This window comes from Denticeps clupeoides, chromosome 9 (assembly GCF_900700375.1).
Source record: "Denticeps clupeoides chromosome 9, fDenClu1.1, whole genome shotgun sequence".
Taxonomy (NCBI): Eukaryota; Metazoa; Chordata; class Actinopteri; order Clupeiformes; family Denticipitidae; genus Denticeps; species Denticeps clupeoides.
In genome coordinates, this window is record NC_041715.1 from 20,293,223 (window position 1) to 20,435,144 (window position 141,922).

General features: G+C 40.8%; 1 protein-coding gene across 2 annotated transcripts; it reads left to right on the forward strand.

Annotated features, from left to right (window-relative positions):
• Positions 1-44,683: 44,683 nt before the first annotated feature.
• cntnap5a (contactin associated protein family member 5a) lies at positions 44,684-114,953 on the forward strand. 2 transcript variants are annotated; one of them, XM_028990545.1, is made up of 24 exons: positions 44,684-44,929; positions 64,372-64,482; positions 68,006-68,199; positions 77,739-77,886; positions 78,470-78,673; positions 78,882-79,066; positions 79,209-79,352; positions 87,024-87,294; positions 88,537-88,680; positions 91,544-91,715; positions 93,947-94,053; positions 94,226-94,345; positions 95,134-95,334; positions 96,920-97,076; positions 97,185-97,312; positions 97,516-97,686; positions 97,788-98,006; positions 99,986-100,225; positions 104,552-104,776; positions 109,376-109,509; positions 110,211-110,295; positions 111,708-111,911; positions 112,093-112,167; positions 113,140-114,953. In XM_028990545.1, the coding sequence occupies exons 1-24, from the start codon at positions 44,725-44,727 to the stop codon at positions 113,343-113,345; spliced, it is 4,050 nt and encodes a 1,349-aa protein (XP_028846378.1). In that variant the 5' UTR covers positions 44,684-44,724; the 3' UTR covers positions 113,346-114,953. The 2 variants fall into 2 exon arrangements, with proteins under 2 accessions (XP_028846378.1, XP_028846379.1); XM_028990546.1 differs by having other exon boundaries at positions 109,376-109,470.
• Positions 114,954-141,922: the final 26,969 nt, after the last annotated feature.

Below are 141,922 nucleotides of genomic sequence, written 5' to 3' on the forward strand. Positions count from 1 at the left end.
TCATTGATGCTGGTCCAGCTGAGAGTTCATACCCGACATTCTGTAGGTTCAGCATGTGACTCACCTAGAAAGTCGGGGAGGAGGAAGTAATCATCCTTTTCTCTTGCTGTTGAGCAGATTTATGTAGTGAGCACAAACTGACAAATTCAAAGTGCAATCGTGAAATACTTATATATATACTCCAGGTTAATTTTTTTATATACATTAATTTATATACAAATAATTATTTGACCCAAGTTTGTCCAATGACAAAGAAATGAAAAGTCTCAGAACATTATCTGTCACGATCCGGTCCGAAAAGGGGTTACTCCGGTCCGGGATGCGGGCCGGAGTTTAATTGTTGTCCTGTGTAATGTTCCCTAATCGTTTTCACCTGTGTTAATTGTATAAAGCTGCCCTGTTCGTTTCTGTCCGCTGTCAGGTCTTTAACATTATGTTCCGTGTTCACCCATGTCAACGTCTCGGATGTCTCCCCTGTCCTGTGATTCACAATTAAACCCCTATTTCGTGATTAAAATTATACTGTTCTGAGACTTTTAATTTCTTTGTCATTGGACAAACTTACAAAATCAGCGAGGGATCAAATAATTGTTTCCTCCTATGTACGGACGGACGGAAGGAAGGAAGGAAACTTTCTTGTAATGTACAGGCAGAGAAAGACAAACCCAGTTCCGGTTCCAAAAAAGATCCAACCATGCGATAAACAGTGCCGTTTTCCCTTGCATATGGTGATCCCCTGCGAGTATGATTGGATGAGACTTGGCTATCCAGATGTTGTGTGGTGTTGTTCACTGGCACCCAAGTAAGGGATACAGATGGGTCTCTTCATGCTCATCCTCCCAGAGGATGGCTAAAAAGTTATTAAAAAAATCTGAATTACAGAAGCGGGCTAAAGCAGGGCAAAGTTGTGCGAGTTTGGTGAAGGGGATTGAAACTCATTATTAAGATAGCGCTTTTTTTTTTTTTTTTTCTTTTGCTGAGCTCTAATGATGTTTTTTTGTGTTGGGCATTTACAGCGGACTGATAGCATAGAGGTGATATCCAGTCCTTTGACACACATGTTCCAGAACCAGGTGAGTACTGAACAATAACACCATTTATTATATAACGCAAAACCATAAAGCTTGTCTTACAGCAGCAGTCCTTTTGACATTTGATAACCCACATAAGAACTTAATACAATGATTGAACATACAGCAGTAAAATGAAGTCGAGTTGCCCATGGAGACTGAGAAGCAAAGTTTTTTTTTTTCTTTTTTCAGACACAGTCTTTAAAGCAACAGTGTCATTCAATTGTCCTAAGATTAGATAAAATTATTATTTTTTTAGTCCCTGAAGCAGGAATTGTCACAGCAGAAAGTGGACAATACAAGATAAGAGCAGCAAAAATAAATAGAATGAAAATCATGTCAACAGTGCAGTATAAAAATACATTATACAAGTCTATTAAATCAATAAATGTATTCACATGGAATACATGTATGCATATAGATTTTATATTCACTGACCTTTCAAAAACTGCTGGTGAATCCTGGTGAAGAATTTTTTTGCATAAAGACTCAGCGTGAAGCCAAAGATTTTTTATATACACACAATACATATACATATATCAAACATGCTTCATGTGTTGTGTGTCATATATAGTAGGGAAACTACAGCCCTCAATGTGCAATGAACTAGACAGCAGAGTGGTGCTGAAATCTTCAAAACATCTGGTGCTTCCAAGGCTGGGCATTTTGAGATTCAGTGGTGACATTCAAGCAGTCTGATGTTATTACAAACATATTGAAGGCTTTTCTTCTCAGTTTCAAGGAGGAGTGTGGTTCCCCAAGTTCTCTATAAAATCCCTATAAAAATCCCTATATTCCCTGTCAAAGAGGTAGAAAACATCTGGGCTTTACAGCTGGACGAAGCCCAGAGAGACCCAACAGATTCAGAGCTTCCCCAAGATGTCCACATTTCCCAGCTGCATCCCAGCTCACTGGCACAGTGTAAACAACAGCAACAGCTGACTCCTCTGGCTGCGCCCCAATCAGCCCGGAAGGGGGACAAATCCCTTAATACACTTACTGCTGCACTTTCGATAAACTGAACAAGTGACTATGATGTGAATTTTCACAAAATCTTTCACCAGAAAAAAAAAATATTGGTATTTATATTTTTTTTTTCATCTGTCTCTTGAATTGATTGGTATTGGTTTACATTTGTTGCCAGCAGCCCAACCTGAATCATATCACTGTGTTTTGTGCCCTCTCTCACTCACAGAGAACGAGTCCGAGCACGGGGCTTAAAGAGGCTGGAGGAAAAATGAACATGCCGACAGCGCAGACACACCACGCCGCCTCACCTCCTGTAGAGTCACCACTCCTCACTGCCGGAAGGCATCAGCCATGCCCCCTCCCAGATAATAAACTGCCTCTTTGAGTCCAGTTAAATCTTATAAACTTGTCTGTGACAATATAGAATCCTAATTTATTTTGATGCTGAGATAAAATGGTCAATCTTCACATGAAATATTGTCCTGAGATTCTCTGTTGTAGTCTTTTTTTCAGCAGCTTCATCAAATAAATGTGTATGTGCTCTGAACATTAGTAGGGAGGCTGTTGATTGAGGATAAATGACTGGGATACAGGACAAATAGATGACTTTTACAATACCTAATAGATTTTGTCCCGAAAATTGTATGAATTATCTTTCACATCTGACCTAAGAAAATGATGAGAAGCTCATTAGATGGTGGGACAAGAAATCCAGAATGTGCATTATGATTTCTAAGGCAATATTGTAATGCAATGAACAGGTTCCTGGAAAGGTTTGACCGTGTGGATCCTTGTGTGGTCATATGATATTTATTAAAATGATCATCTATTGAACACACCACACCACAGTTAGAACCAGAACTGAAAAAGAAATAAAGTCATAAAAAATGTACAGACAGAAGAAAGAGGAAGGGAAATCTCAACCTTTCTCTTTCAGTCTTACTCTTTGTGTCTGTCAGATCTCAATGATTGCAAGACAGGGACAGGACGGATAAGAGTACAAACACACACCATCCACTCACACTCACACTTACAAAGGGACCAATTCACCTAGTGTGCATGGCTTTGGATGGCAGGATGAAAACAGAACTCATGAAATCTTTTTTAATCTCATGCCTGACCATTTTCTGATTCATGATTTATGCTGAGGAATTTAGAAAATAAATTAAATCTTATAGCACAAAAGTTTTTTAATTCTGTATAGTGAAAATTTAGAGCACATCTTGTTTAATTTTTGGAATTAAGTGAATTTTGTATATTTCAGTCTCAATGTATTATTTTTTGTTTATTAAGTTTAGTCTGCACAGCAAATTTGGATTACAGTTTATTTGATATTTTACACAAAAAATTGCAATTTAATTTTATATTACAAATAAAATGAAATTTTGGCAGAAACCTGACTGTCTTGGGTTTGGTGTCTGTCTGTCCTGATTACCTGACTGTCTGCATCTGTGTTCATGCATATAAATGCATCCTGGTGTGTCATGTTACAGCTGTGTAGTTTTGATTTAGTAGCCTTTTGATTTAGTTTTCTATGTTAGACTGTGTTGAGACTACAATTATGATGAAATAAAGCATTACAAAGAAAATAAACATACATTTAACATGATTTGCTCACGTGTACATGTATCTATATTCTGCACAAGCCTCTTTTCCAGATGTTTTTTAATTTTTTCTGTGTATCACTTTGAATATGGGAACATGATCTGCAGGGAAGGGAACAGGGAAGAAAGTGCAGGGACGGGACATCTGGGCAAAAAACGCAAAAGAACGGCACGAGGGCTAAAACACAGAAACAAATGAAAACATATGGGCAGGCATGAGGTACAAGGCCAGGTACATAAAGTAACTCAGGTAAGGGTCACATGTCCACATTAATGCTCTCTCCTTTTATCCAGTCGTAATGGCTCCCTGCTAAATGAGGCTCAGAGCGTCAGGACCTGATCATTAGGGTGGGTGTCACATTCAGTCCATAAATGAAGGGAGGTCAAGAAAAGTACCACTGTTAAATAAGTGAAATTTGTCAAATTGACAAAGTTGAACACAACTTCTGAACTGTATGTACAGAATCCAAAAGAAAACCTCCCATTTAAACCCAATCCAGCCAATGCGCTCTGTGTCAAGTATATTCAAATGACAAATTGATAAGTTACAATTTGCCTAATTACCATCTTGCTGATAGACATGCTTATTAATGCTGTCATTATCTGCCACACTTTCAGTATTAAAGACTGTTTTAAGAGTAAGTCTCTTCTGAGCCTTATATTAATTATACAATTAATATTAATCAGTTTAATGAATGGCACACAAAGTAAGCAGATGTGTCAAGAATAATGCTGTATTATAAAGCCTATTTGCTAAGCTCAATTTAATTAACTGCTAAACTAAACACAATGAGATGGTAAAGGAAATTAAAGATTTTTCAAACAAAAGGAAGCATGTGACATAAATGTGTCCAAACCTCAATGCAAAAAAGCAGTAGAAATAATTTCTTTATTGCTTAAAACGTATCCACCAGATTCTGTTGTTATTGACAGGCCTGACACATTGTTTTACATGTGTAGCAATGCAAATATCATCCTGACCACTGCAGTATTATAGCATTATAAATGCTAATGCTTGCAATTCTAATCTGGTTTTAATATAAATATATTTGAGGGGACACATTTAGAAAGCAATTATGGTTGTCAAAATTAACACTGTTAATGAACCAGTATTTTTTTTTCCTGTGTGCAGTCTGACCTATGACATGGATGAGAAATTCATTTAGCCAGCAACAAAACAGCGACAAGACCTTTTTTGTAATTAAACAGTGAACATGCAAATTGTTAACCACCCTTACCAATAGTTACAAAGTGGGGTAACCATGAAAAAAGATATATTCATAAAGCTATGTTCAATGGAGTAGTGGCTTTTACATGGTGTAAATGCATCCAGTGGGTTTTCTATGTGTTCTCTAGGCCTTGAGTCTTATTTCAATCTTTGATTCTTTACCCATGTACACATTAACACAACTATTTATGACAGGATTGGAGACATTTATTTACAGAATTTATCAGCCGCCCTTATCCAGAGTGACTTACAATCAGTAGTTACGGGGACAGTCCCCCCCTGGAGCAACTTAGGGTTTTAGTGTCTTGCTCAGGGACACAATGGTAGTAAGTGGGATTTGAACCGGGGTCTTTTGGTTCATAGGCGAGTGTGTTACCCACTAGGCTACTACCCATCAAGAGACATTACCTGTGCCCAATCAAGAAAGGAGTTATAAGGCACCATGCAGCCGCCCATCAGCAGCTGTGACATTCTTTTGTGAACCTGACATTCTTCTGTTCTGTAGTGTGAAGTTTTACATGCTTCTGTGCTTTCTTCCCCCATCAGCTCGCCGATGTTACAATTCATAAAATATTACCCATTTAAAAATAAAAAAAACTGTATATATTTCTTAGAATCTTCATTATTAGTCTTTCAGTAAAATAAGTGTGAAGTGATTGTCACATGTGATACACAGCAGCACAGCACACGGTGCACACAGTGAAATTTGTCCTCTGCATTTAACCCATCACCTGGAGTCAGCAGTGAGCAGTGGGCAGCCATGACAGGCGCCCGGGGAGCAGTGTGTGGGGACGGTGCTTTGCTCAGTGGCACCTCAGTGGTACCTTGGCAGATCGGGATTCGAACCGGCAACCTTCTGATTACGTGGCCGCTTCCTTAACCGCTAGGCCACCACTGCCACTTCACCAAAATAAAACAATGCTTACATGGGATGGACACAGGCAGTGAAGGAGTTGTAGCTGCAATTTGGATGACGCATCTTTTGTGTGAGCATTTATATTACATAAACACATAGGCACAAGGGACTCAAACCCTGGAGCAATGCACATTTTTATTTTAAGACCTAATCATCTTTCTGATACTCCCGCTCTGGGCCTTTTTCACAGTGCTTCAGTGATACAATGGATCCCTTCTTCTTGCATTCACTTATTTGTGTTGTATCGTCCCTACTGCCAATAGTCCTGCCTTCTGGCTGCAGCAGGTAAATCCCCATAGTAGCATTTGGCTGAGAAAAGCCACAAGATGCATATTCAATGACAAAGAAGCATCATCATTGTATATGGAATTTTTCAGCAATTATGTACACCACTAGAGATAAAGAAAGTCTCTGAAATAAAATATTATCTGATGGCTTAATTGTCCTTTTTAACATAAAAAAAACTCTTTTCAAGACACTGCCATGTGTTAAAATGTTCGATAATCTTTTTACAGTTGTGGTTATTGCAGATAATTCTCAAATTCTGCATTTGTGTCACTTTGCTATTAATTATGCCATCAGCTCAATTGCCCCAAAGCTCAAATGCCAAAGTTTATGGGATTTTCATTACCTCAGTACAAGCGCTAACATTGACCTCAACCTTGGGCAGTTGGCCATCTTAATGTTTTTTCTTCTGAAGACCATTAGCGGGCATCGATCTAGGAAAGCACTTCAGCCGCTGAATATAAGCTGTTTGTGACTTACCTTTCATTAGAGAATGAAAGAAAATGGAGAGGGAAAGGGGAAAAGTTCTGGGGACATATGCAGCTAGTACTGTAGGTCCTGTAGGTTGCGCTGCACCCCCGTTCATCATATATTTCTCCAGAGGTGATTGCACACCCTGTGGCTGACCAAAGGTGGCACGGCCTACCCAGGAAGAGGATGTTTTTTGTGCCTGAGGGGATACATATGTTGAGGTCAGCTACCAGCAAGACCTTGAGTTCTCTTGGACATATGGTAATGTTGTGTACACACAGATCCCGCTACTCATTTGAGAGGGGTGAGCTTAAATGCCATGTGTTTCAAGTTTGTTGCAGATCACAAAGGTTCACCAGTAAAAAAACTAATTATTTCTGCCTTTTTTTAAGAGTACAAAATGGGTGAAGCCCAATGACTTATAGCTTTCACCATACTTCGTCATGTTGCCTCATTTGAGATTGAAATCTGTGCATACATATGCACACATGATAGGGCTGCAGCCTGGTTTCTGTGTGCAGGTTGCTGGAGGCGCCACCGCCACGCTTGAAGACATCTGGTGTCCGGCCAGAGGGGGGGGTACTCCAGAGCCAGGGAATGCCAGCAGTGCCCTCCACGCCACCTCCACCACTGCTTTTCCCTGGGCTCATGGGGCCCATGATTAGAGCCCTCGCACCTCATGGTTAAAGTAATTTTCTTTTGTTTCAATTTTGGCCATTGTGCCTGTCTCATTTCTGTTTAACAATAAACCTCTTTTTGTGCCACAATGTCCTGCTTCTGTTCTTCCTTCCGCTTCCGGCCCCCGAGATGTGACCCCTCACATTTTTTGTAAATATTTGATATGACAAATATGACACTTTGATACAATGTAAAGTAATTGTGTACTGCCTGTCATTAATGTCTAAAGCAATGGCAACAAAATTATGTGCCCAAAGTTTTTTTTGTTTCCACCATAATTTTTCAGCACCACCTTAACTCTCTTGGACATGGAGTTCACTAAAGCTTCATAGGCTGCCACTGGAATCCTCTTCCACTCCACTTCTTTGTGGGATGACAGCCCTGCAGTCCAATTTGACACAGTGTGCAGCGTCTGGTCTGAGCTCTGGCAGGCTGACCTCTCACCCTTTCAACCTCTGCAAGATGGTATCTTCAAAAGACAAATTCTGGAAATGATGGTGAGCACATGCACTCGACTTCTTGGGTTACCATAGTGAGGTCTGTTCTGAATGGAAGATGTTTTGTTAAACCGCTCTATGATTCTGGTCACCGTGCTGCAGCTCAGTTTCAGAGTGTGGCAATTTTATAGCCTAAGTCATCATTAAGTAAAGTAAAGTGAAGTGATTGTCACACGTGATACACAGCAGCACAGCACACGATGCACACAGTGAAATTTGTCTTCTGCATTTAACCAATCACCCTGAGTGAGCAGTGGGCAGCCATGACAGGCGCCCGGGTAGCAGTGTGTGGGGACGGTGCTTTGCTCAGTGGCACCTCAGTGGCACCTTGGCGGATCGCGATTAGAACCGGCAACCTTATGATTACAGGGCCGCTTCCTTAACCGCTAGGCCACCTTTATATGGAGCAACAATTCTTCACTTTTTTTTTCAGATCTTCAGAGAGCCATGAGGTGCCATGCTGAACTCAGTGGCACCTCAGTGGCACCTTGGCGGATCGGGATTCGAACCGGCAACCTTATGATTACAGGGCCGCTTCCTTAACCGCTAGGCCACCTTTATATGGAGCAACAATTCTTCACTTTTTTTTTCAGATCTTCAGAGAGCCATGAGGTGCCATGCTGAACTCAGTGGCACCTCAGTGGCACCTTGGCGGATCGGGATTCGAACCGGCAACCTTATGATTACAGGGCCGCTTCCTTAACCGCTAGGCCACCTTTATATGGAGCAACAATTCTTCACTTTTTTTTTTCAGATCTTCAGAGAGCCATGAGGTGCCATGCTGAACTTCCAGTGGCCAGTATGGGGGAGTGTGAGAGCGACAACACCAAGTTTAACACACCCGAGACCTAAAAAGTCAGATAATACTGGGGAGGGAAAATGGCTAATCGGACACACTTTGGACATTTTCACTTAAGGGACCACTCACTTTTGTTGCCAGCTGTTATTTTGAGGAGGCAGTAAATATACACAGTCATACAAGCTGTACACTGACTACTTTACATTGTATCAAAGTGTCGCATCTTCAGTGTTGTTCCAAGAGGAAATATAACACAATAATTTAATCGTGGTCCTGAAGAAGTTGAGATGTATGCGCATTGTATCGTCACATCTCTTCATGTTTCTTTTACAAATAAGCATTGGCATGTCTGCTGGGTTTGCGAATGTCAGCCATTGTCCAGTGTCCTCTGGTTATTGACATCATGCACAGTCTCAGCAATTTCCACCAGAATGGCCTCTCCAGGTGGGAATCTGCTGTTCACTCATTTTTGCAAGTCCTTGCTAAATTTAATAATGTTGCATGTGTCAGTGCTCATAATACTAATGCTGCCAAGCCTGGACTCAGCATATGTGTTATAATTAACACCTGCACACTCTAAATTCGGTGTGACTGCAGGGCAGCTAAGGTCAAATTGAGTTCTGCACCAGTCCCATTAATGTTGCACACACATTCATCAGCACCCTAAAGCTGACATACGCAGGACAACATGCATCCCCTGATGTCTCATGTACTTTTTGTCAGTTTATTAGCTTGGAACACAACTACCCAGCAAATATAATACAGTAGCTGGAAAAAAAAACATACAGCATGTAGGAAATATTACATTGTGTTTGTTCCTGCAAAGGCTGAGGAAAGCCTGTCTCCCACCACCCATCCTCAACACATCTGACCAGATCTGTCTGGTTTGGGAAATGCACCGCTTCAGACCGCTAGACCATATTACAGCAGCAGTATTTTTTGACTTGGTAGCTTCATTATTCATTTCACTGGTTCTTAGTGCTGTCTGTTTTGTTAAATGGTATTCTTGCGCTGCCTATGTCTCATGTTTGCACTTTATGTAGCTCATTTTGTTAATGTCGCACACGTGCACTTTAGTATGTATGTAAGTTTGTTTAAGCGTTACATGTAGCAACAGGTTCCGGAGAAATGTTGTTATCGTTTCAACATGTACTTGTACTGTCCAGCATGTTTGTAGCTGAAATGACAATAAAGCTCAACATGAACTTGAACGTATTCCTTTATTCAAGTTTCTTAAATGGAATTAGGACAGATATCATTTGAACAAAATCATTTAGATGCCTCAGATGCAACCATTTCTATACAGAAGTATATCTTATGTGTGTATTTCTTTAAGTAATCACATTTCGCTAAAACCTGTTCCTGCACTTAAAGCTTCTAGTGTAAAATGTCAGTTGAGCTAATGGGGTTAAAAATAATTACTGAAAACAAGACTCTAACCAAAAACCATAGGCTCCTGTCAAGTGACAGGATTATCAGATTTCTCGGTTAATTCCTTCCTGGATCCCGCAGACAGGCTGTCCATCACTGGCGTGTACATTAGATTGGGAGATCCGATAACGCTGTGGGGAAGGGGGAGTTGGTTGTCAGCAAACTGTCAACCAAAGACAGCAGCCTATGAGTTGCTGCTGTAGGTCATCACAGAAAAAAAGATATGATGGGTACATGCATACACACAGACACAAAACACACATTAATTAGGAAATTACCGTATATCAAATTTAAATCTAACAGGTCTTTGCTTGCTTTTTTTGTAATGGACATAGTTATAATCATATATTAAAAGATCATTCAATTAAGAATGCATGAAGAATTTAGATTTGATTAAGCTAAATCCATATTCATAATCATGTAGTGGGATGTCATTGTAAATTAAATAATCTGTATTTCCTTTTAAAATGCAAGGTCAAATCATGTGAATACCTAATTCATGAGGAGAATTCATGCATTTTGCATTTCAGTATTCACAACCACAGCCAATTGGTTGTGTTTGCCACCCATGCTACCTTTATGTTTAATAAAAGTCATGTAGTTGTGCCTAATGCCCTCCTTATGTGACAACACTGGTCATACCAGCTAAGACAATCGTTGACCAGCAAGTTTTTGATCATAAAAAATCATAAACAGGGACATATATTTTAAGGTATATATTTTAAACTTGCTAAAGTTTTTATTGCATCTTTATCATAAATCTGATTCTGTCATTAAAGCTTGTTTTACATAAATAATCAGTAGTTCATCTTTGGCCCAGCATGTAGACTAAGCCCAGGTAAATGGGGAGAGTTGCATCATGAAGGGCATCATGTAAATGTTGTCATATCTATTATGTGGACATAATGGCAACCCCTAACTTGCAGTGGCAGCCCCTAACTGACCCCTAACAACCCCTAACCAAAAGGTTTGGACAGGTTACATTTTTTATGATAATACTGTTTCGAGATTATGGGAAATTACTTTAGTTTAATACATTGACATTTCAGAGACATATTACAATGTAATGTAATAAGCACAGTGATGAAAGTGTTCAAGTAGGAAGAAGCAAGTACCAACAGTCTAATAGCAAGGTGATCTCATGATGCCCCTGTCCCAACAGGTGACACCATATCACTGTATGTTCAACCCTGGTTACTGATTACCCTCATGTGTCCACAAATTCCCTAATTAGTGTAGTTCCCGACATAGCTTCCAGGTTGCCGCACTGTCTGTTGGTTTCTGCTGTATATACTTAATAAATATTATGAATGTCGTGCACTTGTGCCTCATGAGATCTGAGAACTGTTGTCATTTGTTGGCCTTGGGCCAGATTAGGGTCAGACTCTGAGAATAATTCTCAATTAATAAATTGCTATTAATCATGATAATTCTCAAGACTAAAGCTTGCTATATTGCAGTCACAGAGACAAATGTGGAAAAGAGGGTGACTCAGACGACACACCAACAGATGCTGTGAACTACATGTCACATGGCACCGTGTGAACTTAAAATCTTGTCGCACCTTTGCAACTTGCAAATCTAATTGGTAACTTGAACTGAGAAGTTCAATGTCCATATCCATTTTTTTTTTCAAAAGTGAAAGTAAAGTGATTGTCATTGTGATACACCGCAGCACAGCACACAGTGCATCACAATGACAAATGTGTCCTCTGCTTTTAACCCATCACCCTTAGTGAGCAGTGGGCAGCCATGACAGGTGCCCGGGGAGCAGTGTGTGGGGACGTTGCTTTGCTCAGTGGCACCTTGGCAGTTCAGGGATTCGAACCGGCAACCTTCTTATTACAGGTGCCCCCATTGTATCCATGTCATAAGTCAGACTCACGCAGGAAATAAGCAGAATTCTACTGCGTTAATGTTGACTGCCTTACCTTGAATTGAACAATAACAGCATTTTTTCATAGGTTAACATGTTTCCATCTGCTGCCTTGAAAATAGGCATTTGTTCTGTGACTGTCAGAAGTGTTGAAGGGGCTACAGGCAGACAGAGGTTAGAAGAGGTGTCCAGTGACTTATTGATTCCACACCAAAGCTCTCAAAGTCATTAAAAGTCACCCTTCTCCAGGCCTGACAACCAAGGAGAGTAATTGTGAAAAAGAGACTGTCTCGGGTAATTGAACTTTGCGGTTAGGAATTGAAGAGTTGGTGGAAAGAAGGAAAGATTTTCTGACACAGGAAGGAAGAACCAATCTTTCAGGAGTGAAACCCACACAGAGCACACTGCAGGCACAGAGAACATGGATTGCGGAAAATAAGTCTAGATTAACAGAAAAAGTGGATGGACAATAGAATATAATTTATAAATCATGAGAAAAACAGAATAATACACTCCAGTATTTGAATTGTGAAGACAATACTAACTTTTCAGTTTTTGAGTAGGACACCACAAGCCTGCCACATTTAACAATAGCGTCAAATATGGACAGTCAGATCAGTTCTGTAGTCAAACAAAAAAAGTTAAAACCTATTTTAGAAAAGCCCGACTTAGTCATCCATGCATTACAACCTGCCTTGATTACTGCAATGCCTTTAACACAGGAGTAGCGCAGTCTGCCCTGTCTGAATTTAAAACACTGCTGCATGTATTTTAACTTAATACGCAGGCATGAACACATCACACCAGTTCCCAGTGGCTCCCAGTGCCTTTTATAATCCTTCTTTTAACCAACAAATGTTTAAATGTGTCACGACTACGGACTTACGGGGGAAGGAAGCGCAGAGGTGTGACATGTTGGGAAGGGGTTTTTATTATAAATAAACAATAATTACAAATAAACGCAGCTCGGTGGCCAAGAACGAGAAATAAAGGGGAATAACTAAAGCGAGCCCGTAGGCGTGTGGTGATTGCCAGAACTCAAAATACAAAACAGAAACTGTTCATGCTCAGAGTCCACGAAAATGCCGGAGACTCCGAAGGGGCGGAAGTCTCTGGCATTTATACGGCGTCAGGATTGGCCACCGGTGTTGAGCCCAGCTGCAGTCAATCCTGACAAAATGGACTTCATCAGTACGTGCCCTCGCGACCACTAAGGTCTGCAGGCCTGGAAACCAAGTTAAAATCGCACTTTTTCAGTTGTGGCTTGGAATGAGCTGCCAGTAAATATTAGGCATGCTTGTACCCTTTTTATTTTAAAATTACTTATGGAAAACCATCTATTTTCACTGGTTTTTACTGATCGTTGAACAATAAAGGTTGGTTTCTATATAGGTTTTTTTTTTTTTATTCTAAAGAATTTTGTCTTATGTCCTACATTTTATGACTGTACAACACAACTTTGCATCATCTTTATATATTTTAAATGTGCTTTGTAAATAGAATGGATTAGATTGGATTGCTTCAGTTAATTCTGCATTTTGATGCAGTCCATTTGCCATAACCACTACTGACTTTCACTTTATAACTAACATTAAATCAATTTATAGAAATGCAAACACTTGTTTTATTTTAACCATTAATTTCCTATAGGGAAGATGATTGGTTACACTAACCAATTTTTTTTTTATACATGACATGACATCTGAGTTGTTTGAGATAAAAATCGACTATTTGATTTATGTTGTCAAGTGGGAAATGACTCAGACACGGGACATCATAAGGATAAAGGATTTATCATTTATTTACAGAAAACTGGCACGATTCAAATATAAACCATAAACGGCAAATTTAAAAACAATATTGTGTTTGTATGTAGTAGCCTAGTGAGTAAGACACTCGCCTATGAACCAGAAGACCCAGGTTCAAACCCCACTTACTACCAGTGTGTCCCTGAGCAAGACACTTAACCCTAAGTTGCTCCAGGGGGGACTGTCCCTGTAACTACTGATTGTAAGTTGCTCTGGATAAGGGCGTCTGATAAATGCTCTAAATGTAAATGTATGTGTGATGTCCCGGGGCCATGGGGATGCCACAGCAGGTGCCTATGCACCTGATTATGGAGTCCTAATCCATCTCAACTTGCACCATTTAGGCATAATGGATCAGGACTCCTTAAAACCCATGCAGCATGCAGACATTTCTGCTTCATTGATGTGGACAGTGAGTTCATAATGGAGAGGGGTGGAATTTCTTTTGGGGGGGTCGCACAACCCTCCATGTGCTCACCAGAGGTAGCCTGACTGCCACTAGGTGCCAAGATGAGATCCTCAAACCTCTTGTGAGACCATATGCTGGTACGGTTGGCCCTGGGTTCCTCCTAATGCAAGACAATGCTGGACTTCATGTGGCTGGAGTGTGTCTGCAGTTCCTGCAAGATGATATTTTTATTTAATAAAAATATTTAAGTAATTCGGATCTAATTTTTGTTTTCCCTTTATGTTTTGAGCACTGTATTTTAGAATAAGGCTGCAACATAATTAAATGTGGAAAAAGTGATGCACTGTCAATACTTTCCAGATACATTGTAAATGCTTTTTGCCTGTGTAACAAGTAGTGATTTATTGGATTTATGACTAGTCCTTTTTTACATCAAGTAATTGAAAGTAACTAAGTAACTTTTATTCAAAGTTAATTTTAAATTAAGTAATTTTTTACTTTTATTTAAGTAAAAGTACCCATCAAAAAATCTATTTAAGTAAAATTTAAGCAAAGTAAAAGTGTCTCTACCCTGGCGCCGGTAAGAGTAGCGCCCTTTGGACAGCAGGGTAGTTGGGTGACTGCTCGACGTAAATCACGCAAGCGAGCTACCGGGGCGACCTGCCAAGCTCCCCCCTAAACTGGCCAACATTTCGGGGGAAGCCTGGTCTTTTTGAGCAAGATGGCATCCACCCCAACTGGGCGGGTGCCACTCAGTTATCTAAAAATCTGGTTCATATACTTAGAACCAAAAAACTAATCTGACTCGCCAGAGCCGAGACCAGGCGGCAGACAGAGTGGCTAAACCGAGCGTCTGGCATTTGCATAGAGCCGCCACCCAGTGTGTACACTTGGTTAAAACAAAACTAATTTGTAGCATTAAACGAGTCTAGCCTTCCTGGATACAACTATGTACACCAACCTCGCTTAGCTGGAAGAGGAGGTGGCGTCGTAATTTATAATGATAACCTCAGTATTATAAATTCTATCCTTAAAAAATACGTCACTTAGCACCGTCCACGTGCCAAGTTTGTTCAATGTAGCAGTCATTAGACTCCTGATTAAAAAGCCTGATCTTGATTGCAGTCAGCTTTCAAATTATAAATTATATCCAATCTTCCGTTAATATAAATTAAAAAAAAAAAAGTTGTAGCCCAGCAGCTGAGCGCATACCTAGACAGCAACAATATCCATGAAGTATATCAATCGGGATTTAGACCTCATCATAGCATTGAGACAGTGCTGGTTAAAGTGGTTAATGACCTACTGTTGCCATCTGATCAGGGACGCATCTCGCTGCCTGTCCTGCTTGACCTGAGTGAGGCGTTTGACACTATTGATCACACTATTCTCCTTGCCAGGTTAGAATGTTGGGATTAAGGTAATAGCCTTTATATGGTTTAGATCATATCTGACTGATCGGTATCAGTTTGGGGACATCAATGGTCATTCGTCTTCGCTTAGTTAAGTAGAGTTTGATGTTCCACAAGGTTCTGTCCTAGGTCCATTACTATTATCCTTATACATGTTACCTTAAGGTGACGTCATCAGAGGCAGCTGCTGAACAGAATAGAGAATTGTCTAAAGATGGAAGCTCACGTAATTGAGTCTCAAGCAGCCAGACATAAGCTGGCTGAGTACATCATAACTCTGGATAGCCTTTCTATCTCACCAAGTACTGAAGTAAAGGATCTGGGTGTCCTCATTGATGCAGGTCTCTCATTAGATTCGTATGAAGAAAATATCACTAGAATAGTACTTTCACCTTAGAAATATTGCAAAAATAAGAAATATCATCTGAATGCACAATGCTGAAATGTTGGTCCATGCCTATATTACATCAAGGTTAGATTACTGCAACGCACTTCTGTCTGGATGCTCTAGTAGGTGCATGAGTAAACTAGGAAATTTGACCACATCACCCCAGTCTTACAATCACTGCCCTGGTGACCCATCAAATTTAGGATTGACTACAAAATCCTACTTTTAACCTATAAAGCTCTAAATGGTCTCGCCCCACAGTACCTGAGTGAACTTTTGGTTCCTTACGAACCGCCACGCCCCCTTCGATCAATGGGTGTGGGGTCACTACTGGTACCAAAGGTGCAGAAGGTCACAGCTGGGAGCAGATCCTTCTCCTATAGAGCTCAGCAGTTGTGGAACAGCTTGCCTGTCAGTGTCCAGAACCAATTTCCTGGTTCTGGTTAGAACTCTGGCTGCAGCATTCTGTACTAGCTGGAGTTTACTCATGCACCTACTAGAGCATCCAGACAATAATGCATTGCAGTAATCTAACCTTGATGTAATAAATGCATGGACCAACTTTTCTGCATCATGCATTGAAATGATATTTCTTATTTTCGCAATATTTCTAAGGTGAAAGAATGCTATTCTAGTGACATTATCTACGTGCGAACTGAATGAGAGACCTGCATCAATGATGACACCTAGATCCTTCACTTCAATACTCGGTGAGATAGAAAGGCTATCCAGGGTTATTGTGTAGTCAGCCAGTTTATGCCTGGCTGCTTGAGGCCCGATTACGAGCGCTTCTGTCTTGTCAGGGTTTAGCAGGAGAAAGTTGGTGAGCATCCACTGTCTAATGTCCTTCAGACAATTCTCTATTTTGTTCAGCTGCTGCCTCTGATCTGGCATTGATACAGCTGTGTGTCGTCAGCGTAGCAATGAAAGCTAATACCGTGTTTGCGGATGACGCTGCCTAAAGGTAACATGTATAGAGAAAAAAGTAACGGACCTAGGACAGAACCTTGTGGAACACCAAACTCTACTTTACTATGTGAAGACGAAACACCATTGATGTCCACAAACTGATATCGGTTGGTCAAATATGATCTGAACCATTCAAGGGCTGTTCCCTTAATCCCGATAACATTCTCTAACCTGGCAAGGAGAATAGCGTGATCAATAGTGTCAAACGCTGCACTCAGATCAAGCAGGACAAGCAGCGAGATGCGTCCCTGATCAGAGGCCAACAGCAGGTCATTAACCACTTTAACCAGCGCTGTCTCAGTGCTATGATGAGGTCTAAATCCTGATTGATATACTTCGTGGATATTGTTACAGTCTAGGTATGTGCTCAGCTGCTCGGCTACAACTTTTTCTAAGATTTTTGATATGAACGGAAGGTTGGATATCGGTCTATAATTTGAAAGCTGACTGCGATCAAGATCCGGCTTTTTAATCAGGGGTCTAATGACTGCTACCTTGAACGAACTTGGTACGTGGCCGGTGCTAAGCGACGAGTTAACAATTTTGAGGATAGAATTTATAACATTGGGTGCTATTTGCTTAAGGAGCCTTGTTGGAATCGGATCCAAAGCGCAAGTACATTGATTTGATGATGAGATTAATTTGATTAATTCATGCTCTTTAATAGGGTTGAATCATTCTAATCGGTGGTCGTCTATTAGAAGATTATTTTCCATGGAAATATCGGCGGAGCTATTTGTTGTGCTTTTAATCTTCTCTCTATTTGCGACAATTTTCGTATTAAAGAAATTCATAAAATCATCGCTACTATGATTATATTGAGTGGTCGCATCAATTTCTGTCTTATTCCTGGTTAGTTTGGCTATAGTTTTAAACAGGAATGTATGTGGTTTTGGGCTATATAAGAAATACATTTTGTTGTTGTTGTTGTCCATTGTGGCCAATTATTTGGTCATGATTGAGAAGTTTTATTACAAACTGAAAAGAAAAGATCACAACAAAGCAGACAAAACAGATAGACCAGACAGACTAAACAAGTCACAGATACAGATGGGTCACCAGACATTACGTGGCAGTGACATAAAGATGCGCATATCTTAGGGGCAATATAACAAGCAATGATCAGAGCTGTGTCCTTGTATACATCTGATGGTGAAGGGTATTGCAAGGAGCTGATCAGGACTGACCGGTGCAGGTGATGAATCATTGGTGCAGAGTTAGAGGGCAGGTGCAGGTGAACAGGACAGACAAACTGAGGATGTGACATATGTGGAGTCAAACCAAACAGCACCTCCCAATTATTTCTGACATGTTAAAATGTCGTGACCTGACATTTGTGGATTCTCCGATGCTCTATTCTGGACGGGAATTTCATGTTCCCTGTGATCTGCTCCTAATTTCATGATTGTGTTGACCTGCTATCATAAAAATAAATATATCCTTGCTGTTCTGGTCCAGTCATTTGTCTTTTACTATGTTCTGTGCCTTGACGTCTATGTGAGGGCCCTATTGATGTCTATGTGGGTGAGTTGATTACACAGCCCTGTCATGTCCTGTAACTGAGCATGTGATGGCTTCATCGGACAACTGCCAGCAGAACATTACAGATGCTAGAGCCTCCAGGAAAGATGACTGACAGCTACCCTGGTGAAACATTGCCCTGTTTCATCACTCTGTGCATGACTCCAGAAGGTAGGGCATATTTTGACGTGAAGAATCAGAGGAAGGTATTATTCCCTTACGACAATCCCTGCAATGACACATAACCATATGCCATTATGTGTTTGGTTGTTTCTTAAAGTTACACACTTATTAATATTTGCTCGAAACAAATATTTTTCGTTCTCATTATAAAGTTCTAATGAAGAATAAATGAAAATTGCTGTCACAATAAAAGTAGAAACTGGTGAACAGTTTCTTTCTACTTGAGTTATGACATTTTTATTGCCTAATCAGGCAGAATGGATTGTGGAAAGCTTTTGAATCTTCATATAACTGCCTCCAAGTATACCTAAGGGATATGAAGATGATCTACGGCCTACTCTCTGCCTGCTGGCATTAAAATATATAAATAAAAAACTGCTGGTATCAGCCCTATATGCAGCCGGCACCACACACATATCTTCTTTCCCAGAAGTCCCTGCTGCGTGAGCAGCCACAATATACTGCGGCCAAGTTGGATCATATGTTAATGTAGAGTTTTGCCTAGTAATGGGTCTCTATGATTCAAACTTTAATTACTGATCTCTGCAGGATCCATTTGCTGAATGTAAAGGAACCATCAGGTATAATGAGGGAACATAAAGCCACTGAAGAATCCATTCTAAGACCCTGAATTATTATCAAACTGCAGCACTTGGGGCTCCTCATGATCATTAGTGCTTTGTTGTGTTTGGGTAGCTTTTTTTTTTTTTTTTTTTACTTCAAACCATCTCATGTCTGGAAGGAAAAAAAATTATTAAGCATTGCATTCTAATTATGCACATTTAAAAGGTATTTGGTACAGCGATGTCCTTAGAAAATACCCTTGAAATAGAACTGTCCTGTTGCGTGTTGGGTGCATGTATTTAATACAAATTAGCACTTCAAATGACTTTCCAAATATTTATCTGTCATTCCAGTCTCAATGAAGGGTCAGACCTTCCCTTTACCAAGACCACGTCTTTTTATGTGGCTGTGAAAAATAGAACTGCAAATGTGCAGAGATAAAACAAACATTATTATCACACACATGTATCAAAATGAAGGCGCTCTCAGGGTGAGCTGAAATCAGGACAAAGGACCCCTAAAAAGATGAAAATGGATCCAGCCAAGTCCATATCATGACAAATCTATCTCCAAATTGGAGCTTACTGTGCAATACATCAGAAGCTGAGATTAGTGGAACTCTGGATTTGATTGAAGATACAAAGGTTTGAACCATTTGCCCTTTACTCCATCACTTGTTTTAAAAAAAGGATGAAATGACAAACAATGGAAGGAAGATCATTATGCACACTTGAAACTTGACTGGGGCCTTTGTAAATGGGGGTGGAAACCTTCTGCAATGTCATAGTTAGGTCGGAAAACGTCTTTTAGGACCCTAATTGTTGCCTCTTGCACGATTTTATCTGTTGTCCTATAAAGATGCAAGAATGCCAAACCATTGCTGATGACTAAAGCCAGAAATATACTTGCTCTGTGCTATGTGTGAGTATCCGTACACAGTTGCTTTGTTCACATTTATTATAATATACTTGAGTCCATTTCAGGCCAGTTTGTCAAAATTGTCAAGTACCAAGAATCCCATCCCTTTTAAGTGCGGTATGTAAGTAGGTAATTCTGCCATTTAAAAATGCTAATTGAAAACTGGTTTTGGTGATTTAGAAGTTTTGGCACTAGAAATGATCCACACTGACAAATCTAACACTTACACATGCACATGCGTACACATTGCACAAAACAATATAAAAATATATATATACATTATAATTTTTTCTTCGTCTAGCACTTAACAATCTCCGAGCATGCTCTTTGCTGACAAGTTAGGCCTTATCAGGGCTCTTAGTTTTGTAAACTCAAAATTCTATAGAAATCAAACGAGAATTGCTGGTGCCTTCCTTTTGTAAGTCACTTTGGATAAAAGCGTCTGCTAAATAAAGTAAAGTGAAGTCTAAGGCTGGTGTACATACAATTACAGTGTTCAGGAGTGGAAATAAAGCAAGCAACACCACCTCTGTACCAATGTTAGATGTAGAACAGCTTCTCAGTTCCACATCAAGGTTAGAGTGTAATCACTGAAGTCTGATCTTTTTCTGCCAGTGAGTGCAAGGATTTGCCTCTGGTTATGGCTACAATATAGCTTTACAGCCAGAAGACACTCACGGATGGGTGAGATGATTACACAGCCCTGTCATGTCCTGTATCCGAGCATGTGATTGCTTCATTGGACAACTGTCAGCAGAACATTACAGATGCCAGAGGCTCCAGGAAAGATGACTGACAGCTACACTGGTGAAACATTGCCCTGTTTCATCACTCTGTGCATGACATGGCAGGGCATATTTTGACATGAAGGATCAGGGGAAGGTATTACTCCTTTACACCATGAAATATTAAACCTGCTAATGTACTATTTGGCCATAAAAAAATATGGTCCTCACACACATTGTAGGTGAGTATATTCACCCTCCTTAAGGTGTTCCCATCACATGAGAGTGTCAGAGTGCACGTGAAGCATTTAGAACATGTTTGTCTGTAACACATCTTGTAAGTGGAATGGAGACACATCTGGTAGGGTGCTCGGGAGTCATTCTTCACTTGTCACAATTGAGAAATGGTCCATGAATATTCATCACGTTTGCACAGAAAGGTGTAGATACTCCGGTCCTCTCAGCTGAAGATGCTCCTTCTGCCTGCACATCCATCATGCAAGGTGAAGGTCAGTAGGGGCTTCAGCAGTAACTCAAATTGTCAAACCCACCCCTGACCCCAGACAAGAGTCTGTGAAAACTCATACAAAAGTACAAAACTAGGGTTGATTTAGAAAAAAAATATATTTAGTAAGATTTTTCAATTATTTTAATCGTTATCAATTGTTAGGACTCAATCTTTGTATAATGCATATTTTTAACTGTGGGGCAGTGGTGGCCTAGCGGTTAAGGAAACGGCCCCATAATCAGAAGGTTGACGGTTCGAAGGTGCCACTGAGCAAAGCACCGTCCCCACACACTGCTCCCTGGGCGCCTGTCATGGCGGCCCACTGCTCACAAAGGGTGATGGGTTAAATGCAGAGGACACATTTCACTGTGTGCACCGTGTGCTGTCTGGCTGTGTATCAGAATGACAATCACTTCACTTTCACTTTCGAAGGGGCTCAGGCAGGTAATGCTGGGGAGATGATCGGCAGACTCTCATAAAACAGACTCTAGTAAAATTAAAATACAATTAAATACAGATTTATCACTTTTGCCTTAAGGCTGATACAGAAAACATGCCCAAAAATGTTGTGAACTGCGGCACAAGGTCCTGTGAAAAACACAAGGGCAGGGCAGACACACCTCAAGGGCATACACGCACACACAAAATTTACAGCCTTACCCATGATCCCACAGCACCATTCAACTAAAAACTGTTCTGATCTAAATAGTAGCCCTTAAGAATTTGAAAATTAATATGGTCTGGATATTACACCATTATTGATGTGCCTCTGCTCACCTGCGATAAGAAGAGTATTTGGCTCATGCTTTAAATTCCCTATCCAAGTAATTTATATTGATTCCAATGTATTTCACAATAAAAATTCTTTCTTAGTTCTCAATTATTTTAATGAATGAAAAATATGCTGATTGGGTTACCCATGAAGCTTAACAAATCATTTATGGGTCTCATGACCGTTTATATTTTGGCTAATCTGTCTAATACAAATGCTGGATGTCAGTAATTATGATAATCTTGAAATATCACTTTATATGTGACAATAAAATGTCTTTTCTTGCACATGAACCAATTAACAACAACATTTCAACCTCTTGCCTATAACAATCTGCCTCATGACCAAAAAAGTACCAAATGGCATTGCACATATCCAAGATTCAAGATTAAATCCCAGAACTTTATTAAATCCCAGAGGGAAATTACTCTTGGTTATACAGTTGCTCAGATAAATCAGATTAATTAATTAATTAATCTACCGGGAAGGAAGTTAAACAATTTTTTTTAATGTAAAATACAATGAGAAATAACAATAAATAGAAGTAAAACAAAATAGAATAGAATAGTAATTAGCTCTGGCACATATTTCAGTTACCTATTGCAATAAAACTTGTGCAAGTGCAAATGATCAGATATTGCACTTAGAACATTGAGTTGTGTGAACAAAAGTGTAAAATGCTATTAGATCTTAACCAGCAACTAGATCCAAACCCAAGTAAAATCCGGCCCTTTTAATGACCTTAAAAGGAATTAGTGGCCAGGTGTTCTACGGAGCACCACAGGAGATCTTTTCTCCCTACAGCCATATCCAGTTGCCTGCTTGATCTAAAAAATGAAATCTAGAAGAGCAGGCCACCTTCTGTCACTATGTCTTGCTACAGTACCTTTTCTGTGGAATCAGTTCGAATGAACTAGCCATAAAACTGCTATTGCTTTTTTATTTTATTTTCAAAGATACTTACCATGCAGCATTCTCAGAACAATCCACAGAGGTTTAGAGGTTCTATGAGACAAACAGCACAGCCAGGTAATTGCTGATATTTCTAACATCATTAGACTACATTCTATTTGTCATGCTTCCAAAACATTACTGTCTAAAGCGCAGAGCTATCGGTTCTTCAGATTACATTATTTCAGAATTAGTAAAAAGGAGCATTTGAAAATGCTGCGAAGTCAGAAATAACAACTAATTCTTCCCATCTGATTATGTAATTTGATCCTTGGCACTAATTCCTCCTCAACATTCCTTTCTTTGGAAATCGCACATAAGGCCCTTTTCTTAGAGCGAAGGTTTATTAATTGTCTGAATGAAGACGTTCCAGATGGCTAATTATGAAATTTAGCTCTTCACTCAAACAATGGTTTAATCACATTCTTTTTAAAACTGGCATCCAAATGTGACTGTGAACTAATTGGGAAGAACTACTTGAGAAATCAGCATAGAACGTGTCACAGAAGTTTAAATTGTTAGTCTCACTATGAAATACTTTAAATCAAGCATTAATAATACTGACCCATTCCCAGTATGCAGTGATTAATATTTATCTCAGTTCCTCTTACATTTTTTGACAGAGTGTAGGTTTGCTTTTGTTGCTCAAACCAGAGATTGATACTTTAGCTCTATGCTGGCTCTTACAGGACAGTAACAGCGGGCGCCTTTCACGGCTACCCACTGATCATAAATGATAATGGGTGAAATGCAGAGGACACATTTCATTGTGGGTGAAAATGAAAGAGATTGTCTTGTCATTATGATACACAGCGTCACGTGATTCCATCGACGTGACTGGGAGCAACACGGAGATGAGGTAACATGACTCCAATAAATTAGCAAGATGGCCACTGCCAGCTATTCAATCATTGATTGCTTTTGTTGTCAACCGATTCGGCAACAGTACTCAACCCAAAAAAAGACTTTTCCTGTTTGTCACCTCTCATCTCTTTCCTCTCGTCTAGTCCATTCCCCAGTTTTTTCCACACACGCTCACGTTCTGGGTGTCATGACACACGGTGCACACAACGAAATGTGTCCTATGAGACAGAGAAGTGTGTGGGGATGGCAGTTCAGGATTTGAACCCCCAACCAATAAGTTACAAGTCTGCTGGTACCAGGACACACTTTTGGAAGAAGGCAAGCATGCATTATATTGGCTTTTTTCAATGATCTCTATGGAAACTTTGAGTCCTCCATTCATGGAAATTATATTCCCTGATGTCAGTATTTTACAGCATGATCAGATGTTCAGGATGATATAGCTCCATTAAACAAAAGTGTTTTTGTGTTTGAGTCTAATTTATGAATTGTGATAAACCTTGTCTGCCTGAATATACAAGAGCAGAAAACAGCCACAACTCTTACACTCCCGATCTCCCATGGTAATGATGACTCTGCTGCTTTCACAGCCAGCCTGAGCCTAAATAATCTCTCACTCAGGCATAGTAATGGCTCCCTGCGTCCAGGCTCTCTAATTCCATCTAGAATCCATTGACTCCCACAAGAGGACTTGTCAAGCTTTATTGGTTCTTCAATGAGAGGCAGTATTGTCACACCCCAGGGTTTTAATTTGAACTTTAGTCTTTGGCATCCCCCCTACCAGCTACTAGTCAGCAACACTTAATGGCAGTGACCAGGCAGCAGTTATTTGTTTCTGCTTTATGTCAGATGGAGGTTTCCCCTGATGCTTGAGCTCTGCAATGGAGGTTATTAGCTGTGTGGTTTCTGTGTGAAGGGTAATTTTAACTCTCATATAAACACACAGATAAAAAAAATGATGATGTCATAGCTTGTCATCTTCTGTAATATGGTCTTATTGCATTTTAAAGGTCTACACATTTTACTAATTTTCCTTTATACCAAAATGATTGCATATAGCTACATAAATCAGATTATTTCCTCATAATACAGTGTTCCTTTAGATGAGATAGGAAGGCAAAATGGGCTTTGCAAAGTCTAGAACTGCATATCAAAAGCATTCTGTTACATGTATGGATTATTTTAATTACTGACCTTCCTAAATCATGACTTAAAATATATATGGTGTTTCAATTTGCTAGACAAATAGTGCAGTCAAGTAGGAATAAACCAGACTTCAGCTTGAACACTTTTCAGGCAATAAGGCAAAATTTGCAAAACTCACACACATTGCTGAACCTTAAAAACGTTCCCAGTACATTCACAATGTGTTTCACACAATGGCAGTGAAATGTGAACTCAAACACGGAATAACTCACAATTGAACACATAGAACACAATAATAGAATTCTTTATAAATGCCACAAGTGGGATATTTGCATAGTAATCGAAGAAAGTTGCAAAAATAAACAAAACTACACCAATAAAACAGTATGAAAAACTGAATTTTTAGTGATGAACTTGAATGTAAAGACACGGTGCACTTTTTTTTCCTCCTCTTACAGTCTTCAATTGCTTACACACAACGCTGAAAACAGGATAACTCTTTTCTGAACGTAATTAACCAAACAACACAATCAATTTGCAGGGGCAGTGGTGGCCTAGCAGATAAGGACGTGCAGTGTATCACTTCACTTTCACTTTAAGAACACCCTAGTTTGTTTGCAAAATGAAACATTTTAGACAAAAGTATAAACAAATTGATAAAAATGTCATTTTGTTTTCATGGCCCTCATTCAGAAAGCAAGTTTAAAATATATATACTCCGGTTAAAAAACGATAATCAGGTTGAGTAACCCCGACATGTTCAACCCGGTTTCAGAATGGCTGATAACAATTAGTTCAATCAATGCAAGTTAAGCATGTGCATCAGGATACATAAAGCCCTGATAAGTGGAGTAGAGAATCACCATGGAGACAGAGGGAAACAAGGCATGTTCGGTGTGTTTCACATCGCTTGAAGTAGAAATTATAATGCCTGTGCAAAAGTATCGGTAGATGGAATCCAGTGACGAAGGGACAGGCATAAGGATGATATCAGAAGACAGCCTTGCGTTCTGATGCGTTGACCCTAATGCAAACGTACAGCCTGACAATCAATTCCTTTACCATCATAGACCATCTTCAGCCATACACATTCTGCATAAACTGGTCGACAAACTCCTCCAGTGAACAACAGAACAAAACACAGCTCACTCAATGATTGACCCCTGCTGGCCACATTAATTAGGCTCTTCCTCCTGTGCAAACTACAGCATCACCCACAGGACAAACCACAAGACCACATGGACACACCACTCAATCACAAATACATAAAAGACCCACATTATAGAAATAATCATGTATAAATATAGTTATACATATATTAATATCTTTATTTTATCAAGACAAAACCATAAAAGGACAATTACAAATCGTTTACAGTCCGACGTCATTAATTATTAACAATGTATTTAAGTCATTTGATGTTACTTGGACATACAGAGGCATGGAACAATAGAAGTTACAAGAATGAAAGGTTTCTAATTTATTAACACAGGAGGAATACTATTGCAGTTACATGGAAATATTGGATGTAACATTTTTCCAACGTTACATAAATGAACAAACAAATTAAACGGAAGGAGAAAACAAGAAGTGGGAAGTTGGGGCAGAAGATGGAGTAGAAAAAGAAGACAGCAAAAGCCAAGAAGAGAACGTCTTTCATTCCCTGCATTTCACACGCAAAAAGTTGCCACAGACCAATCAGTTTGCCCTGATAGTTCAACAAAGGCTGTGACATCGGCAGGCAGGTTTGGCCACCAGAAGACAGACTGGATCGACGCATGGGATGCTGTGACGTCTGGGGTGTTCGGCCAGAGAGAGGTTATTGCCCCATTGGAGGATGTGGGGCCAAAGGTCTGTGGATGGGTGGAGTGTTGGGTGGAAGGGGTTCCTGGGTGTGACTGGAGACTACTTTCTGCAGGAGGGTCCACTGGAGGGGAGCCAGAATGTAGGACGCAGGGATGATGGGGTCCGGTGTCAGACTGTCTTCTTCCTGATTGTGCAGTTGTGAGAGGGTGTCGGCCTTTGTTCTACAGGTGCCTGGTTGGTAGGATAGGGTGTAATTTAATTGGGTGAAGATTAAGGCCCAATGGGCCTGGCGGGGATTAAAATAAATATACAAATAAAGAAGAAATACATACGAAACGAATTACTACGAATAACGACCAACAAAACGGGAAAACAGAGAAAAACAAACAAAGCGCCTCATAGGGGAAGCGCAGGGGAAACCGGAATTGATGCAAAGGGAAATGGTGGGTGGGTGGCACGGCAACCGCAGCCCCGAAAAAGGAGAGGCTGAGGCTCCTTTTATTCTGTCTGTCCCACAGCAGGAACAGGTGGGCTGAATTTACAATCACCAGGCACCTGCAAACACAACACACACACAGAACAGAAACTCAACTCATTCAGCTGTCCGTAATTGATGCACCCCGGGTGTTGTCAGGGGTGTCTGTGGGTGCAGGAACCATGGGGGAAGGCTCGGCGTGGTCACGTCCCCATCGCAGAATCGTTGAGGCGGTGGGGAGTGATTAATAATGGCGGCATAATGGCAGCGTTCCTATTGTTGCTCGGTAAGGTGTTGGTCAATGGAGGTGGCGAGAAGAATCACGCAGGCTAAAGTGTTTCCCCAGTCCCACAGTGTCACAGAGCCCTTGATAAAAGGTCGATTGGAACTCAATGGTGTAGTCTGTCACGCTGCGTGCCCCCTGTCTCAGTGTCATGAGCCAGAGGGATACCACTCTGCTCCCAGTGTCTCCCTGAAATACCATTTTGAGTTTATCTAGGAATGCCTCCACGGAGCAGCAGATGGGGTCGCACTGCTCCAGCAGCGTGGTGGCCCAGTTCAGTGCTTGTCCGGTGAGCCGTGTGATCATGTAAGCCACTGCTGTTTTTACATTGGCGAGCTGATCAGCCTGCAGGTGCAGGAGAAGATGGCACTGAGTTGACAGACAGCTGTAGTACTGTCAGAAAGAGGCGGTGGAGCAAGTCCTGGCAGGCTGGAGTGCCATTGTGACTGGCAACCTAGAGAGAGTAGGCGCATGAGAGAAAGAAACAGTTTGTGGGCTCATTTTGCCGCAGAAGATGAAACGCGCCGATGCTGTACAGTGGCATAGGTGACTATGGCTGGCTTTAGAATCGTCGGGGAAAAAAGTGGTGGGTGCTAGAAGCCTTTGGTGTGTAGGAGGCAGGAGCAATGGAATCATTGGGGGTGTTGCGAGGGTCACAATACATTGGTGGCAAAGAGAAGCAGATATGGGGAATCCAAAGAGGGAAGTCAAGAAACAACCAGTCGTCATGGCAGAATCAGGCAAGAGATAAATGTTTACTACAAACAGAGAGGCCACAATACGTCTTTATGTCCCTTGTTAACCTGGATTTGGTCTGATTCCAGGTCGGTCACATGGGGTGCGGGGGTGCTCCCTCCCTCTGACAAACAAATCATTTTGCTTCTCACCCTTTGATCTTATTTTCACACTGGACTCATTCTGAACAATTTGGTTCAATATACTATGTGTTCAAATAATTCTACTGTGTGTTCCTTGTGCTCTTGCATGAGGTTGTGTTAGTGGTTGAGATTTAATGGTTTCAGTATGCAGCAAATTTGTATGCATTGAATTCAACCAAGATATCACATGTATGGTAAGAGAAGGGTATGGTTAAATTAAATAAAGATTAAAATCTGATATTTTTAGTTCCTCTGTAGTTTAGTTGTCTTTTCACCTCTCTGACGACCCTAACAACTGGTCCGTGAATGGATGAGATCCGCTGTTTCTTTATGATACTGCGCTATCACAGGCAAACCCCCATTACACTTCTCTGCATTATGCTCTGACCCTCCGACCTGCCTGGCCGAGCAGCTGATTTGCTATATTTCAGTTCGCTTCCAAGCCTTTTCCCTGCCTGTTCTCCTATGCCACTGAGTTTTCTCTCTTACACAACAACAGCAACATTTATTTCTTTATTTTCCAAAATCACATACGTCTCATATATCACAGTATGTCTCAATGTTTAGAGGTAGACTATGGTTAGTAAGTAGCCTAACTAAGGTGAATTGAACACTGTTTATGCTTGACTAGGTGACTGTGTAATACATTGGAATTAATAATTGGCACTCAGTGAGGGATTTTAACACCAGAGTGAACAGATGTGTTTTCAGTTTAAACCTAAAAACTGAGACTGTGTCTGAAACCCACAGTCTCTATAAGAGAAAGATCTACTCCCAGCTGTTACTTTCAGTACTTTGGCTACCAGTAGTGACCCTGCACCCTTCAACGCAGGTGGCATGGTGGATTGTAAATAACTAAAAGCTCGCTCAGGTACTCTTGGGCGAGACTATAAAGTGCTTTAAAAATCATGAGGTGCTACTTGTTTACAAAAGCTTTTAGGATCGGACCTAATATAAAAGTCAATCGATGAATTTAATTTAACATTAGGTTCCTCCCCCCAAACATCCACAACTACCTTGTCTGAATGACGGCACCCCCACTTACACGGTGACATGGCCTATAGTGCTCCTGGTACATTTGCTCAGATTGGCCATTGGTTTCTGTGTGGTATCCCACGGCGAGGCTAACCATGACATTCAATTGTTTTCAAAACTGTCGTAAAAAGTGGCCAATGAACTGCAAGCTATGATAAGACAGGTCCTCTGGGGTCCCGTGGTGATGGACGATCTCCTGAAGGATGAGTTCTGTCATGTGGGCTGCAGTAGGTAGGTCTGAGAGGGTGACAAAGTGGGCTGCCTTTGTAAAGGACCAGGATGATGGTGTCTCCATGGGAGGTGGGGAGCCTGGTGACAAAATCCAGAGAGACATGTAACCAGGGGTGGTGAGGGCAGGGCAGAGGCAAGAGGTCCTGTGGTCTCTGATTGTCTGACTTATAAGCTGCACAGGTGGGACACGCAGCCACGTATTTGGCCATGTCACTGGGGAGACCAGGTCACCAGAAGGATCTCTGGATCAGTTCCTCGCTTCTGGTGAACCTGACTGCATTACCCCAGCAGAGGATTGGGGGGATTGCTGTGGGGACGTAGTTGTGATCTAGAGGTCTGTCAGGGGGTGGTGTCTCCTAGGCCTGACGTAGCAGTGACCACTGTACTGGGGCGACGCTGGGATGCTGGGATGCTGGGATGCTGGGATGATCATCCCAGCGACATGCAACACTGGGATGATTGTGTCTGGGGCAGTGGATGATGGTCTCTTGGTTGGGACCTGGTTAGTAGGAAAGGGTCAACTGGAAATGGGTGAAGAACAGCACCCACTTGGCCTTAAGTGGGTTCAGATGATGCGCCAAATTGGTGAGTACAATGGCCAGGGCCAACTTCACTTTCTTTATTTTATTTATTTTCTAAAAGTGATTCATTAATGCAGGCTAACCCCAATTGTGCTAGTCTGTATGAAATGTGTGTGTGTGTGTGTGTGTGTGTGTGTGTGTGTGTGTATATTACTCTATGCTTTAGCAATAATAGTAGTTAACCCTGATCAGCTAGCTCAGTAGACCGATGATGACCCCGTATTCTAATCTGATCTGCCTGCCCAAGGGTCAAAGTGCTGTTGACAAGGTTCATGGTTCAGTTTGGCTAACTGTTCATTGCTGAGATGAATAGCCAGTGACAGAAGGCTTCAGTTGCTCTGCCTTGTGCCGACCCTGAGGTATTGTAACTATTTCAGAAACATGAAAAGTGCAGTTGACCCTGGACACTGTACCGTATAAATCCCAGTCTTCAAAGCATTCCAAAAGCACATTCAGAATTAGTACAAAATATGAACACAGTGATCTTATTAAACCCCAAAGTATTGATACATATTGTATTTTAGGCTAATTTCACACAGCACTGACACTATGGAATGATTAATTAGAAATTTGATTTCTTTAGTCCCATGGCAGGAAGATATTTCCAACATTTTGTAAATGTGTGAAAATGCACACACAGACACACAGAGCGCTCTTAACCAAAGTATAATTAGATAAGAAATCATCCACCGAGCCTGTTGAATTGTGAGCCTCAGGGTAGCTTTGGCCCTGTATTAATCATCATGAAGATCCTGATTAAGTGGGCTGAGGCATTATTGCACATATGGAAAAAGCAGCAGTTTGGTGGGAAGCTGCATGACTGCTTGGTGATGTTCAATGGTGCAACACTTCACTAACTGAATCCCAGATTGAAAGAGGAACAATGTTGTCTATTTCAATGAGACATGATGACAGCAAAGACAGATACATTAGTTAGATGTGTGTAAGCGGTGATTTATGCTGTGCTGAGCAAAAGCAAAGATTCACACAACAGTAATGTTGCCAAACGTATAAATGAAGATGAAGGATGAAGATGTTAGATGTAGGATGATGTAGGATGAAGATGTTAATTGGTCTTCTGGACTATTATAAGTAATAAAAGCATTTCTCAAACTACCCATTTTGAGACTATTTTTCACTTATATCTTATATCATGTGTTGTATGCAATTTCATCATCTCAATCAGTTGTCTGCAATTTCATGATTGAGAGAAAATCAAACTTTTTTTAAAATTTTGGTCACCCCTCTGTGAAGATATCGCAGATTGCCCCAGAGACAATCATCCGAGTGCCGCTTGTCCTCTCCCCGGTACAGTGGTCACTGCTACGCCAAGCCCAGGAGACCCCGCCCTCTTACACGCCTCTAGATCACAACTACGTCCCCACAGCAATCCCCCCAATCCTCTGCTGGGGTAATGCAGTCAGGTTTACCAGAAGCGAGGAACTGATCCAGAGATCCTTCTGGTGACCTGGTCTCCCCAGAGACATGGCCAAATACGTGGCCGCATACTTGAGAAAGCCCTCTGGAATGGAAGGGCGAAACGTTGCCAAGGATCCATGATAACCATGGCCTGGATGACTGAGAACCTTCACAGACATTCTCAATAAAAGAACCTTGGTGCATTCTATGTTTATAAACCTGGTATCTGGAAGACTTCTACCTCTCCAATGTAGGTCCAGAGCACGTCATCCTGTTCATCCTGTCCAGTGGTAATACTTTTTTGGGATTCTTACACTCAGGATAGTCACAAACTTATCAGGACAGAGAGACCATCCATCATAATTCCAAGCACCATGTGTAATTCTTCACTCTGATAATTCTGAGAATCTTTTTGAGTATATAACTTTATTAATTTTTATCTTAGGTTTCCTCCCCCAATACATCAAACTGGCCCCAAAATACAAACTTCACTTAATACCACTCACCACAGGTCCATAGTTGGGGTTCTAGTTGGGGTCCTAGTGAACCGGAATTGATCTCTTCATCGATGGGCGTCTGCCAAATGCCGTAAATGTAAATGTAAATGTCCAGCATCAGCCCTAAGGCAGTGACCAATAATGAAAATAAAAAGACTGACACACACAGTTTTGCAGGTCTTCTGTGTTCTCTTCAATTTTCTTTCAGTCGTCTGGTCTTTTTGGTTGACCCATCACTAGAGTTTGCTTGAGGGTTCTTAAATTTTCCTCTTATACCATCCTGGTCGTATAAGTTTGTTCCTGATATTTAGTTAAAAGTAAAAGAGCACCCTACCATTATACTACTTATGATTAGGTGTGAATGTAAGTGCGAATGAAACCACATTACACGCTATCCCTAACATGCCTTTCTTATGAGTTTTCCTGCGTCAAAATGAGGTTACTATGGAAGAAAAATCACCCTTTTACTAGAAATAATTAATAATTCTGAGGACCGTACTTTTGCTATGATCACTTCATTATTAAGATTAACCTCAAGACTAACTCAATGGATGAATAGTCAATAGCTGGTAATTCTAAATAACTGATAATCTGTGCTGATTGGTTTAGCCAACCGATTTATCAGTCTTACTTGTTTCTGGATTTCTAGGAGGCAAGCCAGACAATGATTAAATACGCTCACGTCACTCATCTCCATGTTCCTGGTGCACGTGAACGACATCACGTGAAAGGACCCCCGACAGCCTAGGAGTGGAGGCAGCGCTCTGTTGGTACTCAGTGATGAAAGCAGGGTCCAGGACGAAGCGACTGGGGATCCAGGACCGCTCCTCGGGCCCGTAACCAGCCCAGTGGAGGCGACGTGAATCCAGTATGTTTTGTAAGACAATGCTGATTGATACGGCTGATTATCCAAGAGGGACTGATGAACCAAGGATCAGCTTGTGTTACTCTGTTCAGAGATGGAGGTCCTGTGTGTAGAGCCACACCCGGTTACTGGCCTGGCACTGGCCTGAGATGTTGTCTGTCACATTGGGCGGCAGAGCATCGATTGGTGGCCAGGATGGCGGACCGCGCTTTAGTCCAAGGGCGTCTGCAGTTCCAGATCATGATGACCTGAGAAGAGGCTTCAGGTGGTGTGAAGGATATGACAGAATGCCTTCCAGACAGCTGAGGTGATGCAATGTCCTGGGGGAACCCATGAAGACGGAAGATGTGCTGGTTAGCGATGGAGACTGAGGATGGCAGTCTGGGGAGGCCGACCAGGTGGATTGCTTTGGAGAATTGGTCCACAAAGGTGAGGGTGGAGTTGTTGTATCTGAGTAGATGAGAACAATGTTGAGGTACACATACACCCATCCTCCCAGCATGTCGTGGATGATGTTGTTAATGAACTGTTGAAAGACAGCGGGTGCATTGCAGAGTCCGAACGGAATGACCAAGCTCTCATGGAAACCGGTGGGTGTGATGAATCAGTTTTCCACTTGTCGCCCTCTCGGTTATAGGCAGACCAAAGATCTAATTTGGTATAGTATGTGGTGTTCGTCAGTGGCAGAGGTGTCCGGTTTTTGATAGTGATTTTATCCAACTTCTTTGGAGACAAAGAAGAAACAGCCGACTGCGGGTGAGTGATGGACAGATCGATTTTGACAAGGAGTAAAGATGGCCTCTACCTAGGGTGGCCAGGGAGCAGGTCTATGGCTATATCTCCTGGTCGATGAGGTGGTAACTGGGCTGCCTTTGTGGGGCTGAAGATGGCCGCCAGTTCGTGGTATCACGGAGGGACAGCTCGCAGGAACAGGAGAGGGCGAAGTTGCTGATTATCCAAGAGGGACTGATGAACCAAGGATCAGGTTGAAGACACTGGCAGTGGCAATGTGGACCCCACTCCAGCACAAGACCGGCAGACCAGGAGAGATGGGATTCATGGGCAAGCCATGGGTAGCCCAGGATGACAGGTGAGGTGATGATGGGGGTGATGAGGAACGTGATGGTCTTGGTGTAGGCATCATTTTGCAACGTCAGGGTGTTTTTTTGCACTTGGTTTTGTGCCTCTGTGTTCCCATTCCAGGACCGCAGGAAGACCCAGGCAAGCAGGAGATAGTGGTAATGGAGTGGCAATGGTCCATGGTCTGGGTGGGGCAAACTAGCGCGGTGATGAGATGGAGATGCGCAGTACACACACAAACCTTCCTGGTATTTTAATTCCCTCTCAGTGGCCGTGGTGCAGTCTGGCCCAGTTGGGTCACAGACCCTGGTGGTGTGACTTTGCGGTCAGTCCACAGCATGAGTTGAACCAGTGCATTGAAAGTGGCCAGGATCTTCCGGCTCACCATCTCGTTTCGGATCCGAGATGCCAGACCTTCGTAGAAGACGGTCAGGAGGGCATGAGGGTCCATTTGTGACTTGGCGGCCAGTGTCTTGGTGCCACCAGTGACTTGGCAGTGAATGTTGCTGCAAAATGGCTGACAGACGAGTAGCCCTGGTGCAGGTGGTACAGTTGTGAAGACACTTCTTCCACGCCTTCCGAGGGAGTGAAGGTGGCCCTGTGAGAGACAGGGCCAGATGATGGAGCCAGAATTGGTGCCAAGATTTGCATTTTTGCTTGGACTAGAAAACAGAATAAAGCAGAGCCAGGCATGAAGAAACCACAGGTGAGCAACCCCGTTGCAAACAAGCAGCTATCATGTAGTAATAATTAAATGTGATTAATTAGATGTAATACTAATATAATTGCATGATAGTATAATTTAACTAGTTATTTCAGACTCAATTAATTAAACACAAAACATTTAAATTGAAAGCAGGCATTTTAATGTGCCAGGGCAAATGCAGCCTTGTTAATAAACATATTATGGGAATGTAGGTAGTTGTGATGCAAACTACTGAAAAACCCCAAAAATTACAAGCATCAATTATATGAACATTTTTTGCTATGTTGCATGATTACAGATTTGTTGTGAATAAAAAATGTGGGTTAATGCCTGACGGCAGACAGGCCCTGTATGAAAATATTTGTAAAGGTTTGCTCAGTGAATTGATCTGAGGACACTGCCTGAACATGGCACAGCCGTTGCAAACAGTTCTGTTCGAATGGTCTCTCATCCTGGGACAGATCATCTGCCCCTTAGACACCTGCATCACATTGCCAGAACATCCGTCGATGAAACCATTGTGGAGAATTTAATTTAGGGGACGTTTAGCCGGTTATTCACTTACGCCAATGATGGATGAATTTGTAGACTGTTTTTGCCAGGGTCTCTGATGCCTGGTGCATGCAGGGTATAACAATGCTGTGAAATTTTCACCATCTTCTATAATTGTCAGGCTCCTGAGTCCTGCGCTTGTCTTTTATGCAACCTGATAGGCCAGTTAGCCAGTAATCTTTGATTGATCCAAATTGGAGTAGGATGCTATAATTGCAACAGTCACCAAGGCTGTTAATGACTAATTTAATTAGCAAGACATGCTATAGCAATTATGACATGATACACTGTACAAAAACAGTGTTAAATAAACCTATTTTTCCTAATAAGACAGTCTTGCAACATTAATATGTACAGAGTGTGGAGAGTATTTAGAATTACTTTTAGTGGGGTCAATAACACACTCAGTCTCAGGAGAAAAATATATATTAATAGAGTAGTTTTGCTAAAAGTTGAGCATGTACATCTACCTAACAATTTAGTACTGATCCCTGTGTTAATAACAGCTGATTTCATAGTTCATAGGATGAACAGAGCTTGTGGGTACTCCATCTGCCTTTTCATTTAGTAGGAGAATGATTCATGATGGCAATTTGGGCTGTAGTCTTGCAATGGATCAATTTTTTTTTTTTTTTTTGAAACACGTTGGATTTTATTGGTCTGGGTTTCCTACAGATTCTCCAATTTCCACTTTCCACATGGACACTAGGTTCTGAAAATTCTGAATGCTGGCGTTATGGATAGTGAGTGTTTTTATGTTATCTTGGACTTTTTAATTGACTTTAAAATTCTTTTATTCACCTTTAAATGTCTGAATGGCCTTGCGCCTCAGTATCTGTCTGATTTGATCCTGCGCTACACTCGTTCACACACTCTTGGGTCAGCTGATCCTAAAACAAGGAGAAAGATTAGGGGTGACTGTGCTTTCACCTCCGCAGGCCCAAGACTATGGATGTTTTGCCATTGCGCATGAGACAGGCGGAATCGCTTATCGCTTTTTAAGAGTTGGGTTTTAACTAGATTTGAGATGTTGGATTTACTATTATTATTTTAAGAATTTGTTTAGATATTTTATGTCCTGTTTTACCTAGTTTATTAACTGTAATTGTATCCTATCCTTGCTGATTTTATCTATGTGATTTTAACTACGCTTTAAGTTGAATTTTGTACAGCACTAGAAATTAAATTGATTGAGATATGGTGCACAGACCACTGCATGTATGAAAGTAGTGTATAAATGGAAGCTATACCAACATAGGTATAGGCACAAGGGTCTTAAAATTTTGCAATATACTGACCTTTGGTGCAAAAAGCGAATAGGTTTCATTGTCCTTTGACAGTAAGTTTGTTCTCCCAATATGGCAGCAGTGGCAGCTTAAACCTAATTTGAGCCTGCAACTATGATATTACCCAGAGTAGAAAGGGAGGATTTGTTGCTTGATCACCTCGGTATTAGTCTCTTCATATTTGCTCTGGTCCACATTCTCTATCGAGGTAATAATGTTACAAAAGCAATAACTGCTGTGCCTCAAAGTGGGTGAGCGTTTCCATGGTGCTAGCTTTTGTTAAGCCAAACAGAGAAATGATTAGCTCTCATTTAAAGATGGGAAGGCAATAGTGAAACAATCTGTCTGACATTTTTGGATGTTGACCATGTCAGAGCAAAAGTAATGGAGAAATGAAGTTAAAGTGGAGTGATTGTCATTGTGAAACGCAGCAGCACAGCACACGGTGCACACAATGAAATGCTTCCTCTGCTTTTAACCATCACCCTGAGTGAGCAGTGGGCAGCCATGACAGGCGCCCGGGGAGCAGTGTGTGGGGACGGTGCTTTGCTCAGTGGCACCTCAGTGGCACCTTGGCTGACCAGGGTTCGAGTTGGCAACCTTCTGATTACATGGCTGTTTCCTTAACGACTTTATCACTTTATCCCTATCCCTATCTATCACAATTGTAAAATATTACACTATGGCATTATGCAATTTGAAAAATGATAAAATGTTCAGAAATATATGAAATGATGACCAATTGGCCAAAAAATTTATGTTAAGATTTTTTGAATGATTCATTTAATTATCTTGTGTTCAGAATTATCTGTCTTTAGGCACAAAAGAACAAGCTCTGTAGCCAGCACCCGTTCATCACAGATTGAGCACAAATGCACACTGAGGAAACCTACAATATCGCTGGGACATTTTAATTTCAAAGATGAGCTTTTATTGTCGGTTTCTTCATTTTTTACTATTTTTCCCAGTTGCATTGAACTACTTCTGGAGACAGCACATGATGTATGTGAAGACTTCACAGCAGTTGGCTGCCAGGTCCACTTCTGAGCTTCCATTTTGCAATGCAGCCAAACAGCCAAATAACAGCAGGTGGAAATCAGGCATTACGACAGCCCATTATGATTTTTGTCTGTCAAACTGGAATTGCACATAATCACATAAATAAAGTCTCCTGTGAAGCACTGGCAGGGCCACCACTTCCACTCACAGGGTTGAGAGGCTGAAAGCAAACATGAAGGATAGAAAAAGCCTCATTGCTCCTCATCTTGTTGCCACCATGAAAGTACCCTTCAATTTGTGAATTCTGAGCTGATCAATAGATAGAAGATCTTTCTCTGCTTCTCTCTCATCCCATTTGTGTTGTGCTGAAACCACTAGAGAGGTAGGCACAGAAATTGGAAGTGGCACTAAACATGGCCAATACAAATAGTCTGGACACAGGTAGTTGCTTATTTGTGCTGTGTTGTACACTGTCTCTATGCTAAATGTTGTTCAAGTGAAGCTGGAATGCACCCACGTTCCAATCAACAGGATTCTCCACATTCAGGTTATTTTCTGGTCTTGGTTTGAACAGTTTGGAAGGGCAGTGAACTCCTGAATTTAGCCAAGCTGACTTCTGAACAGTGAGCATCAAAACAGTGTTTTGTATGTATTTTTGTATTTTTCATCTGGTTAAAAACTGCATTATTTTCATTTCAGAGGCTTACTTTCTGATGTGGTTTAAAAATACCTGGGCTGTTGGCTCAGTATCCCTAGTAACACTTTCCATTGTTCCTCTATACCCTTCCTTCTCAGACCTGACGGCCTGTCTAGTCAGTGGAGAAGTGCTGCGATTTCTCATCACTGCAACATCAGGGTCTGTGAGTAGCAAGAGTTGTTTACAGTCTTATCAAAATGAAGGAAAAAAGCACCAGTGCTCCCTCAGCCATGTTTTGATGGTATCACCCAAGAAGACACTTAAGTCAGGGTGGGTTTTGGAATGACTTGATGCTCACAGGCTTTTTGCAGTTCACTTTCAGGCAAACAGTTGCTTCCATTTAGCTTTCTCGCCCCTCAAATTCTCCTTAGAGGCTCCTGCCAGTCCAGGCTGATGAGTCTTAATAATTAGGCAGGCAATTTGCTATTACCTTTAATGCTATTAATGAATAATTGAGTAATATATATATAAACATAAGGACACTCATATTATCGTGCTAATACCTTGCATATTTTATAACATATAGCCTCTGAGAATGGAATGACGTATTCATTTTTTTGGAGGCATCTTCGCATAGGAAAATTGCATTAACCTTTATAAGGATGAAAAATACAGTCCCTGACAAAAGTCTTGTCGCTTGTGTACAAATGGACCTCAAGTGCCGCTGAAATATACTTCTAATCAAGAATATTTTTTCAAAAAATTGCTCATTTTATTCCCAACAGCTTTTGTAATAATTTTTCAGTGCAAAATATAACAGTCAAAAAGTGTTGTCGCCTTGTAATATGAGCTTCACCTGTGATAATGGATCAATTAGGTCTGAGGTGTGTATAAAAAGAACCCCAGTACACTAGACCTTCACATCAACTGTAACTAGACCTCTGCAAACATGCCTAAGATTCACCCTGAGACTAAAGTGTTGATTATCAAGAAGCTGAAAACCAGATCCACTCCGCGTCAAGTACAGAGGATAAAAAAAAGATTTGAAAAGACTGGAGACGTTTTTGACAAGCCCAGGTCAGGCAAACCCAGCAAGACAACTGCTCGAGAGGACCATTTGTTGGCTCTAAAATCCAAGGCCATCCCATTTTCCACTGCAGCAGAGCTCCACGAGACCTGGTCACCTGAAGTCCCTGTATCAACCAGAAATGTTTGTCTGATTCTGTCTCGAAATGGCCTCCATGGTGGAATCAGTGCCCAGAAGCCAGCACTAAACAAAAGATAATTGAAAAAAACGTGTGGCATTCGCCAAGGCCCACAGCCTGCTAAAAGGATGGACGCTGGAAAAGTGGCAGAAGGTGGATTTTTCAGATGAATCTTCTGTTGAATTACACCACAGTTGCCGCAAATATTGCAGGAGACCTACTGGAGCCCACATGGATCCAAGATTCACCCAGAAAACAGTTTGGCGGCAGAAAAATCATGGTCTGGGGTTGCATCCAGTATGGGGGTGTGCCACAGATCTGTAGGTTTTAAGGTAACATCAATAGTCTGAAATACCAAGAAATCTTAGCTACCTTTTATATTCCCAACCATAAAAGAGGCCAAATTCTGCAGTAGGATGGTGCTCCATCATATACTTCCATCTCCAAATCAAAGTTCCTCAAGGTAAAGAAGATCAAGATGCTCCAGGATTGGCCAGCCCAGTCACCAGACATGAACATCATTGAGCATGTGTGGGGTAGGATGAAAGAGGAAGCATGGAAGACAAAACCAAAGAATATAGAGTAACTCTGGGAGGCATTGTATGAAATTGTATGATGCATGGATGCAGTCCTTCAAGCTCATGGAAGTCATACAAGATATTAAATTTGGATCCCACAGCCTCACTACTTAATTTGCTGACATTTTTGTATTTGCAGTAAATTTGTTCAATTTCTGTATAGGTGACAAAACGTTTGTCTTGCCAAAATGTGACCTTTCTGTGTTGATTAAATGATAAATCTTATTTTCAGTGAAACTAATGCATTGAAATGAATTAAACATTATTTGGTAGGGTTTTAGCTTTTCATATGATCTATTTCTAACACCAATTGATTAATTAAAAGTCAGGTTAATAGCAGGTGTTTTTACAAAACAGATAAGTGACAAGACTTTTGTCAGGGGACTGTATGTGTTAGAAGTGGCCCTGTGATTTTAATAGCTCTTACGTTGTAAGGCTGGAAACGCGACGCTCAGCATGAAGCAATTCAGCCTTTCTAAAGGTAGCTGTGTTTCACTTGAGGAGAAATGACAGACCTTGTGAACATTAAATATTCTGTCAAGAAAGCAGTGGGATATAAGGACCAAAATGAATAGATAACAAATGTGACTGTTGCCATTTCTGCCTAGCAGATGAGCAGCTTCTGCCAGAAGCTGGGATAACAAATGTGATTGACAGGTCATGAATTGACATAGACCAGACATTTTTCTAAGATTGAGTGCTATCCAAAAATGTTATAATTTAAAAAGTGATTGTCATTGTGAAACACTGCAGCACAGCACACGATGCACACAACAAAATGTGTCCTCTACATTTAACCATCACACTTGGTGAGCGGTGCGGGGAGCATTATGTGGGGACGGTGCTTTGCTCAGTGGCCCCTCAGTGGCACCTTGGCAAACCGGCAACCTTCTGATTACGGGGCCGCTTCCTTAACCGCTAGGCCACCACTGCCCCTCAATTTTCAATGTCAATTTTACTTTGTCTTCTGAAATAACACAAATTTTGACAATAGGCAGTCTTGTGTTGTACAATATTAACTCTTGTTTGAATTATATCTCCAGATAAAGGTGAAACTAATTAACTAATTGATCAAAAGAATTGGTCGGTTGTGGCAGAAAAGAAGTACAGCCGTCAAATAATACTGTGTACGTGGTCACCAACAATGTTTAGGTTAGTGGGACATGCCAATGTAAGGTCTACAGGAATATCAAAGGCTTGTGATCTTCCCATAGTGCTTCGAATCCCTTATGTTCCGCCACCTACCATATCTACATACCCACCTGTTTTTCAAACATTTAACTCGTTGATAACTCAACTTGTGGTAAATGTCATCAAGGAAGACTACTCTCATTTTGACCATTGTCCACAATTCAAAAAGCCAAGAGCAAGGCAGAGAGTACTTTGGTAGGAATTGGTGTATGGAGGTGAATGGAGATGATGAGACGAGATGATGAGGAAGACGGACGCATTCGAACGACGTCACGAAACGGGGGTTTAATATGTGATAATCAGGACAGGGGAGACATCCGATAACTGGTGAACATGTAACATAAAAAAGACTGGATGGGGCAGCTTTATACATTAGACACAGGTGAACGATTACGGAACATTACATATGACCAACGTGTAACTAGTAACCCCTTCTGGACCGGGTCATGACAAAATGCACTTCAAAGAAGTGGTTGTGGTTGTCTTGTGGTTCTTATTATTTTTCCAGTTACATTGAAATACTTCACAGTTTTTTTTAAATGCCATACAGTCCTATCTCTCCCGAGTTCAAGAGAAGCTGAAATGCGCACGTGTTCCAACCAATAGAATCCTCCACATTCAGGTTATTTTCTGTGCTTGAGAACAGTTTGGAAGGGCAGTGAACTCCTACCTGATCTCTGAGCAGTGAGCATCAATACAGTGTGTGTGTGTGTGTGTGTGTGTATATATATATATATATATATATATATATCTGGATAAAAATTTTACTATTTTAATTTAAGAGGCTTAACTTCTGAAGTGTTTAAAAATACCTGGGCTGTTGGCTCAGTATCCCTAGTAACACTTTCCATTGTTCCTCTATACCCTTCCTTCTCAGACCTGACGGCCTGTCTAGTCAGTGGAGAAGTGCTGCGATTTCTCATCAGGCTCTGTGAGTAGCAAGAGTTATTTACAGTCTTATCTTATTTGATGGTATCACCCAAGAAGACATTTAAGTCAGGGTGGGTTTTGGAATGACTTGATGCTCCCAGGCTTTTTGCAGTTCACTTTCAGGCGAACAGGTGCTTCCATTTAGCTTCCTCGCCCCTCAAATTCTCCTCAGAAACTAGTTGGAAACTAGCAGGGTCCAGGGAACAGGGACCATCATGAGAAACAGAACCCAACAAAAGAGTGCAAAGAAGAGGCAAAGTGTGGCGCCGCATCGTATCGGCAGTCTGGAGAAATACAGGGCTGTCCATCTGCCAAAGAGAGTGGAGGCAGCCCAGGCATCACAGAGCCAGAGAGATGCATGTTATGTGAATGTGAAATGTGCCTCTGCAACCACATGTGCTAAAGAAGAAAAAATGGCGAATCACTCATTGTCACCGTCCGAACCTTGTGCAGACATGTCATGCCAGTGATGGAGAAGGGGGCGCCGAGGAGTTCCCGGAGCGTGGTTATTTGTGTCTCAGCATGTGGCAGTGGTGGCCTGGCGGGGAAGCAAGTGGACTCGTAATCGGAAGGTTGCAGGTTAAAATCCCAAATCGCCAAGGTGCCACTGAGGTCCCCTTAATCAAGGAACCGTCCCCACACGCTGCTTTCATGGCTGCCCGCTGCTCACCAAGGGTGATGGTTAAATGCAGACGATGCACGGTATCACAATGACGTATCACGAAATTTGGTATCTGCCTGCACAAATCCTGAAGTTTCAGTGCCTGGATTGAAACTGCCTGTCTTATCGTGTAATGGCTACCTTTCTCCCTGACAATCAGCCAGAAGCAGGTTACCATCAGCCATTAATGGTGTAATTAGCCTGATGACTCTGCCATTTGAGTGCCTGCGGGGAAGCCTCTGGGATATTGATTACAATACTGGTTTAAATCCTATTGGGTTGTGCTATAAGGAATTGGCTACGGCCATAATTATATCCTGGTACTCCAGAAACACTTGAGTCTTCCACTTTTAGGATGCACTCTACACCTTTGTGATAAATCATGACATTTCACTCTGTTTTTGTCCCAGTGGGTGAACCTCCCCTCGCATAGACGCATGATGTTGACTGAATTATGCTTCATTATTGATCGCACACAGCAGCTGAGGAGCAACAGCGAACTATGGCTTAACTTTCTTTCAGCGGTGAAGAATAGTGAGAAGCTGCATCCTGCTCATCTAGCACTGTATTAACAGAAGGTCCATCCATCAGGAGACTGAATTCCCAGCATCAGCAGCAGCGTGCGTGTACTGCGGAACTGTGATTATTCAAACTTGCCCAGAGGAATAAAAGAAACTATGCAAGCACTATGGATGATTCTGATGGAAACAAATATGTGTTTGTTTATACATGCATACAGTACAATACTTATGTTTATTGTAACATATTATCTATGCACAGTACAGGCCAAACGTTTGGACACACGTTCTCATTCAATGTGTTTTCTTTATTTTCATGACCATTTACATTAGTAGATTCTCACTGAAGGCATCAAAACTATGAATGAACACATGTGGAGTTATGTACTCAACAAAAAAGGTGAATTAAGTGAAAACATGTTTTATATTCTAGTTTCTTTGCTCTGATTACTGCTTTGTACACTCTTGGCATCTCAATGAGCTTCAAGAGGTCGTCACCTGAAATGGTTCTCCAACAGTCTTGAAGGAGTGTTTAGCACTTGTTGGCCCAGCTCACCCCAAACCATCTCTGTTGGGTTCAGGTCCGGTGACTGTGGAGGCCAGATCTCCACTTTTTGTTAAGTACATAATTCCACATGTGTTCATTCATAGTTTTGATGACTGCAGTGAAAATCTACCAATGTAAATGGTCATGAAAATAAAGAAAACACATTGAATGAGAAGGTGTGTCCAGACTTTTGGCTTGTACTTTACATAGATAATATGTTACAATAAAACATATGTATTGATTAAAACTAATGAAAAAAAAGCTATGGGTGATTTGTGAAGTGTAAAAAAAAGTAATGCACCTGGGAATTATTTTATAATAAGCCCTACCAGTTGCTGGTTTTGTGCCCCAAATTGTCTGCCAAAATGACATAGCTGGGCTACTTGTAGGAATATATCTCATCTGAGTACACTGTGTGTATGTTAGAGAGAGAGAGAGAGAGAGAGAGAGAGTGAGGGTGAGCGAGAGATAGAGAAAGTGAGTGGATGAGTTAGTGAGAGTGAGAGAAAGAGAGTGAGGGTGAGTGAGAGAGTGAGTGAGAGTGGGTGAGTGAGAGAGATAGTGAGTGTGAGAGAGAGTGAGGGTGAGTGAGTGAGAGAGAGAGAGAGCTAGAGAGAGAGAGTGAGTGAGTGAGAGAGGGAGTGAGAGTGGGTGAGTGAGAGAGATAGTGAGGGTGAGTGAGTGAGAGAGAGAGCTAGAGAGAGAGTGAGTGAGTGAGAGAGGGAGAGAATGAGTGAGAGAGGGAGAGAGAGGGTGAGAGAGAGAGAGAGAGAGAGAGCATGATGACGGAACACCGGGAGTAATGTGCGTCTTCGAGAGCACCACCGCTCCCGGAGTCTCCCAGTCGGCACGGCAGCGCCGCCTCGTCGCGCTCGTCTCGTTTGGACCGTATTTTGGTGAAGTGAGGATACAGCCGCGCGTCAGCATGGAGTTGAGGAAGAGTCTTCCTCCCGCCTTCATCGTCGCCCTGCTCGCCGTCTTCAGCTCAGCGCTCGCCGCAAGTCCCTGTAAGTGTCCAAATCCGTCCCCGGGGTCACACGGACAAGTACTTTTCCAACCCGCGCCGTCAGTAGCATTATTTCAGCCATTCACTCGTCATTTTTATTTTCATTTACTGGTTCTGAATAAGCGTCTCGTTTAACCAGGGCAGCGTGGTGCCTGAACTCGAACCAGAGGTCAGGATCATTCCACCCGGGACCACATCTGTATCTGCATCTGCATGTACCCGCCTGTCCAATAGTTCCGAACTAACAGGTCCTTCAGCGATCCTTTCACTTAATAGCACACTATAACCCGATTAAATCAGTAAAACGTGGGCGCGCAGAAAGATCATCAAAATTATGCAAACTGCCTGCATACATGCTCTATGATATGCATACATCATATACAGCAGATACAGCAGTAATACAAACAGTCATTTATACGTGGTATTACATCAAAATGTCCTGTGTTGATCCACACACCTGTTGGTTAAATTCATCCCTGATATGCAGTATTTCTAGTCCCCAGATCACTCACACAGACAGGGGCACAGAATCTTCATGTACCTCAGCGATGGAGCCATTAGATTGTGTGAGAGGACAAGCAAATGGATGCTCTCATATTTACCACAGAAAAGCAGGAATGAAGCCACAGACCCATCACCAGCTTTGTGTGCGTGTGTGTGTGTGTGTGTGTGTGTGTGTGTGCACGTTTGATCTGTGTCAGGTAGCTGAGATAATGGCCAACATATGCTCTCTGAGGACCATGTTGTCTTGCTCGGTGAGATAACAAGGAGGTGTCCTTTCCTGCAATGGCACATTAAGGCAACTGTATCTCTGCCACTGTAACCTGTGGGACCCTGACATGGTATTTATTTCAGGGGGGGAAATATTTCATTCATTATTTATCTACAAACGGAGAGAGTGTAGATATATATGTTTTTATATCTCTCCAATGGCATAATTAAGTTGAATTAAAGGCATATAGTGATTCAAATGAATTCATTTGGAAGAGTCCTGTGTAGTATTACAAAATGCAGGCTTTTAAATAGTGAAAGTAAAAGTTTTAATTATATTTGAATACTGGTAAACTGGCTTTTTATTTCATATTGACAATGCATATGTGACGGCATCTGCTTTTGTCGTCCAGTGTGTCCTCAGTCTCAGTACAGCTGTTTGGAGAGAGACAAAAAGTAGCGAATCTGAGCAGAAACCACCAATTACAAATCACTGACTGCATTATGAATTATGATTGCACAGTCACAAATGTAAATTAAGAGTTCAAAGCATTAATATATTTTTAAATATTTTAGTTTTATTCAGACAGAACAGAAATTGGCATACATTAACCTCATCTGATATATATTTACTATATACGCTTTCAGTGGTAAATGAATCAGTCTTTTTTTTTTTTTGGAAAAATTCTATTTGTTATTGTGTATTTAGTATACTTAGTCTGTACATTGTACCCAAACATCCTTTACTATGGAATATAAAACATTTTACAATACACACATTACATCCAAATACACAAATTAAAAGGCACATTATGGCCACACGGAAAAAGGGGGATAATAAAAAAATCTGTTTATCCCAAACTGATGAGTACTAAAATGTATAGGAACATGCATACGTGTCTGCATGCATCACGAGCGGAAACGTGGGGTGCGCTATCGGCTGGCATTGGAGGCTGGAATCGTTGTCGCTTGGGCTGGGACTGCGCCGCAACGTGAGAGGGACAGCGAGTGCGGGGCTGAGGTTTCTCTCTGTGGCAGGAGGAGTGCATGAGGCAGAGAGAGAGGAAGGAACACCTACCTCTGAGTATTAATAAAGGAAGGCAGCTAGCTGTAATCAGGTTCGCTGAGTGTGGGTGGTCTTGGGAGCGGATACAATGTCAAAGACGAAGCCATAATCGTAGTTGTGGTTGGTATAGGTAACATCGAAGGCATACAAAAGGCATAGTGGTTGAGGAAAAGGTAGTTGGCGTGAAGTAAAGACAATCCAAAGAAAACGCTGGCATGATGGCCAAAACTCAAAATACAAACAGTCAGCACACAGGGAAGTCGAACAGTCAACTTTACAGGGAGTAGCATCCACAACCAATGCTGCACACAGTCTGACGCATAAAGGGTTCTAATCACCCTCACTGAACAAGTGGCACTTGCGAGGGATTAGAACCAATGACAACATGTGATTTGGTGGCAGGGGCACCTAGGCATCACAGAGCCCCTCCACAATGGGCGCATCCCAGAGGAAACTAAGAAAACAGGAAGTGGCGGGGCTGCCTTGGCATCATCACCTTGTCCTTTGGCCCTGGTGGACACAGGCAGTAAGGCAGCTTCCCTCGCTGCATCAGTAACGGAGGCAGGCTTGGACACTGAGGCAGCTTCCCTCGCTGCATCAGTAATGGAGGCTGGCTTGGACACTGAGGCAGCTTCCCTCGCCACATCAGTAATGGATGCGGGCCCAGACATTCAGCCAGCTTTGCTCGCCACATCAGGAATGGAGACAGGCCTGGAAACAGCTTTATTCTTTACTTCAAGTCAGGGCCCCTTCAGGGAGGCAAACCTGGAAACTGACATGGCATCGAGGCGCAGGGATGGGAGGTGGCCTGTGGATCCTCGTGTAACTGCTGGCATGTCTGGGGGCGTGAAGGCTTTGGGTGGTTAAAGTCAGCTTCGCTGAACTTGGAGAGCTGGTAGCAGGTGGGGCGTGACAATAGGGCTCTTTGACAGGTGGGCCACCAGGAAGGGTGGAGTATCACTGTGGTCAGACGTGGCACTGGAGACACGCTGAGGCATGCTTCTTCTTGCCAGTCAGTTAAGCACTGGGCCATAAGGATGACTGCTCTCAGCAACACTGCACATGGGGTTAATCAGCTAGGCCGGCTCTTACTACACCAGGCCAGAACTACTCAGCTGGTCAGACTCTATGAAGACGATGGTTTTACCATGGTTTCCAGATATAGTGCTGGTTTTCACTCTTTGAGCATCTTAAATTTGACACCGTCCCCACACACTGCTCCCCGGGCACCTTTCATAGCTGCTTATTTCTCACCAAGGGTGATGGGTTAAAAGTAGAGGACACATTTCGTTGTGTCAACTGTGTGCTGTGCTGGCTGTGCTTCACAATCACTTCACTTTCAAAAAGTTAAAAAATCAAACATTTAATATTAAAGGATATGTCAGTGAGGTCCACATTGCCTTATTCTTGATGCTGGGCCAGTTTTTAGTTCAATTTGTGTCTTGAACACAATTAAAATGTGTATTTGTTAAATGTCCTGAATTACATAGTTAAGTCATAAAAATTGCACAGATGTATGTACCTATTAAATAGTATTTCTCTAACATGGTTTGTATACCATTAGCATTTATACTCGCTTTGGGTTTGTCCATTCTGCTCCTCTGTATTTTAATTGATTACTACAGAGAATTTATATTTTAATCAGATCTGCCAGGACTATAACGCTGTCATGCAGTTCAGATGGGATTAGGCTGTTATCTTTTTACAGGATGATTTGTATGATGTAGATACTGGATCATAAACAGCAGCTTGCTACATAATGTATTTGATAGACAGCTATATTACAGAGAGTGCACCACTTTAGGTGTATATAGAAACAAAAAAATAAAAAATGGTTTTACTAAATTAACAATAAAATTAGCAAAACAATTAGCTAATATTCATACTTTTTCCATATTTGTTGATGCTATTTCTTTCAACTTTATATGATTTAGTTCTATTGCTATTGTTTGGAGAATATTAAGCTATGCACCAATTTTTTTACATTATCCTGACCAGTAGCTAGCTGTCCCATATTTGCAGTTCCTGAATGATCGTCACATAAAAGTCTAATTGGTGGCATCTTTTCTCATCAGAAGAAAGATGAGAGTTATAAATATGCAAGAGCTCTCCTTCACTTCAGAAAAATTCAAGCTGCTCCATTTTTGGAATATTCTTGTGTTTATAGGGTGGGGAGATTGTGGGGTGCCATGGACTTTTGACCAGTGCATTACTGCAATGAAGTAATTTAGCGAATCTTTGTCAAGCAAGCAAGGATTTTAAAATGCAGCCTCCCTGCTGGGAGAGAAAGGCTGGTTCTGATGGTTGCTTTGGGCAGGGAGTAGTTGAGGGGGGTGGGGGGCTTTATGAAGGAACTGTCTCAATCAAATACACTTCAGCTAGAGGGTCTGTCTGGCAAGCACGATTATAATGCCCTTTACAGCCAGCCTTTTTAGCCATCTCCATGATGCGAAGAAAAAGAAATAAATGAAAAGCACACATTTTTGTTAAATGCAAATAGCCTCGCAGGGATGGAAAAAGCCATGGCCAAACGTCTCGTCCCATTTCTTTTATACCCTCTGTGCGCTGATAAACTGTGAACTGAAGGATGTGTGATGGATTTGATCATAACACGTTTTGTAACACCCTGGGTAGGGTTGGTTGTCAGCAAGGATTAAACGTTTGCTGAACGAGATGCATTACAGTTCACAAGCGCTCGGCTAATTAAATGCACAACGAGCAGTCATGGGTTGGGGAGTTGTGTTACAATGTTGTGGCATTGCCCAAACAATTGTGGCGCCTTGTTTTTTACTGTGTGAGCCTATGGGCGTACCTATGACAGGCAGTAGCAGTGGTGTAGGTAAATCAATATGTAGCCTCATGTTCTTCTTTACTTGACAAAAGTTATACTTACAAGTCCTTGGACCTGAGAAATAATCACTTCCCCTTTATTATTTAACACCTACATTTCATTTTATACATCAATATGTCTGAAAATGATACAATTATTATAAGACAAAAGCATGGCGCTGCAAAAAATTGTTTACCATACAACACTGAAAAGATTTTAAACCTTTGTGGCATGATGAAAATGAAACGTGAAATAAAAGCTGGTCATGTGATGATAACTATAATGAAATATATAATGTAATATTGTTGACGAATAAAAACAAAAGCAAAATAAAAACCATATTTTAATGTCTCTTTGTAGCCATTGATGAAAATGAGACGAGACATTATTTCCGCCTGTTTAATTGCATTATTTCCTGTGTCTTCCATTTGGATGCCCAGATGACAACACTTCCTCAATCCCTGTTCATACATTATTTAGATTTCATAATGCTGTTGGTGGGTCATAAATATATGGTGCTGGGTTAGCAGATGGCTGGGAGAAAAAGAAAAAGCAAACTTTAGACACACTTTCTTTACAATGCAGTGGAGAAGAATGCGTGGTTGATTAGTACAGGAAGAGTCTATTAAATAACAACAATATAATTATAAGATAACCTTGTTTTAATTGTGTAATGGCTTTGACTAAAAGAAAATGTTGTTTTTGTCTGTTCTACTAGGTACTTGTACTAAATAGACTGGATTAATTGGGTTAAAAAACACTAAAATGTATGTAAAAAGTCCTAAGAAAACTAAGTTAATGATGCTCCTGTAAAGAAGTTAATGTGAAATGTTGGAATAAATGTCCTCATATCTTTGCGCTATGGAGCCTGTGACCTGACTCTGAAGGACGTACTCTGATACTGGCCCTTATCAATGTTCTCATCAGCATGGTCATTAGACACTTTTTATCTCTGCACCAGTTCCCCCCTCACGGTCAGATAGTGGGAATTATGAGACTCAAGTGGGCATGTGGGACGTGAAATATTTATATTTATAAATTAATGAAAGCATTTAACACATTCATTTTGACAGGTTAAATTCTGATACAACATGACATTCCTAATAAGTGCTAAGGGGTTTGGCAAAGTGGGGAACTGGGATTTAGGCCACTGTCTATGCTGAATATAGATGCACTGCACGGTTGCTGTCTGTCCCTCTTTTTTATAAAATAATAACCATTATTTTACTACTGAGTAAAGTTAATGAAATTTGCAGGAGATGAGCTTGGACATATTGGAAAGAATAAACAGGCTTTTCCATCAGTTTTAGGAGGTGGGGGATACCACATATGTATGTTGATGGAACAAATCCATTTAATTTGCTAAACAAACCCATTTAATTTATTAGTAAAGCAGCACATAAACTAGGCCTATGTTGTGTACGCTTCAGAATCCTGCTTTCTATGGCAGTGATTCTAGTGAATATCAGCAGGCCGGGTTTTTGCTTTCTAGAAGGTTTAAACAACTCTAATTGTTGTAGCTCTTTGTGGTGGACACTTGGGAAAACTTTATATTTGGTTTCATAAAAGCATCAGAAATAGTTTGAATTAATAAAAAAAATTATTGACTATTGTTTTTTTTTTTTAACAAAATTTAGTGCCTTGTCATTTAAGCAAAAAAAATGAACTGGCCAGGAGCATGTTAATATCATGTGTCAAGAATGTGTGTTTAACATTATGTATTTTATATGATCTAAATCTGCCAAAACAAGCAAAGGGTCCAGGTCACGACATCGCCAGCCTGCGCCCTCTCATCAAGCATGTGTTCTTATATGATGGCCTTTGATGATAGATTACTAGAAATTATCTTTGGACTCCATAATGAATTACCCACTTGCTGTGGCTCTGCTTGAGTGATTTGCATGTCTCGGCATTAATCATTTCCTGCTGAATGACTCTCGAAGTTCCAAATTAATTATTGAGAATCCACATTAAATTAGAGTTGAATTGGCTTTCAGGCCAGCCTCAACGTGCAGAAGAGTCGTGGCATTGTGATGCTCTGTAAGATTGCTGAGAGACTTGGGAGATCGTTTGTGCAGAACCAATGGAGGGGCAAAAAAAAATTGTTTGATGAATGAGGCGCCTTTATGTTTCTCATCAAACTGCTCAGCTTCTGCTCCATCTGTGAGCTTCCGTCCTTTGGCCACTCCTGAGACCTGCAATGCTTGTTTTTAAAAGCTGTTCTGGAATGGTTGACAACATAACTACACAGATTTTAATATGATGTGATGTCATTTTTGTAGTAGAGCTTTAAAATTTCATGTTGTGAGAATATTTAATGTTAATACGAGTTCCCCTAGCCTGTCTAGGGTCCTGCAGTGGCTAGAAATGGCGATAGGCATAAAGAGTGCTTTGGTCATTCTGCTTCAACGTTCAGAGAGCCATTGTGAAACACAGCTCACGGTGCACACAACGAAATGTGTCCTCTGCTTTTAACCTATCACCCCTGGTAGGCAGTGTGTGGGGACAGTGCTTTTGCTCAGTGGCACCTTGGCGGTTCGGGATTTGAATCGGCAACATCCTGATTATGGGTTTGTGTCCTTTTCCGCAAGGCCACCACTGCCAACCACTGCTTTATGTTGTCATAAGGGGAAAGGATACCTCTCGTTTCTTATGCTTTTTCTACCCAGAGAATTTCCCACCCCTCCCCTAAAAAGTAACTCCAACCGTCATGGCTTGAAAACATACAGTTGCTCGGTGATTGGATGTAAAAATGAGCACAAATGTATTTTTTGGTTCCGTCACACGAGACTCTGAAGAACCAGTGGGTTCATTTTAGTTGTTCTGGAAAAACTCCAACACAACTTATTTTCTGCACTAAACAGGAAGTGTTACATTTACATTTACATTTACGGCATTTGGCAGACGCCCTTATCCAGAGCGACTTACAACGTGCTTTCAAGTTACCATCGATGAAGAGATCAATTCCGGTTCACTAGGACCCCAACTATGAATACATCTATTTTATTCACTCTGTTGTAGATTCTGTACACAAAGTTCGACAACAAGAAAATTACATTTCCTCGAATGCCCCCTCAACTTCTATAGGCCACTTTCCACCTCGTCCCGCCTCTCTGCTCCTCATTAGCATTTAAAGCTACAGACACCAAAATGGCTCGTCTTGGAAAAAGTCAAAAACTGAAATGGTACAGAAATTGCCATTATAATTTATTTTGGTGTTTTGTGTCTCGGTTCATGTTTAATAATATGGCTGCATGCAAACTGAATATCTGTCCATTTTCAATCTTTGGCTACTTTGATGGTGTCACCTGTCACAACGTGCAACAATTTAATAGTGAAGAGGACACCACCATATTGGCCTCACGCCGGAGTGCTGCATCTGTCCCAGATGGCAGGCTTCCGGCGCCTTTCATCCTTTCAACTGCTGCTCCCAGGGCCTTGTTGAGTAATGAGCTTTTCACACTAGTCTCCCGCTCCCTGCTTGTTTTTTGACGAGCCATAACTTACATCACAACTGTACTTGGCCAACAATCAAAATCTGGAATGATGAAAAAGAGTGCTGTAGTACAGGAGGAGTATACTTAACATGTAGCAATACTTGAGTTCAGGCATTTGCTTTAGTGCCTCACAGGGCCGGCCCTAACCGGCCCTAAATTACACTGCTAGTGTAGATATATTCACAAGAAACTGAATAACTTTGTCTTAGACATTCTTTCATTTAAATAAACCAATTGAAAAGAAATACTAAATATATCAAGAAATAACCACCCCAAGTAGCAGTTAAAGGCTAATTAGACGCGGGGCTCTCGAGTTTTGAAGACATGTAAGAGTGACATTCCACAAAACCCCACCAGCACCACCCTGCTGCAGGTATCAGTGTTGTTGTTATTAATCAGTCTTGTGGAAGAAAAGATTTGATACATGGCACAGACAAAATCTGGATAGAGAGATGATTATTAGGGCTGCAACTAACGATTATTTTAATAATTGATTAATCTGTCGATTATTTTTTGATTAATCATAGAATCGGATAAAAAAAACCAAAATCTTTAGAAAGTGCAAAAACATGTTGCTCCTTCAGCTGTTATAATAATAATAAAATAAAAAAAAATGGACTAACACAAAAAACATACACATTTATGCTTTACATCTGCCAAATATAGACTTTTTTTTTTTTTAATAAAGTGCCACCTGAGCTGCCAGAACGATAAATAATTTGTAAAAAAAATAAAGAACAATACAAATCAGAAAATTTAACAGGATTTGTTTGAATGTCAGAACTTGTTCTCTACACTACACTGCAGATGCACACACTCGCAGACTCACAAACTCTCACACTGACACACACACACACACTGCAAAAAATGCTTTTCTAACTTAGTAGTTTTGTCCTGATTTCAGTCCAAATCTCTAAAAAATCTTAAATCAAGATACATTTACTAGACACATGAAATAGCATAAGAAATTATGTCTTGTTTTCTGAAAAAACATCTCAAAATTAAGTGATTGTTTAAAACAAGCAAAATTATCTGGCAATGGGGTAAGAAAACTAATCTTAATGAGATATAATCTATGATTAATAGATTATGAGATAGCATCACTTCATTTTTCTCATGCCATTTTTCTTGTCTAGTAATTTTGATTTAAGATTTTTTAGATATTTGGACTGGAAACGAGACAAAATTACTAGGTAAGAAATGCTTTTTTTGCAGTGTAGCTATTCATGACAACAGATTGAAAAATGAATGGTCCAAAAAAGGCTAGAGAATAAAAACATGTCTTTAGTCTTTTAATGCAAAGTAACTATAGCACCCCTGCTTTACTACTGTTATTAACGTGCTTACGCTAACTTGTCATGCCTGTCAAGCTGGATGACGGGTAAACATTTACTTTTACAGCATTTATCAGATGCCCTTATCCAGAGCGACTTACAATCAGTAGTTACAGGGACAGTCCCCCTGGAGCAACTTAGGGTTAAGTGTCTTGCTCAGGGACACAATAGACGAGTCGTCCACGCGGAGACGCAGAGAACAGTCCGAACGCTGTTTCATCCCCCCCTCCACACCTGTAGGTGGCGCTGTAAGTCCCCGTCTAGTTCTCCTCCGCGGCGAGTTAAACACCAGCACCAGGGACATTACGTTTCTCACTTCAAAACGGAACAAAAGTAGTATTCTGTAGTGACTTCCCCTTCTTCCTCCTTATCAAACACGCGTTTCAGGTGCTGGATCACTGCCATGGTGCTCCCGTGCCATGTCGCTTTTGCATATTTTCGCGCAGATTTCTTGCCTCCGCCATGTATCTGTCCTCTACCTCGGCTCGTTTTTTTTTTTTATTTTTGCTCCGCGCTGTCTATGAGGCGCCAAACTCTGCTAGTATCTGTGCGCGAGAAAGGCCGAGTGTGTTCACTCCACTCCGCGCTCAAATAAAGTTTTTTTTTTCAATAATCAAACGTCTCCGCGTTGCGCAACATAACGAATCGATTAGGAAATCCGTTGCCAACTCTTTTAGTCATCGATTTTTATCGATTTTTGTCGATTTTTATCGATTCGTTGTTGCAGCCCTAATGATTATAATGTGAGAATATGTCAGTCAATATCCTGGAGCTAACTACTTGTTCTGAACAGTTGTTGTCAGTGTAAAGGCTGTTCACAGGTTTAGGCTACAGACACTCAGCATTGGAAAAACTGATGCTAATTATCGGGGCAACATTCTCTTACGGCAGTCAACTTGTCATTGTTTCTGTCAAACAAGTTGTGACATTAAAACAGAAGGTGCCTCTATGAATGGGGTCAGCATTATTGCCGAAAGATGCCATTACAAGTAGAAGGATCACAGGAAGAATTCCAGTATGCCTTTTCATTGGTGGTGGTGTTGCATTTCACCCAGATACAATACTGCTCTTTTTCTGATTGGCTGTTGTCTAGGCCCTTTCTTCTTTTTTGATTGGCTGGTTAGTGACAGGCTCTACGATCCAGCAGTGCTTGTTTCATAGGGGGATGCTACTGAGAAATACTCTAGCATTTTAGCCTACTAATTGTTTTTACGCATGAGAAATACAATGTGTAACAAAAGAATAAAAAGTGTGACTGTCATGCTCAATCTGTGACACTTGTAGACAGAGGAGTGGCTGGCGTGGGAAAGTTCCGTCATTCAAAAGCTATCATTATTATTATTACTACTAATATTTAATTGGTTTTGCATATTAAGACACATTAATAACAACTCGATTTAAGAATAGTGGAATGTGTTTTTTTTCTTCCTCCATTTATGGTGCCACCTGGATTTGCCTAGGCTGCCTATGACACGGGCCGGCCCTGGTGCCTCGGAATGTATTTTGACCATGCCGCTGAGCTATAATCCGCTGTTTGGTCCCTACAACCACTTCACATGACAATGAAAAGTGACATTTTTCTTATTACACTTCAGTGTAATAAGAAAATGGCCTATGTGACATTTTCCACTAAACTGTGGGAGGCTTATGGTCACTTTATTCCAGCAACACGAGTATCATCCTGCAATCTCATATTCACAGGCTGCTAATAGCACAATGACCCCCAGGTTCCAGCTTACAGTAACACTCTGGGGTATAATTACAGGCAAGAAAAAGCTGAAAAACCATGTGGCCCCAAGACACCGTTCAACCATCTCAGCACTTTCGGGTGAGCTCGCTTTGCTGAAGAAATATCTGTCTTCATAATCATTTTTTCACAATGATGTCTTCTAGTGTTCATATGATATGGTGAGACTGGCTATCTATTGACATGACTGAGACTGGGGGCTGCATGGAGAGCCTTGTTTTTGTCTGGGGGACTCGACACTAGACTAAATAAATTCTATGGTCGAAGCAGAAGGAGTGCAGCTCCTTTATCTCACCTGGAAAAAAATTAAGTATTTTTTTAACTCACTGCTTGTGTCCGGGTTCTATTAACAAACACAGAATCTAAAATAAGGATGGATATCAAGACATGGTGTTATATAGATACTCGTATTGCACTGGTCGATACATAATTGTTAGTTAGCTCCAGGACAAATGGTATTGCATCAGAATTTTTGCATTAATATATCTATGTATGTATATGTGTAATTTTGGCGAGTATAGTTTCCTGAACACGGCGTGTAAGTCTTTAATATAAAAAAAAAACAGATAACTATATAGTAGTTTGACTGATTCCAATGAAACTTTGCAAAATTAGTATTTTGGAGGATGTGGCAAGTATAGACATGAGCCAAAATAAATGCTAGCTGTTGACGCAGACCACAGTTCGAATTTCTAGATGCCCTGGAAAATGTAACATGACGTGAACCTAACACTCTTAATGAAACGCAAATGCTTGTATGACTTTGAAATAGTTGCATTTTGCACACTGTGTCCCAAAGAGGTCATCATGTTTCAACGTCTGGCCTGTGCTAGGGAAGGTGGAATGTCCGATTCCAGTTCGCTCTCTAATTCAGGACATCGCTGTCTGCTTTAATTTCCCTTCTTCCTTCAGCCCTTCTTCATGCTGGTTTATTCGAGAGCTACATTAAGACCTGGACCAGTCTGAGGCCGTCTGTAAGCTCCTCAGATTTCATGTTATTTATTTATTAATACATGGCAGTACACGCCCTCTGTTATTGCCTTTATTGAACAGGAATGAAAGAATAGGCTTTTCCATTGCTCAATGCTTTTTTATTAGAAACTATTTATATTTATAGTAGCCTTTATCCTTGAAAAGCAAACACGGAACCGTGGTCAGAGTCAGACTGGACACGAAGCACTGTGCCTTGGCTGCAGCATGTTTTATTCTGGTCATCATTGACCTGACCTTTTTCTTCGTGCGGCTGACCTTCTGTCTGCGCTTTATGGATGTTTGTGTAACAACGCGAGGACAAGTTTGCGTAGGCGTGCTCACCTCAGCTGAATCCCTACATGCACGCACACTCCGGCAAGTCTTTTACATGGGAGTCTGTCAGCATTTGTATCAACACCGGAGCGGCACGAGGCTCGACCTTCACTTAGAGCCTCTTCACGTAATTGCTCCAGCCTCGGTGTGAAATTCGCAGGTTTCCTCACAGTCCAGTTTCCAGCGTGGACATTCCTGCTGAAGTATCGCCTGACCTGTTTCATAATTATCAACAATGCTTCACAGAGCCTGGTGCCGGATTGTTCTCTGAGGTGGGCTGTTACACTTCTCAGATGGTACTACATTCAATTACCCACGGATCCATTTAGATCGTGAGAGAATGACTCAGTATCTGAATCCTTCAGTGCTGCCTTGGCAAAGTGCACTTGACACATTTCTCAGCTGTTCAGTAGGAGGGTGAGGACGAGGACATTAAAACTGTATTTACAGCGGCATCATTGAATGGTGTATTGTGAACCTCTAGGAATGTTGACTCCTTATTATTGGTGTAAAATGGGATTTTTGACACGTGTAGGTGCCGAATGTAATGCCACGGGGTGTGGGAGAATAACAAGTGAGAAAAGAAGTAAAACTGAAGTGATTGCCATTGTGAAGCACAGCACACGGTGCCCACAACGAAATGTGTCCTCTGCTCTTAACCATCACCCTTGGTGAGTAGTGGGCAGCCATGACAGGCGCCCGGGGAGCAGTGTGTGGGGACGGTGCTTTGCTCAGTGGCACCTTGGTGGTTTGAGATTCGAACTGGCAACCTTCTGATTATGGATGCTTGATTACCAGGCATGCGATGGGCGATGCGAAAGGGCCTGATGAAGCGAGGAGTGCATGGGCAGACCCCGGGTTGAGATCCAGACCCATTCCCGGGGTGAAAGAGCAAGGCAACAATACTGCTGTTGTAGCAAGGATTGTTGCTGCAGCTGCAAGGAGGCGAGGTGCTGACTCCGAGCATCCTGGACCGCGTTGGTGTCCGCTGTCACGGCCTGAGCAGTCGTTCACAGAGGCAGAGGCATTTGGATGGTCAGGGACGGAATGGTGGTTCGGTTTCATTAGGGGGTTATACCCCTGTGGGGTAGAGCCAGATTGGAATCCACCGTTTATGTGTCTTGCTCAGTTGCTGCCAGTTATGACACATTTCAGTCTCACGACTTTACAAACTATTTATAAAATACAAGAAATACAAGCAGAATAGTAAACAAGTTGTTGTGATCAGTGCACAGTGTGCTTGGTAGAAAACTGCAACAAAAGTACAGCACACTAAAATAATCTGTCATCAGAGTTACAGTATCCGCTGTTCCTCGAAAAGAAACAAAAACCACAGCATGCACAGTAAGAGTACAGTGTATATAACTCACCCACAACCTTACATAATGTGCAATGTGACTGCGATCCCGAGCACCCAACTCCTGTGCGAATCATAACCAAAAAACGATACAGAAAAGCATAAATCACACACCCTTTACTACCCCTGTTTCAGCACTACACGTATGTAAATTTGACATAAAACATACTATGTCCTGGTACACATCCACCGTCGTACTCAGCCCTGTTTCTCGATAAAAGGCTGTATACTCAGACCTTAGAATGCACTAGTCATCAGCTGCCTCTCAACTCTTCAAGAGACGACAACCATAATGCATTAAACATTCCAAACAACCGTGGTTTCTCTTATATGACATCATCTCGCTACATTGTGATGCATTGATTGCATCTGCGAATAATGGCTACTGGGTACCAATTTGCCATTACCAATGGACAGAAATCTCTATATGCTTCTGTGTGAAACTAGTATAAGACTTCTTTATTACAAACACTTTGTAATACCACAAAATAAAATATTAGTTTATGTGTTGTTTTAAAGGGCAGCTCTCCTGCAGAGTTGAATTAACATCCTTTTTTTTACAGTCACAAGCTACACGACACCCAAAGCTCACCAGCAGCCGCGCTTAATGTGCTGACCGTAGTGGATTATAATTAATACAAGCAGCCGAGTCATTGCTGCTAGTGCTGGATTCATTTTCCCCTTGGGCCGTGGGGCGAGGCTTCGACCACCGATAGGACTTTCTTTTGAATGCTGTGCATACCTTTGCATAAACCGCATTCATTCATGATTTCTTTATCACTTTGCAATCAGTCATTTTTGTGAGCTGATTCATGTTGTCCTTTTATGGGGCAGATTTTTGGCTCTTACAGATAAAAGTGCAGACAATTCTAATTTAGTTCCTGTTTCACTATCAATGACTCACTTCAGAATCTGTAGTTATTTTTTTATTACTGAGTGGTATGTAGTCATGTGTATTATATATACAGAATCCTGTCCCAATTTTTAAAAATAAATATTACAGTTCCAGACATATCTGAAACATACCACATCTTATATATATCTAATAAATATAATATAATATTATTATATAACATACCAACTCTTTATTTATTCTATAAAATATTATAAATTCCATTACACACACACACACACACACACACATATACATATATACATACATACACACACACATATATATATATATATATGTGTGTGTGTGTGTGTGTGTGTGTGTGTAAGTGCTGTAAATGTAAAAATGTAAATGACAGAATAGTTTGTTAGATTTAAGGCAATACAGTTAGCTGTCATTTGAATTAGTTCTGTAATTTTAGATATTTTAAGAATTGTTTGGCCTTGTTTCGTAAATAAATGGGGTTCACATCACACACACACACACACACACACACACACACACACATATACATATACATATACATATATACATACACACACACACACACACACACATATATATATATATATATATGTGTGTGTGTGTGTGTGTATATGTATATGTGTGTGTGTGTGTGTGTGTGTGATGTGAACCCCATTTATTTACGAAACAAGGCCACACACACACACACACACACACACACACACACACACACACACATATACATATACATACACACACACACACACACACACACATATATATATATATATATATGTGTGTGTGTGTGTGTGTGTGTGTGTGTGTGTGTATAGTATATAAGAGGTGGTATATTTCAGATACGTTTGGAACTGTAACATTTATTTTTAAAAATTAGGACAGGATTCTGGGAGATTAGAAAAATGAAAGTTTCAGATTGAAATGAAATATAAAATGTTAACAGGATAAAATAAATGAACAATGATTCATTTTGTTAATGTGTTAGGTACAATGTACTTTGCACTAATTGCAGTTATTGTTTTATTTAAAGTAGGGCTGTCAATTTATAATGCAGCTTATGGATGGTTTTAAGCTTGACTTAAATTACATATCTTACATTTACATTAATATCAAATGAAGACACATCTGGTGCAGCCAGATGAAAAAAACTATTTGATATGGTCAGCACAATTCAAGATGCCCAAGAAATTTTATTTGATTTTGCTGGCAGGCGATCTGACCACAGTCAAATGAGGCCACAGGAAATCCACTGATGAGTAACACACCGTAAAAGCACCAGCGTGCCGCTCTCTAATTTACCACCAAAGCATAGCGGCACTCTGCTGCGTTTCAGATTAATTCAGGCTGAATGCACACAGAGTGAGGATGCTACAGTCTCTCCAAATAGCATTATTGTTCCATGAAATTAGCAATTCACTCTTGAACAGGGCCAGATAGAGAAGACATTTAATGTGTAAGTCACTAATTGTCTACATTTTCTCAGTTTACACATTAACAGCGTCAAAAAAATTATTCATTTGTTGATTATATTGACATATTGTAAGGGTGGTAGTAGCCTCGTGGTAACACACTCACCTATTCCACTTACTACCATCGTGTCCCTGAGCAAGACACTTAACACTAAGTTGCACCAGGGGGACTGTCCCTGTAACCACTGATTGTAAGTCGCTCTGGATAAGGCCGTCTGATAAATGCTGTAAATGTAAAAATGTAAACGACAGAATAGTTTGTTAGATTTAAGGCAATACAGTTAGCTGTCATTTGAATTAGTTCTGTAATATTAGATATTTTAAGAATTGTTTGGCCTTGTTTCGTAAATAAATGGGGTTCACATCATAGAGTAGCAAACACTACTATTTTAAACTTCATGAATGTTATATGGACCTATGCAGGCTTTAACCAATTTTTTATTTAAATTATACTTGTGAAAGCACACACACATTACACACATTGTCCCGAGTGCTATCAGTGGTGTGAAAGTGAAAAAGTGAAAATCATTATGATGCACAGCAAGCACAGCACACGGTGACACAACAGAATGTGTCCCGTCACCCTAGTGAGCAGTGGGCAGCCGTGGAAGGAGCAGTGTGGGGGGACAGTAGTTCGCTCAGGGCACCTCTGTGGCTCAGTCACTCATGTTGGCGTGGTGTCCGGATTGATACTGAAATATCGATACCTCAGAGACCAGATGTGTATTCTAGAATCGATTCTCATATTAAAAATTATGTATAGTTTTGTAATTAGGGGTAAATCTGTAACTATACTATCAGGATCGATATTCTTTTTATCACCCGCACAGTCACATTCACTCGACTGTATAAATGTGTAGGTGTCACAGCGTGCTGCTGTGCTTATTCAGATGACAGCAATAGCTGAGCAGTCACGGAACCATGTGTGGAGCTGTTTCAGTTCCACAAAGAGCCAAGATGCGATTTGTGACATGAAGCAAGACAGTGAGGTGCTGTGTCAACACCACAAACCTTGTCATACACCTCAGTGCAAATCCTATGGACAGATGTGTTTATGATGAGGCGAACTGAAAAGGAGGAGAAGAGAGAGATGGGTGCATTGTATGAAGCTATGATTTGAAAATGACTTTTTATTTAGCTTTTTTAAACACGTTAGGTTTTTTGTATGAAGTATTGGCATCGGATCAGTATTATCGATACCACTACGTGTTTGTGTTTTCTGTACTGTGTTGTTCGCCTATGTCATGAACATGTTGTGCACCTTCACTCGCTGTGGCATTTTCGACACAGCTTTATCAAGTCTGTAAAAAAGAAACAGCATATAGGGAAGTACAATAATGCATAACACGGTTCATAATGTTCACAGCTCTCTTCTTTATATTGCACAATTTCTGTTCTTGAATCTGTGAACATTGGTCAGAGATTCTGACAGATACTGTATAAATACTGCACATCAGGGCCAACCTCCGCAGGAGAACTGGGGCACAATTTCACTTTAACAACAGGCAACACTGGGCCAGGACTAAATGAAGTCAAACCACCTACCGAGAGTTAACCCTGTTTACTGCATGACCCTTTTTACTGCTCCTGTTTGGTGCTGTTTCGATAGAGACAAGTTTAATATTTACCTTGCTAGGACATGCATATTACCACCCCGTAACACATATTTAATATTCAAACAAATTCATCACACGTTTAGCAGCTGCCCTACTGGCCCCTTCCAGGGTTCGTATGGTCATTAAAAAGTCATGAAACTTGAAAAGAGAATTACACAGCCTTTGAAAATTTTGGAATACAAAATAAACATATAAAGTCATGGAAAAGTAATTGAAATCCAATTGACACATGAGTGGATAACAATTCTGTGTAAGAACTCTGTCCTTCTGATACCTGTTCCAGATCACCATAAGCAGAGTAATCAGTCAAGTCACACCCCCAGAATTCTGTATTTTAAGTGCATTGTCTCACATGCTTTTAGGCCTTGCATGAATTCATAATCATGTCCAAGGTGGACCTCCGCATATTGAAAGCTTGTCTTAAGGAAGGCTGCCCACTGGCCCAGGTGGGATAGGTAAAAGGTCAGAGTTCAGGAGAGGGTCACAGGCTTCTCAGCTAGAGATCTGGCTTGTCAGAAGTAGGCTGTCACTAGCACTGAGCTGTGAGCCATCAGGGAGAAGAGGGGGGTATTATTTAATAAGTGTGGAGGATAGGTGACGAGGATTTTGTTGCCTCATCCATAGACACAAACACACACACACACATTAAGAAAATTATTTGGTATTATGTGGTCCTTTTAGTATTTTTTTCTGGAAAAAATTACTTTGTCTAAAATGTGAAATTCACGTAAATCTCCTGTTCCTTTCAGGCTGGAACAAATCCCTTTAATTGTGTTTAGAAGTATGATTTTTTTTTTTAGTCCACTGTGTTTTTTTTCTTGCCTAAATCATTATTAATTAGATAAAGAAATATATTATAGGTAGCCAAATTATTAGGTTGGGGTATATACGCACACACAGGGGCAGTGGTGGTCTAGCGCTTAAGGAATCAGACCCGTATTCAGGTTCCACTGAGCAAAGCACCGTCCCAACACACTGCTCCCCGGGGCGCCTGTCATGGCTGCCCACTGCTCACTAAGGACGATGGGCTAAATGTAGTTAAATGCCGTTTCACAATGGCAATCACTTCACTTTCACTTCACTCCATATGCTTAAAACATTTCATTATGTTTTGTTGTAAGTATTTATGTATTGGATTTTGCATTGCTATGACATACCAGTCAATTATAATTAGAGCGGACACTCACTCCACACACATTGTACATACACATCCACACAAACACACACAAACATTGCACATACGCATCACATATTTTTTGACATCACGATATGTGTATTACTTATAAAAATGCTAAAATGTCTTGATTTACTTTGCCCAGCAAGGCTTGATGTGTATACATGTCTACTTTGCTTTATTTTATGGAATTTAGCAGACGCATGTAGTGGTTACAGGGAAAGTCCCCCTGGAGACACTCAGTGTTAAGTGTCTTGTTCAGAGACACAATGGTAGTAAGTGGGGTTTGAAACTCTGACAGTAGTCGTCTGGTTCATAGTCAAGTGTGTCACCCACTAGGCTACTACCACCCTTATATTTAATGAGCTCCACTTCACCAAATAGTTCAGATCATTTTGATTGGTCTATTACTGATAAAATGTCTGTTTGCTCTTAAATGTAATTTCCATTCATTTTCTTCCAGATAGCTGTGACAGCTCATTGGTGTCCACATTACCTCAGGGAGCGTTCCAGAGCTCCTCTCATGCCTTTGACAGTCAGGCTGCACACTTTGCCCATCTCAACAGGATAGATGGTGAGTACTGTGTGTGACTTACATTTTCAAATGCGTTACACCAAACATTTTCCTATCTATTCAATCTCAGCTAATGTTTCTTAATAAATCAAAGCTTATATTACTTATTACTTAGCTTATGTACTGTATAATGCATATGTGAAGAGCACAATATTATACAACACACAATGATAATACATACATAATGCTGTCTGTGTAGGAGCATTGGTTCAAAGTATGACAGGCTTAATTAATATACTAGTCTAATGAATCAAACGACTAAAAGTGAATAGTCTTTCAAACTAAAATAATGATAATACAGGTGACACTATTGGTGGATTCATGGTACATAATAGACTGGATTGTTACAGTGTGAATCACTGACAAACGAAAACAACTCTCCTCCACTGGGGTGAGGAGCAGGAGCATCTTCCTAAACGATGTTTCCCGCCCAGCCGAGGTGGCCATTTGATATTCCGCACTCGTCTGCTCCCCTGGTGTTGAGTCCCAGCCCACAGTGGTTGAGTAATGAACCCTTCTGCCAGAGATGACCTGTTTTTTCAACCCCAACACGATCGTAACCATGGGGGCTGGAAAACTGATCTTCATGGAGCGCACACTGACGCTGTAACTCTGTCTCCTAGGAGCAGGTTTCTGGGAATTATATTCTCTGTTATGTCCTAAAGCTATTTTATTATTTTTTCTTTATAATTAAGAAAAAGGTAAAAAGGAGGACTTCCCCCATCCAAAGACACACAGTTGAAAATGAATATGACAAAAAGAACAATATAAGAAATTATGAATGTTGACAAGGTGGCAGTCACTGATAACTTTTTTTTTTTTTGTTACTTACTTTGGAGAACAAAATAATATGACATTGTGAAAAGGGTAGGGTTAAAGTGAAAATCCTGTTTTTTTCCTACTTCCACATCAAGTCTTCTTGTACCTTCACCTGGAGCAGGATACAGAGTATAATTTACACACCCCTTCATTTTCAGTCAATATATTCAGTAAAATATCCTAAACATTGTGCAAGGCAATGCTTTTGAAGTATATTCTCCACCATGTCGTATGTCCTTGTATTTATACACAAAAATAAAGGAGTGTGCGTTGCCTCCATGTGCCTGTATGACCTTCCTACAACGCCTGGGCATGCTCCTGATGAGGTGTCGGATGGTCTACTGAGGGATCTTGCTAAAAAAGCAAGCATTGTATTGAACTCATCTGATGTTTTCTGGGCAGAGGCATGGCACAATAGTGGTTACAGGAATGAACATACAGTGGAAGAAACAATTATTTGACACCTCACTGATTTTGTAAGTTTGTCCAATGACAAAGAAATGAAAAGTCTCAGAACAGTATCATCTTAATGGTAGGTTTATTTTAACAGTGACAGATAACACATCAAAAGGAAAATTGAAAACATAACTTTAAATAAAAGATAGAAACTGATTTGCATTTCATTGAGTGAAATAATTATTTGAACCCCTACCAACCATAAAGAGTTCTGGCTCCCACAGAGTGGTTAGACACGCCTACTCAATTAGTCACCCTCATTAATGACACCTGTCTTAACTAGTCACCTGTATAAAAGACACCTGTCCACAGAATGGGATACAAAACCAGGGACAGAAGGTGACAACTGTTGCTGCAATTGTTAGAAAATGGAAGGAGCACAAAATGACCATCAATCGACCTCGGTCTGGGGCTCCACGCAAGATCTCACCTCGTGGGGGGGGAGAAAGGTGAGAAATCATCCTAGAACTACATAGGAGGAGTTAGTTAATGACCTCAAAGTAGCTGGGACCACAGTCACCATGAAACCCATTGGAAACACATTACACCACAATGGATTAAAATCCTGCAGTGCTCACAATGTCCTCCTGCTCAAGAAGGCACATGTGCAGGCCCGTCTGAAGTTTGCCAATGAACACCTGAATGATTCAGAGAGTGACTGGGAGAAGGTGCTGTGGTCAGATGAGACCAAAATTTAGCTCTTTGGCATTAACTTAACTCGCCGTATTTGGAGGAAGAAAAATTCTGCCAATGAGCATGCAGGTGGAAACATTTTGCTTTGGGGGTGTTTTTCTGCTAAGGGCGCAGGACAACTTCACCGCATCAACGGGAAAATGGACGGAGCCATGTATCGTAAAATCCTGAGTGACAACCTCCTTTCCTCTGCCAGGAAATTGAAAATGGGTCGTGGATGGGTGTTCCAGCACGACAATGACCCAAAACATACAGCAAAGGCAACAAAGGAGTGGCCCAAGAAGAAGCACATTAAGGTCATGGAGTGACCTAGTCAGTCTCCTGACCTTAATCCAATAGAAAACCTATGGGGGGATCTGAAGCTCAAAGTTGCACAGAGACAGACTCGAAACCTTAGTGATTTAGAGATAATCTGCAAAGAGGAGTGGACCAAAATGTGTGCAAACTTGGATATTAACTACAAGAAACGTTTGACCTCTGTGCTTGCAAAGAAGGGTTTTGCCACTAAATATTAAGTATTTTTTTGTTAGAGGGTTCAAATACTTATTTTACTCAATGAAATGCAAATCAGTCTCTATCTTTTATTTAAAGTTATTTTTTCAATTTTCATTTTGAAGTGCTATCTGTCACTGTTAAAATAAACCTACCATTAAAATGATACTGTTCTGAGACGTTTCATTTCTTTGTCATTGGACAAAATTACAAAATCAGCGAGGGGTCAAATAATTATTTCCTCCACTGTAGGTAGATTATTGTTGCAGTAAAAATGGTACCAACGTTACGGAAAAAATGAAAGTAAAAGAAAAAGAAAGAGATAAAGGAAGACAGAGAAAAGCCAGGAAGCAGGCTTTAGAGAGGCAGCCTGGCCCTGGAGAAACATGGAGGGCCGCGGTCCCCCAAAGAAATGTCACCCCACACCTTTACTGACCCACTGCCAAACCGGTCATGCTGGTGGATGTTGCAGGCAGCAGAACGTTTTCCATGGCATCTCCAGACTGTCATGTCTGTCATGCTTTGAGGTTCACCTGTGGCCTTAGGGTCTTCATACCATCCTCATGGAGTCTGTTTCTGACCGTTTGAGCAAACACATTTGTGGCCTGCTGGAGGTCATTTTGCAGGGCTCTGGCAGCGCTCCTCCTGTTCCTCCTTGTACAGAGACAGAGGTAACAGTCCCGCTGCTCAGTTGTTGCCCTCTTACGGCCTCCTCCACGTCTTGATGTTCCATCCTGGATAGTTCAGTACCTGAGCCACTTGTGTGGGTTGTAGACTCCATCTTATGCTACCACTAGAGTGAAACCACCACCAGCGTTCAAAAGTGACCAAAACATCAGCAAGAAGTGGTCTGTGGTCACCACCTACAGAACCACGCCTTAATTGGGGATGTTTTGCTAATGTGTTGTCTACCCCATTTGTACAACAGCGAGTGAAATTGATTGTTCCTAAGTGGACAGTTTGATTTCAGTTACATTGAGTTACATTGCGCTGTTTAAGTGTTCCCTTTATTTTTTTGAGCAGTGTATGTTGAATGTTTTTTTTTTTTTACTGTTGACATTAGGAGGGAGTGGATGGAGCCCCAAGCTGACAGACAGGAACCCTTGGCTTCAGGTGGACCTACAGGGCAGGATGGAAGTGACCGCTGTGGCTACACAGGGCCGCTATGGCACCTTGGACTGGGTCAGCAGCTACATGTTGCTGCACAGCGACAGTGGGCGGGTTTGGAAGCAGTACAGGCAGGAGGATGGTGTTGGGGTGAGTCTTGTTTTTTTTAGATTTTTTTCCTTGAATGAATCTGGATGCAGATGGAGACAGCAAACAAAGTGCAGTTCCAGTTATTGGTTAAATGCAATTAAAAACTGAAATGTTAGAAGCAAACCAGAATGTAAAAAGGAATCACACTGTATGATCTCTTTAAGAATTTATTTGTATAATGTACAGAAAATAAGTATTTAGCACCTACCAACAAGAGCAAGAATTATGGCCCTCACAGACCTGTTATGTAGTTGGTGGCTGCCAAATATTTTGCTGACTGTCTCGAACCAAGTGGGAAAACTAAAAACGGCTTATGATTTTTTCTTGGAGAGAAGTCTTTAAAGCTCCATCTGATAAAAAGAGCTGTTAGGTCCATATATGGGTATCCCACCACCTGTACGCAGCATGGGTCCTATGTCAGCTCCACCTGCTCTTACTGCCTACAGTCTGCTCATGCACAAATAGACTAGTTTTTACTGTATAAATACAGTGTAGTATCTTGACTGAGTGCATGTTATATGACATGCAATTCAGTATACAATTAATATTTTAATTTAGCTTATGGTATGATAATCATAACGTCATAAATAAGTTGTTCTAAGATTTGAAGGTGTTATATGCTCATTGGTCCCAGCTGCACCATACCCAATAGCAAACAAGGTAATAGACAAATGATGTTTACAATTTGTCATGCAAATTCTGCGTGGATTCCAAATTCAAATGGAAACATAAATGCTATTTTCCACAATGTATGTGCTGTGTCATCTCTGAATTTGTAAGCGGTATGGTAGTTGCATTTCTTGTCACCTATGTTCATCACTCTGCCATTGACCTTTGAAAGGAATCTGCATATAGACACCTAAGCCATCTGTTCCAGCTCTCCTCAACTCACGTCCATGCATCTTCTGGCTGAGTCCCACTGAAGATGCTGTGACACCACAAAAAATTCAAGTCAACAGGCTGTGCTTTTGCAATCTACTTGTTTACAGTTTTAGCAATTACTACAATAACCATTACATCTGCTCCTCAGAGCATTGTTGCAGCTATCTGCCCATAATTGCCCATTAGGGCTTGAAACCTTCGTCACCTGTCCCCACTCAGAGATTATGGATCGTCACACTCCTTCAGCCCTTGAGACCTTTCACGCCTGTCACTTTCCTTTGCTCTTTAGAGAACGTTTCCAGACGTCATCCATGGCTCCTTTGAGATTGTACACAGTCACCTGTTCACACTTCCTCTGAGGTCTCACAGTCTCATTAGCTGCATTCACTCCTCAGTGTGTCCTCAAGAACTGTGTGAACTAGGTCACTACCAGAACACAGCACTTCTGTGTCATTTGGACTAAATGGTCAGTGACCTTCATGGGATGAAGCATACTACATGTACTATTGGTGCTGAAACAGCATGGAAAATAAAGGCACACCAGCTTTATTTGATAACCATAGTGCAGATAAAACACAGAAGGATATGTTAGTTTTGTCGACATCTGTTTTTTTTCTTCTTTGCAGCTTGTACAATTTGTATTTTTTTATTGAATTGTATGGCCCATGTTCTGTTTAATTCATTGGTGCAAATCGTGTTGCATTTTCAGTGTGAAGAGATTTTCATGATGCAAAAACGAAAGTAAGTGGAATGGTTGCTTCAAAAAATGTTAAATTCATTAACATATTCAGGAGAACAAATAAGCAGTAGTTTAATAATTTTGTAGATTTTGCAACACACCTGATTTGTTTTTCTTTTTAAGCACCTGTGGCCAAATTGTATAATTAGTCATTATTCTGGTCACATGATACATAACCTTTAGTAATATAGTTTATGAAAAAAAGGAAAATTCTCTGTCAATATGTATTTAACTTTTTGGCCTGTGACATCACTGATCCAGCTGCTTTTCGTATAACTTTAAATACCATGTGTGGGGGAAAAAATAATTAACACAAAAGGAATATTGCAGATGTGTAGGCATTATTCATTTCCACCATAGATAATGTGGATATGTTGCTTTTTATGCTATGATATTCTGATTGTTATTCTCCATTCTGATTACATGATTTGAAGGCTTAAAATGTGCACATATACTTGTAAGACAACAGTTGCCATTAGAAATTTACTAATTAAGTCTTTGCTTTCACTGCTCCAGGCTAATACACTTACAGCCACTAATGCCTGCCCATTAAATAAATTCAGAAGCCAGACTTTCAGTTTGAAGTTTTTAATTTATGTTTGTTCCTGATATCTTCTCCAGTTAAACTGTGTTTATTTCATTAATGTGCATAGCCCAAATCTAAAAAATGGTGACTGTTCACAATATCTAAAATACATAACACATAAAACACATTAAAAAAAACATTCAGAAGGCAGTTTAGTCAGTATGTAAGTGATTTATTTTGTAATCAACCATTAAAACATGACTTAACAGTTGTTCATAACACCTGTGATCAATATCTCTAGCCACACCCAGGTCTGAATACTGCCACATCTATTCTCAACCAGGAAATCACTTCAAAAGTAATGTAGACCAAAAGATCCACAAAAGCTCGACATCATGCAGATATCCAAAGAAATTCAGAACAAATGAGAAAGAAAGTAAATGAGATCTATCAGTCTGGAAAATGTTATAAAGCCATTTCTAAAGCTAAACCACGGTGAGAGCCATTATTAACAAATAGGAAAAACACGGAATTGTGGTGAACTTTCCAGGAGTAGTCAGTCATCCGAAATTTAGTTCTGAGTTATTAAATGAAAATGTTCAATATTCTGGTTAAATAAATACAGTATGCACACCCTTAATCACATTTTAACATGGTCATTTATGTTTTTGGGTGTTCCTTTCCTGTTTACTTTTTGAGTAAAATAATGAATATCTAAGTTTCACGATTGGGCGCATTTAAAGGGAGCAGCTGATCAGGGCTGCGACATTCATGTGGACCGCACAACTTACGTGAAAAGTTGTTTTCTGTTCTGGCAATCGGCACATGCCTGCAGGTTAGTTTCTGTTGGTTCCTTTGTTTTTTTGTAAACGGGGCGGGCCAGGCAGGGGCCTGGGTTCACCTCCAGAGGGGCAGAGCACCACAGAGCCCTCTGGGTTGCATAAGGATCCAGCCGGGACTGGCAGGAAGGGGGCCTGCTCATGTCAACGGACAAAAAGGGGATGAGTGTGTGGTCTGGCAAAGCCCCCATACTGCCACCAGGGATGTGCAGCGATAGTGGCTGCACGTGCCCAGAGGGCACCAACCGGGGTTGCAGTAAGTGGTCGCTGGAGGGTCCGGGCATGAAGCATCAGTGGGGACGTGCGGAGACAGGGCCCACACGTACGTGGTAGGTTCCGCCCTGGCTTTTGTGTGCAGGGATCGATGCCGCCGTGCTGGATGGCGTCTGGGAGCCAGCCAGAGGGTCTGGGTCCTCCAGCGGGAGGAAAAAAAAAAAAGGGTCGCGCCATCAAACGTCCATTGAGCTATGTTGAAGGAGAAAAGTATCTAGGTTTTTGGGATTTTGGGATTGGACAGGGTGGAGCTACCAGCATTCGCCTCAGGTTTGGTTTCCACCTTGCCTTGTCCACTGGCGTGCTGCTGGGCTGCCATGGGGAGCAGCATCCCACATACATAGCCTATGACCATCTTGGCTCACTGCCTACTCATTGTGTAGTTTTACCCTCAGTCCTGGTAGCGTTTTTTTCCCTTTGTTATGGGTTACCCTTGCCTGCCTCAGATGCCACAAATCCATTGCTCTGCCCCCGACCACAAGTTTGCCTTGCCCCCCGATGTATAATCCTACAAAATGAGTCCCCCATGCCGTCCCCGACCTTCCCAGTCAGCCACCTTTAACTATTCTTACACCATAGTAACCCCAAAACTCTCTACTTTACTCTGGCTACCCATTCTACTTCATGTGCTGTAGTTCTCTTCCGGTCCCAGTGATGACTCTTTTTGCTGCTTTATCAAAGTCATCCATTATCGCTTTTTAAAGACCTGTGACCAAGGCAGGCAAAGCAGACAAACCCTTCAAAATCTCACCGGCATCACAGACTGTAATTGACTGATAAAATTGCCATACGTGTACTGGTATACTTGGATTTTGGTCTGTCAGTGAGCAAACTACAAGCTTAAATGACTTCAGACTGACAGCAAGGCTGTTCTCTTCTTTCAGTTCATGGCGGTCCACCCCAAAATGTTGCCCTCTGAACTGTTCCAGGGATTTGTGACTGCAGTTTTTGTCCACATAATGTCCCATGTTAAGGTTTTTGAGGAAGGAAGGTATTCCATCAGACTGCTGCGTGACGATAGGGCACATCCTGAGCAAAACAGTAAAAATATGATCAGTTTATTTATTTTAGAAATTATAGTTCTGGTTCTGATAAAGATTTTTACATTTGCAGCATTTATCAGACGGCCTTATCCAGAGCGACTTACAATCAGAAGTTACAGGGACAGTCTCCCCCTGGAGCAACTTAAGGTTAAGTGTCTTGCTCAGGGACACAATGGTAGTAAGTGGGATTTGAACCTGGGTCTTCTGGTTCATAGGCAAGTGTGTTACCCACTAGGCTACTACCACCCCAGGCTGGTCACAGGCTGCATGACATTATTTTGCAACAATTGAAATTCAACATACCAGAATACAAAAATTTTCATACTAAAAAATCTCAAATGCATTGACATTATTTCAAGATAGAATAAAATGTAATGCAACTAGAATTGACATTGTAGTGTATCGTTAATGGCTTTATCGTTGTATGATTTCTCAGGCCTTCTTGCTTTGAAACTATTGTTCTTTGAAACTAATTGAAACTTTGAAACTAATTTAGTTTTCACAGTAGGTTTAAAGAATACATGTTTACACTCACTGAAATAGTCACACAATTTTTAGTATTGATTAACTGGCTCTTTTTATTAAAATGTATTCTTTTGCAGTAGAGCGGGCAGCAGCACCCATGTTCTGTTTTCAGAGTCTTTCTGTTCTCATTTTTAAGACTGAAGAATTGTGACGTCAAGATGGATAATTCTGTTCTGGACTGGTGCTGTCTTGTATTTACTCTGTTTTTAATAATTGATGTGCTATTGTACTTTCAACAATTTTAAATATTATTACTATATTTACTATGTGTGTCCATTCTTGGATATCTGGCTAGAGAGGAAGGGAAGAGGGGAGAGGAGGAGTATGTAGTATTGAAAGTATTGTTCCATCAAAAAATTACAGCAAAAGCAATATAGTAAATCATGAAAACTTTTTGCTATGGAGTTTGTTCAGATGTGGAACTACATTTACATTTAAATAGATTTTCCTGATAATCTATAACCTTTTTTCATACTGTATTAGACTCAATCATTTTCAAAATCTGTCTGTGTCCCATTAATAATAAGGTATTTCTACAATTCATTTAATTCACAATTAGTAACAAGTGACGTTAATAGATTTAATGGACCAGTTAGTTAGCTTATCTATTCAACCTCTCATTTTTGTATAATTGTTCATAATTGTAGGCCAATAAATGATCCATTCAGATGGCACAGTGACTTGTGGGGTGGGCGGAAAGACCCTGAGTGACTTAATATACTCCACTCTTAATTGCAATTGTACATGTTATTTGAAGAGACTGTGGATCAGATGGTCTTTATATGAAAATGTACAATAAAAAAAAGTTTGTCAGCTTGCTAGTTCTTTCAGAGCTTTGTCTGTTTTCTATTACATTGAGCATCAGTAAACAAGTGTGACACTTTTGCAAAGCCACCAAGCCACCATGCCACCAAGGCACGCTCAAGTGCGCAAGAAATAGGGTAGTGTTGGCTCCTGGGACCATATATACTTCTTAAAGAAGGATGTGGAAACAGAAAACAGGAGCCAATTAAATTTGTGCCGCTTGCATGTTTTTTCCATGACCACAATTATGAGATTACCTCAAATCATGTCTGCAGTCACAAATATAAATTTTATTATGATTATTATTATGATTATGATTATTATTATTATTGCTGTTAGCACCTCTGCAACCTGCATGTTTATGGAAAACTGCCTAGGTCTTTGTCCTTTTGCTCAGAAGATTCAGCATTATGGAAAGCACAAGCTTCATCATTGTGCTGGCCATGGAAACATTCAGCTGATGAAGCTGCCCACTGGGACCTCATCCTGGAAAAAGGGAGGCGTAAGCAGCCTTAATGAATGAGTCTTCAGCCGTTCAGCGGAGCAGACAAGAATAGAAAATAATGAAGTCACTGTGGGGTAGCACACTGTTTATTGGGACAGTGTCTAAAACCTAGCTGTCCAGACTGATGGGAGGTCTTTTGCTCCCTTGGGGACAAGAAACTACTTTTTAATGTAATAAGCTGAAAAATTCAGAGAAGCAATACATCTGCTCCATTCAAGTGAAGGGTCGTGGGAAATTAATGATATATCATGTTTTTGTGGTCCGCAAAACTCTGTGCACATTTGGAATTTTCCAGGGGAGTACAGAACAAACGCACTCACTTATTTTAGAACATATTCAGGCCATTATTGCGTTGACTGGCAAGACTGGATTCAGTTTAAAATAAAAAAAAATTCCACTTGCCAACCACCTTTAACCATAAACCCTGAAACAAATTATGATTCAGAGCATTGGTCATTCCACTAATATATATACAGTGGTATGAAATGTGTTGACCCCTCTCTGATTTCATGTTTCATGTTTAAATGTTTCAGATCTTCAAATAATACACCATAAGTAAAATACAACACAGTTAAACACTATATAATTGAATCACTTCAAATAAATCACGATTAAATTTTTTCTTTAAATTGTAATGTCCACCCATCACTTTGTGACCTTAAGCTGAAACAAACTTGTGTTCTGTACCAGGACAATCATCCAAAACATACCATCTCTTTTTGCTGAAGAAAAACACAATGAAGACTTTGGAGTAGCCTAGTCAAAGTCCGGACCTGAAACCTATTGAGATGCTGTGGCATCACCTTATGAATTCTGCAAAGATGAATGGGCCAAAATTCCTTCGCAGAGCTGTAAAAGACTCACTGCAAGTTATCACAAAAATGCTTGGATGCTGTTGTTGCTAATAAGGGTGGCCCAACCAGTTATTTGGTATCGGGGGCAATCACTTTGTCACACAGTGTACAGTGATCAAAAGTTCTGTTAATGACACAAATACTGGTTTTCACAAAGTTTGCCGCTTCCTTTTTTTATTTTGGTAATTTACATATACTCCCGAATGTTACAATTAGTAATCAGATGAATTTTAACTTAACCCCCCAAAAACATTGCGACTGTATTTCAGCCCGGCCATAAATGGACCTGCTGAGATCATTTCAGTCATCCTCTCGTCAAGTGTAGAGGGTTTAGGAGCACAAAGCTGAAGATCATTCTGTCATGCTGATTGAATAGCAGACTGTATGATTTCAAGAATAATGCTTGAAAGCATTGCGCTTCCTCTGTTAACGATGGTTAACTGCAAGGAAAAATGGGCAGTCATCAATGCGTTGCATAAAAAGGGCTTCACAGGTGTGAGTGCATCTGCACCCACAGTGAGGTGAAGACATTTGGAGGATTGCCTGGTGTCAAGAAGGGCAGCGAAGAAGACTACCTCTCTCCGAGAAAAACATCAAAGACAGACTGGTATTCTGCACAAAGTACAGGGATTGGACTGCTGAAGACTGGAGTAAAGTCATTTTCTCTGATGAAACCCCTTTCCAATTTTTTTTCGGTGTCTGGAGAAGAAAAGGTGAGCACTATAATCAGTCTTGTCTGCCAACAGTAAAGCATCCTGAGACCATTCATGTGTGGGGCTGCTTCTCATCCAAGCGAGTCGGCTCACTCACAATTTTGCCCAAGAACACAGCCATGAATACAGAATGGTACCAAAACATCCTCTGACAGCAACTTCTCCCAACCATCCACGAACAGTTTGGTGAAGAACAATACCTTTTCCAGCATGATGGAGCACAATGTTATAAGGCCAAATTGATAACCAAGTGGCTCTGGGAACAAAACATTTAAATTTTAGCCATGACTTGTCACAACCATGGTGGCATGACGAGGCAAGTGAATGGAGATGATGGCGAAACTGGACAAGGAAGAAGGACGCAATCGCACGACGTCACGAAACCAGGGTTTAATGGGTGAAGAACAGGAGAGGGGAGACATCCGAGACGTTGGTGAACATGTAACATAGCAAAGACCTGACCTGATTGTACTATATATATGTATACGTGTGTGTCTGTATCTATGTGTTTGTTTGTGTGTGTGTGTGTATATATGTGTGTATATATACACACACACACACATACACACACATATGATGTACAATATAGATATGTAACCAAAGCATGCTTCTGCCAGGTCTGATTCTGCTTCAGGAGCAGAATGGTGTTAACACTAAAACAGTAAACTGAGCAATAACAATTCAGAGCAATAAAATTGGGTTTTTGATGAGCACTGAGGCTGGCACAAAGGAGAAATGTTAAATCTTTCACTGAAGTGTTTCTCTTGCCTGCTAGAGATGAATTGCTGCCCACCATGTGGTGTTTTGATATTTTTTTTCTCAAATGCCACCCTTGTCTCATCTGTTGACTGAGTCATTACCTAATTACAGTAGAGATATAATGAGAACTGGAAGAAGGCACTCTGGCATTTACAATGCAGGGAGACCCTTTTTTGCCAATGTACGGCTCAATTATTTTAAAGTAATGGTATATGCATACATAGCGGCTCCATAATCAGAAGGTTGTCATGGCTGCCCACTGCTCATTAAGGGTGATGGTTAAAAGCAGAGGACACATTTCATTGTGTGCTGTGTGCTGTGCTGTGTATCACAATGACAATCACTTAATTTTCATTTAAATATACCAAAACCCAAACCAGGATGTCTCAATGGGCTTTACAGCCGCTACAGGCGACACCCCTCAAACTCTGGACACAAGAAAGAGCTCCCTAGTAAACTCACATGGAGAATAAATGTAAGAAATCTTGGCAAGGAATCATTCAGAGAGAGGATAGAAGAGAGAGCAATGGGCATCACTGCAGTATTACTGTTAACACTGTCTCAACAAGAGTCATTGGTATTTTTAATATTGTCCATGCCAACAGTATTTTTCTTTCTAAGATTATTTCTTAGATTGTCCATGCCAATGAGGCTCAGAGTCATGAGTCCATTTTTGGGTTGGTGGGACCTGGGGTCATGGTGGGGCCAGCAGTTCATGTCCACACCTGCACCTCTCTGGTGGTTTCACCATCAAACTCTGGAGGTGGTCTGGGTGCTTGAGAAGCAGTGGCAGATGGTGGCATTGTACAACTTGTACAGCGATATGGTGGTACACTAGTGTAATAGTGACCTGTTATCCTAACCAGGACAGCCTAACTAAGGTGAACTTGACACTGTCTCTGCTTGACTAAGTGACTGTTTGTAACAGGACATGATAACTGACACTGTGTCTGGGATGTGTTGTGCAGATGTGTTTTCAGTTTAGATTTAAACACTGAGACTGTCTGATTCCCAAACACTGACTTTTGTACGAGAAAGATTAAAAATGACTTCTTCTCTGTGCTTACTTTGTTGCAGAAATTTACTGGGAATTCTGATGCAGACTCCGTTGTGCACCACAAACTGCCCCAGCCTGTTCGCACCCGCTTCCTACGCTTCGTTCCCCTGGACTGGAGCTCCAATGGGTGGGTGGGGCTCCGAGTTGATGTGTATGGCTGCGCCTACAGTAAGTGAAAATAATTATTTTTCATTGTGCTACACAAGACACAGCGAATGCAACAAAATCTGTCCTCTGCATTTAACTTGTCACACTATTGAAAAAAGTGGCCAGTAATGTGAAGATGGTTCTCAGGTTCCTCAGTGACAGTTCATGGAACTTCTGGTCATGAGTCTGCATCCCTAGCTGGTAGGCCAGCTGTCTGCTTATTTTAATGCAAATGTCTATTTTAACAGTATAATGGTTTCAGATTACAGAATTTTATAGTGTAATGCCATGCATAAAGGAGTGAAGTGATTGTCACTTGTTATACACAGCAGCACAGCACACGGTGCTCACAGTGAAATTTGTCCTCTGCTTTTAACCATCACCCTGAGTGACCAGTGGGCAGCCATGGCAGGCGCTCGGGGAGCAGTGTGTGGGGGGCGGTGCTTTGCTCAGTGGCACCTCAGTGGTACCTTGGCAGATCGGGATTTGAGCCGGCAACCTTCTGATTACAGGGCCGCTTCCTTAACCGCTAGGCCACCACTGCCCCATTGCAGTATGAAAAGTTCTGAAATGACCTGTTTCCCTCATTCTCCCTCTACTGCAGAGTCATACTTGGCTGACTTTGATGGCCGAAGCTCATTGCTTTACCGGTTCAACCAGAAGTCTATGAGTACAGTAAAGGATGTCATTGTCCTCCGCTTCAAGAGCCGGCAGGCAGATGGTGTCCTGCTGCATGGGGAGGGCCAAAGGGGTGATTATATCACCCTGGAGCTGCACCGTGGCAGGCTGGCCCTGCACCTTAACCTGGGTGAGTCCAGGCAGGGATTCCTTATTGGAAGTGTAAAGTTTGATTCCACATTCAGTGAAAAGTTTCATTAATCATTATATCGGTTCAGCCTTGTTAGATGATCCCAGACAATTTATTATTATTTTTTTTTTGGTGTGAATTCATTTTTACTGATTTTTTTTGGTCACTTTTTATATGCTTTTATCTGTCCAAATATTTGACTCTGAAGATGACACAAGAGTTCGATCAAGCAGTGCCCGTGCTGTGGTCACACTGGGCAGTCTGCTGGATGACCAACATTGGCATTCAGTCCTGATTGAGCGCTTCAACAAACAGGTTAATTTCACCCTGGACCGATACACACAGCACTTTCGGACAAAAGGTGATGGAGATTCTCTAGAGGTGGATTATGAGGTAGATGTCCCCTGTATTGTTCTTTAAATGTTCTTCCACTTTTCACTGTCTGTGATCTTCCTTCAAAATTTCTGACATGTAATTACAGGTATGATGTCATTTCCATGTTCACACTCAGGGTTTTTCCTCTTTTGTTCCAAAGCTAAGCTTTGGAGGTATCCCTCTGCCTGGAAAACCGGGAACGTTCCTGAGAAGAAATTTCCATGGCTGCATGGAGAACCTGTACTACAATGGCGTCAATGTCATTGATCTAGCCAAGAGACGCAAGCCACAGATCTACAGTGTTGTAAGTACTTGTCATTGGGGGTTGATTACTCTTTGATATTCAATTATTATAATCAGTCAGTTAATTAATCTCTCAAGAGTTCTCAGATATGCATGTAAAGTAAAGTGAAGTGATTGTCACACGTGATACACAGCAGCACAGCACACGGTGCACACAGTGAAATTTGTCCTCTGCATTTAACCCATCACCCTGAGTGAGCAGTGGGCAGCCATGACAGGCACCCGGGGAGCAGTGTGTGGGGACGGTGCTTTGCTCAGTGGCACCTCAGTGGCACCTTGGCAGATCGGGATTCGAACCGGCAACCTTCTAATTACAGAAGGATGTCACCCCTAAAAGCACCATTGATGCACATTTCCAACCTATCTAGTGAATGTGTACATGTTTTAAGATCACTACACTATTTTGTCCTACATTTTGCCCTAATGGAGACACAAAATTCCAGAATTATGAGTTTGTGTGCATTTATTGATTTAACTGTTTTAAATGATCACATGAAAAATATGACTGCCTGTCATGATCATAATTCTTCTTAAAATTTAAACTTGCTTTAATGTTTAAGCAGATGACAGCAGATGACCCAAACTAAGTCAAATAAATGATTAGGCATAATTGCATAATCTTAAATGTTGAAAGCATTTGTCCCCTCAGCTTTAAATCTCTACTGCTTGTGATGAAGAAAAACAGTTGCAGCATTACTAAAGGTGATTGGTGTGTTATTAATGTGTTTGATTTTAGAACGTTCATTGCAAGGTTAATGATAATGCCCTATAATGTTGGGATCCTATAATACTCTTATGTCATGTAGGAAAACAATCATGCATAAAATCAATTCTAAAGTCACATTTAGAATGTGCGACAAAGGAAGGCTCAGAGTCTAAATGAAAAGGGTTTGAGAGGTTTACTCTACCTTCACCCAAAAAGATAACAATGGTATTTCTTTCATTTCCTAATCTGAGCTGGTTTTTAGCAAAGCAGCATTTAGTTGTATGAATTCAATCAAATGTGAAAAACTGGCAGTAATTTAGCCAGTAATTTAGTAATTTCTGCACTCACACCACAAAGTTGTCATTCAGACAAGCATGATTTATTTTGGAACAAAGTGCTTTGATAAGATGATAAGATTAAAATGTATTATTTGTCATAGCGACATGCGCTTTGTATGGTGGAAGAAGAACACTGCATTCCATGAAAACTACATTTGGTGGAGGTTCCATCATGCTGTGGGTCTGTGTGTCGGTTAGGGCCTGTGGCTATTGCAAAGGTCAAGGGTTGCATCAACAATTCTTCAGGACAATGTTCAAGCATCGGTCACACATTTACACAGGGGTTGAAGATTCTCCATGACCTTAATGTGCTTCTTCTTGGGCCACTCCTTTGTTGCCTTTGCTGTATGTTTTGGGTCATTGTCGTGCTGAAACACCCATCCACGACCCATTTTCAATTTCCTGGCAGAGGGAAGGAGGTTGTCGCTCAGGATTTTACGATACATGGCTCCGTCCATTTTCCCGTTGATGCGGTGAAGTTGTCCTGCGCCCTTAGCAGAAAAACACCCCCAAAGCAAAATGTTTCCACCTCCATGCTTGACAGTGGGGACGGTGTTTTTGGGGTCATTGGCAGCATTTTTCTTCCTCCAAATACATCGAGTTAAGTTAATGCCAAAGAGCTCAATTTTGGTCTCATCTGATCACAGCACCTTCTCCCAGTCACTCTCTGAATCATTCAGGTGTTCATTGGCAAACTTCAGACGGGCCTGCACATGTGTCTTGCGAGCACTGCAGGATTTTAATCCATTGCGGTGTAATGTGTTTCCAATGGTTTTCTTGGTGACTGTGGTCCCAGCTACTTTGAGGTTAACTAACTCTTCCTGTGTAGTTCTAGGATGATTTCTCACCTTTTTCAGAATGAGACCCCACAAGGTGAGATCTTGCGTGGAGCCCCAGACCAAGGTCATTTTGTGCTCCTTCCATTTTCGAACAATTGCAGCAACAGTATTTTTAAAAATTTCCTTTTGATGTGCTATCTGTCACTGTTAAAATAAACCTACCATTAAAATGATACTGTTCGGAGACTTTTCATTTCTTTGTCATTGGACAAACTTCAGCAAGGGGTCAAATAATTATTTCCTCCACTGTACGTCCACAGGACCTCTGTATACGTTCTAATTCTATTCCAAATGAGGTTGTGAACGTCTTTTCTATGTAAGATTTAAACTCATTTTATAGATCATTTTACGGCTCTACTGTTTCTAGGCTTGTGCATAACTGTAGTGCCATTTCAGGAGGTGGTGTACTGTTCATTTTACTACAGCTTCTTCTGATAGTCTCAGCAGCAGATTTGAACTGGAAATGCATTTTGTATTATTAAAGGAGTTTGGTGTATTACCGAACTACTGAGGTGCCTGACACAGGATGTTGCCTGGCTGACGCGCTTGATGGTAACATTGCTACACTCTCTGGTTCCATTATAAGCTATGCAATTAAACGAATCTTGATGTCAAATACAAAATGTCCATTTATTCCAATCCAGCACATAGCAGATATCACCAGTTAAAACAGTCCTCCTTTAGGCGTTGCCTGAGAATTGGTGTAAGCTCTCATGCAAGCAGTCCCATAAGCGCTGGTGTAGCATCCGTGTAAGCGGTTAAAAACCCTTTGCCCTTCCGGGTCAAACACCTTCCAACAACATAGAGTTTGTTACCTTCAACAGTTCCTCCACCTTCTGGAAATACATTAATATACACGTCATCCCCCCATCCACTAAATATATCCAATATATGTATTCATAGTTTGGAGTCCTAGTGAACCAGAACTGATCGCTTCAGCGATGGTAACTTGAAAGCACGTTGTAAGCTGTTCTGGATAAGGGCGTCTGCCAAATGCCTTAAATGTAAATGTAAATATACATTACTAAACAGATTTTGTCCTGAGAGACAGTTGTGTGTCCTCCATATCTTTGTAGTGCATGCTTCAAATGCTCTGAAGCACACACCATTTTAAAGCCCTCTGTAGCTGTCCTGTCAAATTTCATGACTCCATCTGTATGAGTAGAAAAAGACAAGTTATTAGAAATATGAGAACCATCTTCAGTCATACATCAAGTCCTTATATTTGTAAGCAAAATTAGGTTACCTATGCATCCCCTACCATGGTAGACATTTGACATGGTATTTTTAATGTCAACAGGAGAGAAAATCTAATTTTTAATCAAGTCGATTATCACATTACAGATTGGCATGGGCTAAATTTCTTGCCTGAAATATTGGCTTACCATTTAATGTTCTGTAAACCTTTATCCTCCAAAGGTTTTTTTTCTCCTTCCCCATCATATTGAATTTTGTCATCTGTGAATTAGTTTAGAGCCTTAAGTAAATAATTCATTAATTAATGTGAATGGTATACAGTACAGGCCAAAAGTTTGGACACACCTTCTCATGTGTTTTCTTTATTTTCATGACCATTTACATTGGTAGATTTTCACTGCAGTCATCAAAATTATGAATGAACACATGTGGAGTTATGTACTTAACAAAAAGTGAAGACCTGGCCTCCACAGTCACCGGACCTGAACCCAGTTGAGATGGTTTGGGGTGAGCTGGACCGCAGAGTGAAAGCAAAGGGGCCAACAAGTGCTAAACACCTCTGGGAACTCCTTCAAGACTGTTGGAAAACCAATTCATGTGACGACCTCTTGAAGCTCATCAAGATAATGCCAAGCGTGTGCAAAGCAGTAATCAGAGCAAAGGGTGGCTATTTTGAAGAAACTAGAATATAAAACATGTTTTCACTTATTTCACCTTTTTGTTAAGTACATAACTCCACGTGTTCATTCATAGTTTTGATGCCTTCAGTGAGAATCTACCAATGTAAATGGTCATGAAAATAAAGAAAACACATTGAATGAGAAGGTGTGTCCAAACGTTTGGCATGTACTGTAGGTACGTAGGAACAGTATCAATGTCGTATGAAGGCTTTATGACGTGTGACAATTGACAGTAGAAAAACAAGCCACTGCTATATTTGAAAAGCATATTGTGTGGTCAGAGAGAATTGAAGAGACAAAGTTGTAGTATTAAGTCTTTCCCTGTCTCTTGCTCAGTGTCCTGTCATCTCACACTGGCAATAGATCAACACTTACCGTCCCAAGGCAATTGGAATGTCTGTCTTCCATCAGTCACTGCATCTGCACCACAGAAATATTCATTTAGAAATGATCAAATGACAAACATTAACAGATTAGGGCAGCATTAGAAGATAAGTAATACATCTGAAATTAAGTCATTACAACAATAAGGGCTGCATTGATAATAGCCACTGAAATTCAAAGTGTTTGGCCTGTCAAAGGTGGACTGTCATGTCCATGGGCTGAGGGGGGAAGTAAGCACAGACAAAGGACATTCTGACACAAAAAGGGATTTATTTAAACACAAAACGGCACAAGGGCCAAAAACAGGGCAAACATAGTAAGAACAAAAACTAACCCGCAGGAACCTAAAACTACGGACAAAGGTAAGGCTCAGAGTCCACGTCAAGGTAGCCACATATTCCAGCGGCTTCTCTCCTGTGTATAACAGGGCCTAATCATTCCCACTCAACAAGCTTCATCTGAGAGTGATTATGCCCTGTTAATCAGCCGTATGCATGGCAGCTGGTTGTAAAATGTTTGTAAAATTATCGATGCTAATTCTCCCAAATCAATGTACCTGTCATATTTTGTTGAAATTGAAAGTGATTAGTTGTTACATTTTCCCCATCCCCTGAGGGAGCCATGGGCAGCCATGACAGGCGCCTGGGGAGCAGTGTGTCGGGACTGTTCTTTGGCACATTTACATTTACAGCATTTATCAGACGCCCTTATCCAGAGTGACTTACAATCAGTATTTACAGGGACAGCCCCCCCCCTGCAGGGTTAGGGTTAAGTGTCTTGCTCAGGGACACAATGGTAGTAAGTGGGATTCGAACCCGGGTCTTCTGGTTCACAGGCGAGTGTGTTACCTACTAGGCTACTACCACCTTGGCAGCTCGGGATTCGAACCGGCTACCTTTTGATTACAAGTCAGCTTCCTTACCTGCTAGGCTACCACTGTTTTGAGGCATATTGTGCACGTTTTGTTGAATTGAACGTCACCGCTGAAATAGTACTGTTTCCATAAGGCATTAAAAGGAAGTTAAAACTTTGAACGCACAGCCAATCATAAACTACAGTGAAACAGTTAACATGAATATTAAGTTTTATTTGAGCATGAGAAGGTTTTTATTTTGCACCAGATGTATTTAACATTATTCTGAATATTGTTTTGTAAACTGTAACATGGAATGAATGCTCAATGCTTAATTTTTACATCCTGAAATATGTGTCGTGTTACATGTATTCCGCTATTTCCCAAACCTATTAATGAGGCACTATCCAAAAATGCAAGTGATGCTAAATTGCAAATGAAACATCCTCACTGACTCTAGACCTGATAAGAATCAGAGTTCAATGCTCTTCAATGCCCCAGGCTCCTGAGGCTTGATTCGAATGAACTGCACTTCTCCAGCTGGCTGAGGGGTGAGCCAGTGTCAGCAGTGATGTTGCCATAAATAGCCTTCTGGATTTGTAATTTTTATTTTTGCTAGAAAGCTAAACTGATGAATTGTCTTAGACCTGGTCCCGAGCTCAGTTTTTTTTTTGTTGGGTCAAATTTCTACAAAAGGGGGTTGTCTTTCATTGTGAAGGATTTAAGATAGAAGGATTTTCTGCTGTGAGCTGGCTTCTGCTTAGACCAAAACATAGTGACATCATAAACTGAAATTAGGAATCCACAGCACATTCCATGCTTAAAAGAGGGCCAGTGCATAACAGCCCCAAAACTGTTAAGCCTTTGCTTACTTCGGCTTTACAGTTAAGACTACAATAAATGTATTTCAAAACTTTTCCCACCTTTCATGTGACCTTTAACTTCACATATTTCACATTTCAATAAAAAAGAAGCTATTTCAAATGTACAATAATCCAGTTTCATAGTTATGCATACCTTTAAATTAAGGGTAGAAGTCTATCAGCATGGCACATCACTTCCCTGCAAAAGGGTTCCAAATCTGTCTTGACACCCGAAGGTTTTGGATCAAAAGTGACTGGTATTTGGAACTGTTCATAATTAAGTCAAAGTATGTTTTCATATAACAAGTATTAGTTTAGTATTGGAACTTATATTTTTTCTTTATGTATTTGTTATGTAGAGGTCTTGAATTGTACAGGTCACACTGAGAAAAGTTTTGAAATTATTGAAATAATAACATGCCATTTTAACAGGGGTGTGTACAATATTTATATTCGCTGCATTTAATAATCAGGAAAGAGTTTATAGATGCATGAATGGAGCATACCAAGCCTCATGGGATTCCCACTGAATGCCAACATCCTGAGTACTTAATACTTACATTTAAAGGGAAATGCACTGCTGAGACTATTTGCCATGGGCATTTCAGAAACAGTGAGTTGAATAAGACCTTAGGTCTCAGTGAACTGAGTGGTCGCATAGTGGTCGCATAGGGTTTGTTCCAGTGATCGCATGCTAGTGTAGCCCAGTGGCATCAGGATCAATGGGGTGCTTCACCTTGCATCAATGTTGCTGGAATGGCAGGTCTTTTCTTTACTTTACTTTACTTTACTTTACTTTACTTTATTTTGCAGACGCTTTTAACCAAAGCGACTTACAGGAGGAAGACACCAGCAATTCTAGATTTTGAGTTAACAAAACTAAGAGCCCTGATAAGGCCTAACTTGTTAGAAAAAGAAAACACTCAGAAATTGTTAAGTGCTAGACTTAGTGTGTGCATGTGCGTGTGTAAGTGTTAGATTTGTCTGATATACTTTTTGAATAAGTGGGTTTTCAACTGCTTCTTAAAGTTGGTGGTAGTCTCGGCTAGTCGGATGGAGCAGGGCAAGTTGTCCCACCAGCCAGGGACAACAAAGGAGAACAGAGTTGATTGGAATTGGAGACCCTGTGAAGAGGGAATTTTGCAGATCTGAGAGGGCGTGCAGGAGTGTAGCTAGCTAGTATTGTATTGATATAGGAGGGTGCAGTTCCATTTACAGCCCTGTAGGCAGCATCAAGGATTTAAACTCAATGCGAGCAGCTACCGGGAGCCGGTGGAGAGAGGTGAGAAGAGGCGTGACATGGGTGTGTTTCGACTGTTTGAAGATGAGACAGGCTGCCACATTTTGGACCATCTGGAGTAGTTATATGGTGACTGCAGAGGCTCCAACCAGGAGAGAGTTACAATAGTCGAGTTTCGAGATGACCATTGCCTGGACGAGGAGCTGCATAACCTGTTGTGAAAGAAAAGGCCTAATCTTGCGGATGTTGCGGTCTCTAGTGCATCTGATCACTGTTACTTAGACTCTGAGTGAAAGCCAACCACTGACCTTTTATAGCAATTTTCTGAATTTAGATTTTACATTAATTCAGTTGCTACCTTAATCACATATTTACACTGACTTATTCATTCTCACTTGCTCACTCACTCACTCACTCCTTTATCTCCATGTCCTTTGTTGTGTCCGTGGGTAAATTTATCGTGTATCTATCATAAGCCATTATAGTAACCCTGGTCTAGACTTCCTCAATCCCCTTGCCGATAACGCCGCTAGGAAACGATTGATTTTGGCTTGATGTCCCATTCTCCATAGGGCAATGTGACCTTCTCCTGCTCTGAGCCCCAGCTGGTGGCCGCTACCTTCCTGAGCTCCAGTGGAAGCTTCCTGTCGCTGGCGGCCCCACCGCCCTCTGCTGTGGAGGGGCTTTCTGTGCGCTTCCAGTTCCGCACCTGGAATGGCGATAGCCTGCTGTTCTCAGGGCAACTGCGTCCAGTGAGCCAGCACCTTTGGCTGCAGATCAGCAGTGGCCGACTTCACCTCACCCACCAGACGTCGCAGCTCAAAACCTCAGAGGTCTCCACCGGTAAGGGCTATGGGGTGGAAGAGCCGACATGCAGACAGTTAAATATTGTGGGTTAAAAATAACCCATAATTCAAATTTTATCTCACAAAGCAAACAATTGCATCTACACCGCTTTTAAACTGTTAAGTTTTTGCAACTTTGGCTTTAGAGTTAAGACTACATTAAAAACATTTCACAGTTAAAAGAGGTCATATCAGTATGTCTCAACCCAATTATAAGACCTCATACTTTGCTTATTTTTGGAAAGGGAACAAAAAAACTTATTTCAGTAATTAGCAGTATTTGGTTTATTATGGAAGGAGAACAGTGCACAGTATAGACTGCTTAATTATGGTTGAGAAGTCCTCACCAAGCCCCGATCGAGGCCAGCCAGCAGATGGCCTCACAGAGGGGACTGTACACACTCCACAGTAACTCACAGTTTGATTGACCTTCACATTTAATGGCTTGAATTAATTAAATCAAACAGCAAAAAGGAGCATTTTGCCATTGCCCCAAGTGGCAATGATCTGCATACAGTGACATTTCTATCTGCAAGTTTGGCCACTTACGCAATTCTACTTATTGATACTGCCTGAACATCACGGCTCTGTTGGCCAGTGTCCAATTCAGAACTTATTGAATAACACACTGTAGAAGGTGAAACAAGAACAGGGACATGTTTTTGTAATTGAAGATATTGTCATGTCCTCGTCTAGGGTGGAAAAGGTAGATAAAGGAAGGGGAGTAGGTGGCTGGAACACACACAAAGAGCAATCATAGTGCATATATTTACAGTGCAGGCCAGTGCTAAGCAACATTAAATAGGAGGAACACACACAAAATTGTGATTAGACACAAGGAATAGGCAACAGTTACTACTACAACACAGGACAGAACTCTAAATAGCTACAAAGCTCTCCACATGCACAACAACGCTCCTCTCTTTCCTCTGTGATCACTAGGCCAACATCTATGCGTAGGAGGTGTCCTTAAATACATCACGTCACTGTCACATGGCACCGGGAGCCTAGTCTCCAATCACGGAGTCCGTCCCCTCAATCATCCTAAAAGGGAAACAGACACACACACACCCAGAGCAGAGAACATGCAACAAGAGAACAAATCACTATGGCCCTTGGATTAAAGACATAACAATTTTTATTGGATGGTGTTAAGAGTTGTAAGAGAACATGGGTAGCTAGATCTTTTGGGGTAGTTTCATTCTAACACCTCTAGTGACCTTAAAATACCCTTCCATAGGTCAGAAGGTGAATGATGGACTCTGGCACTCAGTGAGTCTAAGCACAAGGGGCCTGCAGATTAGCATGACACTGGATAGTGAACCAGCCTCCACTATCCAGCTGCTGGAGAACCTGGAGTTGGACAAGAGCCTCTTCTTTGGAGGTAAGATCTTGACTGTTTTATGCCCAGTAGGAAGCTGCTCAACCTCTAACTAGAGAAGCAAATTATACCGAGTGACAAGTCCTCTCTTTTCAGACCATGGGGGGTTTCCCCAATTTTTGCAGAGCTGTTAATTACTTTTAATATAGACTTTTTACTTTGGAACATTTTGAACTGTAGCTTATAGCTTGACTAAACTGCATGAAAAACATAATGCCTTTTAAACCTTTTTAAAATCACAGAGAAAAAAATATGAGTAATATCTTACAGAAACCCGATCAGCACACCCACATTCACACGTTGGGTGTTTGCCTAAATGGTCTGTAGCAGATGAATCAACTCAACATATCTTTACAGGCTTATTTTCCCTGACCGTAATGGGTGTGACATCTGTCTTTTTGCATCAGGGGCTCCATATGTGCTTTCCCTCCATATTCCACCCATTTCACTAAAACAAGCAATAAATTATTCATTTGTCAAGAGAAGGCAGATCCAAGTACACTAGAAAGCTAAATGCAGTGGTGGGTAGTAACAAGTTACATTTACGCCATTATATTTACTTGAGTAATTAAAAGTAGTTTACATTGCCATACTTTTACTTCAGTACATTTGTGAATAAGAAACTTTACTCTTACTTTGCTACATTTAGCAACACTTGACTCGTTACTTTTTAAAACCATTTATATGCTTTATTTTTGCCAGATAAATGACGCCATTAGATAAAACACATTACTGTTTCACCATTCAAACGTAGTAACAATAATCACATGAGACCATTTCACAAATCAGACAGAGCCATGCAGTCACATGATCACAAACACACCGTGGCAAACTCATCACCAGGGCTATCACGCAGTGAGCACATTGAGCATGAGACACGTCAACACGTTTACATGCTCAGACGCCACACATGGCATTTCTCCAACTCTTCATTTCAAACGTGATGAGAAGGTCGTCATCACAGGTCTGCCACTCACAGCTGATCACCACATCATTCAATGTCTTGGGTGATGCTGTCCCTCCATCTCCAGCTCAGACAGGAAAAACTCCCCATGTTCAACCTCCTGTCACAGATGCACAATCTCCTGGTGAAATTTTCTCCTGATTTTTTGATGACGACGTCCTAAAACTATTGTGTAAAAATACAAACAACAATGCAAGAGAAGTGTCAGCAGTGCAATGTAGGCCTCTGCTTATTACTTAAAAGGAGCTGCTTTTTGGATTTCCATCCGGGGCCAAAAGAGCCTAGACTTGCTTAGAATAAATAAATAAATAAATAAATAAATCATGGGGCTATGAGTTCTAAATGTTTTTCAGTGTTTTATAGTTCATATTTCATATTCAACATTCCAAGTATTTTTTTAGTCATGTGCATTCTGAGTGTCTTATTTACAATTGAAAAACTGTGTGGCATTTGCCAAGGCCCACAGCCTGCTAAAAGGATGGACAGAGGAAAAATGGCAGAATGTGTATTTTTCAGATGAATCTTCTGTTGAATTACACCACAGCTGCCGCAAATATTGCAGGAGACCTACTGGAGCCCGCATGGATCCGAGATTCACCCAGAAAACAGTGAAGTTTGGTGGCAGAAAATCATGGTTAGGGGTTACATCCAGTATGGGGGTGTGCAAGAGATCTGCAGGTTGGGAGGCAACATCAATAGTCTGAAATACCAAGAAATCTTAGCTACCTTTTATATTCCCAACCATAAAAGAGGAAAAATCTTTGGTGGTGCTCCATCACATTCTTCCATCTCCACATCAAAGTTCCTCAAGGTAAAGAAGATCAAGATGCTCCAGGATTGGCCAGCCCAGTCACCTGACATGAACATCATTGAGCATGTGTGGGGTTGGATGAAAGACGAAACCAAAGAATTTTGATGAACTCTGGGAGGCATGCAAGACTGCTTTCTTTGCTATTCCTGATGATTTCATCAATAAATTGTATGAATCCTTGCCAAACCCCATGGATGCAGTCCTTCAAGCTCATGGAAGTCATGCAAGATATTACATTTGGATCTCACAACACCACAACTTAATTTGCTGACATTTTGTATTTGCAGTAAATTTGTTCATTTTCTGTAAAGGCGAAAAAACCTTTGTCTTGTCAAAATTTGACCTTTCTGTCTTAATTAAATGCTAAATCCTTTTTCAGTGAAACTAATTCATTTCAATACATTAAACATTTACATTTACATTTACAGCATTTATCAGATGCCCTTATCCAGAGCGACTTACAATCAGTAGTTACAGGGACAGTCCTCCTGGAGTAACTTAGCAACTTAGTGTCTTGCTCAGGGACACAATGGTAGTAAGTGGGGTTTGAACCTGGGCCTTCTGGTTCATAGGCGAGTGTATTACCCACTACGCTACTACCACCAACATAATTTGGTAGGGTTTTATCTATTAGCTATTTCTAACACCAATTGATTAATTAAGTCATTTTAATAGCAGGTGTTTCTACAAAATAGATTAGCGACAAGACGTTTGTCAGGGGACTGTACTTCAATAAGGTATTATTATTATTAGGAAATATCTGAATTAGAACTTTTTTTTGTTGGAACAGATCATTTCTAAAAACATAATTAGACAGGTACTCAGTACTTGAGTAGTTTTATCACTAAACACTTTTGTTCTCTTACTTGAGTAATTTCTTTGATGACTACTTTTTACATAAGTAATTATTATGTTTGAAGTAATGCTCCTCATACTTGAGTAAAAGTTTGGCTAGTCTACCCACTTGTAGTTAAGTGAAATCAAACAAAAAAAGAGAAAAAAAGATTGCAGTGTTCGGTTTAGTTCCTTTCAGCTCTGTTTATGATTTAAGTAATGGATTGCTAAAAGTTCCAGCTCTGTGCTTATTTCAGGTTGTCCCCGGACTTTGGATGAGGGCAACTGTAAAAACCCAACAATGGCCTTCCAGGGATGCATGCGTTTTATTCTCATTAACAACCAACCAATCAACATCCTCCTTGTGCAGAGAGGACTACTGGGAAATTACAACCAACTGCAGTTTGACATTTGTGGAATCCGTGACAGGTATAAAAATTTTACAAATTTTTGATTTTCTGTTGGTCACTTGTGAAGAAGAAGTTTCTAATCTGCTAATTAACATTGTATACTGTGTGATCTTAAAACTAGTTAGAATTAAGACTTAAAGTCTTAATAACCCAGATTTAGAATCTGGAATCTAGACAACTTTGCTCATAAATAGGACTGACAGATAGAAACACATTTCTGGTTCCATCTCTTGTTACCCTTTGAAACATCCATGTAAACTTGGCATTTCGTATAAGAAGCACAGATCCCTTAAAATGCCAGGTTTTTGTGAAATAGGCCACAATTAACCATTTAAAATTGTTTCACACTTTCAATGTAAATTATAGTCTTTACAATTAAATTTAAAAATAAAAGCTGATTGTGCATAAAATTAAACTTAAAAACTTGTTAAAGCCCCTTTTGATTTCAGTATAAAATTGTGTACTTTGAATGGCGTCTTGCTGTAGGCAACTGAGTAAATCCTACTAGGACTGCTGAACTTTATTTGGGTGTGTACACAGGACAACTGAATACTCAAGAAGTGCTTCAACAAAGTTTGTAACTTAGTCCCAAGCATGTACATAGTACATAGACCTCAGATGAAGCATAGAATACAACAGAACAGCAGAACTCAAACAAAGTTCACAAATGCTTTACTATAGGAATAATAAGAATTTGTCTAAGAGTATGCACAATAATGCAGTCAGTGTATTGTATTTTTTTTTGTTTTTTATTGTCCATAACAGATTTGTTTATTTGGATTATACATGTCTTAATTTAAAGGTGGGATACATTTTGAAATTATTTTTTCGGTTTCATGATTTATATTTCAAAACCATGGCATTGGTTTTGAACAATTTTTATATCTGTATAATATCTTCTTACAATGATTTAATCTTTTCTCCACGAGGCATGTGATGTGGTGGAGGTCTCTCCCTCCTTCCTCTCTCTTTCTGCCTTTGCTAAGGCGACATGTCCTGCCGGCTCGCTCTGGGGAAGGGTTTTTATTAATAGTGAACTTGTGTGTACACGGCAGGACCCTCAGTCACCGCAGGTCTTACATCATTCATGACCAGCTGTCGTGGTCTGGAGGCTGCTGTTCTCGCTTTGACAGCATCTGAGTGCCCTGGACCAGCTGGAGTGGCAGCCAAAGGATTGGCTGCTTTTTTTTCTGCCACCCCCTCCTCTGGCAGGGCTCCAGCGGCTTCTCACTATATCTGCTGGAAGGCGTTAGATCACAAGGAGCCGACTTGGCTGTGGGTCTGGTTGCGACACTCCTGCCCCTTGCAATTCCTAGGCTTCACTGTAATTCTGTCTCTTCCTTTTTCTGGTCTAATGATCTATAAAACTTTTCATTCTTAATTGCTAAACATTTTCTATAATACTCACAGTTTTGCCACAGACTTGAGGACTTTTTTCTTTCTACCAGCCTGAAAGAAGCCGCAGAAGGGTTCCACCTGCCATGCCATGTCTTTGTCATTAAGAGCATCAATAAGCTGAAAGAGTTATGGAGTACCCTTCAGCAAAACCAACTTACCGTTAAAGATTAATCACCCAGTTTAGAGCATGAAGAAGAAGAGCAGAGGGTTGGGGGGAACTGCTTGGTACACTCCTTCTCTTAAAAGCACACAGTGATAATGAAACAATCGCCTGACATGCACAGCAGCCAACTCCTTCATGCCACCAACAAATGAGGAGTGAAATGGTTGGGTTCCCTGCAGCTCCCTTCATAGGGTGAGCCATGTTGCAGAGAGCCATGGAAAATAATATATGTGTAAATTAAAAGACTTATAATTGTGAAATTTAAGGAGCTCTGGTGTGTTATTAATCAAAAATCTCTCTGAGGTTTTGTGCTTGAACCAGTCATCAATTTAGTCATTGTGATTTAAGCACAGTCAAAACACATTTCATTTTTAATTTTGTATTTATTTTTTGAGTGCTGCTCTTAGTGGCATGAATAGTTTAAGTACAGAGAATAAATATGTCCATGAGGATAATGAAAAAAATATATTTAAAGTTTCATGTCAAATTTATTGCTGTAAAAAAAAATATTGTGTCGATGTCCCAATATTTATGGACCTGAAGGTTTTTGTAGGTCATCTGCCAGGATGAGATTTAATGCACAACAAGAGAAGAAAGCAGCCTTATGTGTCTTTGGCTAAGGTTGAGTATACTTTTATAAGCATCACATTTCAATCAGACCTCAACATCCAGTCTTCTCCCTGCTTCAGATGCCTTCCTAACTTTTGTGAACATGGGGGGAGGTGTTCCCAAACCTGGAGCTCCTTCTACTGCGACTGCTCAGGGACTGGATACAGCGGAGCCACATGCCATAACTGTGAGTCTATTCTCCTCACCCTTCATATCACAGCTGTACTTCAGCATCAGTTTGTGAAAGAAGCATTTAAGCATACACTTTTTAAATTCACAATTAGAAATGGCTCAGCACGGTCACATTTTGAGCGACTCTTTTTACTATCTGTGATTTTCTGTTGTCTGTTGCCTCTCAGCAATCTACGAGAACTCATGTGAAGGCTACAGACTAGCAGGCAGTTCCTCGGGATATTTCTCTATTGATCCAGATGGGAGTGGTCCGATGGGTCCAGTGCAAGTCTACTGTAATATGACAGGTGAGGCCTGGGTCAAAAAATCTGAATTAAGTACTTATTTTTAAAGAAAGAGCAGTGAGAGCACAGACTGGGTTAAACAAGAGCACCATGGCTGTTCAATAATCAATATACTGAAAAGGGTCATTTATTGCCTACTAATTCAAACTAATAGAGAAACCAATTTCTGTACAGGACCCAAAAGCATTCCCAAACCAGTCTGGAGATATAATTTCTCCAGCGTGTCCAGGGCAGGACATGCCCGAAACATCAATTGACTCCTTTCGAGTCCCTCCCAAAAGGACCGGGTACTTGGACTCTTTGTTGTTCCTTCCATGAAAGATCTTCTGAACCGTTCTTTGTCTCACCGTTTACCTAAGACCAATTTGTCATGGGAGACCCTACAAGGGGCACCAAGTGCCCGGGACAACATAGCTCCTAAGATCATTAGGGCTCCAGCACGATAAGGTGACGATTCAAGGAGGAGGATTTGCCATTTTATATATTATTAATATTTATTTTAATATCCAAATCAAGCAGACTTCAAATTTTTAGAGACTTAAGAATCTTTATAAATAAAGAAATATTTTTCGAGACTTTGTTTGACTTTTCAGAACTAGCGCTTTCATCTGGGTCAGTCACCTCTAATTTTCTGTACAGAATTTCATTTTAAGATGTCATTATTTCTTAGCAGCAGAGATGCATTTCAATATTTAATTACTGTGTATAAATAGTCTAGTTACATTTTGATGTGAAACCATGCCATCCAGCTTCTAGATTAAATGAAATGCTTTTTTTCTGTTTTACTCCAGAGAACAAAGTGTGGACAGTGGTCAATTACAACGGAACAAACCCAGTCAGAGTTCAGGGCTCCTCAGTGGAAAGTCCCTATATCATGCATTTCAACTACAGTGCTTCCCCTGAGCAGCTGCATGCCCTGGTGGTCGGATCGGACCAGTGTCAACAGGAAGTCATGTACCGGTGCAGGAAGTCCCGCCTTTACAACCCCTGGGGTTGGTTAACACCCAATTCTTCGCTAGATCAGACACAGAGGCTCATTTTTTATAACACTTAATTTGAACTTTCAGTTTAAATTCAGTTTTGGGTTGAAGTAGAATGTTCCATAAAATAATAAACCAATGTAAATGACCTCAAGGCAACAACCACAGAAAAAGAATCACAGAGGAATGAAGGGGCTTATCTGGAACAACACTTTTAATTACAATGGAGCTATACCATGCCTGGGTGCAGGGTTGGCACTTCGTGTAGCACTAGTTTATTATTCCCCAAACCACTGTATCATTAAGAAGCGAATGTGTTTTTTTCAGACTTCGCAGATCTGACAGAAGCATAATTGGTTGTATGATTTGATGAACTACATAAAAACAATGCTGGAGTGAAAATAAATTAAAAAAATAGATAAAAATAACTTTTAATTGGAATGGGAAAATAACAATTTAAGGTCCTTTGGTATTACCGGAGTTGAGGGTTTTCTCATACTAGGGATAAATAAATTACACAAAGTTTTCAACAGCACTTAGAAGTTAAACACTGAGTAATGAGTTGGCAAATGTAAGATTGGCAAAGACTGCTAATATCTTGACTATTCTAAAGCAAATAATAAACATGTTCTAGTGCTACAGAACCCATAGTCTGACTGTTTCTGGAACACTCGAAGGCTGGCTGTTTTTCCCTCTAAAACATACAGGGGGTCGGGTCCTGCCGGCTACTCCTAGTGTGTATAACATAGACCGTCCTGCAGGCGATATGTAGGTGCACTACTTTTCCTGGAACGTGGGTTCGTGGATCCGATGGGAGTTTACTGCTGGGTATGTCCAATGGCACGAATATACCAGATACTACCAACAGGGATAATAATAGTCTGAACAATTATAATTAGGTGGTTAGTGACCTCCAAAGTTGTGAGTTTGAATCCCGACGCAGGATTCCTCATGCCATCATAAGGCATACACATTAGGTGGATTAATGACTCTAAATTGACTGTAGGTGTGAGTGTGTGTGTGTGTGTGTGTGTGTGTGTGTGTACACATAGTTGTGGCTAGGCTAAACCCAGGGCTAGGCTTACAAGTACATTCTGTTCTCATTTTACCAGAGATAAAATCTGTATACAGTATTGTACAGAACGTTTAAACTGTTGTTGGAAAAATGTTAAAGCAGTATTACAACTCACACATGCCCAAAACCTTTCCAGAGGATTGTATGTGTATTTCAGAATAAACACTATAATACTCTAAAAATTAAAATTAAAGGGAACATTTTTTTTGTCAGTGAAGAGGAACATTTATTTTATTCAGTGTTTTTTGTCCTAGTGCAATAGAAGTGACAATGTCACTGTCCCTGCAAATGTAATGGCCACTGGATTGCACAAATTAAAGCACTAAAATTGTTGGTTTTGGTAGTCGGAATGGTCCTGAGATGTCACCAGCAGAGATCAAAGAAGCAGAGAATGAAAGTTATTTTGCAACTTGTAGAGAATTTCTACTGTGTACCACACCAGTTGGTAAATGGCATAGAGAAGTCAGGGTGGAGAAAGCAGTTTAGAGGTGAGGAGTTAGCACTGTCATCATCTCCTTGCAGATGGAACGCCTCTATCCTGGTGGAGGGACCGTGGAGGTGAGAAACGCACCTACTGGAGTGGCTCGCTTCCCGGGGTGCAACAGTGCTCATGCAGCCTGGAGGAGAACTGCCTGGACATGAGCTACTTCTGCAACTGTGACAGTGACCAAGACACATGGTATACCTTGCTGCCACTTGAGTAAAGAGTTATTACAACTCTGTGTTTTATTTATTTGGACTGTGAACAGAACATTCTTTTATCTCCTTATTTGTTCACATTTTACAGGCTGAACGACACCGGCCTTCTCTCTTATAGAGACCACTTGCCTGTGTCAGAGATAATCATCGGAGACACTCACAGACCTGGATCCGAGGCAATCTACAGCGTTGGCCCACTGCGTTGTCATGGTTACAGTAGGTGATCTGTTTGCTTTAGTATGAATTCCGAAATGCACACAAGACTAAATCATTCTCTTGACTTTTAGATCTCTTTTCTCTGTGCTGTACAGGATTGCGCAAATAGATGAAAAACTTTCTTTTTTTTTTTTTTTGTTTTGTAGCAATTAGCTAGCATCACAAACCTAAGGTCATATTCTTTTTATATTCTTTTTGTGCAGAATCTTTGTGGAATGCAGTGTCCTTCTACCAGGAGTTCTCCTACATTCACTTTCCAGCTCCTCAGGTAGAGCTCAGTGCTGACATCTCATTCTACTTCAAAACTGGTGCACCGTCTGGAGTCTTCTTGGAAAACCTTGGGCTGAGAGATTTTATCAAAGTCGAGCTGAGCTGTGAGGCTTTTTCTCCTCAGTCTTGAAATTTCGTTTGCTTTATCCAATTAAATGATTTGCTTGATGACATCTGAGGTGTCCGGTCATGTGTTCTCTCAAAGCTCAGTCTGCTGTTACCTTCTCATTTGATGTGGGGGATGGGCCAGTATTGCTGACCGTGAAGTCACCAGTCCCTCTCAATGACCGTCAGTGGCACTGGGTGCGGGTGGAGCGCAATGTGAAAGAGGCCTCTGTGCAGGTGGACCAGCTGCCCCTGCGCTTCCTGGAAGCCCCTTCAGATGGACATATTCGCCTTCAGCTTACCAGCCAGCTATTTGTAGGTAGGCATCACCATTACATTACCTTCTGCAGTAGAAATCACACTTTAAATTCAATCTTTCCCATGAACTCTAATTGTATCTGTCTGTCTGGCATATTCACTTTCAGTCAAATGCATTTTATTTGCTGTAATTATGACAAAATGTAACGATAGACATAAAAAGTGTTTGCCCCCTCTTTGATTTCTTACTTTTTTCCATGTTAGTCAGTTGTTTCATTTATTATCCCAGTCATAGCCCTGTATGACAAAGTGACAAAGTCCCTGTTAAAACAGTGATTCATCATACCTCAGTTCAATTTTCAATATCTTGAGCCACACCCAGGCATTTACATTTACAGTATTTTACAGTATTTACATTTACAGTATTTATCAGACGCCCTTATCCAGAGCGACTTACAATCAGTAGTAACAGGGACAGTCTCCCTGCAGCAACTTAGGGTTAAGTGTCTTCTTCAGGGACACAATGGTAGTAGGTGGGATTCGAACCCGGGTCTTCTGGTTCATAGGCGAGTGTGTTACCCACTGGGCTACTACCACTCAGGCCTTATTACACTCAATCAAGAAAAAATAAGACCTGCCTGACAAAGTGATGTAGCAAAAGATCCTCAAAAGCTTGACATCATGCAAAGATCCAATGAAATTCAGGAACGAATGAGAAAGAAAGTAATTGAGATCAATCAGTCTGGAAAAGGTTATAAAGCCATTTCTAAAGCTTTGGGACTCCACTGAACCACTGTGAGAGCCATTATTCATAAATGGAGAAAACATGGAACAGTGGTGAACCTTCCCAGGAGTTACGGCCTGATATATATTAAACAAGAGCACCGTGACTTCTCATCCAAGAGTCACTAAACACCCGACAACAACAACCAAAGAATCTCATTTGCCTCAAGTACAGTTGTCAGGACTTTAGAGTCAAATATTTTAGAGCCTATTTAGAGCCTTTAGAGCCTATTGAGATGCTGTGGCAACTATAAAATGCAGTTTATGATTGAAAACCCTCTTATGTGGCTGAAATACAACAATTTCGCAAAGATGAGTGTGCTGTAAAAGTGCTGTAAAAGACTACAAGTCTCGCAAGTTATCACAAATGCTTGACTACTATTGTTATAATTAGTTTGGCCCAACCCATTATTATGTTTAGGGGCAACCTCTTTGTCTTACAGGGCCAGGTAGGTTTGGACTTGTTTTCTTCCTTAATAATAAAATCCTTCACTTAACTGCATTTTGTGTTTACTTGTGTTGTCTTTGAGTAATATTTAAATTTATTTGATTATCTGAAACATTTAAATGTGACTAACATGGAAAAGTAAGAAATCAGAGAGGGGGCAAACACTTTTTCACACCACTGTAGATGCTGGATTACTCACACACTGAAATAATGTGCATGAGATTAATCATGGGCTTCTCTCTTTTTTAACATAGTTTCTTAAGTATAATTAAAGTTCATCTTTTATATGACAAAAATGACTCAAACAAAATACAGATAACTTAATTTTGAAGACATGCTTGATGTGACATTAGCAAATATTCTTTTCAGTGTAATGACTGCTCTGAAATAAGATCAGGATGCTGTAGCTACAACCATGTGCATAATGTTCAGGAAATTATTGTGTTTATGAGAAATTTTTGTAGCAATTAAAGTGATTACTTTTAATTAAAGTGATTTCCTTACATTCCTTTTTTACATAGTAGAATAGAATTATTTTTTAGGGAGTAGAATAGAATTACTTTCACCTGAATGTAAAATAATGAAAGAAGGTTTGCTGTCACCCATCTGGGAAAAGTAGCCTCTAAAAACAATTTACTCTTCCATTTCACCATTCACAAACAGTAACAGCTTACAAACCATTATGACTTTAAATTATCACATTAAATGCTGACAAGATGAGGTTTCCCTTTCAGGTGCAAAGTCATCGCATCATTTTCTTCCCATAGCTGAATGCTGAATCTCAAGTTCTATTGCCATCTGCACTTCAGGGGGAATGGCGTCCAGACAGCGGGGCTTCCTGGGCTGCATCAGAGCCCTCAGTGTGAATGGGGTCAGCCTCGACTTGGAGGAGAAGGCCAAGTTGACCCCAGGGGTCAGTCCAGGATGCCCGGGCCACTGCGGCAAATCTGCTGAGCTCTGCCACAACCAAGGGAGGTGCATTGAGCAGAGCAGCGGCTATGTCTGTGACTGTACCCATTCCGCCTTTGGAGGTCCCTCCTGCAAAGAAGGTATGTTGTAAATATGCAGGTCATACAATGTTTCCTATCATAGGTACTGTACTTTTGGTTTTTAAATGTACGTTTCTTTGCTCTGTAACAGGGCTTATGGTAGTATGGAACAATTAGTCTCTGGTTAACAGCGGTTTTATTCATGGACTCAAACCATGAATACAATCATTTTATTTACTCTGTTATAGTTTTTATTACATAAGTCAGACAAGTTACAAGTTAGTCTAAGTATACTATAAAGAGGCAGGTCTTGCAGGTCTGTTTGATAATACTCAGCGACTGAGCTGTTCTGACCTTGAGGGGAAGTTTATTCCACCACCTAGGGGCCAAGACAGAGAAGAGTCTAGATGAGTGTCTTCTTCGTACTTGGCGAGCAGTACTGGAGGGTCCGAGAGTGTGAGGTGCAGTGCAAGGTATAATAAGGGCTCTGAGGTAGGAGCGTAGCAGAGAATTTGGGAAATTTAGAGATCACTCATGCTGCTGCATTAGTTGTAGAGGCCAGATGGCATTCAGAGGAAGACCTGCTAGAAGGGAGTTACAGTAATCCAGTTGTGAGATTACTAGGGACTGAGTATCTGGGTGGTATGAGGTGCCCCCTAGGCCATATGTCAAGAAAGCTTGCACATACACTACCTTTCTGCACGCATCTACATACAAACCATACAAAAATACAAAGTTTGCACATTCACCACTTTTTTTCCTTGCAAACATACTACTTCTGCCACACACACATTCACATAGTTTTTCACATGACATTTTTGAAGAATATATGGTGTATGTGTGAGGTTTGTATGTAGATGTGTGAGGAATATATGGTGTATGTGTGAGGTTTGTATGTAGATGTGTGAGGAATATATGGTGTATGTGTGAGGTTTGTGTGTAGATATGTGAGGAATATATGGTGTATGTGTGAGGTTTGTATGTAGATGCGTGAGAAATATATAGTGTTTGCGTGAGGTTTGTATGTAGGTGCGTGAGGAATATATGGCGTATGCGTGAGGTTTGTATGTAGATGCGTGAGGAATATATGGCGTATGAGTGAGGTTTGTTCTTGATATATGCCTAGGGGGTGCCTCATAGGGTGGCCTGTGTTTATAGATAAGGGCGTCTGATATTGTAGAGAAGGAATCTACGGGAAAGATTGGTGATGTGAGTCTAGAAGGAAAGTTGATTGTCTATAGTTATTTAAATATATGTCATTTGCAATTCATGTGACTTATGCTACCCAAATGTGGTGTTTGTGTGTGTGTGTGTGTGTTTGAATTTCACTTTCTCTTGTACTGTGTCATACTCTTTCTGCTTTCATAAAGACTAGAAATTAACTAGTGTTGCACGATTAATCTAATCGCAATCGTAATCGCGATTTCAGTCTGTGCGATTACATGAACGCAAAAAGCTGCGATTTAAATTATTAGTACATGGATTGAATCGGATATGTTGCCGATCCATTTTCTCATTCTCTCAAAGTTTGCGAGCTGACTGAAGTCTTACATCTCACGTCTCACATCTCAGTCGGATGTGACGTGTTTGGTCACATGACTTTCGATTCGGAGACATATGGTACGTCAACGTCGCCGCCATATTGCGATAGGTTCTGCTGTGGCGTGACGCATATACATGTCAATGGAGAGAAGTGCATAAAAATGCCTCACTCTTGTGCTGCTTGGGGCTGTACAACCCGCTGTACGCTCCAAAGCAGATCCGGGGGATTACATTTCATAGGTAAGGCTGGACAATTGTTTTGAATATATTTGGCCATTATAAAATCACGTTTTATAAGTCTTAACCTTAGCTAAGCTAGGCTAAGCTAGCAAAGCTATGCATTCCTGTGTTCAAGTCAGCCTCCAAACAACGTTTGGCTAACCGTAGGCATTAACTATTTAGACTGTTCTTAGCTGTTTAGTTATCTTTTCTCAAACATTGAAGGTTTCCTAAAGAAATTCACCTCAGTTTACAAATCTTAACAGTAATGTAAAAGAGTTTTTGTGATTATTTAATTTTGTAGAATATTGTATTTTGAAAGCACTGGGCATTTCAAGTTGTTATAAGTAGTTTCTATGTTTCACTTTGAAATTAATCATTTCACTATTAGTATGTGACTTTTCATTGATGTACAAGTGTCCTTTATCACATCGCAATCGCATATCGCAATATTGATCTCAATAATCGCAATATGTCTTTCTTCCCCAAATCGTGCAGCCCTAAAATTAACCCATCTTAACAGTAGTAAAAGGCTAAACATCATGTGATCACCTCTCATATTATGGTCAGAATGACTTTGAATCAGACCTTTTGGAGCCAATGATTATGCTTCACAAATTTACATATGATTTATAAACAGCACATTCTTGAACATGTACGTCTCCTTCAAGAGACTCTCAGAGTTTTAAGAGTTCTTACCATACACAAATATTTTGAGGTCTCCAAGACGTGCACTGAGTAGGATTTCTTCTGCATACTTCCATTAATGTCATCCTTTTAAGTCTGCAAAGGGCTTTCTTTACTCGTCTATTTAAGGCAGTATTGATTTTTCAGCCTCATTTTGTGCTGGTAGTCGAGCTGTTTCATTTATTTATTTTGTGTGTGTGTGTGTGTGTGTGTGTGTGTGTGTGTAGTTATTTATGTGGTTATGTGGGTGGCAGCTCTCCTTTCCTCACTCCATTACGTTCTATACAATATATGAAAATCTAATACAATGTTTTTGGGATGCAATATAAGGTGCAGCATGCGGTAAATGTTTGGCAATGTTCAGATGTACCACTGATAATCTATGTGCATATTTGGTTTGGTAGATGACGTGAAAGGGATGAGAAGAGACATTGCTATATACCAAATGTTAAACATCAAAGGTCTGGGTGGGTTGACTCTTCTCATCCCATTCTCATCCCTTTCACACTCTTCATGATACAGATAACAAGCAAGCTGTCCAGACCTGTTTGTGTCTCTTTACATCTGTGATCCATGAGGATAAACTTGATGTGATTAGTGAAATCTTCATGGTCCACGTGATAAAGAGAACCTCAAAAGTCACTCCCATATTCACACTTTGTAAAGTTCAACAATAATATCTTGCCAGATACAGTGCAAGAGGGAGTGAATTGAAAACCTATAGGGCAAATTCTCAATCTGGTAATCATGTTTGGTTCTGAGATCAGTTACGTTCACATTACAATGGTGATCAAAGAGAGCACAAAGTGAGGGGCATCAGCTCAACAGGCGTGTGTGGTCTGTTGTTCATATAATCTGGACTGTCTGTCCAGCAACCACCGATCTTGTAAATCCATTTTCATGGAACAGACCACACTGACAAATATGTCATTTAAAACAGCTCTGTTCAACAGTATAAACGTGGGTATTTGATGTACATCTCTCAGGGACTTGCAAAACTAAGATGAACACTGAATATGCATGATGCACAAAACTTGATATATGCATTTATCACGTCAAGAATCAACTACTGGAATGCCCCTGCATCATTTCTTAACAAATTTCAACAAGTTCATGCAGCTGCTAGAATCCTAACATGAAAAAGATGTCGTCCCTGTACTGGCAACCTGTAAAATTCCACACTGACTACAAAGTGTTATTTAACATACATGAATTAATACATAATTGGCAATACATAATTAAGGGGCTCCCCTGCTTTGAAACATCCTTCCTGCTAAATTTCACAATATTCTAAATTATTATCACAGTCTAAAGACATATATTTGGCACGGGCAGACTGAGACTCAGAATGCGGCATTGTGGAGTAGAAGGGTGTGATCACTTCTTCATCTTTAAGTTCTGTTCTGGTTGATCATGTTATGTAATTTGTATATTGACAAATTTGGATTTTTTTTACCTGATGAGGGCTGTGGGGTCAACAAAGTCTGACAGGTCAGTAGTTGTTGCTGCTGAATCACTGGATGCCACTGGATGTTAGTATTTGCTATGTCACCTGTATTATGGGAAGTATGTGAGACTGATGCTTGAGGGCAGCACATGGACAGAGAGATAATGTCATAAAACAAATTTGCCACGTTTTTAATGACAGTTAAAGTTTGTAATACTGAATTATTGCACACAAGTTAACTAGTGAACAGGTTATAACAAATGTATATCTATAACACACTGACAGAGGATACATCATGGACAAAGTAATTAAATGTCATTGATAATATAACAGAATGATGTCCTCTCTGGGAAATATTTTTTTTAATTTTGTTTATTGTTATTTCAGTGTTTATTACCAGTGTTCATTAATTCTATTCTTATAATTCTCATCATAGCTTATGCCACCAAGGGAATTATCTAATGTCCTACAATTTTCTGATTTGTCTCCAGAGGTGTCTGTGTCATTTGAGAAGGGCTCCTCTGTTACCTACACCTTTCAGGAACCTTTCTCATTCATAAGAAACAGCAGCTCCCAGGCATCCTCCATGTCCACTGGCTACAGCAAAGCAGTGGAGAATGTGGCCTTCAGCTTCCAGACAACCCAAGCTCCTGCCATGCTGCTCATCATCAGCACCTTTAGCCAGCAATACGTGGCTGTCATCTTAGCACATAATGGTAGGAAAATCAAGGTTTCTTTGTTCTGTTATAATATCTTTGTTAGGCTGAAACCTGAAGTGTAAAAGTCATTAAATCCCATAGCACAAACACTCACATGTATGATGATGGGGGACAGAAGACCCAGGCAAATTCAAACAGGCGTTGAGGGTCCCAAAACGGTTCACAGTTTCAGGACAATAGTCACTTAGCCAATTACGATGACTCAGATTCAGAAAACTTAATTTTTCCTGAAGGAAATTTCTTGCGTCAATGAATGCACAAACACACAAAAATATTTCATTAAAAGTAATTTAAATATATAGAATGAAAGTGCACAGTATGACACTACAAATAAAAATGCAAAGAACAACATATTAAAGAAAAAGGACCATATTTGTGGTGTGTGTGTGTTTCTCTCTCTCTCTCTCTCTCTCTCTCTCTCTCTGTACTGTCATCCTACTGTGACCTTTCTTGTGGGTGGCCAGCGAGTGCTTGGACCAGTCCATCTTATCTTCCATGAGAAGACCTAAGTTTTTGTATTCTTCAACAATGCACCCCTTACAGAGGAGAGACGTGAGGCTGTGATCTTGTCAGGCCCACTACCAGCTTCATCTTGCTGGTCCACAAAACTTTCCTCTACAGTTCCTGACAAAAATCTTGTTGCTTATCTATTTTGTAGAAACACCTGCTATTAACCTGACTTTTAATTAATCAATTGGTGTTAGAAATAGATCATATGAAAAGCTAAACCCTACCAAATGATGTTTAGCATTTAATTAAGACAGAAAGGTCAAATTATGGCAAGATAAAAGTTTTGTCGCCTATACAGAAATTGAACAAATTTACTGCAAATACAAAAATATGTCAGCAAATTACGTTGTGGTGCTGTGAGAACCAAATTTAATATCTTGTATGACTTCCATGAGCTTGAAGGACTGCATCCATGAGGTTTGGCAAGGATTCATACAATTTATTGATGAAGTCATCAGGAATAGCAAAGAACACTTTAGTCTCGGGGTGAATCTTAGGCATGTTTGCAGAGGTCTAGTTGCAGTTGATGTGAAGGTCTAGTGTACTGGGGTTCTTTTTATACACACCTGAGACCTAATTGATCCATTATTAGTCACAGGTAAAGCTCATATTACAAGGCGACAACACTTGGACTCAATGGGCCTTCCAAGCTTTGAACATTAGAATACTTTTTGACAGTTTTATTTTGCACTGAAACATTATTACAGAAGTTGTTGGGAATAAAATGAGCCATTTCTTGTAAAAAAAATATTGATTAGAAATATATTTCAGTGGCACTTGAGGTCAATTTGTACACAAGCGACAATCCTCAGTGATTGTATCAGAAGAAGTGTGAGAAGAATAATGATCAGGTGGGATGGTGGGTGGAGGAAGGAGAAAGGTGTATATAGAGGGTCATGTTGGGGCTGGATGAGACCTTATCAAACCTGTTAAAGATCTGGTTGAGTTCATTTGCCCTCCTGACATCACCATCAATCACCTGACAGGCACACTTAAACCAGTAGTTGTCTTTATGCCCCTCCACACATCTCTGCTGTCTCTTTCTTCCTTTGGCTCTACTGACATACACCTTTGTAATTCTTTAGCTGCATCTGTCACCCAATATGAAAGCCTCCATCTCATTCTAGAAGGCTTTTATATACTTGGCCCATTCTAAGATACAGGTATTCTAGTATACATAAAGTTGTTGGTATTTTTGAATATAGTGAGGACTCCCCTTTGAATAATGGGTTTTTGAATAATTTGAAACATTGATGTGACCCTTAATACAGCAGATTTAGTGCCACACGTGGGATCGGTGGAGAGGAACACATCATGAGAGGTTCCGTGTGGAATAAATGCCTCTGATTCATTTCATCATTGTGTATAAGAACAGTCTGTATATGCATCATTGGCCTCTACCCACTAGTTAGTGAATAAGCTGTTGCACTTCTATTTCTTAGTAGATTTATTGTATGTGTGGGTATTCTGTCAATTCAGTGCATTCAAGAGAACTGGAAAGAAAAAAAAGGAAAAATCAGTAATTCGGCCATTGACAGTGATCGTCCTCCACTGTCAGGAATGTGTGATGATAGGAAAGAACCTTCTCAGAAACTGTGGTTTTCATAAAAAACAATATATTGGCTCGCACACATATATGTACGCAAGAAATGAGGGTGAAATTATCCACTTGATCCATCACATTACAGGCAGGAGGTGACGGAGCAGTCCAAACCCCTCCAGAAAAATGTAAATCTAGACTCAATCCACAACTTTATCCTGAACCTGGCTACTTAGTCATCGTTCAGAAACCGACTGAACATTCAAGTCAAGTCAAGTCAAGTCAACTTTATTGTCAATTCTGCCACATGTACAGGACATGCAGAGAATTGAAATTACGTTACTCTCTGACCCATAAAAGTAACATTAAATACAAAAACAGTGACAGTAACGAATACAGAGTATAAATACAATTTAAAAAGAAAGGCACAATATACAATTTTAAAAACACCATATACAAATAAGGGCACATGGAGGAGAGTGCAACATCAGGAGAGTGCAAAAACCAATAGTGCAACAGAGTTTTAAGTTTAAAGTGACGAAGTGAAAGTGAGGTAGATGGCAGACCAGAGCTGCACAGAGTGACTGGTGCATGGTCAGTTTGTGTGATTTAGAGTTCAGAAAGTTTGTGGAGCAGAAGAGGGGAGTGAGGGGAGTGGGGGCAGAGCCGGGAGGGAGTTGAGTTTCCTGACCGCCTGATGGGTGAAGCTGTCCTTCAGTCTGCTGGTCCTGGCCTGGAGACTCCGCAGTCTCCTCCCTGATGGCAGCAGGCTGAAGAAGGTTTGCATTGGGATATTTCGTGTCTTTCCTGCCTTGGACAACACAAAGGTCAGGGGAACAGGGAGGCCAGTTGCCGCTGGAAACCATGCCATGTGATATGCGACTGACTACAACAATACAAGTCTTCAATCGAGCCCTGAGAAATCATCTGTGGCAAGTTGGAGCAGAGGAGAACAACACTTCTGGGTGTTATTACATTTATTTCCCAAATAGCTTGTATATTGGGATGCACAATACAGTGAAATACACATCATTGTGTGAGATCATTTAATCTTCAGCAAGCAGGACTTGTACAGGCCTCCCATTATCTGTCTCAGATATACAGCGAAGGACAACAAGCAGTGCCTTCCCACACTGGAACAGCTCATTCATTCTGTTCACATTACCAGTGGTGTTCATTTGGAGGTTGTTGTCTACCTGACACCACAATTCCAGGTTCTCCACAGTGGCGTCCTCCTGTGTTGGGGTGAAGCCAGTCACCCCCCAGCTACAGGAAGCCAATGGAGAAATGCAGCAGTGGAGTGGTATGGGAAAATCTGAGAAGGTTCAGCAGGAGCGGTCGAGTAGCACTAAGAAGAAGACCAGCCAGGAGTGAGTTACAGAAGTCTAGTTTGGAGATGACCACAGATAGGACAAGTAGCCTGTGTTGATAAAAATGGACGAATCTTGCTAATGTTGTAGAGAAAGAATCAATATGTGCGAGAGAGATTAGAAATATAAGTAGGAAAGGGAATTGTCCAAGGTTGTGTGCAATGATAAAGGGAGAGAATTGTCCAGGGAGATTTTAAGGTTGTATTGTCAGGTGGAATCTGCATTGATGAATAGCGGTTCAGATTTTCTGCCATACAGTTTTGCTTCATCCAGAATGAAATGTCAGACAGGCAAGAAGAATTTTTTTTGGAAACGTTAACATCTGATAGAGAAAAAGAAAAGAAGAGTTGGGTGTCATCTGCATAGCAGTGATAGGATAATCCATGCAAAGATATGACCTTACCAAGAGATCTTATTTACATGGAGAACAGGAGAGGCCCAAGTACTGACCCCTGAGGGTCACTAGTTGAGCTTGTGAGGTGCAGTGTTCCCCTTCCATGTCACCTTGTAAGATCTATCCTCCAGATAGAAAGCTATCTACTGCAATGCCGATCCACTAATAAAGATGGCCACTAATAAGGATGGCCAGGATAGTCTTGGGATTGACTGTGTCAATTGCTGCTGAAATATACAGAAAGATCAGCAGTGATGACAATTTTACTGATCTAGCAGTGTGTAGTTTCTCAGTAATGGTCAGAAGAACCGTTGTGGAGTGGGCAGATTTGAAACCGAATTTGAATCGATCCTGAGTGGCGTTCTGGGTTAGGTAGTGAGAATGCTGATTATAGATGCAACATTGTAGCATTTGTGAAAAAAGAAAAGTAGGAGAGAGACTGGTCTATAATTGGAAGTATCAGAGGGGTTGGCCGTTGTTTTTTGTATATAGGCATTGTGTTTAGTGTTTATTAAGAAGTTAGGTGTTTCCTGCCCTCTATGGCACTTTCATTCTAAAGGTTGATTTACATGAAGCATATTTTGCATGGCTATCTCACTTTTGTGTCAACACATCTTTTTTTCAATGTGTGCTGACAGTATAACCCAGGCACGAGCGTATGATTAACAGCATCACAGTTTGTCATCTAGCTGTGATGAAGTGTTATCAGAGACGCTCACTTGTTAGCAGATGTCAGTTAACTGCTAGAGTAATCACTGACCAAGCTCCTGCTTTTCACTTAGGAAGTCTGCAGCTCTGGTACCAGCTCCATAAGGAGAGGAGGCCAGATGTTTTCAGCCCCAGACCCCTCAGCCTGGCTGATGGCCGCCTACATCAGGTTCGAATCCACCGTGAGGCAAAGGACATCTATTTGCAGGCCAGTGGGAATTTATTTCATTTTATGAACTCATTTCTGCAAACAAATCTCAAGATATTTTATTACCCTGCAGATATTACATAACTAAAAATCCAGTTATAATAGTGAACTAGAGGTCCAAGGGACAAGATTGTTTTTTTATATTGCACTGAATGTTGCTCTAATAAAAAGGCAGAAGGCAAAAGTATTCATTTCAGAGTTTTAAACCATTATTTTTTTTATTTTCCGTTTGTCACTATTGTTATTATTGCCATTACTGTATTATCAGTCAAAGAGGAATAAAAATGAGGAATAACTGAACTGAGTAGCCCTGCTTTAAAACAGTGGAAACTGCTTTTAACAATGCAGGCACTCATCATCGGATATAAATAGTGTTTTATATAAAAAAAAGTGTCTCTAGTTATCCATGTATTATACAATCATGAATATTCTAACAGTAAAACACATAAGCAATAAGAATTAGAATGTCTAATTGTCCCATTTAAATATATGTGCCTCTTCTACAAAAACAACATGACTGAAATGAATACCGAACAAAGGTTTGACAACCAGCTTTTTAAAACCTAAAGTAATTATAAGTAAAAACTATTCTAGACTGAAAATGTTGAATGAAATCATCTCTAGCTGAAAAAGAACATTTATGCCTCCTGGCCTTTCCTCTTCAACATATCAATTTACACTGGACTTTTCTCCCCTTCCAGTTGGACCAGGAAAACCATAAATACACCTTGTCATCTGACTCCAAACTAAACTCCATAAGATCAGTAACTCTGGGCAAAGTCACTGGTGAGTTTAAAACAAAAGAAAGTAAAATAATCGGCTAAACTACTAGTTTCGTACTGGCTTAGCACCCGTGGTCATCCCTTGGCCTTCATAGTAATCAATTGTCACACCACAGTCATGTTTTGCAATAAATCAGTTCTGAGTGTGGCCTTGTGCTGTTACCATAGAGATATTTATCTTTGATTTAGCAGCTGACTGTGTTTGAATATAAGAGAATTATTGCTGTGACAAACAAGCCTCCAATAAATGATAATGGCTTTATGCTATCCTTCTTTATTTTAAGACATTGTACCTTTCAGTATCAGTAACATGTTTTTTTTTTATTATATCTTTCCTTGGGACAACACTGAAGATAAAGTAGTCAGTGTACAGCTTGTACAACAGTGGGTATCAGGTGAGAATGGTGAGCAGGTGTGTTATACCGGCCACTAGAAGGTCAGCATTTCACCTCATGGCTGTCTGAAGATCTTAAAAAAGAATTGTTGCTCTAAGATGGCCTAGGCTAGAATACCCTGAAACTGAGCTGCAGTATGGTTGCCAAGACCATAGAGCAGTTTAACAGGACAGGTTCCAGCGCCTTCTAAAGCTGATGCACAAGAAAGCCTGCAAGCAGTTTACTGATGAAGAGCAGACTAAGGACATGGATTCCTAGAACTATATCCTGTGGTCTGATGAGACCATGATAAATTTGTTTGGTTAAGATGGTGTCAAGCATGGTGGTGGGAGTGTCATGTACTGTACTACACTGAAGCAGAGCATGATCCATACTTGGCAAAAAGAAAGAAACTGAGGGAGACTGGACTGGCCAAGCATGTCTCCAGATCTAAACCCTATTGAGAGTCTGTGGGGCATCTTCAAACGGAATGTGGAGGAGTGCAAGGTATCTAACATCCACCAGCTCAGTCATGGAGGAGTGGAAGAGGATTTCAGTGACAACATGTGAAACTATAGTGAACTCCATGCCCAAGAGTTAAGGTGTTGCTGTAAAATAATGGTTCCTTTGGGCACAATTTAATTATTTTCATATGGGGGGGTTTACTCACCTTTGTTGCCAGTGGTATAGACATTAATGACTGTGTTTAGTTCTTTTGAGGGAACAGCAATTTTCACAAGCTATACACTGACCACTTTACATTGTATCAAAGTGCCATATCTTCAGTGTTGTCCCAAGGAATGTAATATTTATCAAAGTGAGGGGTGTACTCACTTTTGTTGTGTACTGTAATTTAATAATTTAAAAGTTTATAGCTCTTAGTTGGCATTCCAGAAAAAATATGTATAACTTGTTATTGCTTGCATCCTTACAGTGAAACAATTGTCTGAGAGAAGGCCCATAAATGTCCCAGAGTATAAAATGAATTCTTTATTCAATTGATATATCAAACATCAATACCTCTTAAATTTCCCCAAAACAGGAAATGATGTGCTGGAAGATGATGTGGCTCTAGCTGGTACCAAAGGCTTTGTTGGCTGCTTTTCATCCGTCCAGTACAACCATGTTGCTCCACTGAAGGCAGCATTGCTCAATCGTGGTAGCTCATTGGTTTCTGTTCGAGGTCAGCTGGTGGAGTCTAACTGCGGAGCTCTGGCTGACTTGACGACATCAAACTCTCATGCAGGTGAGCGGTCATTTCAGCAACATAGATGAGATTTCCACAGATCAGGAATACAAAGTCTCCCACTCCATGACATTGCAGGGCAAATACAGTTTCTGAGTCAGAAGCCTCAGCACTCTGTTGGAAAAATGGCTTCTTGGATCATAAATTTTACTATTTAACAACCTCTTTCTTCTCTCCTCAGATCAGTCTGGAGAAGCGGGGAAAGATAATGAGCACAATGGCAGCAATAGCCAACATGAATCAGCAGTAATTGGAGGTTTGTTTTACTACTTCATGCAGTTTCTCAGTCACCGAGCTGTGAAATGAACTTTGGTTATTTTTCTTTCTCTCATTCTCTCTCTTTTGCACTTTTTAAACACATTACTTTATATGTAATTTATCTTCTGCAAAATTTCTTAACCATTAACTATTGCCTAACTATAAAGTCTCAATTTGGAAATTCACCCAATTATAATATAAAGCTTCAGAAGCACCTTATCATGAAAATAGCAGCACCGCTCCATTCAATTAGTCCGTGTGTGTAATCAAACATAATCACAAAGCATCAAGTTTTACAACATACACATATGAACACATAAAACCCCTGCTGTATATCTTTCCTCTCCACACATGACAGAGTCTCCAGTTCACCATTCTTCTTTCAGTCCTTCAGACTAACCACTCCATGTCAAGAACACACCTCACAACCTGACAGGAAACCAATCTCAATTAGCATCCTGTGAAAGTTACAGGGACAGTCCCCCTGGAGACACTCAGGGTTAAGTGTATTGATCAGGGACACAATGGTATTAAGTGGCAGTGGTGGCATAGTGGGTTAGGAAGTGGACTCATAATTCATAAAGGTTCTCGAATCTCGAACCGCCAAGGTTCCTCTGAGGTTCCCTTGATCAAGGCATTAAAGTGATTGGTTAAATGCAGAGGACATATTTATCTGTGTGTCACTGTGTGCTGTCCTGCAGTATATGGCAATCGCTTCATTTTTTTTCAAGTGATGTTTGAATCTGTAACTTTATGAACTTCTGGTTCATTGGCGAGTGTTTTACTACTAGGCCATTACTACACTTAATTTGCTGATCAAATTATCACTAATCAGTTTTTACATATATGTACTATTAATATAGTTATTATATTAATGTACTATTGCTACAGCATTTTACCAGCTTGAATCATATTCCTCTCCTGTTCATGTGCCACCTTCTCACCATAGTAAAAATGATCTCTTTCCTAGGTGTGGTGACAGCTGTGGTCTTCAGCACCCTGTGTGTCGTAGCAGCGATGGTTCGCTTCCTCCACAGGCACCAGCAGGCTCAGCGGGCATCCAGCCTCCAGGAGAAGGAGCACCAGCGCCGTTTAGAAGCAGCCTACCATGCTGAGCTCCATCTGCGCAACTCAGCATTCCATGTGCAGGACAGTATTAAAGAGTACTACATCTGAGGGATCTTCAGCTGCCAGCCATGGATAGTTTTTTTTTTTCTTCCTATCACTGTCTGCCTGTCTACATGGATCAAGGAACATAGCCTGCTCCTTTGCATGGGAGCTCGGCGACTAGTGGTAAAGCTTCAAGTGTAGGTCGTAGCTCGTAGTTTCAAAGTGCTGTAATGTGAGAGAATCCAGAAGATTTAGGATGAGGGTGCAGTAGGTATCATTTCTGTTGATGAATCGGTTGCAGTGCAGTAATTAATGTGTGCTAAAGTGGTGCTAAACAAAAATTGCCCCTGCCAAGAGTGGACCATGGGGAAGAGGCACGGAAATGGATTCTGGAGGCATCCAGCAAGCGGTTAATTATGCTTGCCCTGTTTCATACAACGTTTCAAATCCAGGCACCTTGCTGGAGTACGACAGGCATCTAATGAGGCTCGTGTGGTCATCTGTTGGTACTGCAGGTCTTTCAGCATTTTCCACAATTCAGAATGCTCTTATTTTCCGTAATAGGGTTATGACGGAGAGATAAAACTGTTACTAAATACTTCTATTTAGTATAAAATCTTGATTCAAGTTTTCATTATAAGACTAATGTACCCTTCAAACAAAAAGGTGTGCATATCTAAGGGCAATTTCATTCAATTCAGTTCTGACATATATTACCCTTTAGTATGAATGAAAACGTGTTCATGGTTTTTAGATTAACTTGTTAAACTTCAGTTTATCATAATTTTATCATTTCCTTCAAGTATTAATGTTTATTCTTTAGAGATGTTCAGAATATGTCCCTGGACGTCTGGTTTGCAGTACTCTGTCACGTTTGTGGGTTTCTCATCTGTGGAAGGCCTGCGAGACCTGGCAGGTTCTCATACACAGTGTTCTCGGCTGGAGTTTGTGAGAACTGTACTGCTTTGTAGTTTGTTGACAGCTCGACAGTGTTTGCCGGTTGCTTTGTAGATCAGATGCCTCGTCAGCATGCATCGTTTAATTGCACAGTAATGCTGCCTGATCTCTTCCATTCATCTGAGTGCCCTGACAGCCAATCAAAGGCTTTTTTTTTTAAGTGAGGAGTATAGTAAGCTGCTGAAAACGGAACCTTGTATAAAATGTCAATGTCTGCTTAAGTCAATACTCAGGGAGATATAGTTGTATCAATGAGAGTAACCTATCAAAACATGTCATTAGGATTAAGTGGTTTATTTATTGATAATGAACTTGGCCCTTAATTGTTCTTTCATTATTTAACTACATTTTGTACACATTGTTATGCTTCATGATTTTTTGGTTGACAATGAATGTTTTGATGTATCTAATTATTGTTGCTGTTTATTCTCTCTTTTTATGTCAGTTATTTATGTTCTTTCACTTTTGCACTTTTGCTGACATAATAAACAGATCATAACCATTGAGATATAAGATAAATTATCTCTACATTGAATGAAACAGTGCATTTAAAAATAGTTTTATTTGAACTGAAGTGTCCTTTACACAGAATATCTTAATCACAGACTCTTTTCTAATTCTATTGATAATATGTTTACTGTGGGGCCTGTTTTGTATGAACATGATGTACAGGTATATTATAAATGTATGTTTAATAAAGCCGGGAGATTTTTTCTATTGCATGTTTTGTGTATACTTAATGACTGCCAGGGATAAACACAGGGGTATTACAGTCTTATTCCAAAATGGACAAAGATCACGCACACACCCCATAATGACAATGTGAATAAAGTTTGCTTGTGACTTTGCAAATTTATTAAAAATTTAAAAAGAAAATCACATGTACATAAGCCAGTACATGAGCCTTTGCTCAGTATTTTGTTGATGCGCTTTTAGCAGCAATTACTTACTGATGTCTTTTTGAATATGATGCCACAATCCTATGCAACATCTGGTGCACAGCCATTTTGAAAGAAAGCATTGAAAGTGAAGTGATTGTGAAACAGCATAACTGACAACGAAATGTTTCCCCTGCTTTTAACCCATCACCCTTGGTGAGCAGTGGGCAGCCTAGAAAGGTGCTCGAAGAGCAGTGTGTGGGAACGGGGCTTTGCTCAGTGGCACCTTGGCGGTAACGCGTCAGATTCCTTACTCGCTAGGCCTACCCTAGTGGGCAAGGAAGTTTCCTTTCCCATGGGAGCAGTGATTGCCCTAACTTTTCACAGAGTTGATGCTGAAGTCACTCCTTTGATATGTTGGCTGTGTGTTTAGGGTGGTTGTCCTGCTGAAAGATGAACCGTCGCCCCAGTCTGAGTTCAAGAGTGCTCTGAAGCAGGTTTTCATCCAGGATGCCTCTGTACATTGTTTCTGTTCTATCCATACTAGTCTCCCAGTTCCTGCAGCTGAAAAACATCCCCACAGCATGATGTTGCCACCCCCATGCTTCACTGTAGGGATGGTACTGGCCTGGTTTCCTGGCATTCACACCAAAGATTTCAATCTTTGTCTCAGCAGACCAGAGAATTTTGTTTCTCATGGTCTGAGAGTCTTTCAAGTATCTTTTGGCAAACTCCAGGCAGGATGCCATGTGCCTTTTACTAAGAAACGGCTTCTGTCTGTCCACTCTACCATACAAGCCTGATTGGTGGATTGCTGCAGGGATGGCTGTCCTTCTACACAGGTTCCCCTTTTATCCACAGAGGATCTCTGGAGCTCTGAAACAGTCACCATATGGTTCTTGGTCACCTCCCTGACTAAGTCCTTTCTCCCCTGGTAGCTGGCCAGCTCGAGGAAGAGCCCTGGTGGTTGAACTTCTTCCAATTACTTCTTCCAATGATTGAGGCCACTATGCTCATTGGGACCTTCAAGGCAGCAGAAGATATTCTGTAACCTTCCACAGATTTGCGCTGTAACTACTTTACGGAGTAACTGTATAAATGTATTAGGCAAAGGTACATAGGATAGAGTAAATGATACTAAATTAAACACACCTACATTAAAAATGCACTAAAAATGTATGATAATAGAATTTTAAGCCATTTACAAGTACACAGAGGGTTGAAAAAATGCTATACAGACCATAAGACACCACCTTTACATACAGAACTCTAGACTGCCTATGAAAGTTGGGCATGAAGGAACATTAAAGGTTCATCTATATCATCCTGACATTTCAAAACTGCTTTAAAACAACTGTACTCATTGGCAAACTGGTTGTAGTTGATCACTTAACAAATCTGCCCTCTCATTCACAAAGAAACACTCTTCAAGTGCTTTGTGTTTAAGCTCCTGAAATGATCCTGGTCCTGATATGTGCAAGGGTTGTTGCCCTTCAACTGAGACAACAAATGTTCCCCTAAGAACGTATGACACTTTGGACCCACATGCTTCATGTCTAGTAGAACCTTTACTGTTAAACAATGTGCAGGAAACTTGTACTAAGCAATATGCAGAGAACTGGTGAACCTCTGGGCAAGTGGATTTATGCGCTTCTCTCACTGCTATCTAGGTCTGCTAGTTTCTAGTTGACTAGTTACAAACAGAGAATCACTGAATCATTCAAATTTTTCTTTATTGAGATTTGGGGAAGACAGAAATAAACATATTAATTGCTGCAATTAATGTAGTCATTAACAGCATGCAGTCCATTACAGAGTGTCATTTAAATGTATTTATTTGCTTTACTTGCTTTGTTTGTTTGCTTATGAATGTTTTTGCATGGATATTTGCATGTTCCACAGTCAAATTAATTTTTCTACTTTCACACTTCCTTTGCAAGGCTTTACTCCTCCGGCGTGGGCTGATAAAAATAAAAGATGTATTTTGCCTTTGTCCTTCCTTACTGGGTTTAAGCTTCTGTTTTGGTTGCAGTACTTTTTATTTAGACTTCAAAGATACGTGCAGTGTGTTACAGCAATAAACTGCAGTTTCTGGCCTAGACCATGCTGTACAAGGTTATGGCAAAATTGCTTTGGCAAATATGAACCTCCTAAGTTTGGAATTGAAAAGCAAATGTACTGAGTCAAAAATAATGCAATAAATAAATGCCTGAGAGTTCAAAAAAAAATTAATTACAAAACACCATGCAGTCTGTGTAATTTTATGTTTTTTTTTTTTTTTTTTTTTTTTAATTGACCTGCATCTTATGAGCTTGAACCGTGCAGGAGAAAATTCACAGTCACACATGATTCGTGAGCCCTCAGCATCTGGAAAAATTAATTAATAAATGCAATTCGTCCTGACAAGCGACAAGTGATCAAAAGTCAGTAAAAGAATAACTTTCCCAGATGATAATAATGCCTAGTGCAGCCAACCTAAAGCAATGTTTTTTAAAATTGAACGGTGCTCAAGTCTGCCGTTTTGACCACCTGGCTGGTCCTGTATTTCCCTGTATAAAGTGGGTACGTAAAATGTTCAAACACCTTTAAATATTTCACTTTTTGTTATATTGCAGCCATTTGCTAAAATCATCTAAGTAAATTTTTCCCTCAGTGTGCACACAGCACCCCATATTGACAGAAAAACACAGAATTGTTGACATTTTTGCTGATGTCACTAGAATTGTTGACATTTTTACTGATTTATTAACAAACTTGAAATATTACATAGTCCTAAGTGTTCAGATCCTTTGCTGTGGCACTCATATATTTAACTCTGGTGCTGTCCATTTCTTCTGATCATCCTTCTTATGGTTTGACACCTTCAATTGAGTCAAGCTGTGTTTGATTATACTGATTGGAGTTGATCAGGAAAGCCACACCCCTGTCTATATAAGACCTTACAGCTCACAATGCACGTCAGAGCAAATGAGAATCATGAGGTCAAAGGAACTGCCTGAAGAGCTGAGCAACAAGGCACAGATGGCAAGGCACAGATCTGGCCAAGGTTACAAAAAGATGTTTCCTGCGTTTAAGGTTCCTAAGCGCACAGCAGCCACCACAATCCTTAAAAGATGTTTGGGACAACCAGAACCCTTTCTTGAGCTGGCCGTCCAGCCAAACTGAGCTATTGTGGGAGAAGAGCTTTTGTGGGAGAGGTAAAGAAGAAAGCAGAGATCACTGTGGCTGAGCTCCAGATATGCAGTCAGGAGAGGGAAGAAAGCTGTAAAAAGTCATCACTGCAGACATACATGGATATGAAGAAGTGAAGTGATTGTCACATGTGATACACAGCAGCACAGCACACGGTGCACACAGTGAAATTTGTCCTCTGCATTTAACCCATCACCCTGAGTGAGCAGTGGGCAGCCATGACCGGCGCCCGGGGAGCAGTGTGTGGGGACGGTGCTTTGCTCAGTGGCACCTCAGTGGTACCTTGGCGGATCGGGATTCGAACCGGCAACCTTCTGATTACGGGGCCGCTTCCTTAACCGCTAGGCCACCACTGCATAGATCAGTGATATGCATAGATCAGTGTGTTTTGGAACCATTTAAATTGATTAATTAGTCCCAATGGGTTTAAACAAAAAACCTGGAATAGTTTAGCTGAAGGTGGTTTTATTGGAATCCTCATGACTATTTTTCATTTTGCAAATAAACAACTCTAGAAGAAAAGCTCATACCACAGCCAGTTCACAAGCTGTCTCAGATGTAGGCTACTTAGTTGACCCTTCTGAAACAAACTGAAATGTTTTCGTCTGCCGGGGATGTGGCTTCTGACATGGCTGTTTAAGATATTAAAAGGTACTCACTGTATCAGTTATGATTCAATAGCATATTGATAGCAATTAACAGCCATTAACCAATCAAAGACTCTTACCTATTTGCTCATTTAATTCCAGGTGACTTCATTGATTGTGGCGCAAATTGCAGCCAAGTAATTTCAAATATATTCATTTGCGAGGAAGGCATGAATTCACCATGGCAACAACTTCAAAGAACATAGTGCATTCTATTTATGATTTTTCAGCCATTAAAGGACATTAACTTTAAAACTGAAAACTCTTTAATGTATCTGTCCCTGCAAACTCCCTAGAATCCAATTAATATATAAGATGTACTCTTTCAAGTCTCAGTATATCTGTCACTGATTGCAATGATTAATCTTATTTTGACTGAAAAACATTTCAATCTAATTAAACTTTTATCATAGGCCACAGAGGAGGGAAAACACAGCAGGTAATTAACTTTGGATGAGGTACAAGAGCGTCCTGCACGTTGTTCAGAAGCAATCTGTTTGAGATTAATTACCCAGTAGGTCCATTCTTACCTAATAAACAAGGAAACCTTTGGGTTGCCTGCTCACCCTGTGTTCAAAAGAAACCCTAATTCAACAATATGCACATATGTCTCTCATGAGTAAGCATGCACCCTGCCTGGACTATTTAACACAGAAAGATCAGATCATAAGAATAATTAATAAAATATGTAACAAATTTGTTCAGATAAAGGGATACAATGTATGAAAATACAGAAGTGAAGTATATTATATTAGTATATTACTTCATAGTTATTTAGATGACACCCCCTTAATATGACTGTGCCCTCTGATGATCCAAGGCCAATAGAAATCCTTCTTAATTATATTTCAGGTTAAGGATGTGAAGAGACAGAGTTACCGTTACTAGTTCATTTTAAAGTCTCTTTAAAACAAGCTGATTTTAAGATTATTTTATTGTTTTACAAAGATCTTAATGGCCTTGTAGATATGTCAGACCCTAAATCTGAATAAATGAATTATCTTTTTAAGTACTTTGTTGTTTGCTAACAACAAAATCACACAAAAAGTATGTATGGAAATCAAATTTATCAACCCATGGAGGTTTGGATTTGGAGTCACACTCAAAATTAAAATGGAAAAACACACTACAGGCTGATCCAACTAATGTTCTTAAAACAAGTCAAATGAGGCTCAGTAGTGTGTGATGCTTCCACGTGCCTGTATGACCTTCCTACAATGTCTGAGCATGCTGCTGATGAAGTGGCAGATAGTCTCCTGAGGGATCTCCTCCCAGACCTGGAAAATGCATGTGGATTTAAATCAGAGGCTTGCCTTTCCACCTGATAGTGCAGCAACCAACCTGAGACTGGACCTGGTTTTGTGGTCCAAATCTTGCAGATAGGTCTTTTTCACTTCACGTCACTTTATCATGAAGCTGGCAGTTCCATGGCAGGAAGCCATCAATGAGGCATTCCGACAGTAAAAGCTGTGATCTGAAAACCTGGCAACTGAAGCATGAGACTGAGGCTGGAAAGTGGTATTACGGCCAGTGGAGGAGGGCTGCAGGGAGTTCCACCACAAGGCTGCTGAAGGAGGCTGGTGTCAGAGGGCAGGCTCAGCGGAAGACTATCAAGGAGATTTCAGACACCGTCGCAACCATTGGTTGTGGATGAGGCAGAAGGACACAGGTTCATCCACAACCACAAGGAGCACAGCACAGCACACACCCAGGCCTGATCAGCCTGCAGTGGGACATGCTTGAGTGTATTGAGTGGGTGTATTGTGATAAAAGGCAGGAACACTTCCTTTACTAAATTAAAGTTGATTTTATTGTAATTTCAGCTACATACGACGTTTTTTATGGAACCTGCAGCTACATGTAGCATTTGAACAAATGGAAACTATTATCATTTAAAACATTTTGAACATTTGAAACTATTAATTTTGTGTAAAACAGTGAGGAGATGGTTACTATTGCTATTGTTTTTATTTAACAGATTTGTGCTTGTCAAGTAAAGCTTAAATGACTGATTATTAAAAATATATATGGAGCATTTTTCAGGCAAATAAGTGTGTATGAAGCTTATGGCCTTCAAACAGGTGAAATGATCATCAGATAAACACTGGAGACATGTGGCGCTAAGCTTTATTGACTGTGCATTATTGACTATTGACTGAGGAGAGCATAGTCTGAAATGAGAAGTCATATGCTATTTGCTTTTAGGTTGTCACAGTCAGTCACAGCCAGTCATATCATAAAAGGGATCTGTGCAAAGGATATTTTGGGTTAACATTCAGGTCCACACTAACATGGAAAAAGAAACAGTTCATGTTCCTTCTGGCTTGCATAAAGTTCATATTTTAGATTCACAATGCCGCCTCTGTCACATCCTCAGCCTGTCTTGCCCATTCACCTACCTTCTGACTGAAACAATGATTCAATCATCAGTCCTGATGTCAGTCCTGATCCGCTCCCTGCAATACCATGCACCACCCGATATAAGGATGTGTGATAAAAATGTAAATTGTTGAGGCATAGATGATTATGTTTCATCTGGCAGCATGTTATTTAATCCTATACAATAAGTAGTTTCTCATTTCACAGACAACCAAGACCACCCTGTGGTCATGGATCTTTTTCAGAAGAGACAAATTATTGGCAGTCATCAAAGAAAATGATAAGAATTTTTCACATTGTGAACGGAACTCAAAGGATTTGTACTAAATAGCTGTGCTGGCACTGGGGCAGTGGTGGTCTAGTGTTGTAAGGAAGCGGATCAGTAATTAGAAGGTTGCCGGCTCGAATCCCATGCTGCCACCCAGGTGCCTTTCACTAAGGTTGATGGGTTAAATAAAGAGGACATATTTTGTTGTGTAACTTAACAATGACAATCACTTCACTTTCACTTCAGAAACTACTCATCCGTGAGGTTAATCGAGCAGTTCAGATATCCCCTGCTCTAATGATGGTGCACCAGGGTAGGAAAAGAAGTGCATGAAGTGATGCAGCCACCATGCCAAGTTCCTACCATACAAGCCTGTGAGGGCAGTTCTATGATCTGGGTCATGCTGCTGTTGGTCTTGGTCAAGGTTCAGCAACATTATGTCCTGAAAGAATGAGGTCAGGTGAATAAAGTGAATGACCAGGTTATTCCACCAGTGAATTTCTTCTTCCCTGATGGCACAGGCACATTCCAGGATTCATTTGGCTCAAATTGAGTGGTTCAGGGATAGATTAGCCACCAGAGGTCTATAAAGACTTATCTGTGATCACTGTCCTGAGTCACCTGGTCATCATATGTTTATATCTCTGTGTGACCCTAAAAGCCTTGTAACTTACATTTACATTTACAGCATTTATCAGTAACTCTGGACACAAGGAACAACTTCCAAGAAAACTCATATGTAGAAAAAAGGGAAGAAACTGAGAGGGACCCCCTTCCAAGGTGGGCATCACGGAAGTGTTACTGTTAACAGGTTTTGGGTTGGTGGGACCTGTGGTCATGGTGGGGCCAGCAGTTCATGTCCACACCTGCACCTGCAACTCTGGAGGTGGTCTGGGTCCTTGATTCAGTGCCTCTGTGAGACCAAACTGAACTGGTATGGAAATATGCAGTTTTGATGGTACACTAGTGCAACAGCAACTAGAAAAGCAAATCTAAATTCAACTGAATACAATCTGTTTGACTAAGTAACTGTGTTTTTAACTGAAGCTGATAATGATAACATTTTCTCTTGCTAATTGGACTTTTTTCTTGAAAAACTGAGGTTCAAGAGTCAGGAGATAAGGTGGTGAGAGGCCTTATTAAAGTTTATTGAAGTGGAGATTGACAAAGATGTAAAAACCCAGGCAGTGTTGATTCCCCTTGAACAATCCTCTCTCAGTACAATGTACTTTCGCAATGTGGCTGCTCCAGTGAGATTAGCTGAAAGGAAATCTTTATTAAATACATATTTAAAAAAGATGGCACACTGTACCTCACACCACTGCACATGGTAGGGAAATGTAAGTTTGGAAGTTACAAGAAAGAGTAGATTGGTGATTAACGACTGAGATGTTACATAAAAGCTGCAAATGGAGAACAACATGGATAATTTTTATAATAAATGTATTTATAATAATCTTATGTAATTTGAGTGATCAAACACAATGTGCACCTCAAAATGGTCTGATCTTTTGTGCTCATAAACATTATTTGTAATTCATTATAATTATTAGACTTCATATAATCAGATATACACTCCATCTATCAGCAAATTACAATAGTAGCTCTATCAAGATGCAGCCTTCCCTAAGCAAGCAAGAGGTGTCACCAGGGTACCAAAAAGCCAGCAAGAGGTCTGCGGTGCCATGATGGGAAAGTCTTGTTGGGGGTGGATGATCTTACTGTATCTTTTTGGACAAGGCAGAAACATCAAAGGACAATCTGATTGATCTGTGGCAACCTTTTTGAGAGTTTCTCTTGAAGACCACACTCTCTTCATTTCCTCCTCCTCTGTTTCTCCAGGTCCAGGTTCCCTCTCTGGAGCTTGGCTCTCTGCTTTCTCTCACTGTTTTCCTTTACCTTCTCATTTCCTCTAATTTGGATTTTTTTCTGGTACCATTTTTACATGCAATATATTCATATAACTGCAAATGTAATCAACTTGTGTTAGAAACAATTTAGAAACATTCTTGTAACCTCAATTGTGCCACCCCTCTTTATGTAACATCAGATGAGATTAAAGGAATTGCTTTTTACATATTGATTACTTAATTTAATTCAATTACAGGGTTAGCTTAATAACCAAGACAAGAAGCAGCAAGAGGAAAAGAGCATGTTAAGCTGATCAATAGTTTATTGCATGAGTTTCATAAAAAATAAGTGTTTATTCAGGAAACCTGGATTAAATGTAGTCATGTCGATTTCAGAAAAGAAAGGCAGAGTATTTGCTTCATATACTCCAGAAGTTGGTATTGAGTAAAACAAACAGGACATCATGTGTTTGGGTGGGTGCATGTTACTAAATGACTGCTGTAAGGGTCAAGATGTGAAGCAAGAAATCTTTGGGATCTAATAATTGATCAAGGGGACCTTGGCAGTTCGGGATTTGAACCTGCAACCTTCTGATTATAAGTCCGCTTCCTTATGGAGCAGTGGTGGCACAGCGGCTAAGGAAGCGGCCCCGTAATCAGAAGGTTGCCGGTTTGAATCCTGATCCACCATCCCCACACACTGCTCCACGGGTGGCCGTCATGGCTGCCCACTTCTAACCAAGGGTGATGGGTTAAATGAAGAGGACAAATTTCACTGTGTGTGCTGTGCTGGTGTGTATCACAAGTGACAATCACTTCACTTTTAGTTTATACCAGTTAGTCCACCCCTGTCCAGATACCTGTCCAGTCCTAAACCAGTCCACAATTCTATACCAGCTGGCCTGTCACTGAAGGGTATACGGCCCCTTCAGCTGATCCAAAATATTGCCAGAACATAGTTACAAAGTTCTCACACAGTGACACCCCGGGTTGTCCCTCTGCCATCACAGCGGGAGTCGAGGCACCTAATCAAGGAGTCCTGATTGATCTCAGCTGCAGCCCATGAAGCATGATTACTCAGGACTCCTCGGACTCCTCGGTCGTGACACACACACTACGCCTCTGCTACAACAACTACACTGGCTTCGGATGGCTGCGCACATTAAGTAAAAAAAACAAAAAAAAATTAACTCTTGCATTCAAGGCAATGCATGGTCAATCAGCATGTCACTTGAGTCTCCTCTCTTCAAAAAAGCATGACATGCATCCAGACCTTCTGCAGCTTTGCCTCCTCAGTGGTGGAACCCATTTCCGACTGCCATCAGAACGGCCTTCCCATTATCTAACAATAATTTAACACACACCTTTTTAAGGAGTGTCTACTGTACTAAATACACAACTTCTCCATTACAAAAAAAACTATGTTTATTCTCCTGACTACTTTTGGTTTGTGATTGTATGTACAGTGTAAGAAGGGAAATCCCAGGTCCATGTACAGTAACTGAGCTAAACAGCAGTTGATGGTTTACGTCTAGCTATGTAGCTATGAAGATCAGATATGGACTACAAAGCAGTGATGTACGTCGCTCTGGACGAGAGTGTCTGCTAAATGTAGATGTAAGGGGGAAAAAACTGGAAACTGGAAATCCTTTATCTTTTCATTCTTTTTTTTGTATCACAAAACCAAAAGGAATACAAAAAAGCACTGTGACATTTGGTGGAGGGTGTATTCCCCAATGAGATGTTCTTTAAACAAAGGCTTTATTAGATGAGATTCTTCACAATGCTGAACTCCGAGTACTTATTTTTCATGTGATATTTTATTATCATGATCCATATGCATTTTTTCAGTGTGCTAAAAGTAATCATTCATAATTGTAAATATACACTGGTGCAGTTTGGCAAACTCATAAGCATAATTTTAATGTAGTTGTGTGAAGGCCAGTTGCACTGACTCAAACATTACATGGAATTTCTTTAAAAAGTCATTTGAATACCTGGTTCTACAATGTATTGTATTCCCTTTCATCTTGGGAGAGAACAAGCCTCAAGCATGTTTGTTTTCACTTGAATGTATTACTTGCCAACGGGTGATAATATAAGTCCCTATACATATTGCAAGATATAGCTCAATTATTTATCAATCAGATGACCTGAATTACATTGCTTTTCACATATATTTTTTTTTATGTTCCCTCTTCCCAGCATTACACCACGGATATTAAAAGTTTTGGTACCATTTCAAGATCTCAAATGCTGTTAATATATGTATAAAACTGAATCAGAATGATTTATCCTGTATGAGATATTTTCATCTTTTCATTCTTTATGCTGCACAACTCACCTCACTTTCCATGTTACACATATGTGGGACCAGTTTTCAAATTTAATAAAAAGAAAAATAATTACTTATTTTTTCAAACTCAGACTCATTGGCCATGGCTCATTTTCTGTGAAGAACAAGTATCACAATGCATTTTCTATGAGCATACACTCTACGGCATCCTGCACATGATGTTTATGTCCACTGGAAATTTTAGGTCCTGTGTACCTTCACTCTTTGTGTCACATTGTGTTTCAACCCCTGTCATTCCCTGTCATTGCAACAATTCAAGCAACAGTGTCTGCTGTCATATTCTCGAACAATTTCTCTGCGGTCGTGCGGAAGACAATCTTTATTTTCTCCTACTCTGTCTGCAAATTAGGGTTGATACACAACTAATATAGTTTTCCAAGTGTGGTTCACAACTGCTGAGAAATGCTTTTGATGATGTAGTGGAAGAGGTTTCAGAATGTAACGATCACCACCACTGCATGGTGGCCTTGCGGTTAAGGAAGCAGCCCCTAAAGGTTGCTGGTTTGATTCCTGGGTGCCACTGAGGTGACACAGGGTGCACACAGGGTGCACACAAAGAAATGTGTCCTCTGCTTTTAACCCATTACCCTTGGTGAGCAACCCAGAGAGCAGTGTGTGGGGATGGTGCTTTGCTCAGTGGCACCTCGGCGGCTTGAGATTCGAACCGGCAACCTTCTGATTACAGGGCCACTTCCTTAAGCGCTAGGCCACCACAGGCCCGTGGAACACAAGGAAACTCCATAAGAGCTTCTTTCTTAAGGAACATGTGAGACCTCAAATCCAGAGAAGACAAAAATTTACAAAACCCTCAGCATCTGCAGCCATCATGAACAAGATTAAGAGTATTCCACCGACCGACAGGACCATCGTCTGCACACCCTGAAATAATTGCATGATGATATCGCCGTAAATGCCTGACACTCATGTCTTCTGAAAGAGGGGTGTTTGTTAAATTCCTAATATTTTTGTTATTCTAGGTCGGAGTCACCAGCAACAAAAAAAGCACTGCAAAGTGTGTGGATCCAAGATGGACAGAAAAACATGATATACATGTATCAAGTGCAAGAAGTGCATATGCAACACACACACAGTTTCCCACTAGTCTATATAACATATGACGGGTAATGTTATCAATTTGGCTAATGTGTTGTCAAGACTGACATACTTAATGTATGTCCAGCTTTGTAAATGAGACATTTTGCACTAATTTCTTGATTAAAATAATTTAAAATAATTTATTACACTTTATTAAAAAACAAGGAGTTGAATTTTAAATTCAACAAGGATAAAGGGCAAATATTAACCATATATGCTGTTAATATTGCTTGTAATTAGGATGAAGTGAAAGTAATCTGAATCAAGACCCAATCAACCAGACCCTCAAACTCTGACGGTGTTACAAAAATATAAATGCCATGCAAGGGCATATTGTCCAGTTCACAAGCACGGAATTTCCTGTGCCTGCTCTCTATCCGATGTCTTGTTTTTTGCTTTAGCAACTACTTTGCTACTTTTGCTCCTGGCCTATCTGTACCTTTCAGCCGAATCTGTAGAACCCTCAGAAAGCATCGCCCTGAAGGTGTCCTTTTTTTGACAGTTTACAGCTCCTCTGAAGTCCACCAGCATGTCCTTGAGTTTCTTTCATAACTACCACCAACTGCCATTTGACCAACATTATTTTCAGACTCCTCTGCAGTTGAGGCATTAAACATGGTAGATTCACATTCAATATGTACAACCTCTTGCTGAACCTGTTCTCTCTGAGGTATGCTCTGTCAATTATTCCAAAAAGATCCTCATAGATTGCTTCAGTCCCTCGGGTCTCAGAGCCTTTTGCAGCATGTAAAGAATCCAGATAACCCCATGTAGCTCTGCCGAGCTGTGTCTCATCATCTGAATGTCCAGGAAATTAAGGCTCAAGTCAGATGAAAAACCAGCGAACTCATTAACTGTGGAACAAGTCTCCAGCGTTGACTTTAGGGGGATTTGTTTGGTACGGAAGAAAGATGTTGTGTCGGGATCTAATTTGTTTAATTACGGACAGCAGGATGCATGGGTCATGGCTTGCAAGTGTAGATCCGGATATCAGATGAAAATTTCAAACAGTTTAATAGATTTTTTTTTCATGTTGGAACTAATGATGTTAGTTCATGTTGGAACTAATGATCAGAAATAACACAAAAAAAACATTTTGTAGAGATGCTGGAACAAGCAAAAAAGATGTCTGACACAGTAATATGCTCTAGTCCCAAACCTCAAATTCAATGGAACAGTGAATTTCTACAGCAGATTATTTGCAGGAAATAGCTGTTGGTCTATGTTTCTGGGGAAAATTGGTCTTTTTATATGTGATTGGCGCCATGCAGTTTCATCTAATTGTAAGCTCTCCAAGCATCTGACCTACTGCATCTGAGACCAGGCTGCAGACAACCAACAGCTTAGAGATATCACATAGATCACATACATTACAAACCTTTGTCACTGTGCCTGTTCCAAGACATCACAAGGTTAATAAATGTAAAAGAAAAATGATCAGAAGTTATTTAATATAAACTAAAACTACACAACCTGATTCTAGCACTGCATCTAAGACTGTATTCTGGACTGTCTATATTTCTTTTCATATTAAGACACATTAATAGCAACTAGAAACACTAGAAACACATTTTTTTCTACCTCTGTTTGTGGCGCCCCCTGGATGGATGGCGCCCTTAGCATATGACCACCATAACAGAGAAATAATGTCCCCAGAGTGATTATGGCATTAAATGAAAAGCCATTGTTTTTCTCTCTGTACACCATCCTGACAGTATGACACAGGGTACTAGTGGACAAACTGGAAAAGACACTCTGAATTCTGAAAAGACAGAATAGGATAGCTGGGCGTCAAACAACATCTGAGAGAGCTGGTTACTGGAGTGCCCTACCTGGCAAGTTACAACATAAATATTCATACTTCACAGTGAAGCCAAACAGCCCCGTCTTTGGTCAAACGGTGGAACCCCAAACACCAAAGCCCTGTCAAGCAAGTGAAGCATGTTGGCTCACTTACAAAAAACACAGCCATGAATAAAGAATGGCACCAAAACATCCCCCGACAGAAGAAGAACAGTTTGGTGAAGAACAATGCCTTTTCCAGCATGATGGAGCTCCGTGCCATAAGGCCAAAGTGATAACTAAGTGACTCGGGGAACAAAACATTGAGATTTTGGGTCCATGGCCTCCCTGAAGGAATGGGTTGCCATCAGTCAGGATTTGGCCCAGAAGTTGATTGCCACCATGTCAGGTTGAATTGCAGGGGCATGAAAAAGAGCCAACATTGCAAATATTGACTCTTTGTATGAACTTGATGCAACTGTGTTGTGTGTTTGTGTGTGTGTGTGTGTGTGTGTGTTTAAATAACAGTTTTTAAATGTCTTTTTTAATATAGAAAACATTTGTCAACACAAGATTTCAATCAAAACTTCAATCAATCTGGTGTTCTCTAGAGTTTCATTTTAAAGCTCACTTATTCATCATTTGCATGTACTCTCATGAATATTCTATATTTCCTGAATTTAAATGAACTGAAAGCCAGGGGTTCAAAGGTTACTGTAAACTGTTGTAGGCCTGGGATTTGACTAGGCCTTTCTAAGATATTTTTCCGTTGCTTTAGATGTTTAGGGTCATTGGGCTGCTGGAAGGTGAACGTCCATCCCACATTTTCCTTCTGATGAGTTTGTTATTACCTGTTGATGAAAACAATACGTTTAATTTTTAAAAATAACTTTTTTAAATGAAGCAAAGAATTTCATGGCTTGTGTTGCATTTGGTAGTAATAAGGGATCCTGGTAACTCAGCCGGGGCCATGTATCTTCTGCCAGTGATGTTGATTTTTGCACAGTTTATTGTAAATATTAATGCATATTAGACACCAATTTATGAAATGATCATACAAATATTAGAAATTATAATCAATACATATATAGTGCAGGTGTGAAAGCTTTAAAAAGCTACATAGAATGCTTTCAAAATGAAAGTGATATTAATCATCTGGAGGTAAGGAACACAAGAGAAATCTAAATAAAATCAATATTTGGTGTCACCTCCCTTCAAACAGCGTTTTGAAGGAACTTCAACTTGGAGAATTAACCACAGAACTTCAGTGCCTGAGGGCTTCCTCAAATCCTTTTGTTTCTTCATTTAATCTCAGACAGATTTGATGATGTTGAGATCAGGGCTTTAGGGGAGGTGCATCTCTGCCAGGATGATAAATTTGATATGTCAAGGTGATGCTGAATGGGTGCAATTGTAAATTTATGCAGAGGGTCTTGAAAGCTGTAAGATCAAATGCGTGTGATAAAAAAAGGGAGAGTGTTAGATTTTGTGAGAAAAGGTTAGGACTGCTGCAGTAATACTAAAGCCCTGGATAAATTGCTGATAAAAGTTGCCCAACCCAAGAAAACTTTGCAGTTGTTTGAAAGTCGTGCAAAGGGCCATAGACTTGGGATCCAATACCATGCCCTGGGCACTGATGGAAAGCACATTTCTTAAACTTACACTAGAGTTAATGGGTGAGAATGTTGTTCACATATGCATCCCACCGGCCAAGCATGTCCAATTGAAGATCTCCTGGAACATGGTGGGTGTGTTGAGGTTGAGGTTGAAGTACATATGTACAAAATACAGCGTACAGAGCACAATGAAATTCTTACTTGAAAACCTCTCCCACGTAGACAGAACATATAACATGATACATAGAAGACATAGAAGACAAAGTGCAGCAGCAATAAATAATAAGTCACAGAAGGGTGACTTGCATAGCCTGAACAGGATCACCAGACTCTTGTAGTGATGGTGTGATGATGGCTGCTTTCAATCATTGGCCTTCCTGATGCGGATCAGGTTGTAAGCAGAACCCAGGGATTCAACCTGCTTTACTTGGATAAAAAAGAAGAAACCAGCTGCTGCAGGTTGGGAGGAAGGCCAAATCATGGCATTTTGCAAAAATTTCAGCAACAAATTCTGACAACTGCTCTCATCTTTTTAAAAAAAGGAACCCAAAAAGTCAGTATATGACACACATCTTAAAGATGACAGATTATGTTCAGATGCTGATAGAGAGATACATCCAATTTGCATGGGTTTTTACAATTTTCAAAATTTAACTTTTTATCATGTTGTCATTATGGGGTTATGTGTGTAGAATTCTGAGGAAAAAAAATAGGAAAAAGCAATGCGCTGTCAAAACTTTCTGTATGCACTGAAAATGAAGCAAGATACAGTATCTAAACATTCTTTACATTCTTTTCATGCCATACACTGTTTCTCAATACTAAAGTGATCTGTTAATCCCTGCTGCAGTAAAATCTTGGCTTGTAGCTGCTCTGGTGTAATTTCATGAAGAAAGATGGCCTCTGTGGAGTGTGTGATTGACTGGCTGATTGATCATTAAGAGGCACGGCACTCTGCAGCAGGAGAGAATGATGTCAGAGGCGTGTAAATCAATGTCACTTATCTGTTGATTTCCTGAGGTTCCGGTAATTCATGGAATTACTAACAGTTTTGCAGTTGCATGTGTTCCGGTTTCCTCCATAGTCTAAATTCTGCATTTTGAGTGCATTGGCATTGTATTGGCCTCATTAAATTGGCCATGCCGTGGTTGTGTGTGTTTGCACATCAGCACTGGCACATTGTCTTGTGGTTGTTTCTGCTTTGCAGCCAAAGATTGCTGGGGTAGGCTCCAGCTTGCCGGAGTCCCCTAAAAAATTGTAATAGCATACATTTGACTGAAAATTATGTTTAAACTATTTTCAAAACTAGACTTTTGTTTGTATTGATTGAGTATGAATTGTGGAATTGCACATCAGCTGTCAGTGGTGATATCGCAAATCCATTTAGTAGATTTCCTTACAAGAAGAGACTTGGAATTAATTGAATTATCATTGATTTGACACAAAATAAAATAAGGAAGCGGCCCCGTATTCAGAAGGTTGCCGGTTCGAATCACTGTCACTGAGGTGCCACTGAGCAAAGCAACGTCCCCACACACTGCACACACTGCTCCCTGGGCGCCTGTCATGTCTTCCCAAGGGTGATGGGTTAAAAGCAGATGACACATTTCGTTGTGTGCATCATGTGCTGTGCATTGTGCATCCCAATGACAATCACTTCATTTCATTTACATTTACAGCATTTATCAGACGCCCTTATCTAGAGCAACTTACAATTAGTAGTTACAGGGACAGTCCCCCCCATGGAGCAATTTAGGGTTAAGTGTCTTGCTCAGGGACACAATGGTAGTAAGTGGGATTTGAACCTCTGTGTTCTGGTTCATAGGCAAGTGTGTTACCCACTAGGCTACTACCACCTTCACTTTCAACTGACTGACTGGAAGTTCTGTGAAAAAGAAAGTGAACCGGCCAAGCCTTCTCTGGGAATGGGATGTGTTTTTTGGCCAAATGGGACTTTGGGAATCTTGGTAAATTTAACATCAGCTGTGTTTTCTGGTATGTCCCACTTAATGTTCCTGGTAATGTCCTTTTTTGCAAGGCAGGTGGATGAAGCAATGCCCAGCTGTCATTGTTAGATATGTGGATAGTGCAGATAAAACTACACTGGAATTTGGGTGTGTCAGGGGGTCGAAGTTTTAAATGAGAACAGGGCTATAGTTTAAAATAAGGCCTGCAGTGAGTCTGCAGGGTCTTGCAGAAATGCTCCTACTCAATTGAATTTCATATAACTTATAGTGAGCACCGTGACAAAAAATGAGTAATGTCTCCTGTGGATTTTTGACAAGATTTCCCAGGATGAGAGCATGGACAATGATACATTAGATGCTGCCAAAGGCATCATAATAAAACTGGAGGATTTTGAGTCTGTGTACACATATGAACAAATCTGCTCTCTGAAAGATGTTGTCGTTGATGTTGTCCAGCAAAGGGCTATGGATGTTCTGCAAAAAAAAGAATCTACTTGCTTTTACCAAGGAGAAGAGGTCAGAGGATGCTTATAAAGTAGTTTATGCAAAAGGAGAAAATCTCACATCAGACACTCAAGATAAACCTAGGAGCACCCTCTGTCACAACTGCAAGATCCCCAGGACCTCTACAAAAATCTGTGCATGGCCATCCTACGCAATCTCATGGAGCAGATTTCCCAGCCATTTAAATTTGAACTAGTCAATGCAGAGGAGGCATTTGAAAGTGTCCTGAAAAGTTATGGCCATTTCTTTGACTCCGGGAGTCTGAGATGTGAAAATCCAGGACTATGTTCAGGGGCGCAGGGGTGTGATTTCTTGGTGTTTTTTAAAAACGTGGAGTTAAATTGTGCAATTGCTGCAACACAATGGGCCAAAATTGTTTGAGAAATGTTACTTTCCTGGCCACGGAGAGGTAAGTGGTCCCTGGAAATAGCTGTTGAAGAATTCTATATTCATGTGCTTGAGGGAAGGGGACAATTTACCACATTTCCCTGAGAAAATATATATAAAAAAAATTCCCCCTGCTGTGTGTGAAGGGTGTTCCTGCAAGGTTAAAGCCATCCAACCATGGTGCTCAGGGAAGAACACATACAGTAATTGATTTAACTACTTCCAGCTAGGCTTAGATGAGGCTTAGGGGGCTGTGGATAGATGCATTACTACACCTGAGCATTTTGTCTGGTGCTGTTTGATGAAGCGCTGTGTCAGATAACCACAGGGTGCTTGCCATCATGGGAAAAAACAGCACAAGGCTCATTCAATCAGACAAAAACAGTCACAGTCAGAGTGGAGCTAACTGTAATATGAAATGCGATACAATCGCATGCGACTCTTAAAGAGTCAAACACCACAAAACACAATAACAAATACCACTCTCAACTACAACACATACATTTGCATTTACCAGACGCCCTTATCCAGAGAGACTAAAATCAGTATTTACAGGGACAGTCCCCCTGGAGAAACTCAGGGTTAAGTGTCTTGCTCAGAGACACTATGGTAATAAGTGGGATTTAAACCTGGGCCTTCTGGTTTATAGGCGAGTGTGTTACCCACTAGTCTCCTACCACCCTACATACATAACCACAAATTCATGTACATTAATAAACTGACATACAGGTATGCTGCCGTCTCTGCAGTGTAGGTGAACATTATTCACTGTAATATGTTTCTGTGCCTGTGTGTCAATAGGTTCATCTGTAAACCACCTTTGCACCTTTGTTGTGATAAGCAAATGTGACACTCATACACACACAGAGACTGATTGTCAAGCGTGCATGCAAATTCATGCAAAATCAGACATCCTTCATTGCAACCTCAGTGTATACTGAAAAAATCTTTTCTAATTCCTTTGCATTATTTCAAACCACACAAATTAAGTTAATTAATCAGCTTCAATCATCTTAAATCAGATTAAGTTATTAAAAAATGACTTTATTAAGTTCATCAAATATGTATGGTAATACATATGGTAAATCATGTTTATTTTTTTATTTCTGTTTAGTAAGATGATGTGTGATGAACCACCTCCTGTGTATTTACTTCATTTGACTTAGCTACTTTAGGTACAACTGAAACCACACACATTTGATTTGTACTATCGGCTGCCATCTGAAGCTGTGTGGACAATTGTGCGCTGAAAACAGGCTAAAACAGGCAGGTGCCTGGCAGAAGCCTCGATTCTCTCCTCCTCAGCCCCCATCCTGCTCTCATTTGCAGCCCCCTTGTCGAGGAGGTGAGTGGGAGGAGGACAGCATTGGCACGAGTGATATCAGAGGAGGAGACAGTGAAAGAGAGAGGCAGGAGAGCTGCTGTGGGAAATGGGAGGAAATGGAGATGGATCACAGGGGGTAGTGGAGGAAATCAGAAATGGTGAACAGTAAACAGGCACGTAAGACTCACGGCAGGAGATAATGAAGGAAGCACAACAGGGGGGAAAATTAGCAGGAAAATGAAACCACATTCATGTATAGATACTTTTTTCTAATAAAAGTGCCTTTTACATTTGATCATCTGACTGCAAAAATGTAGTATGCTGCGGCAGAATCTGAAGAGACGACAGGGTCTCTAAGTTATACGCAACATAACAAGGTAGAAGAAGTGGTGTTATGCTGTGTTTGAATTCACCCACCCAGAGAATGCCCACACCATGTATGATTTCTCAATTCTTTTTTTATTCTTATTAGATTTGCAAAAACCTTAAGTAAACTTTTTTTCACATTGCCATTATGGGGTGTTGTGTGTAGAATTCAGATTTTTAAAAATTAATTAAAAAATGCATTTAATGAATTTTGGAATAAGGATGCAACATAACAAATATAATTAATGTGGTGTGAAGGTATTTGGGTCAGAGTGATCCAAGATTTTTTTTAATGCCTTCGGTTCATGATTAAATAGAAAGGATAAATTAATTATAAATGATGACAAATGTTGTGACAAATACGAGCAGGTAGAGCAGTAGAGTTCTGCCCTAGCCAGTTTTTCGTGTAAAATTTTGGGAAAGACTGGAACAGTGAACGATCAGTGAACGATCAGTGAATCCTCGTCAGCATTCCAGACTGTGGCTGCACCCTGCAAACTGTTTATAGATGAGCCATTAAAATTTTTCCTTGCCAAATGCATGTTATGCAATCGGCCCTAACGTGGTGAGATTTTCTTTATCTTGTTCTCTTCTGAGGGCGGCTGGCACTCTTATGCAGAATCTGCAAGGCCTGCAGAGGAAACAAGCCCACTGCTCACTAAGGGTGATGGGTTAAAAGCAGAGGACACATTTTGCTGTGTGCACCATGTCCTGTGCAGCAGTGTTTCACAATGACACTTCATTTTTTCACTGCAACATTGTGCAGGACCCTCACATGGACTCTTCACACTCCAAAAGAAGACACTGCAGCATCAGAGTCAGATCTGTCAGGTTGAGGGACAATTTTTACAATTAGAACTTACACACAGCAAACTACACAAACACTAATGATCTTATGTATTGCACACTGCACTTTGTTCCTGCAATCATGCTGCTCCTGCAATCAAGCTTTGCAACTTCGTGTCACTGTGTACTCTGTGTATATGTGGATGAAAATAAAGGTTACTTTGACATTGGCTCTGACTAGCAGAACAAGTGATTTCCCCAATGTCACACATTTATTAGGTTATTCTGGCTCAGCCCTAACAGCACCTTACAATGCCTTCACTCATGATCACTGCAGTGTCGGTGCTGATTGTGACTGTTTCTAGTCTGGTTCAGCATTCGTTCAGGCAGTGAGGTAATTGGCCATATCTTTCACACAGTGAAGAAGAACGTTAGGTCACTCAACGTAATCCCAGTTCACAGATTACATGAGTGGGGTGTCTCACCACATCCCCCTCTTTGTAACTGGTTGCATGGTTAAGAGCTTGCTTGATAAGGCCGCTCCTGTGGACTGCAGCGATTCATTTATGCAGTGCTCCCTGTGTCCAGCTTCAGGAGATCCAACTGCAACCAACGTGGTCACAGTCACACAGAGGATGTACCCTCTGTGTGAGATAATTCACTCATATTTCTAGAGCAACAGGTTTATGTTAAGTAACCAAATGTTTTTTGGATCATTTTCAAATTCTATTCCACCCCAACAACAATCTCTGCCCCCTGTGCAACAATGTGCATTCAAATCTAATTTCCTACCCAAGACATTAACAGGAACAGTCAAGTGAAGTGATTGTCACATGTGATACACAGCATCACAGCACACGGTGCACTGCATTTATCCCATCACCCTGACCGGATTCGTACCGGCAACCTTCTGATTACGGGGCCACTTCCTTAACCGCTAGGCCACCACTGCCCCAGGGTTAAAGTGTGTAATGCTTTCAGTTCAGCCTAATACCAAAAACCTACTTTCACACTGTAGTGCAAGAAGCCTTCATTAAAAAAGGCCGTAGCAAGAAACAAAGGCTTAACCATTGAAGATTCTGAAAATAAACTCTGAGATTATAGCAGTGGGCATGAATGTTTTTAATGCTTTACACATTTGATTCAAATCACCAGGCATGATAATTGTTCAGTTCCGCAGTGTGCCAGAACGATATCATTTTACATGATCAATTTATGTCTGAAAATATGGATTATAGAAAATACAGATTTGCAGGGTGCAGACATTGGTGGGCATCTGTAGCATAGTTATGAAAAAAGTAAATCTCAGTACATTCTTCAAATAAATGAGTTATTATGTGAACCTTCAACCAAATAAATAACAGAATATAGCACGGTGGGTTAAAAAATACTCCCTCTCCCTCTCCTGTTATTTATCACAGAGACCAGACCAATCAACGCTATAGCTATAATGCTAGTAATTTCAATTTAAGTTTGTGACATTTGAAATAATTAACATTTTGTAGCTGTGAGTTCATTGATTTTCTTTCTGCAATTTACCGCCCAATTTCTTTCTTTCTGCGTGTTTGATCTCCATGGAAGGAGCCTGTCGTGGAGCCTGACAGGAAGAGCACACGAACCTCTGCCATTCTGTAATTACAGTAAACACCAATCTGAATAATGGATGTGATTGTGCGCAGTCGATAACCCCAAATCACCTGACTTGCAGAAATAAGCTGGGATCTGCATTACACATTCACCTTTTTTTGGGCTGATCCAGGATCAGCCGTGCCTTCGCGTTTTTAGTTTTGGAGCATAACTTTTGGAGCATTTTGGAGCATAACTAATCTTTGATTATTTTATAGTGAAGTGTTACTGAAAAGCATCAGGTTGAATAAACTTGCAGCTCTGCTTCGTTTTCTGTTTCTGGTAGACATCCAGATGCCTGTTAATAACTGATGTAGCTGAAATGAAGAGACAACATCTGGTGCCTACAACACAAAACAGTCTGTTCAGCATCTGGAGTTGCTAACAGCCTAAACATGCTTTAGAAAAAAAAAAAACATTCTCTTTCCAGACAATTTTTACTTAGAGCACAGTTAGTCTATTTAGCACAAAACTCCTCAGAACAAGTCTCACCAGGTGTGATGTGCTTCAGAAGAGGACAAAATGACTATAAATGACTATGAAGATAACGATGGACACCAAGGGCTGGGAAAAGAAAGACAGTTTGTTGTTGGGCTAACACAAATAGGGAAAAGAAGCTGAAATAAACCACCATGCCTTGCGGTGCATATGGTGCCACAACGGGAGCTCTGCAGTGCTGCCAACACAGCTGCCTGCTGGTCCGCCTTCACAAGTCTTTCGCCTTGCTGCCGTTGAACACAAACGTTCCAGTTCAATGGAGAACTACGATGACCCATGATGCTCTGCCCATCCACGGCACTGCCTGGTTATATTGAAGGCCCAATCACGCCGGTGGAATCAGGCCCCCACCGCCACATCAATGTGGACGCTGTTACATTGTTTTTAGTTCCTGGCATTAAATCATATTCCTTTTGATTCCTTTTCAGCCCTTGTGCCTGTTTATGTTGTGTTTTGTAATAAAATCCCTTTATCCAGTACGTGAAGCAACTGCACCTCCTTTCCCCATCGACCTAAAGTCATGACATTGTGAGTGAAATATATATACACATTTAGTTTTAAAAATATGATCTTTAATCTCCACTGAAAATGCTTTATCTTTTAATTAAGATTTTAAAAAATAATTAAAGGCTTTGTCTTTTAATTAAGATTAAATAAAAAATGTACCATGCTAAATCACACCTTCATTGAATTAAAATTCATTTAAAAGTAGATTTGAACAGATGTTTGATAAAATTATTTATATTTTATTAATAGTTAAAAGCTGCAAAATTGCTGGTTGTTGACCCTGTGGTTCTGTTCAGGGGGCTTCAGTCTTTTCTCAAAGGTTGTTGATCTGATTTGTAAAATTATAATGGGCCTGATTATACCACGTAATTGCATATAATGAGCTTTTGAATTAGGTGTATTCTCATTTCACAGAGCTGATTACATCCACATAACTTTGAAATTAAGTTTAATTCATTGAAAATGCCTTTTGAACCAAAAACTAATAGACCATCTTATTATCAGAATCCATCCATCCATTAAATAAGTAAATCCCTCAAAACAAAAGACATGCATCTTAATAATGAGCAAATATAAATTTAACAGTGGTTTCTCAGTATTTCTTAGTTTCTTGGTAATTAACGTGGCCTAGCGGGTGCAGTGGTGGCCTAGCGGTTAAGGAAGTGGCCTCGTAATGAGAAGGTTGCAGGTTCGAATCGGAGGTGCCACTGAGCAAAGCACCGTCCCCACACACTGCTCCCAGGGCGCCTGTCATGTCTGCCCACTGCTCACCAAGGGTGATGGCTAAAAGCAGAGGACACATATCGTTATGTCACCGTGTGCTCGGCTGCAGTGTTTCACAATGACAATCACTTCACTTTCACTTATATACATTTGTGAGGTTGTGCATGATTTTCACTCTCTGCACACCTGAAACCACACAGCCATGTGTCTCCATTTGAAGATCATTTAAATGCATATGCAAAAGATAATCTGAATTCGCTATCTTTATGTGGGGATTGTTTCTGTCTCCGTCTTGTATGAGCATGTACAGTGAGAATGACACAAATACTGTTTGCAGCATCTGATTTTATTGTGGCAATTTACATATACTCCAGAGTGGTCAGATGAATTTCTGCCCTGTTACAAAAGGACTTACTGAGATAATTTCAGTGATACTTGGGTTAACACCGGTGAGAGTGTTGTCGAGCACAAGGCTGAAGATCATTCTGTCATGCTGATTAAGTTAGAATAGCAGACTGGGTGCTTTAAAAGGAGGATAGTGCTTGAAATGATCGTTCTTTCTCTGTTAACCATGGTCACCGGCAAGGAAACATGTGCAGTCATCATTGCGTTGCATAAAAAGGGCTTCACAGACAAGGATATTGCTGTGATTTCACATAAATCAACCATTTATCAGATCATCAAAAATTTCAAGGCTTCAGGGTCCAGAAAGTCCAGCAAGAGTCAGGACAGTCTTCTAAAGATGATTCAAATGCGGCATCAGGGTACCATCAGTGCAGAGCTTGCTCGGGAATGGCATCAAGCAGTTGTGAGTGCATCTGCATGCACAGTGAGGCAAAGTCGTTTTTTTCATATGGCCTGGTGTCAAGAAGGGCAGCAAAGAAGCTGTTACAAGAAATCAAGGAGACAGGCAGACAGAGTGAATAATGGAGAAGACAAGAAACCCTATTTCGAGGCAGCGCAAAGAATCGGATGAGTCAACGCCATTTTATTCTCCGAGCGCAGATCAATACAGACACTAAACAACTCAAATCGAAAAAGGGGGCACAAGAAGAAATGTAGACCCCCATTGACAATGTGGCAAGGCGGTGGATGGGCAGGAATGTGATGGGGCTGCAGAGTCCGGAACGGCTCAATGTACTTAGGGGTCAATTTGTGCAAAGTCCCAAAACCCAAAACTGACCAAGTGTCTTTGATTGTGTCGGGCTTTGGTGCGTTGGGTGGTGGGGTAGATGGCCGTGCATGCTTTAACCCAGGATCACTGGCAGCCTTGAACCAACTGACGGGTGGAGGGGTGACCGCCTGCAGGTTCCTGGTGGGTGAAGAAGGTGAGTTGGTACCTATTACAGATTTTGAAGGGACTGGTTCCAGTAGACCTGCAGGTTGTTGGACAGCTCCGCTCACATCAGGTAGCGAGGCCACGTTTGCTGGTGGCTGATGGTGAAGCACCACAGGAAGCACCCCAGCTGTTGTTTGTCTGTCTCCGCCTGGCCGTTGGATTGAGGGTAGTAGCCAGAGGAGAGGCTGGAGATAATCCCGGCGAGTCGGAAATACGGCCTCCAAACAACCAAAACAAATTGAGAACCCCGGTCAGACACAATGTCTTGGACCAGGGACGGCCACTAGAATGCCGGGCGAATGAAGGACAGCAAGTTGTGTTGAGCTGTATTCATCTAGCAGCTGAGGAAGCGGACCCGTAATCAGAACGTTGCTGGTTTGAATCCCGGAACCGCCATGGTGCCGCCACTGAGGCGCCACTGAGCAAAGCATTGTCCCCACACATTTCTCCCCAGGTGCCTGTCATGGCTACCCACTGCTCACCAAGGGCTAAATGCAGAGGAGACATTTTGCGGGTTAGGGGCTTCTCCTGAACAGAGGAAGTGATGGGGATACACAGTCCGGAAGCCAGTGAGGAGGGTGAAAGTGAAAAAGTGAAAGTGAAGTGATTGTCATTGTTATACGCTGCAGCACACAGCACATTGCACACAACAAAATCTGTCCTATTCATTTAACCATCACCCTTAGTGAGCAGTGCCCATGACAGGCATGGCCTGTGAGTGGGGACAGTGCTTTGCTCAGTGGCACCTCAGTGGCACCATGGCGATTTTGGAATCGAACCCACAAATTTGTGATTCCAGGTATGCTTCCTTACCCGCTAGGCCACCATTGCTAGGCCACCAGAGTCCTCACAGTGGCAAGAGGATCCAGCTGGGATGGGCAGGAAGAGGGCATGAGGCCCTGACACATTAACCAGTGACAACACTGCCATTTGGGACCGCCTCCTTGGGGGCAGTAGGGAGCAATGCTGGATGTGTCAAAAGGGACGTGCGGTATCAGGGGCTGCATGTGTCCAGACAGCCCGGTATTCTGTGTGCAGGTTGCTGAAGGGGCCTGTGCCACCGTCATGCTGGAGGACATCAAGGGGCCAACCAGATGGTCTGGGTCCTCCTGTCCTGAAGAGGACCCCCAGCAAGAGCAGGGTGTGCCCTGTGGTGTGCCACCGCCGTCCTCCCTGCCACAGCTTGGTCACCTCAGAGCGGCAACCTTGAGGGGGGTTACTGTGACACAATCACAGGTGCTCCTGTACCTGATTATGGAGTCCTGATCTATCCCTGCTGAAATCAATTAGGCTTGATGGACCAGGACTCCATTAAAACCAAAGCAAAAATGATGTGGAGACTGTGGATGCACAAGCCTTTGGATCCTTACTTTTCCCAATGTCCTTCTTCTGCACATTCTTCTATCCTTAGACACTACTAGATCATATTTGACAATTGTCAGGATTGGCTCCAGGTGCTGTTTCCAGCTGTAGCCTATCCGGACGGCTTTTTTTAAAAGCCTGTGACTCCGCCCCCTGCAGTGACGGCATTTTAGTGAACTCAGTTTTATGAACTTGACTTTGTGTTTGAGTTTTAAGTTCTGCCAATCGCCACAT

Bases quoted from the DNA above. Each gene is read 5' to 3' on its own strand.
- cntnap5a (XM_028990545.1), top strand. From the start codon at position 44,725: ATGTGCGTCTTCGAGAGCACCACCGCTCCCGGAGTCTCCCAGTCGGCA. The intron at 98,007-99,985 runs GTAGGCATCACC...TCTGCACTTCAG, and splicing joins TACCAGCCAGCTATTTGTAG to GGGGAATGGCGTCCAGACAG. The intron at 110,296-111,707 runs GTGAGTTTAAAA...TCCCCAAAACAG, and splicing joins AACTCTGGGCAAAGTCACTG to GAAATGATGTGCTGGAAGAT.